This window comes from Hyperoodon ampullatus (assembly GCF_949752795.1).
Source record: "Hyperoodon ampullatus genome assembly, chromosome: 4".
Classification (NCBI taxonomy): domain Eukaryota; kingdom Metazoa; phylum Chordata; class Mammalia; order Artiodactyla; family Ziphiidae; genus Hyperoodon; species Hyperoodon ampullatus.
The window spans coordinates 39,124,544-39,266,355 of NC_136917.1; the positions used below are offsets into that span (position 1 = coordinate 39,124,544).

The 141,812-nt window shown below is 49.7% G+C and overlaps 5 protein-coding genes and 1 pseudogene across 9 annotated transcripts in view; 4 read left to right on the plus strand and 2 right to left on the minus strand.

Annotated features, from left to right (window-relative positions):
- Positions 1–3,851: 3,851 nt before the first annotated feature.
- On the plus strand, positions 3,852–36,453 carry NOTCH3 (notch receptor 3; the record flags this gene model as incomplete). The annotated part of the gene is made up of 33 exons (XM_079703195.1): positions 3,852–3,966; positions 6,615–6,693; positions 10,211–10,353; positions 10,433–10,771; positions 10,863–10,985; positions 11,063–11,296; positions 11,937–12,092; positions 12,181–12,366; positions 12,999–13,112; positions 13,356–13,469; positions 14,032–14,265; positions 14,386–14,496; positions 14,980–15,172; positions 15,249–15,400; positions 15,629–15,742; positions 16,192–16,347; positions 17,258–17,483; positions 17,890–18,091; positions 18,298–18,451; positions 18,832–19,016; positions 19,630–19,762; positions 19,848–20,105; positions 20,187–20,305; positions 20,754–21,319; positions 22,700–23,032; positions 24,987–25,141; positions 25,240–25,462; positions 26,383–26,467; positions 29,135–29,297; positions 30,421–30,725; positions 30,991–31,138; positions 34,498–34,595; positions 35,407–36,453. 33 exons carry the CDS (start codon positions 3,852–3,854, stop codon positions 36,451–36,453), a joined length of 6,963 nt encoding a protein of 2,320 aa, XP_079559321.1.
- A 16,503-nt stretch (positions 36,454–52,956) lies between these two features.
- LOC307051181 (olfactory receptor 10T2-like) lies at positions 52,957–56,697 on the plus strand (annotated as a pseudogene). Its single transcript has 2 exons — positions 52,957–53,016; positions 55,719–56,697. The product of its transcript is annotated as an olfactory receptor 10T2-like (transcript).
- Positions 56,698–62,315: 5,618 nt separating this feature from the next.
- On the plus strand, positions 62,316–71,760 carry ILVBL (ilvB acetolactate synthase like; the record flags this gene model as incomplete). 2 transcript variants are annotated; one of them, XM_079703220.1, is made up of 15 exons in its annotated part: positions 62,316–62,450; positions 63,714–63,915; positions 64,040–64,167; positions 64,253–64,391; positions 64,480–64,591; positions 67,484–67,583; positions 67,718–67,815; positions 67,925–68,061; positions 69,037–69,171; positions 70,215–70,329; positions 70,419–70,588; positions 70,665–70,735; positions 70,818–70,889; positions 71,066–71,125; positions 71,301–71,760. In XM_079703220.1, the coding sequence occupies 15 exons, from the start codon at positions 62,316–62,318 to the stop codon at positions 71,580–71,582; spliced, it is 1,956 nt and encodes a 651-aa protein (XP_079559346.1). In that variant the 3' UTR covers positions 71,583–71,760. The 2 variants fall into 2 exon arrangements, with proteins under 2 accessions (XP_079559346.1, XP_079559347.1); XM_079703221.1 differs by having other exon boundaries at positions 71,066–71,171; positions 71,301–71,606.
- Positions 71,761–72,765: 1,005 nt separating this feature from the next.
- Positions 72,766–78,621, minus strand: SYDE1 (synapse defective Rho GTPase homolog 1; the record flags this gene model as incomplete). Of its 2 annotated transcripts, none has more annotated exons than XM_079703216.1 (8): positions 72,766–73,169; positions 73,483–73,708; positions 74,308–74,468; positions 74,682–74,808; positions 75,484–75,698; positions 75,876–76,520; positions 76,622–76,963; positions 78,519–78,621. In XM_079703216.1, the coding sequence occupies 8 exons, from the start codon at positions 78,604–78,606 to the stop codon at positions 72,766–72,768; spliced, it is 2,208 nt and encodes a 735-aa protein (XP_079559342.1). The 2 variants fall into 2 exon arrangements, with proteins under 2 accessions (XP_079559342.1, XP_079559343.1); XM_079703217.1 differs by having other exon boundaries at positions 76,622–76,777; positions 78,519–78,606.
- Positions 78,622–103,896: 25,275 nt separating this feature from the next.
- Positions 103,897–112,076, minus strand: TEKTL1 (tektin like 1; the record flags this gene model as incomplete). Its single annotated transcript, XM_079703227.1, has 7 exons — positions 103,897–104,145; positions 104,678–104,791; positions 104,881–104,976; positions 105,112–105,278; positions 105,666–105,864; positions 110,184–110,288; positions 111,507–112,076. The coding sequence occupies 7 exons, from the start codon at positions 112,074–112,076 to the stop codon at positions 103,897–103,899; spliced, it is 1,500 nt and encodes a 499-aa protein (XP_079559353.1).
- Positions 112,077–137,185: 25,109 nt separating this feature from the next.
- SLC1A6 (solute carrier family 1 member 6) overlaps positions 137,186–141,812 on the plus strand; it is a gene marked incomplete at both ends in the record, with an annotated part of 14,939 nt that continues 10,312 nt past the window's right edge. The window contains 5 exons of one of the 2 annotated variants that reach the window (XM_079703223.1): positions 137,186–137,390; positions 138,190–138,327; positions 139,843–140,047; positions 140,827–140,869; positions 141,291–141,634. In XM_079703223.1, the coding sequence (XP_079559349.1) occupies positions 137,186–137,390; positions 138,190–138,327; positions 139,843–140,047; positions 140,827–140,869; positions 141,291–141,634 (935 nt within the window). Of the gene's footprint in view, positions 137,391–138,189; positions 138,328–139,842; positions 140,048–140,826; positions 140,870–141,290; positions 141,635–141,812 lie in introns of those variants that run through there. The other variant, XM_079703224.1, reaches the window with a different exon arrangement.

Here is a 141,812-nt window from a genome sequence, read left to right on the forward strand (position 1 = left end):
TCACTCTGGGCAGCGGGGAGTCAGGGAAGCAGTGGCCGTGAGCCACTTGAGCATGAGAGAGCCCCAGGGAGGCAGTGGCCAGGATAGCTGGCTGGGTCTGCAGCCCACAACCCCTGGGATCCAGCCTTCCCACTGTTGCCCAGGCCCCATACCCACCAGCTCTCTCTCCTGCTGGTTCTTGTTGGGCTCCCATGGCCCACTGCCTGGGTGGGACAGCCTGGCCCCAGCTTCCATGTGCAGAGGACAGGACTGTGGTCCCAAGAGGATAAGCCAAGGGCACGTTCTCAGGTTCCCGGTCAGTGGGCCTGGGCCCAGCAGCTGTGTCTTGGCTTGGCCCCAGGACCCGCATCCCTGGGGACTGAGCTCATTGAGGAGAAATGCAGTCCCTGGCCAAGGCAGCCGTCAGGGGCAGGGGAGACGGCTCAAGCCCACCCCTACCCCCACCACGTTGGGAACTGGGCAGCTGTCTGCTGCAAAGCCGTGGGAATAATTGCTCTGACTGTCCTGTCCCTCAAGGATCCAGACACCTTGGGCTATTCAGGCCACCGTGGCTGGAGGGCAGCAGAAACCTGGAGAGGGGATGCTCACCTTCTGCCTTGCTGAGTGGGTGCCCTCAGAGTTTGGAGGCTTCAGAAAGGGACTGACACCAGTAGGGTATCTTCCTTTTGTCCCCACTCCCCCCATGCTGTACTCACCACTACTGCTCCCTCTCTGTCTCTGTCTGCCACAGACCAGGGGCCATTGGATCAACAGAGTAGCAGACTTTGGACTTCCTGCCTAGCAAAATGTGTGTCCAGGTTCTTGGTTGCTCCTTATGACAGGGAGCTCAGCACCTATTAGAGCATCTCTTCCAGCAGAAAGCCCTTTCTCAGATGGGTCAGGGGAGGAGCTAGCCCCACTGCTGAAGACCCTATCTTTGCCCCCTGGACCCCTAGTCTCTGGACCCCCAGATCCCTAGAATGGTACTGAAGAGAGTGGTCTGGGCCCCCAGTGGTGGCTCCTCTGGGCTAAGCATCCCAACTCCTTCAGCCACTTCCGGAGTCACCAAACTTCCCATGTTGCCCCCTCAGTGCCCACCTCATGCTGGGTGATGCCTGGCGCCTTGGGAGCCCCCAGTATAGAGGAGCAAAGAAAGAGCAGGATACAGACACCCCCAGCCCCCTGTGGACAAGGCCAAGCGGTAGGGCAAGAGGGCACTAGGAGAGCTGGTGGTGGGGAGCAGAGAGGGCTTCCTGGAACTGGAATCTTGAAGAATAGGAGTTCATCAGGTACAGGAATGGAGGATGGATAGGCATGCTAGAAAGAGGGACCAGCATGGGCAAAACAGTGGCATATGCAGGAAGTAGTAGAGCATTCCCTATAACTAGAAGGAAATGCTTATTTATTTATTTGTTTGTTTATTTATTTATTTATTTATTTTTAGCCACGCTGCGTGGCATATAGGATCTCAGTTCCCTGACCAGGGATTGAACCCGGGCCATGGCAGTGAATGCCTGGGATCTGGGACTTCCCTGGTGGTCCAGTGGCTAAGACTCCAGGCTCCCAATGCAGGGGGCCCAGGTTCGATCCCTGGTCTGGGAACTAGATCCCACATGCCTCAACTAAGAGTCTGCATGCCACAGCGAAGATCTAGCACGCGGCAACGAAGATCCTGCGTGCCGCAACTAAGACCCTGCGCAGCCAAATAAATAAATAATTTTTAAAAAGAAAGAAAGAAAGCCTGGAATCCTAACCACTAGGACACTGGGGAACTCTTATGAAATGCATTTTTAAAGAGAACACATCTGCTGTGAGTTCCTGCTTGGGGAGGAAGCAATGCAAAAGGGTCCTTCTAACTAGCTGGGTGTGCCAGGCAGAAGGAACAACCTGAGCAAAGGCCATGAGAGTGCAAAGCCTGCTGGGTGAAGATGGAGTTTGACTCAGTGTGATGATGAAGGGGACAGGAGGGGCTGGAGAGGGTCTGAAGGCTCTGAAAGCAGGGCTGGGGGGCTTGGATTTCCTCCTGGGGTGATGGGCATGGGAAGGACTTAAGCGGCACCTGCCCCATGGGCCTGTTGGCTCAGCACACTCACAGTGAGTAAGTCCTTCTTATTGTGCAACTTTTGTCCTTTTCTCTGCCCAATCCCCACCCCCATTCCCACCCCTCTCACTCCATGTGGCCTGGAGTCACTCAGACTTGGGTTCAAATCTTAGCTCTTCCTCTAGAAAGCCTTCAGCAAGTCACCATAAGGTGGGCAGATACCCACCCCCATGGGGGCTGACCCATAAGATGGGTGGATAGCTCTCCTCCCAGATGGAGGTTGCACTCATAAGTTGAGAGTGGCAGGACATCCTCAGTTCCTGTCCCCTGTGGCTGAGCTATCTGCCAGCCTCAACAGGGCTGGGGGTCATCTCCCTTACTGGGCCCTGGTCAGTTGTGACTGTCTCCCACCTTGGTGCCCCATGCTTAGCCCCAGTGTTTAGCTGCCTCATGGGTGACCCTCAGGCTCCTCAGTTTCAGCACCTCACCCCCAACCCATTCCTCCCTGCAGCCTCAACACCAAGCCAAATACTTACAAGTCAGCCTGGCCTCTTTCTCCTCCTCCTCCTCCTCAGGGCCAGCCCGACCCCTGAGCTGCCCACTCTCCCCTCCCTCCCGACTTGACTCTGCCCCCTTCTCTGGGTGCAGGCCTGTCTCTGCTGGGATGTCTTTCTTCCAGTTCTGGGCTGAGCCCCTCTGAACCCTTCTCAGTGACGCCCTCCCTGGGGGAGGAAGCTGTATCCCCAGCCTCTGGAACAAAGCCGGACATAGAGCTGGAGCTTTATATTTATTTGTTGAATAAATGAATGAATGAATAAGTAAACCCCCCCTCCCCCAGCAGAGCCCTCACCGACCCCTCTGCATGCCCTCCCCAGACTCGTCCCTCCCTCTGGCCCAGCCCTAAGCCCACAGTGCTGGGGGTGTCTGTGTCTGGTTTTTTCTTCCCCAGACTGAGAGCTTCTCTAGGGCTGGGCTTGAGGCCTTTCTGGGGTCCCCATTCTTGCCACAGGGACGGAGCCCACTGCAGCGTGGCTTTGCAGCATGACTGATTTTGGAGAAGACGGTTTGATCAAATTGAGCAAGACTGGCTGATTGGCAAAGTTGTGTAGGGTATGGGGTGGGGCTGGGGGGTGGGTTGGACTTTTGGGGTCCACACAGGGTAGTGAGGAGGAAGGCGTTGCTTTCAGGGAGGGCTGAGAGTAAGAAGGGTTGTGGGTGTTTGGTAGCACACATGACTCCTAGCCCGTGTCTGAGGTCCGAGGCTGCAAAAATCGCCTAAGGCTCAAGGTCTGGCTGGGCCTGAGTTTAGAGTTTGTGAGTGTTTCAGATTTTAAGTCCCCAGGAAGCTCTGTGCATGCCTCTGCATTTGTGCATCCTGGCTGTGTGTTCATGAGCCTTGCAGGACGTGCCTGGCTTCAGTTTCGGGGTGTCGGGGGTGGGGGAGTATCTGTGTTTGTGTCCTGGCTCTGTGTGTGTCTCCCGCTCTGGATGGGTGTTGGGGAGCAGGGGGGATGTTCAGGAGGCTGGGTGTGTCTGTCACGCTGGTTCTGCCCGCGTCTCACCGCATAGCTGGCCTGAGTTTCCAAAAGGGTCTTCGGGTCCCAGGCTGTGTGGGTGGAGGGTGGGCAGGGACCCCGGGAGGCCAGGCCGGGGGCGGGGGAGCTCAGGGTTGGCCCCGGGGCGGAGCGAGCCGCCCAGGGCTGGGGGCGGGGCTGTCCGGCAGTCTCACTTCAGCGAAGTTGGCGGCGCGGAGGCTGGCCCCGGACGCGCCAGGAGCCCAGGGAAGGAGGGAGGAGGGAGGAGGGAGGAGGAAGGGTCGCGGCCGGCCGCCATGGGGCCGGGGCCCCGGGGCCGCCGCCGCCGTCGCCTGATGTCGCCGCCGCCACCCCTGCCGTCCGTGCGGACGCTGCCCTTATTGCTACTGCTAGCGGGGCCGGGGGCTGCAGGTGAGGGGCCGGGACCTGGCGGGAGGGATGGGGGTGAGTGGGTGGGGGAAGGGTAAGAACGGAGTGCAAGGCCTCCCCGAGTCTGGGGCTGGCGGGCCTGGGAACCAAGGACCAGAGCGCAGAGACAGGGAGCGCAGGAGCCCGGGGACCGTGTGGCAGTCCCGGGTGTCAGGGACCCAGAATTGGGAGTGGGGGCGAGGCAGGACCCCAGAAGCCCGAGGAACTGGGGCCCAGGGGAGATCTGAGCTGGGAATGAAGGGACACAGGAGCCCAGGACTGGGAGCTCGAGGTGCGGGGATCAAGATTAGCGCCGGGCGGGGGGTGGGGTGCGGGGGCGTGGGTAACCAAGAATCTGGGGCTCTCTCACAACCTACGCCCGTCTGGAGTCCTGGGAAGGTCACGATTGGAACCCAAGTACCCCCACGTCGGGGACCCCTCGCACAAAAGCCCCCCACCCCACCCCGAGCAGGGCTGGCCGGGCGGGGGGCGGGGAGGTGGCGCGAAGTTCTCGGAGCTCTAAACTCGGAGAAAACTTCCCAGGCCGGAGCGCGGCAAGACCCGGACCCGGATCCAGAGCTGGAGCTGGAGCCAGAGCTGCGCCCGCGCCCCTTCCCCCGCCCGCGGCCCCGCTCCCGCCCCTGGCTGCCAGGACCGGACGGCCCCGGGACCCCGTCCCCGCCTTGGGAAGGGAGGGGAGGGCAGGCGGCGCGAGCCCACGTGCTCCTCTCCGGCTCTGGCGCCCCCTCCCCGCAGCCCGAGCCCCTTACCCAGCCTGCCGGGGGGCCCCGCCCCTCCCCCTCCCCACTCTCCCCTCCCCCGCCCGGGACAATGGCCGCGCCGTCTAGACACCCCCTCCCCCCGGCCAGCCTCGCGCTTTCTTTGCCAGACAAAGCGGGACGGCGGCGGGGCCCGGGCCGGGGCTGCAGGGGTGCACCCCGTAAAGGGAGGCCTGGCCGGCAGGGAAGGGATGCGGGCCGAGTGGCCCTGGCCCTGGGTCTCTGGACCCTGACGTGGGGCTCAGCACTGGGAGGGGTGGGGGCTGCGGGAGGAAACGGGCCTCCCCAGCTCAGCCCCGGGGTCGATGGGGCAGGACCAGGCAGGAGCAGCCGCCCCCGCGAGGCCAGCGCACACCCACATGGCCTGTCACACATTCACAGGACACACAGTCTTGGGTCGCACATGCAGAGATGAGGACGTGCACGTGCGCACACACGCACAGAGTACACCTGCAGAGGAATACACCCAGCTCACACAAGGCACAGACATACACAGCTCACATGTGTTCACACTCGCATGCACATACAGTGACACATGTTCACACATACCCTGCACCACCAGCCCAAGACCTCACACACACTGCCTGCACACACTCAGATGCACATAGATGCAAGGACATGCCTACACCCAGCTCACACATGCAGACAGACGGGCACATCCAACCCATACACAGACACACCCAGGCACACAGAGGTCACACACAGACACAGCTATATACCCAGATACGTATTTCACATACATGGACACACAAAAAGTTTCAGTCTATAAACATCTCTACATCCATGCAGGTCACGCAAACACACATGTGGCTCACGGGGCCCACAGCTCAGCAGGGCCCACGGCTTGTGTCATGTGGCCCCCAGTGTGAGTTCGCAAACACCCACGGGCTCCTGTCTGGGTAATAGTGTCCTGTCTGCTTGTCCCTTGAGGAAGGGGACAGAAGCCCTGTTTGGTGCCTTCCCATGTCCAGCTTAATTTGTTCTATCTCTCCCTTTTTATCTGTCTCTGTCCATCTCTATCATCTTCTCTCTGTGTCTGCCTGCTTCTAGTTTCCTCTTTTATGTCTGTCTCTGTTTTTCTAATTTTCCTCTTCCTCTCCCTTTCTTTCTCTCTCTCTCTCTCTCTCTCATACATGCACACACAGGCACACATGCACACAGCAGCCCCACACCTGCTGGCACACACAATTCTCCACTAGCTCACACCCCGCCACGCCCCTGACCCATCTGACAGGACAGTTCAACTGTGCCACACCCCAGAGGGACACAGCCCTCAGGGATGGCGACGCTGGACAGGGCAGCCCACATCTTGTGCCAGCTGCCCCTCCCTTCAGTACAAACCCTATCCCTGCAACACCCAATGCTGGAGGCACATGGAGTACATGCCTTGGCATCTCTCCCCAGACCTAGCACACAAGCCTGCCCAGCTGGAGTAGATGCCCAACATCAGGGGAAGGAAGACCCATATGCCCCTAGGACTCCCTGCCACTGCCCCCTCCACAACCCCAGGATCTGGGCACACAGTCTCAGACCTCCCTTCAACACTCAGCAGCACCCTCGCTTCCTGCCTTAGCACTCCCCCCTATTCTGGCAGCTTCTGAGCGCCCACATCTGGCATAAGTCGGCCCCTCCTCCTGCCCGCCCCTGCCTTGTGGTTCCCAGGGCTCGAGCTGGCAGGGACAGCTGCAGCCCTAACAGCTGGGGCCAGGGTGGGGGGCCGTGGGAACTGTGGATGGGGGGCTCCCGGCACTCGCAGAGACGCCCCCAGCCTGGCGCAGCTGTTGCCTGGGGGAGGAAAGGAGGGAGTCTCACTCTGGGCTGGGGTTCCTGGGTGCCTTCCTGACACCCCCACCTTCCTTCACCCCTACCCAGCGCCCCCTTGCCTGGATGGAAGCCCATGTGCGAATGGAGGTCGCTGCACCCAGCTGCCCTCCCGGGAGGCTGCCTGCCTGTGAGTGCCTGGCTCTGAGCCATGAGTGGGCCCTGTCTGGGGAGGCGGTCTGTCTTCTCCCCCTGCCTCTGTGTTCATCACAGATGCTTCTACCACTTCCTACATGTGTGTGGCTTGGGCAACCCCTTGTTTCCCCACTGAATGCAGCAGAGTTAGGAGCAGAGGCTCTGGAGTCTGCCTGGCCTGGGTTCAAATCCCACATCATGTTGCTGATGGCCTGAGACTTAAAACTCTTTAAGCCCCAGTGTCCCAGTCTTGAAAATGGGCCCACCAACACCAACTTCACAGAATTCTCTGCTGCCTGAGGTCTTGTGTAAATCCCCTGATGGACAGGTAGTTATTCAATCAACAAATTTTCAGGCACTAGTGACAGTGGCTTGATAGTAGTGGGTACAGCATCTGCACGTTCCCACATCTCAAGATTTAGTGGTGGGGACACAAGAGCCCTGATCTGCCACGTTCTTGCTGTGTGGCCTTGAGTGAGTCACTTGCCCTCCCTGAACCTCATTGATCTGTGACACAGGGTGCTTCTCCCTGGCTTGTGACCAGAAGGGGCCTCCAAAATGCAATGTTGGATAATGCAAGGAAAGACAGAGGGTTGGGGGAGCAGGGCAGGGCCTGGGAAATTGCTGAGCCGAGGCAGACAGAACTCAGTTTGAATTCTGGGCTCAAAGCAAGTGCTTTGAGCTCTGTGCCTTAGTTTTTGCATCTGGAAAATGGGGCAATAATAGTTCCCTCCTTTATGGGGTTGATTGTAAAGATTGAGATCCTTCATATGGTGAAATCAGCATAGTGTTGGGCATACAGTAAATGCTTAATAAATGGGATTGCCATTATTAATAATGGTAGGGACACAGGAAATAGGTGCCATAAGGTGGAACCTCTCAAGGTTATGGGGAAATGCTTGGTTCCTTTCTATAATATTATCGTTAGTAAAAGCAGCTCACCCACTAGCCATTGATCGATTCATTAATGTATCCATTTATTCAGCAACATGTGTGCCAGGTCCAAGCTGGGTGGTCTGGGTTGACATTAGAGCCCCTTTGAAGTTACACACGCACTTGGGAGCACCACTGTGGCTCACCTGGGTGGGGGTCTTAGCCTGGTTGAGCGGGTTCCTCGGGTTGGGACGGTGGGAGTCGGGGGTAAAGTGGGACCTTACCCAGAGCTACTCACCTGGGAGGCGGAGCCGCGTGGCCGGGCGCCTGCGTTTGGAGCTCCGTGCCTGGAATGCTGCCGACAGGTGAATGCGCCCGCGGCTGCCCCGCCCCCCGACAGGTGAATCACCGGCCCGCGCGGCGGCCCGGAGCCCGGATTTCCCGGAGTGGAGAGAGCTCAGTTCCCAGACGTGGGCCGTGGGAAGCACTCCCCACGCCCCCCACCCCCAGTCCCCTTCAAGATTCCAAATTCTCGTGTGCTTTCGGGGTCGCCCCAATCTGTCACCCCTCCATGGATCCCCCAACTCTCCGCTTCAAAGTAGGCTCTCAAACCCTTGTCTCTATCTCTTAGTGCTCGCCTCCCCAGCCAGTCCACCCCGCCAAGTCCGTGCTCCCACCCCCCCCACACACACACCCCTGCCCCCGCCCGTCTCCCGCAAAGCACTGGCGGTTGGGCGGGGCGCGGGCGAAGTTGGAACCAGCCAGACCGGTCGGCAGGGGCGCGGGGCGCAGAGCGTGGGAACCCGCCCGGGGCGCCGGGAGGGGGCCGCGCGGCCACGCCCTGCTTGACGTGGGCGGGGGCGGTGCGCAGTTCTCCGCGCCCAGAGCAGCACTTCCTCTCCCGGCGAGCAGTTTTGGCTGCCGTCCTTGGCCTGAGGGCCTTGGGAGAGGGCGCTTGGGAGCTGGGTTCTCCCCTTCTTACACCATCTGCACCCGGCCGTGCCCCGACTTGTTTCAGTGGGGGCCTGGGTGAGGGGATCTTGTGGGTGACGCTAAAGACTGAGTCAGCTACTTAAGTTTAGCCCCGAGCGACCTGCACAAGCCAGAGGAGGAAACGGCGCGAGGGGTGGGGTGGGTAGCGTCGGGGGACGGGCCTGGACCCTCTTGTCTCTCCAAGCCCCTCCCTCTGACCCCACCGTCTGGAAGTTTCTGGTCTTGAGACCAACCCCCATATTTACCCGCACATTCAATGTTGCCTTGGGGGGTTTGGAGGGGGCTGCAGGCTGAAGAACCTTCCTCCAACAAGAGGGCGCCAGCGTTGGTGGCCACCTCCTCCCCGCAACGGGAGGAAGGGTAGTATGTGCCCCCAGGAAAGGAGTTGAGGATTGGTGGGGGTTCTCCTGCCTGTCCATGTGAGAGTCCATATTCGTGAATGAGGCTATGGGTTGGTATCTGATTATTTGCCAAGGCAACACATCGTGTTGATGTGTCCTTCTGTGTATCTGTGTATATTTGGGGGTCTGTCTGTGTGCGCCTGGGAATCTGAGACTTTGCATTTCCCGTTTCCTCTACTCTTCCCCACACAGCCCCATGACCCCCTCCCTCACTGTGAAAAATGTATTTGCTTTTCCCCACCCCCATCACTATCCTTATCCTGTGGCTTAGTTTCCTGTGGCTACTGTAACAGGTTACCACAAACTGAGTGGTTGAAACCGATAGAAATTTATTCTCGCAGTTCTGGAGGCCAGAAGTCTGAAATCAAGGTATTGGCAGTCACAGTCTCTCCAACGGCTTTAGCGGAGAGTCCTTCCTTCCCTCTTCCAGCTTCTAGAACCTCCAGGTGTTCCTCCAGTCTCTTCACATGGCCTTCTCTTTCTCTCAAATCTCCCTTTGCCTTTCACTTGAAAGTAAGGACAGTTGTCACTCAATTTTGGGCCCACCTGGATAATCCAGGATGATCTCATCTTTTTTTTTTTTTTTTTTTTTTTTGTGGTACGCGGGCCTGTCACTGCTGTGGCCTCTCCCGTTGCGGAGCACAGGCTCCGGACGCGCAGGCTCAGCGGCCATGGCTCACGGGCCCAGCCGCTCCGCGGCATGTGGGATCTCCCCGGACCGGGGCACGAACCCGTGTCCCCTGCATCGGCAGGCGGACTCTCAACCACTGCGCCACCAGGGAAGCCCCCAGGATGATCTCATCTTGACATCCATCATTTAATTACATCACTAATTACATCTCTTTTTCCAAATAAGATCACAGTCACAGGTTCTGGGACATGGACATAACTTTTCTGGGGCCACTGCTCAACCCACTACATCTTTCATGGCCCTCATGGCCCTCATGGCCCTCACCGCTCTCACCACCGCCCCACCCCGGCATGTTGTTTATTAATTCATTATTTGTATATCTTCTCTTTGCCGGACCTGGCTGTGAACATCAAGAAGGTAGGGACTACTTTAATTGTGTTTGCTGCTGTATTCCTATTGCTAAGAACATAGTAGGTGCTCAGGGAATATTTGTTGCATGGATGAATGAGTGTGCGTGTTTGTTTGCTTGTGTGTTTCTTGTCTTTCTTGTGCAGATCTCTGTGTTTGGGGCTGTCCTGCCCTCACATTCCCCACCAGGCCATTTCTGCCCACAGGTGCCCACCAGGCTGGGTGGGTGAACGGTGTCAGCTGGAAGACCCCTGCCATTCCGGCCCCTGTGCTGGCCATGGTGTCTGCCAGAGCTCGGTGGTGGCAGGCACCGCCCGGTTCTCCTGCCGCTGCCCCCGTGGCTTCCGAGGTAAGGGAGGGTCTGGAAGGGAGCCCGAGGCAGGCAAGGGTGTGGTCAGCCCAGGCTCACCCTTTCTGGTTCCGTCCAGGCCCAGACTGCTCCCTGCCAGACCCCTGCCTCAGCAGCCCCTGTGCCCATGGTGCCCGCTGCTCGGTGGGGTCCGATGGCCGCTACGTCTGCTCCTGCCCACCTGGCTACCAGGGCCGCAGCTGCCGAAGCGATGTGGATGAGTGCCGGATGGGCGGACCCTGCCGCCATGGTGGCACCTGTCTCAACACGCCTGGCTCCTTCCGCTGCCAGTGCCCAGTTGGCTACACAGGGCCACTGTGTGAGAGCCCCTCGGTGGCCTGTGCCCCCTCGCCGTGCCGTAACGGGGGCACCTGTAGACAGAGTGGCGACCTCACCTATGACTGTGCCTGCCTTCCTGGTGAGGGAGCTGTACCTAAGGGAGGCAGCAGAGGTGGGGGACAGCAGGCCAGCCTGGCAATGACCATCCTTGCTTCCTCCTCCCATGCTAGGGTTCGAGGGCCAAAACTGTGAAGTGAATGTGGACGACTGTCCAGGGCACCGATGTCTGAATGGGGGGACGTGTGTGGACGGTGTCAACACCTACAACTGCCAGTGCCCTCCTGAGTGGACAGGTGAGCAGTGGGACCAGAGGGAAGACCTTGGGTGGGCATGCACCAGGTGACTAGACTGGGGCATCTGTGTGCCACAGGCCAATTCTGTACGGAGGACGTGGACGAGTGTCAGCTGCAGCCCAACGCTTGCCACAATGGGGGCACTTGCTTCAACACACTGGGTGGCCACAGCTGTGTGTGTGTCAATGGCTGGACAGGCGAGAGCTGCAGTCAGAATATTGATGACTGTGCCACGGCTGTGTGCTTCCATGGGGCCACCTGCCATGACCGTGTGGCCTCCTTCTACTGTGCCTGCCCCATGGGCAAAACTGGTGAGTGGCTGTTTTCCCTGTAGGCAGCAGGGAGCCATTGATGGTTCTTGAGTAGAGGCAAAGATGGAGTCTGACTTGAGTATTAGAATGATTATGCTGGAAGCTAGATTTGGGGTGAAGGATAAGCCTGAGAGAGGCCTGGGAGGAGGCTGGCAAACAGTCCAGGGCAAAAACCATGGGAATTTAGAGCTAAACTGTGACTGAGAAAGAGAGGGGAAAAAGTCCAAAGGGAAGTGGCAAAGGTCAGGGAAGGTGTTTGGGAGGGGGACTTGGAAACTGATGGAAGGGTATGTCAGACAGAGGGTACTGCAGAAGCAAAGACTTGATGGTAGGACGCTTTTATAATCAGAAAAAGAATCAATAGATTTAAAAACGATATGTGGATGTTTCCAACTTCAAATGGTTCAGAAAAAAAGAAAGATAAAGCTTACAGTAGTTGAATCTAGGTGGTGGGTATATGAATAAACTTTTTTGTATGTTTGAACTTTTCATAATAAATGATTGGGGGAAAATAGCTACTAAATACAATGCTGGTTAGTAAAAACAAAAAACAAAACATAAAACCATATTTGGGGGTGGGGGAGCTCTGGGCAGAGCTGGGGGGGATCTCTGCCCTTGACCTCTACCTACTCCTTCCCAGGACTTCTGTGTCATCTGGATGACGCCTGTGTCAGCAACCCCTGTCATGAGGATGCTATCTGCGACACGAACCCGGTGAACGGCAGGGCCATCTGCACCTGTCCACCTGGCTTCACAGGCGGGGCTTGTGACCAGGATGTGGATGAGTGTTCCATCGGTGAGGGGGCGCTGTCTGAGAGTCAGGAAGGAGGGGGGAGGCGGTTGTCAGCCGGCCACACCCACACCCGCCGTGACTCCTCCTGCAGGCGCCAACCCTTGTGAGCACCTGGGCCGGTGCGTGAACACACAGGGCTCATTCCTGTGCCAGTGCGGCCGTGGCTACACTGGTCCGCGTTGCGAGACCGATGTCAATGAGTGCCTCTCCGGCCCCTGCCGCAACCAGGCCACGTGCCTCGACCGTATAGGCCAGTTTACCTGCATCTGCATGGCAGGTGTGTGGTGGGCGTGGCTGGGGCGGGGCCTGAGGTGGGGAGGCGGGGTGAGAAAAGCCTCAGGCAGGGCCGGAGAGGGGAGGGAAGGGAAGGGAGCTGGGACTGTGAGGCTGAAGCCTGGGATGAGGTGGAGGCGGAGCCAGAGCAGAATCTTGTGCAAGGTTGCAGGCATGGTCAAGTGGAGTCGGTGGAACCTCAGATGGGCTGGGAGTGGAGTCTGGACACTATGGGGTGGCAATGACATGAGGGCAGGACCACGGGTCTGGAGTGATCAAGGCGGAGCCTGCAGACAGAAATGCACTGATGCCGGGGGTGGGATTGAGGCTGGGCACAAGGCTATGGTGGGCCCTGAGGCTGGGACCTGGGGACAAGACAGAGTCTGAGGACTGGAGAGGGCAAGGGCTGGTCTGAAGGCAAGGCCCATATGGAGTCTCATAAGCCTTGAACCAGTTGGGGCCACAGCTGAATGAAGGTCCAGCCTGAGTCTAAAAACTGAATCTAGGGTTGGGAGGCGGCAAGGCCAAGGCTCAGGGGAACTGTCTGTAAGTGGGAAGGGGGTGTGTCCCCCCTTGCTCTCCCTTCAGACCAGAAGCTAACCCCCATTGCCCTAATCCCCTGCCCTCTATCCCCAGGCTTCACAGGCACTTACTGCGAGGTGGACATGGACGAGTGTCAGAGCAGCCCGTGTGTCAACGGCGGGGTCTGCAAGGACAGAGTCAATGGCTTCAGCTGCACCTGCCCCTCGGGTGAGGACTCTGGGCCAGGGAGCCTTAAAAAGACGAGTCTCTGAAGGGACAAAGGCTCCAGGATGGGAGCTTATAAGACCGTGTTAGTGGTTACCTATCGTAACAGAAACCACCTTATGAAAAACATTGAAATTAATTTAAAACTAAGTAAATGGACTCCCCACCCAAACAAGGCAGCTCTGGTGAGGGGTGACTGCTCTGACCCTGTCTGGCCCTCTGTTCCTCCCACACCCCCCACTCCAGGCTTCAGCGGGGCTATGTGTCAGCTGGACGTGGATGAATGCGCCAGCACACCCTGCCGGAATGGAGCCAAGTGCGTGGACCAGCCGGATGGCTATGAGTGCCGCTGCGCAGAGGGTGAGGGAGGGCCAGTGACAAGTTGACAAGAATCTGGAGGCGGGGCTAGTGGGGGAAAGGGCCAATAATTACCTGGGGGAAAAGTTGGGGGCAGGGCTGCAGCAAGGCAGGACCTCAGCAGGGCCAATGAAAGAGCCAGGAGGCGGAGCCAATGATGGACACAAGCAGAGGTAAGGCTGGGGGTGAGGCCAAAGGGTCTAGCAGGATAGGTGTGCACTTAACTGGAGGGGTGGGGTCCGACCCCCTACATCCCCAGGCACTTCCCATGTGTCCCCATTTCCAGTGGAGGGAGAGGCAAATCAGGGCTCATAGTGTAAAGATTGGAAGCAGGGTCACGCTAGGGGTGGGATTTAACTGCGATAGGGTCCTGGCCAGGGACGAGTCTTGGAGCTTGTAGCTGGATGGAATGGAGCTACAGTCAGGGGCAGGGCCTGAACTGAGCCCGCCTCCTGTTGGCTCGATGGGCCGGGCCTGAGGTAGAGCTGAGCCAGAATCGGGCAGAAGCCATGGCTGTGGGCAGGACCTTGGCCGGTGGGCGGAGCCTAACCCTCTGTCCCCGCAGGCTTCGAGGGCACAGTGTGTGAGCACAACGTGGATGACTGCTCGCCAGACCCATGCCACCATGGGCGCTGTGTGGATGGCATCGCCAGTTTCTCATGCGCCTGTGCCCCGGGCTACACCGGCACGCGCTGTGAAAGCCAGGTGGACGAGTGCCGAAGCCAGCCCTGCCGCCACGGTGGCAAATGCCTAGACCTGGTGGACAAATACCTCTGCCGCTGCCCTCCCGGCACCACAGGTGGGGCCGGGGGCTGGGCTGGAGCAGAAACAGTACATCTGGTAGGACACAGAGGGTTCGGGAATGGTGCTCCTGGTAGGGCACAGTGGTGGCAATCCCTGTCATGTTCCCCTTCCCCAGGTGTGAACTGTGAGGTGAACATTGATGATTGTGCTAGCAACCCCTGCACCTTTGGAATCTGCCGGGACAGCATCAACCGCTATGACTGTGTCTGCCAGCCTGGCTTCACAGGTGGGCAAGTGGCTGCCGTGGAATGGAGGTCTTTATAGGGTGAGGGTGAAATCACCCATCTTTCTTGGCCAGGTTTTGCCCCTCTCTTTGCACACTCTGGTCCAACGAGATGGTCCACGCTTTGCCCTGAGACAGTGCTTTCTCTCATTGGCGTGTTTTCCCCATATTAGCTCAAGATTATCCTGGAACATATGGGAAGGTGTTCAGACTCAGGGATTGAGGTGTTTCTGAGTGGGGCCAGGGTAACCCTTGGTGGAAATGAAAGTGATTTCATATAAGTTTGGGGACAAGGATGATTTGGAGCAAGGTACCTCTGGGTTGAGGAGGTGGGTATCCTAATTTGCACAAGAGATGATGTGTTGTGAAGCAAATGAGATTGTCCTTGCTCAAGGGTGTGGCTCTGCTAAATGGGGCAAGGCTGTCCCTCCCCGGTAGGCTCCGGCTATCCTCGTTCTGGGACGAGGTTGTCTGCCTGCTCCCCAGGGCCTCTCTGCAACGTGGAGATCAACGAGTGTGCGTCCAGCCCATGCGGTGAGGGGGGCTCCTGCGTGGATGGTGAAAATGGCTTCCAATGCCTCTGCCCACCTGGCTCCCTGCCCCCGCTCTGTCTTCCCCCAAGCCATCCCTGCACCCAAGAACCCTGCAGTCATGGCGTCTGCCACGACGCGCCTGGAGGGTGAGGCCTCTCCCCCAACCCCTGATCCCCACTGCTTCCCTGCCCTCCTGCCAGCCCTGACTGCCTCCCCCTTCAGGTTCCGCTGCGTGTGTGAGCTTGGCTGGAGTGGCCCTCAGTGCAGTCAGAGCCTCGCTCGAGATGCCTGTGAATCCCATCCCTGCTGGGCAGGCGGCACCTGCACCAGTGATGGAACGGGCTTCCGCTGTACCTGTCCCCCTGGTGTCCAGGGTGCGTGTCCCCACTTTCCCTCCCCAGGGCTGCCTCCTCCCTTCTTCCTTCTCATTTCCCTTCTGTTCCATTCTCCCTTCCTTCTCTGCATTTATACCTCCCCCCACTTTTTTTCCTCTCCCATCCCTACCCAGGAGCTTAGGAAGTGGGTATCAAGGTGGGGACCTTGGTGGGGAGATGGGAAAATGGAATCTTTCAAGACTGTCTCACTCTGCCTGCCCACTACAGGCCGTCAGTGTGAGCTGCTGTCCCCCTGCACCCCAAATCCCTGTGAACATGGGGGCTACTGTGAGTCTGCCCCTGGCCAGCTGGCTGTCTGCTCCTGCCCCCCTGGTTGGCAAGGTACATCAGCTGCTTCTTCCTCTTCCTCTCCCTCATCTCCTCTGCAACCTGCCCCATACTGGGTGATGCCGGGGACCCAGAGAGGGAGTCACTCCTGGTTCTTCCTTTTAGGGGAGGTTCTTTCTGGGAAGAGACAGAGCTAGACACAGACACTTGCAGCCTGTGTGGTCAGTTCAGAAGAAGAGGAAGGGCTACGGGGTTGGGGAAGCTAGGAATAGGCTGAGAGTTCTGGGGACAGCCTGGAGGAGCAGACCTCAGTCACAGAATGCATTCACCACCCTCTGAAACAAGGAGAAGGCAGTTCTGGAACAGTGTGTGCAAAATGCCCAGAGGCAAACTCTTCTTGCCTTCATCCATCTCAGCCTTCAGGTTCTTCCTGAGAGCCAGGTACCCTCAGACCCTACCCTGCGCCTTCTAACCCGGTGTGTTATTTTACTGCCCACCCCCAGGCTCACGATGTCAGCAGGACGTGGATGAATGTGCTGGCCCCTCACCCTGTGGTCCCCATGGTACCTGCACCAACCTGGCAGGGAGTTTCAGCTGTACCTGCCACGAGGGCTATAGTGGCCCTTCCTGTGATCAGGACATCGATGACTGTGACCCCAGTGAGTTCAGGGGAGCTCTTGGGGGGGGGGTGTTGCTGACCTAGGGAACAGGTTCATCAAGCCCCTGCATGTGCCTAGCACTGTGTTTTCATTTCATCTTCACAGTTATCTTACTTTCCCCATTTTGCTCATGAAAACTGAGGCCCCAAAGAGGTTAAGTGACTTGCCCAAGGTCATGCAGCAAGTAGAGGGATGAGCTGGGAGAGGACTCTGAAGCCTATATAGATTGGCTCTGGCAGCAAGCAAGTTAGGATTGTGTGTGAAGTATGAGATAACAGGCCCCTAGTGAGGCTCCAGGAGCTCTGTTCAATGGACAAATAATGCAAGCCACATATGAATTACATTTTTTCTAATAGCCACATTAAAAAGTAAACAAAACAAACAAAAACAGGTTTATTTAACCTAATACATAAAAATATTATCATTTCAGTGTAATCAATTTAAAATTATTGAGATATTTTACATTCCTTTTTTTTTTTCATACTGAGTCTTCACAATCTGAAATCTGGTGTCTGTTTTATGCTTACAGTACATCTCAAATTGGACCAGCCACATGTCAAGGGCTCAAGAGCCACATGTGGTCAGTGGCCACTTTACTGGCTAGCCCAGGTCTGGAGGAGACCTCCTGTGCTGAGTCCAGGACTTAAGCAGACACAACTAGTACTTGGCAACTCAAAGGGACCCTTTTTTGGCTTCTCCAGCCCCTCCCCCCTTCAACATAGGCGAGGTTTCCAGATAAGGGAGGGGGTGAGGCCACAGAGGGGACAGGGTTTGATCCCCCTGGCCAAATGTGCCCCTCCCAATTAAGCCTGGTTTTCTCCTAATTCCCCTCTACACAAGACATGGCCAGGTCAGTCTGGACTGACAGGGGGCAAGGTGTGTGACCAGACCTCCTCCTTTCTGACCATAGACCCCTGCCTGAATGGTGGCTCATGTCAGGATGGAGTGGGCTCCTTTTCCTGCTCCTGCCTACCTGGCTTTGCTGGCCCCCGCTGCGCCCGAGATGTGGATGAGTGTCTGAGCAGCCCCTGCGGCCCAGGCACCTGCACAGACCACGTGGCCTCCTTCACCTGCACCTGCCCGCCGGGTTATGGAGGCTTCCTCTGCGAGCAGGACCTACCTGACTGCAGCCCCAGGTGGGTGGGGCCTGTCCTTGGAGTCAGGGGCCCTGGCATCGGATGGGGAGTGGGACCTGAAGAGTGGGGACAAGGGGAGTCCTCGGCTTGGCACCCACCTCAGGACTCTGATGCCTGATGGGTTAGTGTCCGGGAAGGGGCAGGCCATCTATTGGGAGGCCACCTTAGGTACCCTGGTCCCTGAGGGAGCCAAGCCAGACCAGGGTGGGGTCTCCACGTGGCTTCCACGTAGCCCAGAAGTACCTGGTATATCGGGACTAAGGGACAGGACGGGGAGGGGCCTCTGCTGGGACTGCAGCTTCTCCTTGGGGTAGGGGTTTTGCCTACTCAAAGCTAGGAGGGGCCCATGGGGGAGGGTGGGGCCTTGGAGGGGGCGGGGCCTGACACGCCCCTCCTTTCCCTCCAGCTCCTGCTTCAATGGTGGGACCTGCGTGGATGGTGTGAACTCGTTCAGCTGCCTGTGCCGCCTGGGCTACACTGGCGCACACTGCCAACATGAGGCCGACCCTTGCCTCTCGCGACCCTGCTTGCACGGGGGCGTCTGCACTGCCGCCCACCCCGGCTTCCGCTGTGCCTGCCCTGAAGGCTTCACGGGCACACAGTGCCAGGTGGGTGGTGTCACTGGAGTTTTGGGGGAGAGTCTAGAAGGATAGTCTGAGGAAGGGGCCTGCTGGGTACTCTGATTGGGAAGCCTGCCTGGATCCTGGGGGAGGAATCTGGAGAGGTATTCTGGAGCCTGCCCAGGACTCTGGAGGAGAAGCTGGGTCCGTTTTCAAGGGTCCCCAAGAGCAGACACCGTGGCCTTCCTTTCCAGACGCTGGTAGACTGGTGCAGCCGCACGCCTTGTCAGAATGGGGGCCACTGTGCCCGGACCGGGGCCTCTTTCTACTGCCTTTGCCCCTCGGGATGGAGCGGCCGCCTCTGTGACATCCAGAGTCTACCCTGCAGAGAGGCCGCAGCCCAAATCGGTGAGGGGGGTGCACGTGACTGGGTTTGGGGGGCTTGGGAGGGTGTGTATGCACATACTTCCTGCTAGTGTGAGCCGAATGAGAGTGCAACAGAGCATGTAGACATGGTGGGGATATGTGACTCTGTGACAGCTGGCCGGGACAAGGATGGTGTGTATGTCTATCACCATGAGACAACCAGGACGTCTGCAACGCTGTGTGTGACCTAGTTGGCGTGAGCTTTGAAGGTGTGTGCGTGTCAGTTTCAGAGGATGTGTGACAACCTGACAGAGTGTGGCTGAGACCTTGGTGACTGAAGCTAGTTGGGGGTGTTGGGTAGTGCTGTGTGTGATGTGGGCCGGGAGGAGGGAGCCTGCCTGACGCTGTTCTCCTCTGTCCAGGGGTGCCTATGGAGCAGCTGTGTCAGGCTGGTGGGCAGTGCGTGGACAAGGACAGCTCCCATTACTGCGTGTGCCCAGAGGGCCACACAGGCAGTCACTGTGAGCGGGAGGTGGACCCCTGCTTGGCCCAGCCCTGCCAGCATGGGGGCACCTGCCGAGGCTACATGGGAGGTTATGTGTGCGAGGTAAGGAGCGCCCAGTGGAGGGGACCGGGGAGCTAGTCACTCCTGGGTGGGTCTGGCTACACATCTCTGTGTGTCTATAGCCTGTTGTGGTGTCTCTCTCTAGGCATGTCTGCGTTTTTGCTTTTGTGACTCTGGGTATATCTTTGTGGGTGTCATTCTGGGTAGATCTTAGGGTGTCTCTCTCTGTCTGGGTGTACTTCTGTCTTTGGTTGTTTCTTGGACATATCTATGTGTGTCTCTGTGCATGGTGTCTCTTTGGGTACGAATGCATGTGCCAGTGTCTGAATGTGCATCTCTGGTTGTGTGTGTCTTGTGTGTATCTGGGTATCTGGGTGTTTCTCCTGTGGGTCTGTCTTGTGCGTTTGTATTGTGTGTGTCCCTTTGCACTGAGTGTATCTGTAGCCCTTGTGCCTGCGTGTCCTTCCATGTCTGGGTGTGTTTCCATGTACTGGTGTGTTTCCATGTACTGGGTGTGTGTGTGTTTCTGCACACTGGGCATGTCTCTGTGTTGGATGACTGTATGTGTCCTTTTGCACTGGGAGTCTCTGTATCTTCGTGGCGAGTATCTGTGTCTCTCTGGGCTGAGTGGGTCCCTGCCTCACCCCCACCGCAGTGTCCAGCTGGCTACACTAGTGACAACTGTGAGGATGACATGGACGAGTGTGCCTCCCAGCCCTGCCAGCATGGGGGCGTCTGCATTGACCTCGTGGCCCGCTATCTCTGCTCGTGTCCTCCAGGAACGCTGGGTAGGCCAGTGTCAGGGTTGGGGGACAGGACAGGAGGCTGGGTTTCTGACCGCTCCTGACTGCTCCCCCTCCCCCCTTCCTCTAGGTGTGCTCTGCGAGATTAATGAGGATGATTGTGGCCCAGGCCCCCCCCTGGACCCGGGCCCCCGGTGCCTGCACAATGGTACCTGTGTGGACCTGGTGGGTGGCTTCCGCTGCACCTGCCCCCCGGGATACACCGGCCTGCGCTGTGAGGCGGACATCAATGAGTGTCGTCCAGGTGCCTGCCATGCGGCACATACTCGGGACTGCTTGCAGGACCCAGGTGGGGGCTTCCACTGCCTTTGTCATGCCGGCTTCACAGGTAAGCATGGGAGAGGGGGCTGGCCTGCGATCCTGCCTGTGTTCCCCATTGTGGCTGATCCACGTGCTTCTGCTTGCCCAGGTCCCCACTGTCAGACTGTCTTGTCTCCCTGTGAGTCGCAGCCATGCCAGCATGGAGGCCAGTGCCATCCCAGCCCCGGCTCTGGGGGAGCTCTGACTTTCTCTTGCCACTGTGTCCCGGTAGGTGGGGTGGACACTCACATCAAGGTCTCTGGGAGAGGAGTGGGATCATGCCCTCATGGGTGGGTGTGGCTTTAGGGGAGAAGAGGTGTAAGATGGAAGGGGTTTCTGGGAAATGTTGAAATTACCTGGAGGTTGTGTGTTTGTGTGTGTGTGTCCCTCTGGAATTTGGAGTTGTGGCCTCTTGGGGAAGGCTGGGCTTACCTGCAAGGTGGGGCTCCAGTGCAAGAGGGAGAGGTTGAGCCAGACCTAGGGAGACTGGAGGTCCAACCTTTCCCAAGTCCTGACCCCCCCATATTCCCCTCTCTCTCCCCCTTCAACCCTCAATCCTCTTCTCCACCCTTCCATTTCTCTTTCCCTCCTTCCTCTCTGTCTCCTCCCCTTCTCTCCCTCCATCCCCTGCCCCCGCACTTTTTTTTCCTCTCCTTTCCCCCAACCCAACCCACAGCCGTTCTGGGGCCCGCGTTGCGAGCGGGTGGCACGTTCCTGCTGGGAGGTGCAGTGCCCGGTGGGCGTCCCGTGCCAGCAGACGGTCCGTGGACCGCGCTGCGCCTGCCCCCCGGGGCTGTCGGGTCCCGCCTGCCGGGGTTCCCGGGGGTCGCCACTGGGAGCCGCCAATGCCAGCTGCGTGACCTCCCCCTGCCTCCACGGGGGCTCCTGCCGCCCGGAGACGCTGGCGCCCTTCTTCCGCTGCACGTGCGCGTCAGGCTGGGCTGGGCCGCGCTGTGAGATACCTGCAGCGGTGCCCGAGGCCCCCGAGGAGCCGTCTTGCCCGAGAGCCGCCTGCGAGGCCAAAAGCGGCGACAAGCGCTGTGACCGAGAGTGCAACAGCCCAGGCTGCGGCTGGGACGGCGGCGACTGCTCGCTGAGCGTGAGCGACCCCTGGCGGCAGTGTGCGGCGTTGCAGTGCTGGCTCCTCTTCAACAACAGCCGCTGCGACCCCGCCTGCAGCTCGCCGGCCTGCCTCTATGACAACTTCGACTGCCGCGCAGGCGGCCGGGAGCGCACCTGCAAGTGAGCCGGTCCTCACTCCGTGTCTTGTCTGTCCATGTGTCACATCTGACCATCCATGGGCCCTGCCTCTCTATCTGCCCATCCGTTTGCCTTGGTCTGTCAGTCAATCCTTAATCTGTCTGTTGGGTTGTCCCTTCACTTGACCCATCTGTTTCTTGGTGTACCGTCTGCCCATCCGTGTGTCATTTGTCTGTCTGTCTTCCCATTCCTGTGCCCTGTCTGTCCATCCTTGTTCCCTGCCTGTCTATCAGTGTGCCCACCTGTCTGTTCATCCATGTGCTCCTTTTGTCTGTTTTTCTGTCTGCCTCTGCACTCCATCTGCCCTCCCTATGCCCTGTTTGTTTGTCTTTCTGTCCATCCATGAATTCCTTTTGTCCCTCTATACACCCAACTGTCTGTCTGCACACCTGCTTGTCCATCCTTGGACCTCATCTGTCCATCTGTCTGTCTCTATGCCGGTCTGTCCATCTGTATGCCCCATTTGTCCATGGGCCTCTTCTCTCTGTCCTTCTGTCCATTCACACACCCTTTTTGCCCCTCTATATGCCCATCCATCTGTCCATGCTCCTGCCTGTCTATTCCTGCCCCTCTTCTGCCATTCTCTATGTCTGTTCATGAGCCCTATTTGTCCTATGCATTCCATCTGTCCATCCCTGTGCTGTGCTCTGTGTGACCCTCTGTGTGTTCCTCTGCCTGGAACCCTTTCTTTACTTTTATCTTCCTGTCCTCATTCCCACCCTCACTCTCCCCCTTGCTCATTCTGCTCCAGCCACCCTGGCCTTTCTTCCATTCTTCAGATTCCCCAGGCTTGGCCCCACCTCAGGGCCTTTGCACTGGCTGTTCCCTCTGCCTGGAATGCTCTCCTTCAGGAAGCCACATGGCTCCCGCCTCACCTCCTTCAAGTTTTTGCTCAAGCAATGACCTTCTCAGTGAGCTCCTCCCTGGCCACCCACCCCCAGCCTTATTTTTTTCCTTAGCATTTAATTCCATATAGATGTGTGTGTGTGTGTGTGTGTGTGTTTAAATTTAGCCTTTATTGGTGTGTGACCGAAATGCTGTATGTTCTCCTCATTCATCTCCTTTAATATCTGTCTCCGCCCACTGTAATGTCAGCTCCACGTGGGTAGGGATTTATGTCGGGGCCATATCCTTAGAGCCTACAGTAGCGCCCAGCACATAACAGGTGGCTCTCAGTAGTTATTGACTTATTAATAGTTACAAAGCAATGGCTGTGTTTGCAGAAAGCCTGATACATTCCACAAGCACGTGGATACATTCCAGTTCTCTGCGCTTGCGCTGTCTCCAGGGTCTGGGTGCTCTGTGGTGTTTGCGTGCAGCGGAGTTGGAGGCTCCCTTGACCCCACCCCTCTCTGTCCCCAGCCCGGTGTATGAGAAGTACTGCGCGGACCACTTTGCCGACGGCCGCTGCGACCAGGGCTGCAACACAGAGGAGTGCGGTTGGGATGGACTGGACTGTGCGGGTGAGGTGCCAGCTCTGCTGGCCCGAGGTGTCCTGGTGCTCACTGTGCTGCTGCCGCCGGAGGAGCTGCTGCGCTCCAGTGCCGACTTCCTGCAGCGGCTCAGTGGCATCCTGCGCACCTCGCTGCGCTTCCGTCTGGATGAGAACGGCCAGGCTATGGTCTTCCCTTACCACCGGCCTGGTCCTGGCTCCGAATCCCGGAATCGGCGGGAGCTGGCCCCTGAGGTGATCGGGTGAGTGACTCCCTCCGGGGGAGCCATGGCGCCCACGCAGACGCTAGGCCGGGCGTGGGAAGGGGCACCATTCCTCAGGTCTTGTGCATTTACTTCCCTTAATCTGGGCGAGCCTTCTTGGCAATACATACAGCGTCATACAATACATGCATCTGAGTCCCGGCACCACTGACATTTGGGGCCGGATCATTCTTTGCTGTGAGGGGCTGTCCTGTCTTGTGCACTGTAGGATGTTTAGCAGCATCCCTGGCCTCTATCCACTAGATGCAAGCAACGCCCCACCCCTCCCCTAAGATGTGACAACCCAAAATGCCTCCAGACATGGGCAAGGGTGCTTTGGGGGAACAGAATAGCCCCTGGTCTAGCGCTATTTCCTTCTGGAGAGGCAGGGGTATAGCAGAGTGTTTAAGGGCATGTGTAGTTTTTTGTTTGTTTGTTTTAGAAATGGAAAATATAGAACTCTCCTGCTGGTGGCCTGGTAGAGGGGCCAGAAGGGAGATGTGGCTTCTGAGCAGAGTGGGACGTGCCACAGGGAGGAGGGCTGGAGGCTAGAGATGAGGTGCAGGGCCTCTGACTGGGGATGGCTGGGATGGGGGAGATGGAGAGGATAGTTGATGGATGTTCCAGTCCCTGGCTGGGGTGACTGAGTTGCTGGAAGTGGTCTCATCAAGATGAAGACACAGGGTGAAAACCAGGGGTTACTTTGGGGCTTCCAGAGGGATCTGGGGGTCTCGGAGAGACCCTCAGGGGGCAATTGGGGTCGGAAGATTGAGAGAAGAAAGAAGAAAGGGTTTTGCAATCATTGCAGCCATGGGAGGGACACAAAAAAGTGGGGAGAGATGTGGGGACAGACGGATCATCTGGGGACACTGAGCCCTAAGGATTGGTTGAAGGAAGTTAGCTCAGAAAAGAGAAGGAGAAGGAGAGCCCTGGGGCCCAGGGCACTGGGTATCCCAAAGAAGGAAAATGTTTGGAGGGTTGGGTTCCTGGAAGCAATGCCAGAGATGGAGATTCAGATACATGTGATATATTGGAAGGGTGCTCTCAGTAGACAGGGAATGAGGGAAGTAGGATGGGGCAGGGGAGGAACTGAGGCAGGAGGTTGCCTCAGCCAGAGTCCGGCCTCAGCCAGAGTCCAGCCTCAGCCAGAGTCCAGCCTCAGCCTGATCCCTTGGAGAGCTCTGGAGGGTGAATAGCACCTCAAAGTTGGTCCCACCTTGAGACAGGAGGGCCAGCTTTTGTACACCTCACATGAGCCAGTCCCTGGCTGAAGGCTTCCCTAAGGGGTGTCACCTCCCAAGTGAAGGGATCCCCACTTTGCTGAGGCCAGAGAGGCAGCTATCAACTGTCAGAAGCCAATGCTCATAGCAGGCAGGAGATGGATGCACCAGCCTGATAAAGGAGAAGTTGACATGAAAACAATGACCATTGGATTCATGGCTCAGAGGACACTGGTGGCCACAGCAAGACTCGTTTTGGGAATTGATAAAGAATTTTAAACATATACAAAAGCAGAGCAGGGTAATGAACGTCTAGGTACCTAGGACCTAGCATTGACAATTAACATATATGGCCATTATTATTTCATACATAGTCCCTTCAATTTGTCCTAGTTCCCACGTTATGTTGAAATAATTTCTAGATAGCATGTCATTTCGTACGTAGACAGGTCAGTATGTTTCTGTAAAAAATAAGCTCTTTTCTTTAAAACACGATAATACCATGATCACAGTTAAAAAAATAAATATCCTTAATATCACCAAATATATAGTAACTGTATTTTAAAAAAGACTGGTTTTGGGGTTGTGGTGGAGTTGGATGCTAGATAGGGGGCAGTGGTGACATGGTGAGTAGAGATACTCGAGCCTAATGCAGGGGAGTGGGGATGGGGCATGGTGCAGGGCTTGTAGGAGTGCCTGCTGAGTCTGCCTGTCCCTCTGTTGTGTCCCCGCAGCTCTGTGGTGATGCTGGAGATTGACAACCGTCTGTGCCTGCAGTCGCCTGAGAATGACCACTGTTTTCCCGACGCCCAGAGTGCGGCGGACTATCTGGGAGCGTTGTCAGCGGTGGAGCGCCTTGACTTCCCGTACCCACTGCGGGCGGCACGGGGTGAGGGCCAGCCTGGCGGGTGATGAGGGTGGAACTGGGGCTCGTATGGTGGGGTGGGCCTTGGCCCCTGGTTGAGACCCCCCGCTTCCTGCCCGCAGGGGAACCGCTGGAGCTGCCAGAGCCAAGCGTGCCGCTACTGCCCCTGCTGGCTGCGAGCGCCGTCTTCCTGCTGGTCATCCTCGTCCTGGGCGTCATGGTGGCCCGCCGCAAGCGTGAGCACAGCACCCTCTGGTTCCCCGAGGGCTTCGCGCTGCACAAGGATGCTGCAGCTGGCCACAAGGGCCGGCGGGAACCCGTGGGCCAAGACGCTCTGGGCATGAAGTGAGGACCCTGACTCAGCCCATTCCCTGTCCCTGACTGTGGGGCTTTGTGAGCCCTTGAGCCCACCTTGACCTGACTTTGACCTCTGACCCCTACCTGACCCTAACTTCAGACTCCTGCCTGGAAACCCAGTATTCATCCCCTTGACCACTGACTTGATAATCCCTGGGAATCACCCCTGATGTGTGACCCTTGGCCCCATTTCCTATGATCCAGTTCCCTCACTCAGATCCTACTCTGACTCTACCCTGAACCCTCCCGGACCCCAGCTTCTCAGATTTCACCCTGATACTCAGAATTTGTTCCCACATGATTACTGATCTCGATCCCTGTCTGCATCCCAATCCCTTGCTGGCCCTGTGACCCTATCCTCTGTGACCCCCAATATCACCTCTGGCTCTAACACACCCTGACTTTTGACCTCACCTCTGACCCCCTTTCCACCCCAACTCAGTGCTCATTCCCCACTATCCTCAATCTTGGCCTTGGTCGTGGGCTTCACCTCCAACTCCCTGGCCTGTCCCTCGAGACTCCAACCCCACCCTGACCTAATCCCTGAATTTACCCCTCTCCTGTCACCCTGTGACCCCCGGCCCCTCTCCACAACCTCCTCGATCCTGGCTACATCTCTCACCTGTTATGAGGATAACTCTATCCTCCATGACCCCTGACGTCATCTTCTATAACCCCTGCTATATGCCTGGAACCCTCACCTGTCCCACAGCCGACTGCTCTGACCTCTGACCCCACTCCTGTTCTTCCCCAGTTCCACCTTAAGACCCTGGCCGTCACCCATCACAACCCCTGATGGTACCCCCTGCAACCTTGACCACATCCTACATCCCCTCATTGGACCCTGTCTCTTGACCCTGCACCCTGCCCCTACTGACCCATTGTCCCCTCCCTCTTCCCCCCCATAGGAACATGGCCAAGGGTGAGAGTCTGATGGGAGAGGTGGCCACAGACTGGATGGACACAGAGTGCCCGGAGGCCAAGCGACTGAAGGTTGTGTCCCCTCCTCTGACCCCTGCCCTCAGGGTCCTGGGTTGGGGCTCGATGGTCAGTGGGAGAGCCAGGAAAATCTCTGCTGTCCCTGGCTCTGGAGAATAGTCACAGCACTCACCCCATCCTGCTCCTGGCATCTTTCCAGAGGGGATCCCCTGGCCCAGACAATGACTCTGCTTTCTCTCTGCTGCATCCAACTTAGTCCAGCGTGCCCAGCCTGAGAGCACTCCCAGCTGGTCTTTTCCTGTCCTGGGGCCACAGCTACGGGCTCTGTCTTAGTCAGCTAGGGCTGCCATAATGAAATACCACAGACTGGTGGCTCAAACAGCAGACACTTATCTTCTCACAGCTCTGGAGGGTGGAAGTCCAAGATCAAGGTGCTGGCAGGGTTGGTTCTTGGTGAGGGCTCTCTTCCTGGCAGGTAGAGTGTGCTTTCCCACTGTGCCCTCATGTGACCTTTCCTCTGTGTGTGCATAGAGAGAGAACTCTGGCGTCTCTTCCTCTTCTTATTAGGACCTTGGTCCTATTGAATTAGGGCTCCACGCTCATGATCTTATTTAACCTTAATTACTTCCTTAAAGGCCCTGTCTCCAAATATAGTCATGTTGGGGGATTAGGCCTTCAACATATGATTTTTGGGGGAGCACAGTTCATAACAGCCTCCTGCTAGCATTACTTTGACACTTGCTGAATGTCTTGAATGTACACAAGACATCTTATTTCATCTTTATGAGGATGCTATAAAGTAGCTATTGATACACACCTCCATTCTTAGATGCCACTCCCCTGCCTATGTTTTCTATCTTTTTTTTTTTTGGCTGCACTGTGCAGCTTACAGGATCTTAGTTCCCCAACCAGGGATTGAACCCCAGCCCTCGGCAGTAAAAGCGTGGAGTCCCAACCACTGGACCACCAGGGAATTCCCTCCCCTGCCTATGTTTTAATGTTTGTTGAAATGAAGACATCTATTACAATTGACAGCTAAAGAAATCTGCTTGCCCCAGGCTTTTTTTTCCTTTCTCATCCAAAAGCGGGTGTTAAGTATATGGTACAGAATGTTTATGATGGCATTTTAGCATTGCAGAATGATTGCATCATCCTTATTTTACCAGTGAGAAGCTCAGAGCTCTAATGTGATTTGCCTAGGGTCACAAGCCTACTAAGTGACAGTGTCAGACATTGAATCCACATTGAAGGCTGTCCCATCCTCCATGGCCCTTTCTGGTTAGCTGTCCATCACCTGGCTCTCCCCTTTCATGAAATTCAACTCCCCACCTGGGTCCTTAAGCTCAGGTCTGGCTTGATCAGGCTCTGTGTTTGGTGCAGGCTGTTAAATGCCCAGGGAGGCTAGTTAGGGATATTCTGTCCTGTATTCATAACTTCATTCTTCCCTTCTGGACCATGAGTCTGAAATTTATTGAGCTCCTCTGAGGGGCCCAGGTGCTAGACTCCTGAGGGTAAATCAATACATTTGTGTGTGATTATTTAGTCCTGATACCTCACGTTCATATTTGTGGTACCACGTGGGAGCCTATGTGGTATCCAGGGCAACTCCCTGCTTCTCACCTTTCACTCCTTTCCCAGATTAATACTGGGAATTAGTATTTTGTTTAAAGATTTATTATTTATTTATTTATTTATTTATTTATTTATATTTATTTTTGGCTGCATCAGACCTTAGTTGTGGCACTCGGGATCTTCGTTGAGGCATGCGGGATTTTTCACTGAGGTGCGCAGGCTGTTCGTCTTGGTGCGTGGGCTTCTCTCTAGTTGTGGCATGCGGATTTTTCCCTTCTCTAGTTGTAGTGCGCAGGCTCCAGGGTGCGTGGGCTCTGTAGTTGTGGCACGTGGGCTCTAATTGAGGCGTGAGAGCCTCAGTAGTTGTGGCATGCGGGCTTAGTTGCCCCAAGACATGTGGGATCTTAGTTCCCCAACCAGGGATCGAACCCGCATCCCCTGCATTGTAAGGCAGATTCTTTACCAGTGGACCACCAGGGAAATACCAATACTGGGAATTATTATTATTGCAGGATCCCTCTACTCCCACAGTTCTTTAACCAGTGATTTGGAATTTCCAGAATACAAGTTTTGCATTTCTTCTGTTGAATTTAATTTTAAAGTTTTTTGTTCTTTTTGATACTGTTGTCAATAGAATTGTTCTCTTAATTTCATTTTTGGTATGTTCCTATCTAGTGTATAGACAGGTGTGTGCTGACAGGTGTTATGCTCTGTGTCTCTTCCTTTTTTTAAAATTAAAAAATTTTTAAATCTATTTTATTTTTAATTTTTTGGCCGCACTGCACGGCATGTGGGATCTTAGTATCCTGACCAGGGATTGAACCCGCATCCCCTGCATTGGAAGTGCGGAGTCTTACCCACTGGATCGCCAGGGAAGTCCCCTCTGTGTCTCTTCCTTGATCACTACCGTGGGTTCCCAGACCCTCTGCCCTTCTAACCCGGATTAAAATCCCAGTTCTTCCTCTTATGAGTTCTCTGAGCTCCAGTACATCAATTTCCCATTTCCTTATCTATAAAAGAAGCAGGATGTTAATGGTTTCTTGGGGCCATGTGTGCATCTCCATGAGAGAAACCTGTGGGAATGCCCAGACTGTCCCTCTAACTGTGTCTCCCAACCCCTTGTGAGAACCTGGGTCCTTGTGCCTCCAGGTAGAGGAGCCTGGTGTGGGAGCTGAGGATGCTGTGGATTGCCGCCAGTGGACTCAACACCACCTGGTTGCTGCCGACATCCGTGTGGCACCAGCCATGGCATTGACGCCACCACAGGGCGATGCAGATGCTGATGGCATGGATGTCAACGTGCGTGGTCCAGGTCAGGCATCCCTCCCTCCAGGATGCCCTTTATCCATCCTACTCATGAGAGGTTGCATCTGGGTCTGTTTCTGGGGAAAGCTGGGTGTGTCTGGGTGTCCGTCTGTGGGGGTGTGTGTTAATCAGGACTTTTGGTTGTAAGTTTTAATAGCCCAACTCAAGCTAACTTAAGTAAAACAAGGGATTTACTGGCTCTTGTAAATGGAAGCTTCAGGCACATTTGGATTCAGGACTCACCACCTCTTGACTCCACAGCCCAAGTAGGCTTTTTCCTGCAGGCACTGATAGCTACAGGTGGGGCAGGCCTTACAAAATCTTTTTCCCATATGTACCAGCAAAAGTCCCAGGATGAGTTCTGATTGGATGGACATACCCATTCCTGAACCAATCAGTGTGGCCTGGGGCCTGGAATATGCAGATTGACAGGCCTGAGCTATATTCCTGTCCTTGAAGGAAGGATTTGGCTTTATCTAGGGCTTGAGGATGGAGAATGGGATGCAAGTAGCCTCCTAAGGGAAACAAGAGCAAATGCTCATGAAGAGTATAGCAGACCACGTTATCTGGATCCTCTTGGATTTGTCTTTGCCACATTTTGGGATATGCCTTCCCCAGCTCTGTTTTGCTTTTGCTCCCAATGACCAGGACCTATGGCTCTCTGTTGAAGCCCTTCAGGCTACCAGGGCCTGAGGTGCTTGGTATTTTATGTCCCTGGGGGCAGCTCCTGACCAGTGGATGCAGGAGTATGAAAGGCTCAGCTCCTTTGACTCAAGCTGGATTACAACTCTGGGGTACAGCTCAGCTTCCACAGTCCCCCTTTGGGATCAGGCTGAAATAACTCTCCAGGCATTTGCCCAAGGTTGCACACTTGTTTGACTTCCTCCCTCCCTCGTTCTGTGTCCCCTACTACCTAGGAGCCCTTCTGTGACAAATCACATGCCCATGAATCCTCATCCTGGGTTGGCTTCTGGGGCACCTGACACAGGTGTGTGTGTGTGATGGGAGGATTTGCCATTCCCTCTTGTGTTTCCACATGTCCCACTTCCTCCTAATGCAGTGCCCTCAATCGTATTCCCCAGAAAGGCCCTGTGCCCACCTCCCTTGTGACACACTCCTGGTCCCTGCAGATGGCTTCACCCCGCTAATGCTGGCCTCCTTCTGCGGGGGGGCCCTGGAAGCAATCCCAGCTGAGGAGGACGAGGCAGAAGACACGTCAGCCAGCATCATCTCAGACCTTATCTGCCAGGGGGCGCAGCTTGGGGCTCGGACCGACCGCACGGGTGAGACGGCCCTGCACCTGGCTGCCCGCTATGCCCGGGCTGATGCGGCCAAGCGGCTGCTGGATGCTGGGGCAGACACCAATGCCCAGGACCACTCAGGCCGCACCCCCCTGCACACAGCCGTCACTGCTGATGCCCAGGGCGTTTTCCAGGTGAGATGGGCTCACCTCTTTGGACTTCAGAGCTGGGACAGGCATCAGACCGACCTGGGTTCAAGCCCTGGTTCTGCCTTTCAGAGCTCATCTTTCTCATTTGTAAGATGGGGATATATGGGAGTACAGTTTCTGGCAAGAAGCTATTCCCTGAACCTCATCAGTTCCACGGGGTGTATTGGTTGGGGTCCTCAGAGGGCTTAGAGGTGCTTCTCGCCCCTTTGTTCTTGCCATGACTCCTCCTGCTGTGCCCCATCTCCCTTAGATTCTCATCCGGAACCGCTCCACAGACCTGGATGCCCGCATGGCAGACGGCTCCACAGCACTGATCCTGGCGGCCCGCCTGGCAGTGGAGGGCATGGTGGAAGAGCTCATCGCCAGCCATGCTGATGTCAATGCTGTGGATGAACTCGGTAGGCTGTGGGGGGTAGTGGTGGGTGGGGGCTGAGAGGGTGTCATCTGGGCCCTGACTGTTGGTGTGAACTCACACCCACACTGACACCCAGTCAATGAAACTCGTGTACTCACAACAGGGTTTCAACATGGACCTACACTCATGCATTAAAAAAAAAAATGGCGCCCATTAGCCCATACTGTGTGGCAGTGGTTCAGGAAAAGGTGCCCTTCCCAAGACACTTCCCTTCCATCTGCTTTGTTAGAAGAACTTACTCTGGTGCCATCCGCTGGACAACTGGTGTAATAAATTTCCAAATCAGCCAGATCTATAGGTGAGGGCCGCTCCGTCCCTGGAGGTGGCTTGCTTGCACAATAGTGACCTGCCCTGGTGTCTAGAGAACCTCATACAGCTGTAGACACACTTGGACTCTTAGAAACATCCTTTGGGGCAGGTGTTCTCAGTCTCAGCAACATTGACATGTGGGGTTGGATCATTCTTTGTGGTGGGGGCAGTCCTGTGTAGCGAAGGATTTTTTTTTTTTTTTTTGCGGTACGCGGGCCTCTCACCGTTGTGGCCTCTCCTGTTGCGGAGCACAGGCTCCGGACGCGCAGGCTCAGCGGCCATGGCTCATGGGCCCAGCCGCTCCGTGGCATGTGGGATCTTCCTAGACCGGGGCAACGAACCCGTGTCCCCTGCATTGGCAGGCAGACTCTCAACCACTGCGCCACCAGGGAAGCCCAAGGATTTTTTAAAAAATTTATTTATTAAAAAAATTTTTTTTATTTTAAAATTTTTATTGGAGGATAGTCGATTTACAATGTTGTGTTAGTTTCAGGTGTACAGCAAACTGAATTAGTTATACATATACGTATATCCACTCTGTTTTAGATTCTTTCCCATCTAGGCCATTACAGAGCATTGAGTAGAGTTTCCTGTGCTATACAGAAGATCCTTATTAGTTATCTATTTTATGTATGATAATATGTATATGTCAATCCCAGTCTCCTAACTTATCCCTCCCCCCTTGTCCCCCTGGTAACCATAAGTTTATTTTCTACATCTGTGGCTCTATTTCTGTTTTGTATATAAGTTCATTTGTACCATTTTTTAAGATTCCACATATAAGCGAAATCATATGATATTTGTCTTTCTCTGCCTGACTTACTTCACTCAGTATGACAATCTCTAGGTCCATCCACGTTGCTACAGATGGCATTATTTCATTCTTTTTTTATGGCTGAGTAATATTCCATTGTATATATGTACCACATCTTCTTTATCCAGTGTAGGATAAGTAGCATCCCTGGCTTCCACCCACTGATGCCAATAGCACCCCACCTCTCAGTTGTGACAACCAAAAATATCTCCAGACATTGCCAAATGCCCCTTAGAGGAAAATCACCCCTGGTTGGGAAATACGGCTTTAGAAGAGCACTGTCCAATAGAACTTTCTGTGATGTTGGAAATATTCTTAGTCTGTTCTGTTCAGTATGGTAGCCACTGGCATGCGCTGTCAAGCACTTGAGATGTGGCTGGAGTGAGCAAAGAACTAAATGTTTTATTTCATTTAATGTTTTAACCTTTGTTTTGCCTACTTAAAAAAACCCCAGCTGTACTGACATATAATTCAGATACCATGCAATTCATCCATTTCAAGTATAAAATCCAATGATTTTTAGTATAACCACATAGTTGTGCAAATATCATCACAATAAAATTTAGAATGTTTTCATCACCTGAAAAAGAAGCCCTGACCTCTTAGCCATCACCCCTTCAATCCCCCTCATCTTCCCGGCCCTTAGGCAACCGCTAATGTACTTTCTCTCTATATGGATTGCTTATTCTGGTTATTTCATATAAATGGAATCATACAATATGTGGTCTTTTTTGACTGGCTTCTTTCACTTAGCACGATGTTTTTGAGGTTTACAAATGTTGTAGCATGTATCAGTATTATTTCTTTTTTGTCTTTTAATGAATAAATAATATTCTGTTATATGGATATACCACATTTTGTTTATCCATTCCTCCACCGATGGACATTTGGGTTGTTTCTGATTTTTGGCTGTTATGAATAATGCTGCTATGGACAGTCCTGTATCATTTTTTGTGTGGACATATGTTTTCATTTCTCTTGGGTATATCCCTAGGAGCAGAATTGCTGGGTCACTTGGTAACTCTGTTTAACCTTTTAAGGAACTGCCAGACTGTTTTCCACAGTGGCTGCCCTGTTTTACATTCCTACCAACAGTGTATGAAGGTTGCAGTATTTCCACATCCTCACCAACACTTGCTATTATCTGTCTTTTTGTTCTAGTCTTCCTAGTGGATGTGATTTAGTATCTCATTGTGGTTTGATTTGCATTTCCCTGACGGCTAATGATGTTGAGCATCTCTTCACATGATTATTGCCCATTTGTGTATCTTCTTTGGAGAAATGTCTATTCAGATTCTTTGCCCATTTTTAAATTGGGTTATTCGTCTTTTTATTATTGAGTTGTAGAAGTTCTTCATATAGTCTAGGTATGTCTCTTATCAAACATATGGTAGGTTTAATATATTTGTAGGTTTTCTTTTTACTTTCTAGATGGTGTCCTTACAAGCACGAAAGTTTTCATCTTGATGATGTCCAATTTATCTATTTTTGTCGTTTTTGTTATTGTTGCTTGTGTTTTGGGTGTCATATCTAAGAATCCTTTGCCTAATTCAAGGTCATGAAGATTTATTCCTGTGTTTTTTTCTAAATGTTTTATAGTTTGAGCTTTTACATTTAGGTCTTTGACTCATTTTGAATTATTTTTTGGTGTATAGTGTGCAGTAGGGGTCCAACTTTATTGTTTTGCACGTGGAGATAACAGTTGTCCCAGCACCATTTGTTGAGAAAGCTATCCTTTCCCCATTAAATGGTCTTGGTATCAATTTAATTTAATTTAACTTATTTTACTGTTTTTTTTCTTTTGGCTGCCCTGTGCGGCTTGTGGGATCTCAGTTTCCCGACCAGGGACTGAACCCAGGCCACAGCAGTGAAAGCCCAGAATCCTAACCACTAGACCACCAGGGAACTCCATTTTTTTTTTTTTTTTTGTAATTTTAATTTACATATACTAAAGAACCACTGTGACTGGTGGCTATTGCACTGGACAGCACAGCTCTAGGTACCACTGAGTGAGGTCCACATAGTACCCCCCGTATATGGAGAGTTACATCTACAGGTGTGCACACACATGGACCCAAACACAGTTACTCAGATACTCGTGGCAGGCCTACCCTCCCCCCATCCCAGGCCATATTCTAGACATTTTCTGTCCCCCTGCTGTTGGGGGGCCAGCAAATGAGCCTGGTCCTGACCCTGACCTTTCCTCACTTCCCCCCCAGGAAAATCAGCCTTACACTGGGCTGCAGCTGTCAACAACGTGGAGGCCACCTTGGCCCTGCTCAAAAATGGAGCTAACAAAGACATGCAAGATAGCAAGGTGAGCCCCAGCCCTTGGCCCACCTGGGAGTCAGCCCTGGCACAGCTTCCACAGGTGGCAGAGAGCAGGTTGGGGTAGGCTAGTGGGGGCATTCACCCTGCCTGCAGCCAGCTTTCAGGTGTGGGATTTGGGCCCAAGGGGTTTCATAGTGGATCAGAGGAGGAAGTGTATGGCAGTTGCTAGGTGACCTCGGGCAAGTTGCTTAACTCTTTTGAACCTCTGTTCTCATCCTCGAAATGGGGAAGCAATGGTACCCACCTCACTGCCTCTTTCGAGGATTCAGTGAGCTAAAGCTTTTATAAAGTGCTTTAGCACATCCTCAATAAAAGGTAGATGTTTTGATTGTTGTTTAAAAACCCTTGCAAGGTGGTATTACTCTCATTTTACAGATGAAAGAGTGAGGCTTAAAGGGGTGCGGGGTTGGATTCCATCTTTATTTAAAATTTCCAAAATTATATTCATTATGGATTCTTTTTGCATTAATCTTAATTTAAAATTTTTTCATTAAAATATCATTTATTTTGATGCCCCCTTAAATTTTGTGCCTAAGGCGAGTGCTTCACTCTCCTCACCCTGGTCCTGGCTTTTGCGGCCTGAAGCTTAGTAGGTGCTGGATGAATGTGGCTTAAAGGAAAGAACTTGCCCAATTTTCCCCAGCAGAGCTGAGATTCCGACCGAGGTCTGTCTGGCTGGAGAGTATGAACTCTTAGCTCTCAGGTTCCCCCAGAGACAGGAGGCCTCTGTGATGTTAGCCAGCAGTTAATCCTGACTCTTGTGACCCTGACATCTTGTGGGTTCTGGGCCGCCACAGGAGGAGACTCCGCTGTTCCTGGCCGCCAGGGAGGGCAGCTTTGAGGCTGCCAAGCTGCTGCTGGACCACTTTGCCAACCGTGAGATCACAGACCACCTGGACAGGCTGCCCCGGGATGTGGCCCAGGAGCGGCTGCACCAGGACATCGTGCGCTTGCTAGACCAGCCCAGTGGGCCCCGTAGCCCCCCTGGCCCCCACGGCCTGGGGCCCTTGCTCTGCCCGCCCGGGGCCTTCCTCCCAGGCCTCAAGGTGGCACAGTCCGGGGGCAAGAAGAGCCGGAGGCCTCCTGGGAAGGCGGGGCTGGGGCCTCAGGGTGCCCGGGGTCGGGGCAAGAAGCTGACCCTGGCCTGCCCGGGGCCCTTGGCCGAGAGCTCGGTCACGCTCTCGCCGGTGGACTCGCTGGACTCCCCACGGCCCTTTGGTGGCCCCCCCGCGTCCCCTGGCGGCTTCCCCCTCGAGGGGCCCTACGCGGCTGCCACAGCCACAGCTGTGTCTCTGGCGCAGCTTGGTGGCGCGGGCCGGGCAGGTCTCGGGCGCCAGCCCCCCGGGGGCTGTGTGCTCAGCCTGGGTCTGCTGAACCCCGTGGCCGTCCCCCTCGATTGGGCCCGGCTGCCCCCACCTGCCCCCCCAGGTCCCTCCTTCCTGCTGCCGCTGGCCCCGGGACCCCAGCTGCTGAACCCCGGGAACCCCGTGTCCCCCCAGGAGCGGCCCCCACCGTACCTGGCAGCCCCAGGACATGGCGATGAGTTCCCTGCAGCCGGGGCCCATAGCAGCCCCCCAAAGGCCCGCTTCCTGCGGGTCCCCAGCGAGCACCCTTACCTGACCCCATCCCCAGAGTCCCCCGAGCACTGGGCCAGCCCCTCACCTCCCTCACTCTCGGACTGGTCCGACTCCACGCCCAGCCCGGCCACTGCCACCGGGGCCACGGCCGCTGGGACACTGTCTGCCCAGCCGCTCCCCCTGTCGGTCCCTGGCCCTCTTGCTCAGTCCCAGACCCAGCTAGGGTCCCAGCCTGAAGTCACCCCCAAGAGGCAAGTGTTGGCCTGAGGGCTCCACAGTTCCTAGATTTGAGGAGGCTGTAGAGACACCCTATCCTGCTTCCTCTCTGTCTCCCCTTTTAGTCCATTTCATTCTCTCTAATCTCTTCTCCTGCACCCCACCCTCCTTGCAGTGTGACCAAGACAGGTCACAAGCCTAGGGCTTCAGTCTTCCTTTATTTATAAGGGGTGCAGGCTGACCCCCACCCTTTGGTTCTTGTGGTGAGTCTGGGACATGCTCCTGCCTCTCCCCTCTTCCTGGGGCCAACCCCCCCACCCCCACCGCCCATTCTCTCCTGCTTTCTTGCCTCCTTTGGCCTCTCTCACTCATGTTCTGACACAGGTGGATTATTATTATTTTTTTTTTTACATTTTGTATAGAAACAAATTCATTTAAACAAACATTAGTATTATTATTATTTTTTACAAAATATATATATGGAGACGCTCCCTGCCCCTGCAAACCCCCCAGTGCCCCCGTGGGGCTGAGTCTGTGGGCCCATTCGGCCAAGCTGGATTCTGTGTACCAAGTACACAGGCATGACCGGGATCCTGTGTACCGAGTACACGACCCTGGTGTGAACCAAGTAGGCACCCTTGGGCGAACCCTCTGGGGCTAGGGGTTGGGTGAGACTTGGGAGCCTTCTCCCCACCCCACCTCCCTCACTTCACTGCATTCCAGATGCAACTTATTCTATAGCTTTGCTGGGGGAAGTGCCCTTCTGGCCTGGAGAGCCTGTCCCCAAGCCCCCCATCACAGAGTGTGGACCACCTCCCTTTGGGAACTTGGGGGTGGGGTGGCCGGTGGGAATATGAGGACCAGGGGAGACATGTGCATTTTACTTTGTCTCCCTGTAAATATGGGCCTGCAGGGAGGAAAGGAGCTGCCTGCACGGCACCTCATCCTGGTACTTCCCTGGCCCAGCCCCAGGGCAGAATAGAAATATCTGTAGGCTATTTTTGTAATATAGCTTCTGGTCACAGTCCCTGTGTAGCTAAATTCCCAGCCCTTGTATTGTACAGCCCCCTTTCCCCTCACCACCTAATAAAGGACTAGTTAGCACTCAATGTCATTATTCTGTGTCTAGGTAAGATTTGGGGGAGGGGTGGTAGTGTGGGGTTTCTGTCTCTTCAGCGCTAACTTTTGAGACAGGCTGGGACCTGGGACCCTTTGCTGCAGTGCTTGCACCTGGACAAACATCTCCTGGAGCAACAAAAGACAAAGAAGCTATAAGGGACTAAGAATAACTGTGGGCATGTGCAGTTGGGGCAAATTATGGCCAACAAGATACAAAAAGACCAAAAAAAACCCCAACTGCCACTTCTGAAGAGCTGGGAGCAAAAGCAGGGTACTGCGCATGCCCCCTGCACACACCACCACCAAAGGGGTGGGCAGACCACCAAAGCCACCCTTCTGGCTCCACCCTTGGACCCGCCCTCACCCCGTACCTCCACCCTTGGGGAGCAAGCAATCACGGGAATCTGTTCGTTCTCGCTCCCCCCTGCTGCAGCAGGGGTCCCAATAAAGCCTTGCCTGAATTTCTTGTCTGGCCCCTGATCAATTTCTATTGACTAAGGGGGACAAGAACCCTGGTTGGTAAAAACTTGGGCTCTCATCTTGGAGTCAAACCATGTGGCTTGCTTGCCGGCCACTTTTACTTCCTCTTTTGATGGATGATTCCACTGATTGGACTAGGGGTGGCCACCTGACTTAAATTGAACCAGATTCCCTTGCTTGAGAATGTTTTTAAAATGGGGATGCTAAGAAAGCTATGAGTTGGTGGAGTTTCTGAGGCCAAGGCAGATGGAGAAATATTGATGGCCAGTTTGGGGTGGTGGGTACTGATGAGAAAACAGCAGAAGACTGGAGCTATGCAGGGAGAATCAGAGATGAGCGCTCAAATGGCTCCAGAGTGTTGGAGGGAGCACCTCATTTCCAAATGGAGTATCAATTCCAGTTAATTGAGCATTTATTCCACTGACATCAATAGGTATTTATTAACTGCCTTCTAATTGCCTAATGCTGGTTCTGCATGGATCTCACCTCTACTTCATGCTCCCTTGGGGTTTGGAGACAATGCTGCACCTTATAATAAATACTCCTTTGTGTATACCAGCTTGAATGAGTTTCTATGTCTTGCAAATAATTGTGCCCCAAGACAAAGTTGTGTTTACACTGAGGTCCTCCAGGAAAGGAGGAATTTAATGTTCATTTGTTCATCCCATCAGTTGGAGTGCTCTTGGTTGCAAGTGACACAAAAAATCTACCCAGCTGGCTTAAACAAACAAACAAAAACCAATTTGTAGAGCTTCCCTGGTGGCACAGTGGTTGAGAGTCCGCCTGCCGATGCAGGGGACACGGGTTTGTGCCCCAGTCCGGGAGGACCCCACATGCTGCGGAGCAGCTGGGCCCGTGAGCCATGGCCGCTGAGCCTGCGTGTCCGGAGCCTGTGCTCCACAACGGGAGAGGCCACAACAGTGAGAGGCCCGCATATCGCGCAAAGAAACAAAAACAAAAACAAAAAAACAATTTATACATTCATATAGCTAAAAAAGACCAGCTTCAGGGGATATTTGAGCTAGTGGCTCAAATGAGGTCAACAAGGGCTGAGTTCCTCATCTCTACAGATTTTTCTCTGGGCATCAGTTTAATTCTCAGGCTACATGTGGTACTCAACCCAACTTCTCTTCCCACTCCCACAGCTCCAGCCCTCCTTCTCTATTAGCAAAATAGGTGCAAGGATCATAGACCATATTGCACATTCCAGAGAACTGAGAAGCTTCTAGTCTTGGGGTTGATTTTGTATTGACTTCAAGTGGGTCGCATATTTATCCTCTAACCTAGTGTTCCTCGACGTTGGTACTGTTGACATTTGGGGCCAGATCATTCTTTGCTGTGGAAGGCTGTCCTGTGCATTGTAGGATGTTTAACAGCATCCCTGGCCTCCACCCACTAGATGCCAGTAGCACTCCCTCCTCCAGTGTGACAACCAAAAATATTTCCAGATATTGCCAGTTGCCAAGCAATGAAAAATTGCTTTTGAGCACTACTTCTCTAACCAATCACTATGGCAATGGGTTATAGAATGTGCTGATTTCTTAAAGCAATGAGTTTCTGCTCTGAAACTGGGGCGTGGGGTAAATTTAAGGGCTGTCAGGTTTGCAGAAGCAGGAATTCTGTGGAAACAACTAAAAAATATTCACTCCACCTCCTCTCTTTTGGCTAAGTCTTTGGAGATGGAACAGTCTCTTTTTATTTTATTTATTTAAAAAAAATTTTTTTTTGCGGTATGCGGGCCTCTCACTGTTGTGGCCTCTCCTGTTGTGGAGCACAGGCTCCGGACGCGCAGACTCGGCGGCCATGGCTCACGGGCCGCTGCTCCACGGCATGTGGGATCTTCCCGGACCGGGGCACGAACCTGTGTCCCCTGCATCGGCAGGCGGGCTCTCAACCACTGCGCCACCAGGGAAGCTCTATTTTTTAAAAAATTTTTATTGTAATATGGGCTTCCCTGGTGGCGCAATGGTTGAGAATCTGCCTGCCAATGCAGTGGACACGGGTTCATGCCCTGGTCTGGGAAGATCCCACATGCCGCGGAGCAACTGGGCCCGTGAGCCACATCTACTGAGCCTGCGTGTCTGGAGCTTGTGCTCCGCAACAAGAGAGGCTGCGATAGTGAGAGGCCCGCGCACCGCGATGAAGAGTGGCCCCCGCTCTCCGCAACTGGAGAAAGCCCTCGCACAGAAACGAGGACCGAACACAGCCAAAAATAAATAAACAAATATTGATTCTTTGTTAAAAAAATTTTTTATTGAAATATAATTGACTTACAATGTTGTGTTAGTTTCAATAAAGTGATTCAGTTATTTTATATACATATGTATACATATATATTCTTTTTTTTACATTCTCTTTCATTATAGGTTATTACAAGATATTGAGTATAATTCCCTGTGCTATACAGTAGGTCCTTGTTCATTATCTATTTTATTTTATTATTTTATTTTTATTTTTAATTTTTTTTGGCCATGCCACGCGGCTTGCGGGATCTTAGTTTCCCGACCGAGGATTGAACCCACACCCTTGGCAGTGAGAGCGGGGCGCCCTAACCACCGACCACCAGAGAATTCCCTCTATTTATATATAGTAGTGAGTGTGTATATTTAATCCCAAACTCCTGGGACAATCTCTTTTATTGTCTCAAGTTCATTTTATGTTCATTCACTTATCCTCTATATGCTTATTGGGCACTTACTACATGCCAAATCCTGGACAAACTGTTGGGAGTAGAATGGTGAATTATATGAGCTCACTCCTTGCTCTTATGGAATTTCAGGCTAGTTAGGGGATGTATAGGGGTGCCCCCTTGTCCCTTTGGGTCTTACCATTGCAGTACATGCTTGATAGCATCTGACTGCAAACACCGGAACTTCTCTTGTGTGGGCCAGGAACAACCCTCAAAAATGAGGGATGGGGGCTTCCCTGGTGGTCCAATGGTTAAGATTCTGTGCTTCCACTGCAGGGGGCACTGGTTCAATACCTGGTCGGGGAACTAAGATCCCACATGCTGTGCAGCGTGGCCAAAAAAAAAAAAAAAAAAAAATGAGGGATGGATGTGAGTTGGTGGATAAATACCCCAGCTCCCTCACCCCTCTGTGGGGGCAATTCTGAGGTGTGTTCCACAGACTCTCAGAGGGTGTCCGTCAGGATTGAGCCACAGTTGCCCATGGTAGCGACTTACTCTTCCTCATGGGAACTTTCTGGAATGTTCCTTTTTGGAATGATCCTATTGGATATTTCTGGAATGATGTCTCAAATAAGTTCTTTGCACTTGAATCCTTGGCCCAAGAGAAGTTCATCTTAGCTGCGTGCATGAGTAGACTCTTGGAGGAAAACCGGAAATATTTGTTGGGGTGCAAGCAAGTTTGGAGATCCTTCTTCCTGAGTGCTACACAAAAGAGGAGAAAGTCGTTCTTCCCACCCACTTTGTCCACTTTATCCTGCAACCCTGGCTCTATGAAAACAGGGCATTGGAGATGTGTGTCTCACGGGGTGAACCCACTTTCATACCTGGTGGAGCCAAATATTTTGTAAGCACATGTGAGACTCTTCCATTCTGGAGGCTCCCTGGAATGGTTGGGGGAGGGGTGTCAGGTGGGGGAACAGGAAGCCTGCATCAGTGGTTGGGAAAAATGAACTAGTGGGATTCAGATTCATGTGCATGTGACTTCAATGACCCACAAGATTTGGGGACATTTGGATTCACATCATAGGTAACTTCTTTTTTTTTTTTTTTTTTTTGCGGTACGCGGGCCTCTCACTGTTGTGGCCTCTCCCCTTGCGGAGCACAGGCTCCTGACGCTCAGGCTCAGCGGCCATGGCTCACGGGTCCAGCCGCTCTGCGGCATATGGGATCTTCTCGCACCGGGGCACAAACCTGTGTCCCCTGTATCAGCAGGCGGACTCTCAACCACTGCGCCACCAGGGAAGCCCCTAGGTGACTTCTTGACCAAGAGGACAATGATAATACAGCTGTGTGTCTGCTGTTTGCCCCTCCAGATACACCCTCACACTTCTCCACTCTGCTCTGTGCACTGGGAGGATGACCTGAGTGGAGAGCATCAGTGGACTCAAGCATCCTCTTGCTTCCACTTGGGTTTGGCCAGTGAGAGGCACAGGTGGGAGATTAGAGGGTAGAATGTATTTATTTCCCTGGTTCCCTGCCTGCAGTGTGGCTTTGGTGCTCTCCATCCAGCTGCCCTCTGTTAATCTGAATAATTGTTCCCTCTCCTTGGCCCTTCTGGCCTAAGGGGGTAAAGGCTCTCCACCGTTGCAAGTCCCAATGTACTGCAGTATGACTTGTCTACACCCTGCCCAAACTTCATCTATCTGTTATCTATCTATCTATCTTCCTACCTATTATCTATCAATTATCTATCATCTATCAATTATCTATCTAATCTATCAATTATCTATGTATCTATTTGTATATCTATGTATCCAACTAAATTTTAGCTATCATCTATCAATTATCTATGTATCTATTATCTATCAGTTATCTATCTATGTATCTATCTATATATCTATGTATCTATGTATATATCTATCTTTTAGCTATCTATCATCTAACAATTATCTGTGTATCTGTGTATCTACATATCTATCTATCTTTTAGCTATCTGCCATCTATCAATTATCTATGTATGTATGTATGTATCTATTATCTATCAATTATCCATGTATCTACGTACCTGTGTATCTATCTATCTATCATCTATCATCTTTTAGCTATCATATATCAATTTACCTATCTATCTGTCTATCATCTATCTTTTAGCTATCTATCTATTAGTTCATTTTTGTTCAGCTTTATGAGGAATAACTCACATATAATAAAGTGAATCCACTTTGTAAAGTTTGATGGGTTTTGACAAGTGCACACAGTCATATAACCACTACACAATCATGTTTCATCATTCCCCTTTGTAGTCAGTCCCCTTCTGCACCTCTGGCTCTGGCAATTGTGGATCTGCTGTCTGTCACTGTAACTACAGTCTTTCCTTTTCTAGAGTTTCATATAAATGGAATTGTGCAGCGTGTAGGCTTTTGAGTCTGGCTTTTTTTTTTTTAAGTTAGCATTGTGCTTTTGAGATTGATTCACGTTATTAGGCATATCAATTATTTTTTATAATTAATTAATTAATTATTGGCTGCATTGGGTCTTCGTTGTTGCGCACGGGCTTTTCTCTAGTTGTGGCGAGTGGGGGCTACTCTTTGTTGCGGTGCGTGGGCTTCTCATTGTGGTGGCTCCTCTTGTTATGGAGCTCTAGGTACACAGGCTTCGGTAGTTGTGGCACACGTGCTCAGTAGCTGTAGCACACGGGCTTAGTTGCTCCGTGGCATGTGGGATCTTCTCGAACCAGGGCTCGAACCCATGTCCCCTGCATTGGTAGGCAGATTCTTAACCACTGCGCCACCAGAGAAGCCCTAGGCATATCATTTATTATGTGTAGTTGTTTTTACTGCTGACGATAGTATGCATGTCGTGTGTTATAGATATGCCACAGTTTGTTTATCTATTTGTCAGTTTAGGGACATTTTGGTAATTTTTAGTTTTTGACGTTTAAATAAAGTTGCAATGAACGTTCATACAAGTTGTGTGGACACACGTTTTCTTTCTTTTTTTTTTTTTTTTTTTTTTTTTTGCGGTACGCGGGCCTCTCACTGTTGTAGCCTCTCCCGTTGTGGAGCACAGGCTCCAGACGCACAGGTCTCAGCGGCCATGGCTCACGGGCCCAGCCGCTCCGCAGCATGTGGGATCTTCCTGGACCGGGGCACGAACCCGTGTCCCCTGCATCAGCAGGCGGACTCTCAACCACTGCGCCACCAGGGAAGCCCTGATTGGTTTTTTAATTGACATATAATTCACATACTATAAAATTCACAAATTTAAAGTGTACCATTCAGTGGATTGTATTATATTCACAAGATTGTGCCATCACTACCACTATCCATTTCCAGTTTTCTCATTGCTTTATGGAGGAGAGAATTTTTGGAGGTCATCACTCTGACATGGATTGATTTTTTTTCAAACGTTTTATTTTATATTGGAGTATAGGTTTTTTTTTCTGTTAAAGCTTTTTATTGGGAAAAAATTTTCAAATTTACACAGAAGGAGAAAGAATTATTTTTCCCATTATTCAGCTGTAATAATTATCAATATTTTGTCATTCTCCTTTCATCTATCCCTCCCACCACTTGGAGTACAGTTGATTAACAAGGTTGTGATAGTTTCAGGTGTACAGCAAAGTGATTCCATTATACATATACTTGTATCTATTCTTTTTCAAATTCTTTTCCCATTTAGGTTGTTACAGAATATTGAGTAGAGTTCCCTGTGCTGTACAGTAGGTCCTTATTGGTTATCCATTTTAAATATAACAGTGTGTACATAATCCCACACTCCCTAACTATCCCTTCCCCCCCACCCTTCCCCCTTGGTAATCGTAAATTCGTTTTCTAAGTCTGTGAGCCTGTTTCTGTTTTGGAAATAAGTTCATTTGTATTATTTCTTTTTAGGTTCTACATATAAGCAATATCATATGATATTTGCCTTTCTCTGTCTGACTTACTTCACTCAGCATAACAATCTCTTGGTCCATCCATGTTGCTGCAAATGGCATTATTTCATTCTTTTTAATGGCTGAGTAATATTCCATTGTATATATGTATCACATCTTCTTTATCCATTCCTCTGTCAATGGACATTTAGTCTGCTTCTCCAACATGGATTGATTTTTGGTTGTTGGATTTATGGGTTTGGAGTTCAGAGGGAATGACTGATCTGGGATATATCTTCGGGGAGCTTTGGCACAGGAATGGTATTTAACACCATATGATTATACTAATCACCTAGGGAGAGAGAGGAGAGTCAAGGGTGGGATCCTGGACTCCAGTTCCACTGTTAGAGTTGGAGAGAAGAAAGAGATTGAGGAGTAGTCAGAGACGAAGGGGAGAAACCAGGTGTAGCAGATGTTGTCAGCCTTCTGTCCATATCTCCTTGCTCTGACCACTTCAGTCTCAATTCCAACAGTCTGGAACAGCCAGTCTCATTCCAACAGCCGGGCAACATCTATTTGCCTGAAGGCTTTCTCTGGCCACAAAAGCTTACTCTATTCACTTGTTCAGCAGGCTGGGAGCACTGTGGAATTAATGCCCCCAGGGTCCTCCCTGAGCACTGACTGACTGGAGTGGGTGTATATATACATCAGCTCCCTCTCCTCTCTGTGGTGAATGCTCTCTGCTGCTCCCCAGTGGTTTCCAGTGGGAATGAACCCCAGTTGACACAGGGATAACTTGCTTGATAACCCGTGCTTAATGAGCTTCCTTTCCTTTCCTTCCTCATTTCTCCGCTCTCCTACTTGTGTGTTCTGAGATCACCTCCCAGAGAAGCTTACGTCCTATCAAATCCTTGTCTGCTTCTGGGAGAACTTCAACTATGACAGGGGTTGTTGGTGTAGAGTAGGTGGGCATGCAAAATCATGAGCCTGCACTCATGTATAGTCATGAAATTTAACTCATGATGTTAAAGTGCTCAGCTCAGACTCCGTGTTCATTGCAGCACTGTTCACAATAGCCAGGGTCTGGAAACAACTTAAGTGTCTGGCAATGGATGAATGGACAAATAAGAAATATATATAATATTATATACATGTGTATATTATATATATATAATATGGTATATATACATATTGGAATATTATTCAGTCATGAGAAAGAAGGAAATCTTGCTATGTGTAACAACACGTATGGACCTTGAGGTCATTTATGCTAAGTGAAATAAATCAGACATAGAAAGACAAATACTGCATCATCTCACTTATATGTAGAATCTAAGAAAGCTGAACTCAGAGAACAGAGAGTAGAGTAGTGGTTACCAGGGGTTGAGGGAGGGGAAAATGGGGGAGAGATTGGTCAAAGGGTACAAACTTCCCATTTTAAAGTTAATAAGGTCTGGGGATTTAATGTACATCATGGTATTATAGTTAATAATACTGTATATATGTACACTTGAAAGTTTGCTAAGAGTATAGATTGTAAATGTTCTCACCACAAAAAAGAAGTAGTAATTATGTGATGGGGTGGAGGTGGTAGCTACTGCTATGGTGGTCATCATTTTGGAATATATAAACATATTAAGTCAACACATCGTACTACTCAAACTTGCACAATGTTCTATGTTAGTTAATCTCAATAAAGCTGGGGGAATTTTATCTTAATACAAATGTCTCAGCTAGAGAGAGAGAAGAGGGCCTAGGACTGAACTCTGGAGAATTGTAAATTTAGGAGGTGTGAGAGGAGGAGATTGTGAATGTGTGGCTAGAGAGGTGGGAGAGAAAGCAGGCAGCATGGAAAGCAAGAGAGGAAGTCAATGCAAGGAGGGAGTCTGTCATCTGGGTGTAATGCTCCTGGGAGGTGGGATAGATGAGGACGGTTCCGAAGAGCTCATGGGCCAGGGGGAGAAACACGGGGACACAGATAATATGAAGAAGAAACCCAGGACCTCTGGGAGCACAGATGCTACATGTGACTATCCTGGAGTGATCAGGGAATGCTTCCTGGAGGAGGTGATACCAGAGATGTGTCTTTCAGGAGGAGTAGGAGTTTGCCAGAAGGCTAGGAGGTTGGGGAAAATAAATTCTGAGAGAATAGAATGGGAAGGAGCAAAACAGTGTGAAACAGCATGGAAAGCTCAGAGGAAGGGTCAACAATTTGGAATGGCTGGGCCTATACCTCACCTTCCCACTTACTGGTAATTTATTTATTTATTTTTGGCTGCGTTGGGTCTTTGTTGCTGCGCGGGCTCTCTCTAGTTGCGGCGAGTGGGGACTACTCTTCGTTGCGGTGCGCGGGCTTCTCATTACGGTGGCTTCTCTTGTTACAGAGCACAGGCTCTAGGTGCGCAGGCTTCAGTAGCTGTGGCTCACGGGCTCTAGAGCGCAGGCTCAGTAGTTGTGGTTTAGTTGCTCCACGGCATGTGGGATCTTTCCGGACCAGGGCTTGAACCCGTGTCCCCTGCGTTGGCAAGCGGATTCTTAACCACGGCACCACCAGGGAAGCCCACTTATTGGTAATTTAATCAATGAATGTATGTCGGTTTGCCTGGAGCAATGTTTGGATGCAGAACTAGAGGAGGTAGCTGTGGCCAGATCATGTGATTCTTGAAAGTGAAGATGGGGAATTTTAAACTTTACTCTGAGGGCAATGGGGAGCCATGAAAGGTCCCTGGGTAGAGAGGAAACACAGCCAGAGTCTTCTGTTCTGCTGGCCAGTGCAGAGGATGGACTGAAGGGAGAAGTAGCTGCATGCTTTTGCAATGGGTGAGAAGGATGCAGGTTGAGTTAGGATGGGGCAAAGGGAACGGGGGGGAGTAAAGGAGAAAGAATAGAGAAGACTTGGCAAATAATTAATTCTGGGAGAGCAAGAGAGGGATAACCATGAGAAGTTAAGCCTGGGCAACATTTGTATACCAACATCAAAATGATCCACTTCCTCCTTCCTCCTTTTAGGGAAGGGCAGGGAGGGTGTCTCTTCCTTGGGGCAGCAGCCTTGCCCAGCTCGTGGTGGGCACTGACGGGCACTGGGGAGAATGGATGGAGTGAGGAGTGCATTTGTGACCACCATCCACAGAAAGAAATCATAATTAGTCCTTTCCCTACCTCTTTTGCCATTAGAGCCTGTGGGCTGGGGAAGCAGACCCTGGGGTCTCCAGTTTCCAGGAGGGAAAAACCCCACAAGGTATTGACAGCCTGAGCCCTGGGGGGCTTGTTAGTGTCTGGGGAGCCCCTGGGACAGCAGCTCCAGGGAACCCCTGTATAACAGGACCCCGGTCCTTAGCCCCTCCTCTCTCAGGCAGTGAGCGGAGAGTGATGTCGGCAGGCACCGTGGGAGCCTCCCTCGGCCATGATGAATATGGATTCAGGGCCCCTGCCTGGCTGCAGAAGCCACCCTGGTCCATCCCCAGCCCTAGGGGTGAAATCTGAGAATGAGTTGGTGGAGAGAGAAATGCCAGAGTGACTGAGCATTCATCTGAAAACAGCCAACAGGGCCGGATTTTGATGACATTTGCCCAAAAGATGTTCAGTTCTGTTTTCTGTGTGGAATGTGGGACGGAGAAGATGATATTTGCTTAGGAAGGGAAGGGGAAACCTCAAGGAGAACTGTCCATTGCCATGCACGCTGACCTGCATCCAGAGCCCACACCAGAACCTTGACCTGCACAGGCATGTGAGCAGACAGGGGGAGAAGGGTGGGGCTAATGCGTGCAGTTGGGGTGCAAAATGCACACATGTGTGCCCTGCAAGCATCAGGCACACACATGCACATACATGTATCTGGGAGCTTCCTGGGCACAAATGCACACATACACATATAGAGTCATTTAGCAGTGAGGGCTCAAAGGCAATGGGGAAGGGGCACCAGTTTTGGGGGAGGCTTCCTGATGGAAAAGGAAAGACTCCAGATCCTAGTCCCATGTGTTCCTCAGCTTTCACCCTCACTGTGGGGGGGACCATGCCCCTGAGCTTGGGACTCACTGGGTCCCAACTCTCCCACTAAACAAGCAGCTTGCCTGGAGACCTGTCCATGGGTGCAATTGTCACAGGTTCCAGGTATGCAAATAAGGAACTTTCTAGTCCTGTAACCTGACTTCCTTTTGGCCAGGCACTCTCACCGGTCACAATTGGAAAGCAGACTTTGGACACATTGAGGCAAATTCAAACTCAAACTCATAGCTTCTCAGCTGCTGCAGGGTTAAATTTTAGCCACGGGCTTCCCCTGTGGCTCAGTGGTTAAGAATCTGCTTGCCAATGCAGGGAACACGGGTTCGAGCCCTGGTCCGGGAAGATCCCACATGCTACGGAGCAACTAAATCCATGCGCCACAACTACTGGAGCCTGTGTGTCTAGAGCTCCACAACAAGAGAAGCCACCACAGTAAGAAGCTGGCACACCGCAACGAAGAGTAGCCCCCGCTCGACGCAACTAGAGAAAGCCCATGCGCAGCAATGAAGACCCAATGCAGCCAAAAAACAAACAAACAAAAGAAAACAAATAAATAAATTTTTTTAGCCACGTTCAGGGCTTCCCTCTTTACTCTTCCTTCTCTCTGGACTGGGCAGATGCCACCTCCATGGTGAGGATGGAGAGAGGTGCCTGCCAGCTGTCTGCATGAGTCCAATGTGCTCGGTGTGTGTCCGCTCCAGCATTCCCTGAGATGAACAGAATCTCCTCTCATCCTGGCTGGACTGATCCCACCCTCCCCCCCGCCCCCTCATACAGCTTTGCCAGCTCCCACACCCTGCTCTTTCTCCCACACCCGTATCTAACCCCTCAGGAAATTCAGTGGGCTCCACCTGCAAAACCTGTTCAGAATCGGCCACCTCTCACCACCTCCGTGGTCCCCACCCACCATCACTCACCTGGAACAGCTCAGCCACCTCCTCCTTGGTCTCCTGGCTGTCATCCATGTCCCCCCACATTCTGTTATCCCACAGCAGCCAGAGTGCACCTGGGAGCCTCTGAGTCAGGTCATGTCCCTCCTCTGCTCAGAATCCTCCATGGCTCCCATATCACTTGGTATAAAAGCCAAAGTCCTCACTCTGACCCACAAGACACGTTCAGCTCAGTCACCTCTCTGCCCTCACCTCCTTCCTCCATCTCAATCACTCCCTCTGTCTCCCGGTTTGTCCTTGTGGTTCTTGTTCCAGGCACAGTCTGGCCCCAGGGCCTTTGCATGGGCTGTTGCTTCTACCTGAAAAGCTCTTCCCCATGCACTTTCTTGACTGATTTCCTAATTTCTTTCAAGCGTGAATTTGGGGCCTTCGCCAAGCTGGGACAAGCCACCCTGACCCATTCCCAGCCCTCAAGGTGAGATCTGAAAATAAGGAGGGCAAACAAGAAATTTCAGAGCAACTGAGCATTAAACCTCAGCAAGTCCTTTTCTGATGGTCTTATGTAAAATTGCAGCCCTCCTCAGACCCCTCAATTACCCCCTAAGTTCTATGCTTTTTCTTTTTCTGTAGCACTGTCTTCCAACATACGATCTCACTTATTTAGTTATCATGTTCGTTGCTTATTTCCTGATTCATTTCCCTAGAGCCTTTTTCTCCTCCAAAGCTGGGATCTCTGCCCATTTAATTCCCTGCTGTGTCCTTAGTGTCCAGAGCAGTGCCTGGCACAGAACTGATGCTCAATGAATGTGTATAGCATGAAAGGTGAGCCTGCAAAACTTGCAGCCCTTGAAGCACAGCCTCCAGAGACGGACTGCTGGCTTCAAATCTTGGTACCATCACTGTGAGAATTTGAGCAGATGATCCCCTCTATGCTCTGCTTCCCCAGAAGTTCAAAGCCTAGAATAGTAATCCCAGCTATCCTTGCAAGGAGTCTGAGACCAAAGGATTCATACCATTGTTTAAGGAATCTCACTATTATCTGTAAGCTTAGAGGATCAATATCTACTTGTACAGATGAGGCTCAGAGGGGCAAAGCCAGCTACCCAGGGTCACGTTGCTCCTAGTTAGTGAAGGTGCCAGTATTTAAACACAGGTCTTTCTGATTCCAGAGCTCAATTTTGTTGTCTCTGCCTGTCACTGTCTTGAGCACAGGATTTCTGCTTTATGTAATGGGGATTTTTATCAGTTAGTGGCCTCCCTATCACTGCAGGCAGGTAAGTAGAGGCTGGATAATTGAGGTCGAGGAGACGCCTACACTGAGTGTATGTTGAGGGGTGTTTCCTTCCCAATTCACCTATTCATGAGGCCCAAGAAAGGCTGACATTCCTGGAGGAAGCTCGTGTTAATATTATGAAGGGCCCCTTCCCCATATGGCAACTGCAGTTGGGAGTCCATCAACTTGGTCTCGACTTCTCCCTCTAAAAAGCATCAACTCACTCAAAAATTCCTCTAATTCCCTTAGGTCCCCACGCATGCTTCCTGTGATCTTTCTAAAAAGTCTTCCTCATGGCTTGCCAGGGAGCCAAGTCACCCACCTATTTGCAGTTTTTGCTAGACATTTGCTCTTCAGATCGTATATTGAAAATGTTCATCACAAATGGCGTTAGCATATTTTGTATTTCAAAGGGAACCTCTTTATCTCTACCCTTAGCTTCCTTTTTCCAAACCAGATTCATTAAACTTCTTTAAGAACAATAAAAAATATTTACCCAAAGGAAAAAAAAATCCCTCTAAGAAATGTAATTTCCCTGTTTACAAAAATCCCCATTCGATGTAGGAAAATTGGGACACACAAAAAAGAATAAAAAACATATGCATTTGTAGTGAGTCAACTAGGATTTGATTTGTTACCCATTTCTCAGAAAACACATAAATGAGAATTCTTCTCATGTCATCAATTATTCTCAAAGACGTGACTTTAATGATAGTCCATCTTCTCTCCTATTAAAGTTTTAGGGTTTTTCCCCTCTTAATGGTTTGTAAGGGCATTTTATTGAACACTTATGTTATTTCTTTTTTTTTTAACTTTAAATAATGCTACTGTGAATATCCTTGTACCTGGTGTCAGATAATTTCTTTATGAGAAAAATCTAGAAGCAGAATTATAGAACCAAAGTAGGACTTCAGATAAATGACAAATTGCGTGTTCCTGCAACCAACAATGTAAAGATGACGGTAGACGGCCTCGTTCTGCACACACTCATTAACACCCAGCACTCATTTTCCTCTTTAATCTTTGCCAATTTGATAATTAAAAAAAAATTAGGTCTATTTAGGTCTTTTGCACATTTTTTGATTGGTTTTTTTGTTTTTTTGATATTGAGCTGCATGAGCTGTTTGTATATTTTGGAAATTAAGCCCTTGTCAGTTGTGTCATTTGCAAATATTTTCTCCCAGTCTGTAGGTTGTCTTTTCATTTCTTTATGGTTTTCTTTGCTGTGCAAAAGAAGAGCCAAAGATTTTTTAGGGCCACAACCTTTTCTAGTTTATGATTTGCCTATACATTTACTTCAATTTAACAATGTTTTGTGATATTCAGAAATTACACTTTTTTAGCGGTCATAATCCAACTACTCTTTTTCCTCTGAAGTCTTCCAGCTAATTGAATTTCTATAATTCTCACTATATAAAGGTTCTGATGTTCTTTCTGATACAGTTTAATTTGAAATAAAAGAGTCTCTTTCAGACACATGCTCTGGGCATCTCTGTCAAGTGTGACTTTTCTTAGATCTAGATTTCTTAAGTGGAGTCTGAGATTCTTAGTTTTGGAGTTTCATTTTGCTTTATTTAGTTTTTGAAGATTTCAAGTCAGGCTTTGCTTTTTTTTTTCCTCACAGTGTGACTCCCTCAGAGGACCTCACTGGAATTTCCCTAAGTTGAATATTCTTTTAGTTTTATTTGTGCTGGATCAGGTGTTGGCAAACTATAGCCTGAGGGCCAAATCTGGCCCCCAGCCTGTTTTTGTAAATAAAGTTTTATTGAAATAGTCATGGGCATGTATACATTATCTGTGGTTGCTTTCACACTAGATGGGCAGAGCTGAGCAGTCGTGACAGAGATCGTACAGCCCAAATGGCCTAAAATAGTCATTATCTGGCCTTTTACAGAATAAGTTTGCACCCCTGTGCTTGATCAACAGGGCTGCCTGCTTCCTGCTTCCTGGTTTTCCTTTTTTCATGAAAAATGGGCATCCCTTCCTCACTTTTTGCACCTGTTAAGTTCTTTGATGGTCCTGACTAGTCTTTTCTTTATAAGCAGAATGTATTTGGACTCGACCAAGCACATTTCTGTTGTTTTTCTCTACTTTATATATTCTCAGAACTATAATAATAATAATCTAAAATTTATTTTTCACAAATTAAAATTTCAACAAACTTCCAAAACATTTAAAGGGTCATTCTCAATTTCTCTCCTCCCATTGCTGCAGGTGAGTAATTTCGGGGGCACAGCTATTCTCTTCTGAGGGTCACCGGCTTGCAGATTACCCAAAATGCCACTAGATGGCGCATAAATCAGGACTCACCTCTCCACCGCCTCCACCCATCCTCGTCTCAGAGTCGGTATTTCAGGATTTCAAGACTGAAATGTGCTTCTCTCCAAATCAATTAACTCTTGATAAGCAGGGAAAGATTACATTAGGACCATTTTCCAAATGCAAAATACTCAGAAACATTCCAAAATAAGTTATACATATTTTTCTGAGCTAGCAGGTTAATTGATTATAAAATAATAAAACTATCACCAATTCAGGATTTTTACTAATGCTTCATTGTTTGAATTAAAATGGTCAATAATTTTATGGGAATTTCCTGGCGGCCCAGTGGGTAGGACTCCGTGCTTCCACTGTAGGGGGCACGGGTTCCATCCCTGGTGGGGGAACTAAGATCCCGAATGCCGGCAGCGTGGCCAAAAAAAAAAAAAAAAGGTCAATAATTCAGAGTTATTTTCCATTTAATTAACACAGATGTATTTATTAGCACAAGGCCTAGGGCCTGCAATACTATTAGGGGGCTCATGAAATTGTGTTACTGTCTAAGATCAGAAGAAATAAATAAATTTTTAGGGTGAAAATTATATTCATTTTACACCAACACAGTCCTAAAATGTAAAATATTAAATTTTTATAAAACTGAAATAAATTTAAAAATTAAATTGTATTTAATTTACTTAATAAATTAAATTGCATTTAAATAAAAATTTTAAAAATAAAATTTAAATAAAAATTTAAAACGATTTTTTTTCTTTGGCTTCTCTGTGAGGCTTGTAGAATCTTAGTTCCTGGGCCAGGGATGGAACCCCTGCTCCCAGCAATGGAAGTGCGGAGTCCTAACCACTGGACTGCCAGGGAATTCCCTTTTTAAAACAAAAACAAAAACAAAAACAATTTTTATGGAGGAAGGCAAAAGTGCCTAAGGCTCATGGAAGACTTGATGTAGCCCTGGGTATTAGGTTTCCTAAAAGTATTCCTTTGTTCATTTCAGATATCGATGCTACAGGCTTTGCCTTTCTTGGGTATTCTTTTCACACGGATTGTAGAGGACCCTGTAAATTCCTGAACCATATCCCCTTGGCACTTATTCCCTTCCTTACATGCCAGACTTTGAATTCCCTGTACATGTGGCAGATTTAGAAGTACTGGAAAATTAACGCCTCCTGGTCAAAACTCTTGAACAAGATGATTGGGGGCTGGTGGACAAACATCCCACTTCCCTTGTTGCCCCTCAGAGACCTCCAGGTGGGATAAAATTGTAGTGGTCCCACTAAAGAATGTCACTGGCCACCTGGCTCTTCAAGGATTGAGTCATTGGCCACTGCAGTCACTGACCTTCAACACACCCTGAAAGGGTTTAGAGCGGAGATCAGGAATGAGGGTCTCTGTGCTCTGGGAAAAATGACAGAACAGCTCTTCAGATAGTTAGATATTTTCAGGAGAGATTTTTAAAAAAATAAATTTATTTATTTTATTTATTTATTTTTGGCTGCATTGGGTCTTTGTTGCTGTGCACAGGTTTCCTCTAGTTGCAGCGAGTGGGGACTACTCTTCGTTACGGTGCGCAGGCTTCTCATTACGGTGGCTTCTCTTGTTGCGGGGCATGGGCTCCAGGCATGCGGGCTTCAGTAGTTGCAGCACACGGGCTCAGTAGTCCACGGGCTCAGTAGCTGTGGCTCGTGGACTCTAGAGCACAGGCTCATTAGTTGTGGCGCATGGGCTTAGTTGCTCGGCGGCATGTGGGATCTTCCCAGACCAGGGCTCGAACCCATGTCCCCTGCATTGGCAGGCAGATTCTTAACAACTGCGCCACCAGGGAAGCCCCAGGAGAGACTTTTATGAACTCAATTTCTTGCATCTTCCCATACTTAGAAAAGCACTAAAATCATTAACTAAGATAACTGTGCCTTGTGACCAGCAGTAATTTTCTACCAAGATGTGTGCTTGATTGCACATCCCCTTCTCCAGAATTACATATATGCTGACCTGCCCCTCACCTCTTCGGAGCAGTTGCTCAGAGCTCTCTGAGAGGTTGTCTCCTGGGCTATAGTCCTCAGTAAGTCCCCAAATAAAACTGAAACTCACAGCTCTCATTTTGTGTGTTTTTATTTCAGTCAAAACCTTGATAATACACTTTTATTGTCTGTCTCCATTCCCCACTCCACCACCCACGGCTTTGGAGATGAGGCAAGGATTACTTAGAGACTCTAAGAACTATAATAATTATGTGACATGATAGAGATGCTGAATATGGCTACAGTGGTAATCATATTACAATATATCAATGTATCCCAGGCCCTGGTGACCACCATTTTACTCTTTTTTTTTTCTTTTTTCTTTTTTTTTTTATAAGTTTGGCTTTTAGGTTCCACATATAAGTGAGATCATACAGTATTTTTCTTTCTCTGTCTGACATCATACTTGGCATGATGTCCTCAAAGTCCATCTATATTGTCAAAAATGGCACTATTGCCTTCTTTCTCACCACTGAAAAATATTCCAATGTGTCTATGTACCAGTCTTCTTTATCCATTCATCTGTTAATTGGCACTCAGGTCATTTCCATATCTGTAATTTTCTCGTCTGTTGAAGAGCTGTTAGCTGGGTGATATGAGGAAAACAGTGACCTCATTTCTGAGTCTCTCTTTCCTTTTCTTCTTTTTTCTTTTTTTTTTGTAAAACAGGGATGATTATCCTATCTCACTGGTATCTGTTGCTTAGCAGAGCCTTATTAAGTTGTCCTATTCCATTTCCTTTGCTTTCTCCTCTCAGGTTCCTGAGAAGCAGTGGGAAAATGCCACCTGGTTGGTGACGGAGTTCATGCTGGTGGGTTTCTCCACCTTCCCAGGCCTGAGGACCACCCTCTTTGCACTGTTCTTCCTCACATACTTGGTTACCCTGAGTGGCAAAGTCACCATCATCACCGTCATACGTGCGGATCGGACCCTGCACACTCCCATGTACCGCTTCCTGGCCGTGCTGTCCCTCTCTGAGACCTGCTACACGCTGGTCACCATCCCCAATATGCTGGCTCATCTGCTCATGGAGAGTGGAGCTATCTCCATCCCTCGCTATTGGGCTCAGATGTTCTTCTTCCTGGGCCTGGGACGCAGCCACCGCTTCCTCCTTACCCTGATGGGTTACTACCGCTGCGTTGCCACCTGTCATCCCTTGCGTTATTGGGTGATCATGAGACCCACAGTTTGCCTCTACCTGGGAGCCCTGGTTTTCTGCTTCGGGTCCTCTGTGGCCTTGATCGAGACCAGCCTGATCTTCTCCTCGCCCTTCTGCTGCAGCGAACGCGTGGAGCATTCTTCTGCGACAGCACCCGGTCCTGAAGCTCAGCTGCCCGGGGAGTGCCAGCAAAGCGCTGGCCATCTTCTTCCTGACTATCCTCGTGGTGCTGGTCTCCTTCCTCCTCATCCTCCTCTCCTACACCTTCATTGTGGCCGCCCTCCTGAGGATGTCCTCAGCAGCCGGCCGGCACAAGGCCTTCTCCACCTGTGCGGCCCACCTCACCGTGGTCATTGTGCATTTTGGCTGCGCCTCCATCATCTACCTGAGGCCTGAGTCCAGAGGAAACCAGGACCAGGACCGCCTGGTGGCTGTGCTCTACACGGTGGTGACACTGCTGCTGAACCCGGTGGTATACACTCTGCGCAATAAAGATGTGAGGGTGGCATCGAGGAGGACCCTGGCGCGAAGCCGCGGAGTTTTAAAAATAAACACTCGTCCTAAGTTCCGGCCCTAGCTTTTTCATGAACACTTGCCCTGCCTGACACTCAGTTCCCCCACCTGGAAAACAGAGGCCACTCCCATAACCTTAAGTGAAATAGCCTGGGTGAGGCAACTTACAAACAGTGCCTGAGACCCAGCATGAACTCCATAAAGGCTGCCCTTTCCCTTCGTCTTCATTTCCTTGACTTTGCTGGGTTGCGATGCCGTCTGCAGAGCATGATGGTCACTAGTGGAGGGTGGCCCTGACCCTACCTGGTGCTGGCGGGCAGTGGAGGGCAGTGCTTTACCTAGCAGTGAACAGGGGTTGGCACCCGGTCCAGCATCCTTTTATTTTGTCTCGCTCAGAAGTAGTTCACTTTTTTTGGGGTGTGGCGGGGGGGGGAATGAATGTTACCAACCAAAGGCTGCCTTTATTTTTCCTGTCACACTTAAATGATGTTTTCTTGATTGTTGGCCACCTCTCTCCCCCTTGGGTCTTTTATTTCTTTGGTATATGATGGGGAAAGAAAGAAAAAAGGAAGAATTAAAATTTTTTTATTGTAGTAAAATATATATAACAAAACTCATCTTTTTATCCTTTTAAAATTTTCTTATTGTTGAATTTTATGAATTCTTTGTATATTTTGGATAACAGTCCTTTATGAGATATGTCTTTTGCAAATATCTTCTCCTAGTCCGTGGCTTGTCTTCTCAGTCTCTTGATACTAATTTTTCCAAGTATTTATCACTAACTAAAATGATCTTATTATCTATTGTTTGTCTCCTTTAGACAGTGTAAGGTCTTCGTACAACCTCTCACTACAGTGTAAGGTCCAAAAATAACGTGTATTTCCAGTGCATAGCATGGAGCCTGGTATTTTGGATGCAGCTGACAAATATTTGTTTATTGAATGAATGGATAAGAACTGTTAACATTTTTTAGTTTGCTTTATTCTTTTTGAAAATGGCATTAAGCTGTTTTAAGTTCTTCCATCTCCTTTTTAAAATTTTGAAGCTCAATTTCAAATTACCGCCATTTTCATCTTCAAAATTAAGGATAATGGTTAGTCACTTACAAGAGCATGAGATGAATTTCTACTATTTAATCTTTTTTTTTTTTTTTTTGTGGTATGCGGGCCTCTCACTGCTGTGGCCTCTCCCGTTGCGGAGCACAGGCTCCGGACGCGCAGGCTCAGCGGCCATGGCTCACGGGCCCAGCCGCTCCGCGGCATGTGGGATCCTCCCAGACCGGGGCACGAACCCGTGTCCCCTGAATCGGCAGGCGGACTCTCAACCTCTGCGCCACCAGGGAAGCCCTATTTAATCATTTTTAAGTGTACAACTCAGTGGCATTAATTACATCCACAAGTTAGTGCAACCATCACCACCATCTCTTTCCAAAACTTTTTTCATCCTCCTAAATTGAAATTTTGTGCCCTTTAAGTAATGAATCTTCATTCCCCCATCCTCCCCATCCCTGGTAACATCTAACTTACTTTCTGTCACTATGAATATGCCTATTCTACATGTTTCATATAAGTGGAATCATATAATACTTGTCCTGTTGTGTCTGGCTTATTTCACTTAGCATAACTTTTTTTTTTTTTTTTTTTTTTTTTTTGTGGTACGCGGGCCTCTCACCGTTGTGGCCTCTCCCGTTGCAGAGCACAGGCTCCGGACGCGCAGGATCAGCGGCCATGGCTCATGGGCCCAGCCGCTCCGCGGCATGTGGGATCTTCCCGGACAGGGGCACGAACCCGTGTCCCCTGCATCGGCAGGCGGACTCTCAACCACTGCGCCACCAGGAAAGCCCTGGGCTCCTTCTTAAAGGCTGTAAGAGTGCTTAGAAACACAGGCCACCTCATGCCCACTGAACCAGGGGGTCTGGAGATCTGGGTTCCAGTTTAGCTTTGAACCACTTGCTGAGACGTGGGAAGGTCCCTTTCCTTCTCTGTGTCTCAGAGGTCATTAAACGAAGGTCATTAAACCATGACACATGGTTTTTTCCCTCTGACATTTTTAGACCCTATGCTTTCTCTGAAACTCATAAATATGAGGATTGATGAGGAAAGGTCTAGTAAGTTCACTGTTTCCCAAAATGTGAAGCTCTTAACAGTAACATTTCCTGCATGTGGCATGAAAGAAAACTTTGAATTACACAGGCAGAAATTTATTCCCTTTCTCAGTTCTCTTTGAAGGCTGATGATTACTTCAAGGAAAAATTTCAGTTTGGTGCTAGTGTATCTTTTAAAAAAATTATTTATTGGGAATTCCCTAGCTGTCCAGTGGTTAGGGCTCCACACTTTCACTGCCAAGGGCCCGGGTTCAATCCCTGGTCGGGGAACTAAGATCCCACATCCCGCATGCTGCATGGCGCTGCCAAAAAAATTTTTTTTTATTTACATAGTGTGAGTGTGTATAATATCTGTCTATATACACACATATATATGAAGTTACATGTATAATTTTATTTTTAAAGCATCATATAGTAAAATAAATTTTTTAGTGTACAGTTCAATGAATTTTAACACATGCAACCACCACTACAATCTGGATACAGAACAGCTCCATCACCCCCCAAAATTCCTCATGCTACCCTCCATATGTCACACTTTCCGTACCCCCTGGCAGCCATTGATCTGTCCTCCTACACTATGGTTTTGTCACTTGGAGATTATCATATCAATGGAGTCACACAATATGTAACCTTTTGAGACTGGTTTTTTTCACTAAGCATAATTTTTTTTTTTAGTAATTTAGCATAATTTTTTTTGAGCTTGTGGGTAGAGAATGCTTTTCCCCTTAAGTTTTTTTTTTTTTGGTCATGTCACGCAGCTTGTGGGATATTAGTTCCCTAACCAGGTATTGCACCTGGGCCCTTGGCAGTGAAAGCACAGAGTCCTAACCACCGGACAGCCAGGGAACTCCCTCCCCCCACAAGTTTTATTGAGATGTAATTGACATATGATATTGTATAAGTTTAAGTTATACAACATAATGATTTATTATTTGTATTTATTGTGAAATGATCACAATATGTTTAGTTAACATTCGTCACTTTACATGGTTATAAACTGTTTTTCTTGTGATAAAAACCTTTAAGATCTACTCTCTTAGCAACTTTCAAATATACAATACAGTATTGTTAACTGTAGTTACTACGCTGTACCTTACATACCCAGGATTTACTCATCTCATAACTAGAAGTTTGTACCTTTTGACTACCTTCATCCATTTCCTCCACCCCTCACCCCCTGCCTCTGACAACCACCAGTTGGTTCTCTGAGCATAACTGTTTGAGATTCATCCAAGTTATTGTGTTACCATATTTTGTTCTTTTATTGCTGAGTGGTGTAGTACGGTATGGATGGACTACGGTTTGTGTAACCACCTACTGAGGGGCATTTTGGTTTCTCCAGTTTTTGGCTATTACATATAAAGCCGCTATGAACAATCATGTGCAGGTTTTGTGTGACTTAGATTATTCAAAACCCCTTCTGGTTTCCCAACTCACTTAGAATAAAATTCAACATAAGCACAGTGGTATCTGGGTGGGCCCCCAAAACTACACCCTGTGATAGGCATGAGGGAGCCATGTGGTTGAAGCACAGGGCCCATTCTTGAAGTGCTTCCAGTCTGGAGGCCCAGGCAGCACTGCTTGAGTTCACATTCTGCCTCTATCACTTACAAGCTGGGCAACCTTGGGTAAGTTCCTTAACCTCCCTGTGTTTCAGTTTCAGCATCTATAAAATGGGGATATTGCTAATACACCTCCCTTCCAGGGCTGTTGTGAGGATTAAATTAGTTCATATGTCAAAAGGGCATGGAACAGCGCCTGCACATAGTAAGTGCTTGACATAAGATAATCACTATTTCATTATTGGCTCGGGAAGTTTAATTGGGCCCAGAAGGCCCTTCTAGGACATTTGCATTTTATCCTGTTAATATTGGCAAGGAGAGTGGGGTTGAGCTGGTAGGTGAGAGACAGTGGGGAGAGGGACTGGTTTGGAGACTGTTGGAATAATCCAGAGCAGCTCTTATAGAGAGGCGGGTAAGAGCCTGTTTGGAGTGGGTTCAAGAAGAATAGGAGAAGAGCTTACGGAGACAGCTTACGGAGACAGTAAGTATAGATGGATTTTGCTAAAAAAAGGAGCAAATGGACAGTCACAAGTGGAGAATGTAGGGCCATAGGAAGGTTTTTTTTTTTTTAATGGGTGAAATGAAAACCTAGGAATGATTCAATATAAAATAAAATTAACGACGGGGTGGAATCCTTGGAGGGAAATCCCAGAAGTTGACAAGGGATGGAAGTCAGTCTTGGAGGGAAGAAGGGCGCTCAGGACCAGAATTACTCCCCCTGTACTGATGGGGAGATCATTTTCCAGATGCCAGACGGCTGCAATGTGAAGCCCTGGTTGGAACCGGGGACCACTCAGAGGGCCCATTCCCCTGCACCGGAAGCAGAAAAACTCCAAGAGTCCGGGAAGTGGGCAGGGCTTACAAGGGTAGGGGCAACAGTGTAGGCGGGGATAGGGGAGAGGGGGCGGGCCTCTGCCTTCGCAGAATTGCGGTGGGATGGGAGGCAGGGCCTGGAGCTAGAGCGAGGGGCAGGGTTTGTTTGGGGTGAGAGTCCCGGATGGTGGACACTGGGCAGTGGGTCCGAAATGGTCCATGCTCGGCCAACGCGAAGGGGCGTACAGCACGCCTGGTGTGGAAAGCGGGCTGGGCTCGAAGGCCCGGAACCTGCGGGCCTGCAACGCTGGGCCAACGCAAGGCCGAGGAAGGTGGATCGCGCCAAACTCCCGGCTACTGGAAGCCGCAGAGGGGCCTGGCCTCTTGTAAAAAAAAAAGCGTGAGGCCTGCAGTGCGAGCCAATGGGAAGCGAGGGAGGGCGGAGCCTGTGCAAGGGGCGGCCAGTAGAGACAGGGCTCTTATAGGAGGTGCCCTGGAGCTGAGCGCACGCGCGTCGGGCCGGAATACAGGGCGCCCCGGATCCAAGTGGGCAAAAGGGGCAAGGCCACAGCTGTCCGGCCCAGCCTGTTCAAGCCGCGCGCCTGTTCACGTGACACGAAAGGAGAGGAATTCCTCTGGAGTCAGCGCCGTTTCCTGTAGGTGAAGGTTAAAATGCCCCGGGGGGTGGAGAAGCATCCCGATGCAACCTGACCTCAACGCGAGGCCTGGGGTCGGGGGACAGGCTCGGGCCCGGGCGCTCGCTAGGGGAGGGGTCTGGCTTGTGGAGAGGGTCGTGCACGCTAACTTGGGGGCGTAGACGTGGGGTGGGCTCACCACTAGGGCTGAGATTCGGGTCATTGATGTCAGAGAGGCGGGGCTTCCCGCCGATCCTTTGAGAAGTAGGTAAGTGGGAAAATAGCTATCTTGAGGCTTTGTCGCCGCATTGACCTGTGGTGACTTCTTTAGGTGGTTGTGGTGACGTGAGGGGGGTGGGCTGGCGTTGTAAGAGGCGCGGCCAGGTCCCTGAGAGGTTTGGCCTGGCCCGGAACCTGGGGATGTAAGGGGCGTGGCCGCGCAGAAACTCGTGCCATGGGGCGTGGCCCGGGATCTGGGCTGGGAGAGGGGGCGTGCCTTCTTCTGGATAATTTAATTGTCGCGCAAACGTCCTAGCCCTGCCCTTTCTCCCTTAGGTGCCATCTCATGGAGACGCCCGCGGCTGCCGCCCCTACTGGGAGCTTCTTCCCCTCTTTCCTGCTCCTGGGTTTCGCGACGCTAGTGGCCGCCTTGCTGGGCGCCGCTCACCGCCTGGGGCTCTTCTATCAGTTGATGCACAAGGTTCAGGGGAAATACAAGGGCGACGGGCCGGGGGCAGCCAAAGGAATGGACTTCCAGCGTTCCTTCCAGCTAACCCATTTTATAGGCGGGGAGAGTGAGGTCCAATTAATCCAGAGGGGCTGGTCGGGAGATTCTTTCCAGGATCCTGTCGCTGTTGCCGAGCTGCTTACGGGGCTCTGGACTTTGCCTCTAGGAAGAGGTCACAGGGAGTGCCTGGGCACTCAACCCCCCGCCCACCTCCTTCCTCAGGGACCTCGAGCCCTTTTCACGGAGCAGTGTTCCCTAACACGATGGGGTCAGAGTGCTGAGAGCAGGCACCAGAGGACGTGGACGGCTGTGACACTTGTGACAGTTGCTGTCTGCTGAGCTCAACGCTTTAGAGGGATTTTCCCACGTACCCAGTACATTCTGGAATAGATACTCTTGTTTCTGTCTTCATTTTCCACAAGAGGAAACCGAGGCTCAGAGAGGTTGTGTGATAGCTTGTGTTAGGAGACCTGTTTGGGGAAAAGCTGACCCCACAGACCTTGCTCTGAACTACTTGCCTCCTCTCTCAGAAATTTACCCCTTCCCCAGACCCTCTCCTTAGTCTTTCCTCTCCTAACCTGGAGCACCCTTGACCCCTCCCCAGTCCCTCCTCTCCTAACCAGCAGCAACTTGAGGATTTGTGGAGATTTAAGGCAAAGGCCTCTGGTGTGCGTTGCTGTGCAGAAGCACTGCCTGTGCCAGCGGGCTGCTCCCATGTCAGGCACGTGGCAGCTGGCAGCCTGTTAACTGGGCCCAGTGAGTAGGAGGGAGTCTGGAAGGCTGGAGTCAGCAGTCACGTTACGAGGCCCTGATACTGGAGAGCAGGCCGTTCTGGAGTCCCAGCAGATGGCCCCTGGCCAAACTCCCTTGGGTTCTGTGGATCCACCTTCCCTAACCTCTCTTCCTGCTTGCTCCACCATCCCTGAGGCGGGCAGTGTTACAGAGTGGGGTGCTTTAAGATCATTGGTTCTATGGGACTTTGAATCTTGCTCAGGAGTCTTGATCTCTGTAGTTGTAAAAGGATATAACGGTCAGGATGATCTGATAAGATGATATGTCCTACTCTGAGCCAGGTGTATAGTATAATATGTGCCTAAGCAACACCAAGCTTCCCCTGCCCTCCGACCCTGCTCCTGCCCTCCTTCCTGGGGGAGGGGGATTGTCCCTCTTCCCACCTGCCCTGGTGCCCGTGCCCTGGTCCTTGACAATCTTGCTTCTCCCCCTTTTTGGGCCCAGGTGGACAAGGCAAGCATCCGGCATGGTGGGGAGAATGTGGCAGCCGTGCTGAGGGCCCATGGCGTGCGGTTCCTTTTCACGCTGGTCGGCGGGCATATTTCCCCACTGCTGGTGGCCTGTGAGAAGCTGGGCATCCGCGTGGTGGACACCCGCCACGAAGTCACAGCCGTCTTTGCTGCTGATGCTGTGGCCCGCCTGACCGGTGAGGGCAGAGTGGAGAGGGCTTGGGGCTGGTGAGACTGGGATGTCTTTGAGGGGCAGGGTTTTTTGATGGGTGGGTGGGGTGGCCAGGAGGGTGGACACAGCTGTGACGGTTTGTGTTTCAGGGACAGTGGGCGTGGCGGCAGTGACAGCGGGCCCCGGCCTCACCAACACAGTGACTGCGGTGAAGAATGCCCAGATAGCCCAGTCCCCAGTCCTGCTTCTGGGTGGGGCTGCCAGCACCCTGCTGCAGGTACCCTCTTCTTGAGGGGTGTCAGGGGCCCCAGGGAGCCTGGAAGTTCTCATGTGTTGACTCCCTGGACTCCTGTCTCCACCAGAACCGGGGCGCACTCCAGGCTATTGATCAGATGTCCCTGTTCCGGCCACTCTGCAAGTTTTGTGCTTCTGTGCAGAGGGTGCGGGAGATCATCCCCACCCTGAGGGCCGCGATGGCTGCTGCTCAGTCGGGCACCCCAGGTGCGGGGCGGGGGCTGGGCAGTGGTCAGGCCCTAGGGCCTGGGGGCTGGGAGACACAGCAGACGCAGCATTCTCCCTGTCCCTGCAGGCCCGGTGTTTGTGGAACTGCCTATTGATGTGCTGTACCCCTACTTCATGGTTCAGAAGGAGACGGTGTCAGCTAAGCCGCCCAAGGGCCTCGTGGGTCAAGGGGTCTCCTGGTAAGTAGCCCAACTCCTACCATACCCTTCCCTATCTGCTGGCTTCTCCTGCCACCTCCTGCTAGCACCCATCTCTCCTTTGACTCATTCATTGATCTGCACATCAGTTGAGAGGAGCCAGCCGTGGGAAGAGCATTCCAGGTAGAGGAAATAGAATATGCACATGTCCTGAGGCAGGAATGAAGTTGGTGGGTTGGGAAAGCAAAGTGGCCCATGTGGTGGCAGCAGGTGAGCAAAGGGGAGACGGGCAGAGACTGAGCTCAGAGCAGCCAGCAGGAGCCACTTGGCAGACCTGGGGCTTTGTTTTTAATTTGAGATCCATTGAGAGGCACTGCAGGGCCTTAAGCATTGGCACGGGATACCCTGGTTTGGGTTTTTATTATGTTCCCTCTGGCTCTTGCTGGAGTGTGGACTTTGGGGTTAGGTGGAAGCTGGGAAGCCAGGGAGGAGGTGTGGCGGTCACTGGGATGAGAGATGATGGTGGTCTGGAATCTGGGTGGTAGCTGTGGGATACATCTGGATGGATCACATATGAGTGCCTGGACCTCCAGCAGGCCAGGATAAGGGAACAATGTGTCCCTATGGGCCCATGACATGGGCATAGCTCAGTCTGGGGCCACTATGGGACTTTTGAGTGGTGAGTGGCCAGGATGTTGGAGAGAGCAGGTCAGTGGGGCTGGCCTGGGACAAGCTTGAAGGTTTTCCTGGAAGAGCTACAAGTTTCAAGGGGGGAGTTTCTTTCTGTTGACGGGATAAAAAGGGTTCTAAGCAGGGGCATAGGCCTAGCAGAGGTACATGAAAAGGATCCATTTTTGGTCACCACGGAGGTGGGCCTGGCTGAAACAGGGTGCAGAAAGGAGAATCAGGGCTTCCCTGGTGGCGCAGTGGTTGAGAGTCCACCTGCCGATGCAGGGGACATGGGTTCGTGCCCCGGTCCGGGAAGATCCCACATGCTGTGGAGCGGTTGGGCCCGTGAGCCATGGCTGCTGAGCCTGCGCGTCCGGAGCCTGTGCTCCGCAACGGGAGAGGCCACAACAGTGAGAGGCCTGCGTACCTCAAAAAAAAAAAAAAAATGAGAATCAATTTCCCTCCTCCTCCCTCTCCCTCTCCCCCCCACCAATCCCTCGCATTTGCCTGTCCTTGCCCCTCTGCCTTCCACTCCCCCTCCAAATATTTAGCGAGTGCTGCTATGTGCTAGGTACCTGGATGGGCATGAACAGGACAGACAGGTCCCTGCACATGGGTGTGTGAGAAGCACCACGAGGGCCAGCTCAATTTACTCACATGTCTTTTATGACAACCCTTTGAGTTAAGACTCAGAGGTATTATTATGCCCATTTCATAGATTAGGTAACTGAGACCCAAGGCAGTTGAATGACTTGCATGAAGTTGTCCAGTTTGTTAATGGCGCACTAGGATTCAGCCCGGAGGAACCTTCAATGCTTTATCCACAGAGCTATGTTCCATCTATAATGAATGAAATGAAAGTCCAGAGAGATGGGTTCAAATCCCAGGACTGCCACTAACTAGCTGTGTTAACCTTGAACAAATGATTAAACCTTTTTTTTTCTTCCAGTTTTATTGAGATATAATTGACATACAGCACTGTGTAAGTTTAAGGGTTACAGCATAATGATTTGACTTACGTATATTGTGATTAAATATATGACGTCAGCTTCCTCATCTGTAAGATGGACCAATGTTGCCTTTTCTCTCTAGACTGAGATTCTGTGATGAATAAAATGAGATTATTTTGAGTGCAAAGCATAGGCTGAAGTATAAAGGAATTAACCATTATTATCTTAAATAAGAATAGGGCTGGGCTTCCCTGGTGGCGCAGTGGTTGAGAGTCTGCCTGCCGATGCAGGGGACACGGGTTCGTGCCCCGGTCGGGGAAAATCCCACATGCCGCGGAGCAGCTGGGCCCATGAGCCATGGCCGCTGAGCCTGTGCGTCCGGAGCCTGTGCTCCGCAACGGGAGAGGCCACAGCAGTGAGAGGCCTGTGTACAGCAAAAAAAAAAAAAAAAAAAAAAGGGCTGAGTCCAGTGTCATACCAAGCGTAAGGCAAGGTGTCTCCCAACCTTCCTCCAACATGATTAGGGAACTAGCCCCTTGCAAGGCTGGCTTGTGCCTTGCCTTTTCTTTCCATGCTAGGGTTCCCCATGGTTCCATCCTTGGTCTCTTCTCATTTTCTGCGATCTTTACTCCTCCTTGAAAGCGAAACAGAAGCTTCAGGCTCTGACTAATTCTAGCCGGCTGATGCCCACATGTGTATTTTTGGCTGGATTGGGTATCCTTGAGGGCAGGGCTGAGCAGGATTTATCTTTGTGTCTCCAGGGCCCTGCACAGGGCCTCATGGAAAGTCAGGGCCCTGTGACCCAATGAGTAAGGAGACATCAGAAGCCAGAGAAAGGCAAAGGTATGGATGATTGTTAAGAACTCCAATTAATCGAGTGTTTTGCAATGTGCTTTATATCCTGAGTGGCTAGATCACTGAACCTTGGGAGAGATGTTCCCTTTTACATTTTACAGAGGAGGAAGCTCAGAAAAGTTGAGTCACTCACCCACAGTCACACAGGAAGCAGCAGAGCCAGAACTCAAGCCCACCTCTGTCTGACCCCGCGGCCATGGCCCCTGATTCTGGCACTCCACGCCGGTGGCACTTGTTTTTGAGGGTCTGTGTCAGGTTGGGGTGGTCACCAGAACCTCCTGAGGGGAAATAGGCCACTGGGCACTCAGCCACTGGGGTCTGTCTATCCCTGGGCTGTTGCTTTTGTACCTCTGTTCCTGTCCTGCTGCCTTCCTGGTCCCTTTCCCAGCCCTTCTCCTCCTTCAGCTTCTGGAACCCTGGTATGACTCCTGGTAACTGACTCTTCCTCTCCCCTTCACAGGTACTTAGAGAATTACCTGGCCAACCTCTTTGCAGGAGCCTGGGAGCCTCAGCCTGAGGGGCCTCTGCCTCTGGACATCCCTCAGGCTTCCCCTCAGCAGGTGAATTGCCTCTGTGCCCTGGCCAGGGACCCCCACCTGCTGTGTGGCTTCTCTCTGAACCAGTACTGGGGCTGTGATCTTGGGGGCTGATGGTGACTCAGGGCTGGCTATTTGAGCCCCACCTCTTGCCCCAGGTTCAGCGCTGTGTTGAGATCCTGAGTCGGGCCAAAAGGCCCCTTGTGCTGCTTGGGAGCCAGGCCCTGTTGCCTCCAACACCCTCAGACAAACTTCGGTGAGAAGCCTCAGGCTTGCCCTTACTGTCACATCCCTGGTCCCCTGGGGCCCTGTGAGGAGAGGCAGGCCCTTGGCCACACTCACTTCTGTTCTGCCTGGACCCCTAGGCTTGCTGTGGAGACCCTGGGTGTCCCCTGCTTCCTGGGCGGGATGGCGCGGGGACTGCTGGGCCGGAACCACCCCCTTCACATCCGGCAGAACCGCAGTGCCGCCCTGAAGAAGGCAGATGTTGTCGTCCTGGCAGGTGGACCTCATCCTCCCACCCTCCCTTTCCTTTCCCTCCCACTAGGCACCTCCCTAATCGTGTAACCCTGCCCCTCCTAGTCAGGTACTGGCTGGCACCCCACTCTCATAATCACCCACCCTCCTACCTCTCACCACCCCCCTTCCCCTGGACCTGAAATTCAGGTAAACTCTCGCCGGGTTGCAGTTGTGTCCTGTGACCCAGCTTTACACAAAGATAGCGGGCACCTGTGGTACTTTGTGTACAGCATTTGCATTTGTATGCCTTATACAGCATTTACACAGCACGTACACCTATGGCATATATATTTTTACATAAAGTGCTTGAATCCTGCCAGAGACATAATAGTTGTATCAGTTAGCTATTGTTGTATGATAACCACCGTAAACTCAGTGGCTTAAAATGCACTTATCATTTCTCAAGACCCACCTGGGGTTAGGTGGTAGTTTTTGTCATTTTGGTAGGGCTCATTCCTGAGTCTGCACTCAGAGAGGCGGGAAGTCAGCTGTGCTGATCCAGGCTGGGCTGGCTTGTAACTTGAGGGTTGGTTGCTGGCCTAGCTTGGCCTCAGTTGGGGTAACTGAGTTCTTTCACTCTCCCCTACCTCCTCCTCCATGTTTCTCATCATCCAGCAGGCTAGCCTGGGCTTGTTCACTTGGTGGATGTTGAGAAACATGCAGGGCTTGGGGAGCAAGGTTATTTGAGAGAGAGCGAGTGGAAGCTGCAGGGCTTCTGGGGGTCTGGCCTCAGGAACGCATGCCATCACTTCTCTCACATTCTGTGGGCCAAAGCACGTCCTGAGGCCAGCCCAGGTTCATGGTGTGGGGAGCTGCAGAGTCTCATTGCAGGTGACACTGGTACAGGGAGAGGTGAAGACCTTTATGCATTCAGTCTACCATGATGGATTAAGTAAGGTAGCAGGTACTCCCCAGGATGCTAGCCCTTTGTCCACCGAGACTCTGTCCTCTACCCCAGGAACGGTGTGTGACTTCCGTCTGTCCTATGGCCGTGTCCTCAGCCGCAGCAGCAAGATCATCATTGTCAACCGTAACCGGAAAGAGATGCTGATGAACTCAGACATGTTCTGGAAGCCCCAGGAGGCTGTGCAGGGTGAGCCCCTAGCAGCCCCTACACATATGTGTTCTTTCCGGTCCCTCTCCTCCTGGCCTCTGCTGCAGCTGGCTTGAGCTGGGTGCTGGTGACCAAGGCCTGGACCATGCCCCAGGGGGCCCCGAGTCGGCCAGAGACGCGTATTTGGTCCTTAGACTGATGGGGTGCTTCTGGATGAACTAATGGTAGGGTGGGCACCAGAGGGAAGGCCTGGGAATGTGCGTGTGATCACATCCCCTGTCTGTACTCTCCCATGTCGCCTGCTGCCCTTAGGACCTGCCCCGAGGTCTCTCTTGTCCTGTCGTGGCTCCTCCACCCCTGTTCAGTCCTCTTCCACGGCCTTTCCATGCCCTGCTTTGCCCATCGTTCCAAGGACGTTGACTCTACCCTGCGGTGCAGGCGAGAGGGAACTTGCGTCAAGCAGAGAAGTGGCACCATTTGCATTCATGTTTGGGAAAATCCACTGTAGCAGCTGGTGGGCAGCGAGTTGGAGGGGACTGGGTGGAGGCAAGGGGGCTGTTAGGGCCAGGACAGAAACGACGAGGCCTGGAGTGGGGATGGAGAGGGAGGAGAAACTCAACTTCTCTGAGCCTCTGTGTGATCATTTCTAAAATGGAGATGGTGAAAAGTACATCATCACTGGCTTATTTGTTCACTGTACAAGCACTCTGCATGCCTGGGTTGTAGAGATGTGCTTGGAGGATGGAGGTGTTTTTAGTGACGTTTCAGGGGCAGAATTGACAGGACTGCCTGATCTGGGGTGTGATGGGGAGGCAGGAGACAGAGGCTGATGTGAGTTTCTAACCCACTTTGTGCTCCCTAAACCTAGTTTCTTCGGCCTTGCTCTCCCTCACACCCGTTGCCCTGACTTGGTTCCGGCAGGCTCTGGGGTGTGTTTCACCCATTTTGTGCTAGGACCCCCCTGGCCTGCTTCTTTGCCTCCTGCGCAGATGCCTGTTCGCTTCCTGCTGTCTTTGGGCCTCTGGTGCTTGAAGGGCAGGAGGAGGCCATCTCCCTGCAGCTGTGCCCTCTTCCTTCCCCAGGAGACGTGGGCTCCTTCGTGGTGAAGCTGGCGCAGGGCCTTCAGGGCCAGACGTGGGCCTCAGACTGGGCAGAGGAGCTTCGGCAGGCTGACCGACAGAAGGAGCAGACCTTTCGGTGGGGGCTGGGTAGAGTGGACTTGGGGGGTTGCGGGTTCGCAGGGGCCCATGCCGCTGGCTCTGCTGACCTGCACTGCTCCATCACAGGGAGAAGGCATCGATGCCTGTAGCCGAGCACCTTAACCCGGTGCGGGTACTGCAGCTGGTGGAGGAAACTCTGCCTGACAACTCCATTCTGGTGGTCGATGGTGGGGACTTCGTGGGTACAGCCGCCCACCTGGTGCAGCCCCGCGGCCCCCTGCGCTGGCTCGATCCTGGTAAGGGCGGGCCTATGCATGGGGCAGCTTGCACTGTCGGGGCCCCTTCACACCCACCCGCTCTTGGTTCTTCTAGGGGCCTTCGGTACTCTGGGGGTTGGTGCGGGATTTGCACTTGGCGCCAAGCTGTGTCAGCCGGATGCCGAGGTGAGTCAGAGCGTGCTGGGGGCAGGAGGCTTGCTGCTTTCTGGGCCGTGAGCCACCCCAGCCATCCTTGGTACCCCCTCAGGTCTGGTGCCTGTTTGGCGATGGAGCCTTTGGCTACAGCCTCATCGAATTTGACACCTTCGTCAGACACAAGGTGACCGGGTGACCAAGGGAAGCTCATAGCCTGGGGTTCTGGGAGATGTCACCAGGGGTGGAGTGGGCTGGGGAGGGAGCTGCTTGGCTGGCAGGGGTCCTGTCCCTGTCTTTGACCTGTGGCTGGCCAAGCCCTGGGACTGAAGGCTGTGGCCTGGCCTCATCCTCTCCCTGCAGATCCCAGTGATGGCTTTGATAGGGAATGATGCTGGCTGGACCCAGATTTCCCGGGAGCAGGTGCCCTGTCTGGGCAGCAATGTGGCCTGTGGCTTGGCTTACACTGGTGAGGGGCCTGGAATGGGTGGGAAGGGGGAAAGCTGTTTCAGGCCCAGCTGAATGTATGTTCCTCTCCCGGGCTAGCTGCATGGTAGGCTGGGTTCTGCCATCATTCTGACTTGATCTCCCCTTTTAGGTTATCACAAGGCGGCCATGGGACTGGGAGCCCAGGGCTTGCTACTTTCACAAGAGAGTGAGGATCAGGTGGTCAAGGTGCTGCATGATGCCCAGCAGCAGTGCCAAGATGGCCACCCAGTTGTGGTCAACATCCTCATCGGGAGGACGGACTTCCGAGATGGCTCCATTGCCGTGTAGGGCCTCATGGGTCAGTGCCCTTGGCTCTCTTCCCACCCCTGGACTGTGCCAGGCTGGTTTCTCATCCTTGCTTGCCCTGGGCCTATCCTATGAGGCCCAGTGACCCTAAAACCCTCCCTGAGGACAAGGAGGGGCTGGAGGGGTCAGAGCTCAGAGAGCCTCCTTGGCAGCACTGGAGAGCCCTTGGGCCTTTTTCTTTGTGGGCTCAACTGTGTCCTTTCTCCCCTTCTCTCTTACACATTGAATAAACCACCTCTGGTCCATGTGGGCCCAAGTACTCATCCCAGAACCTGTGCATACTTATTTATTGTCCACAAAGATGGAAGTGAGGGAAAGAGGGAGGAGACAGGAGGGGACCCTACTCTCCCACTGGAACTCTGGGGCTCACTGAGGCACCATTACTGGGGATTTCAGGGTGCCTGGGCACTGCAAACTCTTTCCCCGCTCTGTGGTCCCTGAAAGAGCCCCACATGCCTGCTCTAGACATGTCCATGCACACTAGTCCTCACACACAGACACACACGCACGGAGGCAATAAATATGTTCCGTACCAAAGTGCCCCCAGCCTGACACTTCAGGTGGGGCCCCTCCGAAAGGGAGGTCTTACAAGTGCTCAGTTTGTTCAGGAATGGGGAGGAAGAATTGGGGAGGGGAAGGGCCATACTCTGCTATCTACTTTTGCTGGTTTGAGGCAATCATGGGGTTTTCCTTGGAAAAGAGGGTGGAGAAACCAGCTGTTTTCCTATAAGCCTCAGGCTGCCCCTATCCAGCCAGAGCCCAGGATAGGGGCTTTCCCCCACCCTGCCTCAAACAGTACCTCATGATAGTCCTTGGGCCCGCCGAGGGAGAAGCAGAGTGCAGTGCTCAAAGCTAATACTGATTTGGTTGGCAGCAGCAAGAGAACTGACTGGGGGGTGTCTCACCATCCCAGGGTGATGCTCACAGGAACTGGCGTTTCCCTGGCTAAGGGGAAGCAAGAGAGGCCAGCCAGCCCTGCAAGCAGAACTGCCTTTTGGCAGCCGGGGAGAAGCCCTTGGTACTCAGAAAAGATGGCCACAATAGCTGGTCCTGAAAATTCCCAATCCCCGGCCTTCGCAACCAGTGCCCAAATGTTGAGCACTGGAAACGAGGAATGATTCTCAGCAATGGGTTGGCTGGTCACTAGGCAACTCCCCAGGAACCAGGGGCTAGGCCTGAGCTACAGGTCTGGTCCCCCTAGGTCTTTAGGGCACCGCCTTAGCAACCAGGAGCCCGGCCTTAGTAATCGGGGTCCGGCCCCGCCCGGCTCACAGACACACGTTGATCTGCTTGGAGAGCTCTCTCTCCAGGTCCATGATGAGGGCATCAAAGTCTTTGAGGTTCAGGTGCGGATTGAAGGGAGCCTCGAAGTCGTCTTCGAAGTCGGTAGCGACCGTCGGCTCGCCAGCCTCTTCGTCCTCGTCTTCGCTGTCGCTGCCCGTCACGTGGTCGTAGTCCGGTCCGGACAGGAAGTCCCGCCCACAAGGCAGGAAGTCCCGCCCGCAAACGCTCCAGTCACCGGCGTAGCGGTTGCTCGGGGGGCTCTCGGGGCCGCCCCGGCCGCGGGGCCGAGTCACCACTTCGGGGCTCGCTAGCGGCAAGTGAAGCGGCGGCTGTCGTTTGGGCCGCAGGTACGGGACGAGCTCCGGAGCCTCTGGGGGCCTGCGCGGATCTGCGGAGGGAGAGGGAGGGCTTGGATGATGTAACGCCCAGCGGTGGCAACTAGACCTCTGATTGGCTGCTTAGGTAGCTAGGCCCCTGATTGGCCGGTCGAAAGGCAAGGCCTTCGACCGGATCAGGATTTCACTGGCTGAGCTAGAACTGGTTGCTGAGGCAACCAGGTACCAGCTTACTCGGACTAGGGGGCGCGGCTTGCCTGAAGCCCGAGACTCTAATTGGCCACTGGAGAAAGTATCGTAGCGGCAGCCTGGCTAAGATCGGCGGCGCGGGGGCGGGGGCGGGGGCGGGGGCGGGGGCGAGCTCACCTGGCCAGGCTTGCAGCAGGTAGTGCAGCACCTCGATGTGGCGCTTGAAGTCCACTGCATTCGAGAGGCCCGGGCCAGAGCTGCGGATGCGGGGCCTGGCGGGTGCCTGGCGCGCCGGCAGCAGCACAGGACCGAAGCAAACGGCAAGGTTCTGCGGAGTCATGCGGTTGTGGGCGTGGAAGGAGGAGACAAGGCGCAGGTGGTCCAGGAGAAGCGTCAGTGTAGCCTGAGAGGAGAGGGTTGGGAGAGCATAAGGTGGGCAAAGCCGGTCCCCTGTTGCACCTGAGGGAGACTAAGGCGGTTCAGAATGGGGAAACTGAGGTTCAAGGTCTCATAGCTGGGTGATGACCCAGCTAAGACTTAACCATTAGGTATTAGTATTATGATCCCATTTTGCTGGAGGGGAGACTGAAGCGAAAGGTAACTTAACTTTGAAATGGCAGAACTTGGGCTTGAGCCTACTCCTCTGTGTGTTAGGCAGGGCTGGTATTAATCCCATTTTATAGATGAGGATATTGAGGCACAGAGAGGGTCGGGACTTGTCCAGGATACCACGGCCAGGAACTTCCCTTATGGTAGGTTGACACACCTGTGTTCAGAGTCTGTATTTTTGATACATCCGGCCTGTGAAACCTTAAGTAACTCACTCAACTGCTCTGGGCTTTGGCTTCCATATCTATAAAGTGGGGACACTAATAGCACCTATTTTCTAGAATTGTAACAATGCCACACATTCATGGCCATCACAGGCCCAGGCATGGGTGAAACATTCTGCTGATGTCAGCCCATTCCCTGTCTCTCCTGCTCCCACCAGGCCCAACTCACCCTCTCCACATCTGGCAGGCAGCTGAGGAGCCCACGGGTGCCCTCAGTGCTGGAAGGAGCCCTGCTTGGGGGCTCTCGGGCCATGGCCTCCAACACCACCTGATAGAGGGGCTGGGTGATGAGCGGGGTAGGCAACTCCCGAAGATAATCCTTGAGGATGCCTGTGGATACAGGGCCCACTCTGGTCAGGGCACCCCTGGTTTCTGAGGCTGGAGATTCAGCTGGGGCTGGGAGCAGGGGAACAGGAGGAGGATAGGTGCAGGAAGGTGAAAACAAGGCCAACAGAAGGGGTGAGGTCCCAGAGGGACCACAGGGACTGCCTTGAGGTGAGGGTTGAATGGGGTGCAGGCAGGAGAGAGAAGGGGCATGCTGACCAGTGACGACATTGATATCGGGGTACAGGTCCTCGGAGAGGCAGACAGCTGCACTGTCCCGCTCAAAGGCATCTCGAAGCTCTTTCTTCACAGCTGCTGAGCCACACAGACGGTACAGCCCCACTACCTGGGGGTAGGAGCAGAGAGATGTCCTCTTGTCAGGGCCACAGACTGATCAGGGCCCTGTGGGTGAGGGCCAGAGGCCTAGATCACAGTGGCAATGGGCTGAGACGTTGGGGGCTGGCTGTAGCTTCACTGGCTGCCTTCCTGCTCCTCTGACACCTGTCATTGGGGATCCCACCTGGCTGCCTGGACAGCCTGGCCCTGTAGACCCTCTGGATCACTTGTCCTGGCACCCACCTCCTTTGACTCAGGAAACTCTGACTCATTTTCAGCTTACTTGTCACCTCCTCTGGAAAGCCTTCCCTGACTACCCCAACCAGCGGGTCAGGTCCTGCTTTAAGCTCTCCCAGTTTCTTTGCTCTTCTCCCAGCCACAGTTTTACATATGTGATTTATTAGAGTCATGTCTTTTCCCCCATCAGACTCACGTCTTTTCCCCCATCAGACTCTGAGCTCCAGAAGGGCTGGGATCCTATGTTACTAAATGAACAGATGACCCATGAATTCTGGGCTAGGTGCTAGGGTCTGGAGGGAGCGGGTGCTCCTGCCCTTGTCTAGGCTGGGATTGGAGCCAGGAGTTCCTCAGGTGGGGTAGGGGGAAGCCTGGCCTCCATACCCTGGGTGTTCTGGGGAGATGTTCTGAGGTCTGGGGCCTAGCTAGGGTGGGGTGAGGGACTTACCCGTAGCCCTCGGCGCTCAATCTGCCCAACACACTTCTGGATGATGAGGGGCACCTGGCCCGGGGACTGCTCCCGCTCCACCAGCAGTGGCAGGGGCAGCCCGAAGACTCGGGGCTCAGCTGTGCCTGGTGCTTCCTGTTGCTCCGACAGGGTCAGCTTGGCGTACAGCAGCCCTTGGGGCTCCAGGCGCACAGCCAGCTGCTGGGCCTCGCACCCTGAAGACACAGGGGACCTCCTGAGTCTAGTCTGCCCCCACAGGCTCCTGTGCCCTGGTCCCTACTCCAACCCATGCCCCATCCTGGGCTTAGTACCCTGGGCACTCTGGAGGAAGGAGGGAGCCCTGAGCTGAATCCTGTGCCCTACACCTCCTCCCCTGCAGCCATGCATCCTACCTCGGAAAACCGTGGGCAGCAGCACAGTACCCTGGGCGCAGGGCCGGTGCCGCCGAACGCCGGGGTCCCATGCCAGCACCAGGGCCCGCAGCAGCCGCGCGGCCTCGAGTTCCAGGTGGAAGGTGTGGTCCAGCCGCAGGAAGTCTGGCCCCCCACGCAGTGGCCCCGTTCGGGCCCGGGCCACCCCATCCACCTGCAGCAGGCAGCAGAGGTCTCGCGGAGTGGCCCCAGGTGCCGGTCGCAGCCCCCCCAGCCCGTACAGGTGCAGGCTGAGGCGGCCCCAGAGTGCAGTGGGGGGCGTCCGGGCCGATGGGCCCACCTCATAGGGGCGGAAGGCGGTGGGCGACGGGGGCCCCGCTGGGCGCTCAGGAGAGTCGCCATCACTGAGGTAACCGGCCCTCAGGCCCCGTGCGCCCTCAGACACTGCCGCCCGCCCCGGGGTCCCCACGCTGCTGTCCAGGTGGTAACGGCTGATGACGGACCCCGCGGGGGCGGCTCGCTCACGCTCTCGGCCAGCCCGGGTGCTCCGCAGACTCAGGCGGCGCCGCAGCTCGGGCAGCTTCTTCATCTTCATTGAGAGCCGCCTGGCCGGGCCTGGGGACTTGGTGCGGGAGGCTTTGGTTGGGGGACTGGCGGGGGCTGCGCCTATGGGGAGAGCAGACCTCAGGGTCCAGAAATCTGGGCTCGGGATGGGGGTGAGGCTTGTAGTCATCTTGGGGGTCCCTGGGTGTCTGGCTTGTGCTCACCTGGGGAGGCCAGGCTCTCCGGCTCAGCTGAGCCTGGCTGTGGGCCTGGGAGCTCAGGTGCCGGGAGTCTGGGGTCCTCCTCAGGGATGGGGTTGTACCAGATCTCACCAGCAGGCTCCCTACTGCCAGCTGCCCCGGGCCCCAAGGTGGCCTCATCTGGTGGCTTGGCCCCGCCCAGCACCCATCGGCGGCTGCTGGGCTCCAGGCTCTGCAGGTAGGCACCCCGAGCTGGGCTCCGAGATGCCTCGGGGCTGGGGGGCCCCTCTGCTCCGGCCTGGGATCCTTCCGGGGCCTGGGGCTCTGGTTCTGGAGGACTGGGCTCCGGGCGCTGGGCTGGGCGGCCTGGCAGAGAGCAAGGGGTGTGAGACTCAGCCTCCCACTGCTCCCAGAGCAGTCCCGGCCCAGGGCTCTTCCCCCAGCAGGAGAATGCACTCAGCACTGACACTCCACACATTCATTTGGAATGGGTGGCTGCAGGCCAGCAGTCTCATCTGTTACCAGCTTACGGCCTCCTCCCCAATCTCCCTGGCCCTGGTATCCCAAACAGGACTCTGTCCCTGTGCTCTCCAGCCTCAGAGGTCCGGTGGGGTTTCTTTGGGCCTGGGCCCTGCATTCCCCACTCTACTTCCCTACACCTCTCGTTAACTCTGCATGGAGCCCTGCCTTTGTCCCTTCTCACTGGGTGGCTTTGGGCAAGTCACTTTCCATCTCTGAGCCTCAGTGTCCTCCTGTGAAATGTGGGGATTTGATGCCGCCCTTCAGGGAGGCTTCGGGGAGCTCGACATGGAGAGCACTTCATAGGCACTCATATCTTGGTCAAGCACATAGCCCACAGTGGACGCTGCCTAGCTTGCTTGGAAGACAGGAGCAGGCATGACAGTGAGTGAGTGCCTGCTGGGTTCTCCCATACCTGCAGCATGTCACTCCCCACCTCCCTGCCTGTCTTCCAAACCCCCGCCACCGTCTCTCAGCCCAGGACTGACCCCCATGGTCAATGCCTCCCCCTTGGGACTTCCCCTTCCTGCTCCATCCTCCTCTCTCTGACATCCCGGGCTGTTTCCTGTGTGTGTTTGTGCGTGGGCACCCCTGTCCCTTCTCTCTGCTCTGGGAACCTTGGGAATCTTTGGGAAGGGCTGGGGGGAGGTCAGATCCATGGAGTCTTCTGCCCTCCCTCCTTTAACTCCTTCCTTTCCGGGACTTCCTGTCCCACGCAGCTCTGATTTCTTTAAGGTCCTGCCCATTTCTTTAAGGACTCCCTCCTCTGGTCACTTCAGATTTCCACTCCCCAGGACTCTCATTTAGTAGCATAGTCCCCAGAGCTGTTAAGTCACTTCACTGGCACTGGGTAAATGACCCAACTGCTCCGTGCCTCAGTTTCCCCATCTGTATAAAGGGGACAGTTTCTTGGGGCTGCCTAAGGTTGGGTGTAGCTGCAGTCACTGGTTAATAGGTGAGAGGGGGTGGGGGGTAGCTACCATGATTGATGCACCGCCTCTCTCCCCCTGCAGGAGTACGCCCCCATCTCCCATCCCAGGTCTCTAGGGCTCAGGGTGTCCCCTGCCCGGCCTGAATAAGCCCCAGTTTCTAGGCCTCCCAGCTCCTCCTCCCCTGCACTCTCCAGGCGCTCTGCCTCGGCCCCATTTCCTGTCAGGGGCGAGGCCCCCTCCCGGGCCTCCCAAGGAGCCGAAGCCCTGGCATCCCTGGCCAGGCGCACATAACGGTTCGCGCCCCCTCTCCCCCCAGCCCGTTACTTTCAGGACCTTTGCGTGCCCCGGCCCCCAACCCCGGCCCGCAGGGGGCTCCGCAGGGCTTCCCCTGTCCCTCCTTGGGGCCCCGGGACCCGCTTTCCAGGCCGGGTGGGGTTCGGCGCCCCTTCTTCCCCACCTCCCCCTCTCACCGCGCTCCTTCGCGTCCGACTTTTTCCGGGGAAGTTTCTCCCGGCCCCGAAGGCGGGAGAAGGTTTTCCTGAGTAGCGGCTCGGCCATGCTGGGGCCCGGGCCGGGCGGAGTGCGCGCCGCTCCGCGCCGCCCCCCGCCCTCCCCGCCCCGCCCGGGCCTCCCCGCCCGCCCCCCGCCCCGCGCCAGCAGGAAGCACATTCCGGGAATGCTTGGCCCAAACTCTTTTTTTTTTTTTTTTTTTTTTTCCCCTTCCCGCGGCCTGAGCGAGCGATGCTGGGAGATGTAGTCAGTCGCCCGGGCCGGGAGTGGGAGGGAACGGGGGCTCTGTGCTACCTTCCTGGGCTCCAACTCTGAATATCTCGGAGCAGTCGCGGGCCCTAGTCTTTCCTCTTATCCATCCCTCCGTTGGTGATCGCATACAGAAAGTTCTCTGGGGTTTACTTCCAAAATGCATCCTGAACAAATCCCTTCTCTTTCCTCCCATCCACTGCTCCAGCCTGGTGCAAGCCCTGGCACCACTCGTTTTGATGACACCACTTCTTCCTTAGTTTCCCGGATGCCCTCTGGTGCCTCCCTCCGCCACCCAGTTCTCCACTCCCCTTTCCCCCAAATTCCAGTTACTACTGCTCTTTAACAAACCATCCCGAACAGCCGTTTCATGATGCTCACAGATGCTGTGGGTCAGGAATTGGGGCAGGGCAGGGCTGACATTGATTGTTTCTACTCCTCAGTTGGAAAGACTTAGAGGCTTAGGGGTGACTCAACAAATGAGGGGCCAGAATCATCTGGAGGCATGTTCACTTGCAGTTGATGCCAGGTGTGGGCTGGGACCTCTGCAGGGGCTGTGGACTAGGGCACCTCCACAGGCCTCTTGGTGTGAACTGGGTTCCTCCTAGCAGGTCAGTAGTCAGGGTAGTTGGGATTCTTACACAGCCACCCAGGGCTTCAAAAATGAACAAGGCAGAAGCTACATTACCTTTCCTGATCCAGCTTGGAATGTCACACTGTGTTACTTCTGGCACCAGATTGGAGGGGAAGGAACATAGACTCCACCTCTGTCAATGGGTGGTGTGTCAAGGTGACCTTGTAACATTCTTTGTGCAAGAGAATGTGGGGTGGGAGATATTATTGTGGCCATTTTGGAAAATTTAACCTGCCTCACTCCTATATTCCATTCTCCATGCTGTGCCCAGAGTGGACTTAAAAACCTGAAATCAGATCACAGCACACCCCTGCTGAACAGTCTTCCCATAACTGCTCACCCCACCTAAAATAAAATCCAGATTCCCACAAATAAAATACAACCACAAGACTTCTGGCCTCATATCCTTTGTTGTCCTCATGGCCCACCATGACCTTCTCTCTGATTCTCCTTCACATCAAACTGTTCCTGCCCCAGTCCCTTTGCACTTGCAGTTCCCTCTGCCTGGAAAACACTAGTTCATTTGAAGCAGCCCTCCCCTCCCTGACCACCTACCACTGTCCAGTCATTATTACATCACTGTGTTTCATTTCTTCTAACACTTGCCACAGGTTGAACTTTGTAGTTCAATGATTTGTGCTAGTTTATGTCTCCTTGTTCAGACTGGGGCTGACCAGGTAATACTTGTCTGTCTTATTCACTGCTGAATGTTCAGGTGGGAGATCAGGTGCCAGGTGATGGAGGCCTGTACAGAGGAGGTTGTGTGTGTGTGGTGATAATATATCTTGGTGCAGATCTCTGTGCTTATCCTACTTTGAGATCATTGAGATTCTTGGACATGTAGATTCATGTCTTTCATCAACGTTGGGAAATTTTGGGGCCATTATTTCTTCAACTATTCTTTCTGTCCCTTTCTCTTCTCTCCTTCTGGGATTCCTGTTATGCATATATTGATATGGTTGATGGTGTCCCACAGGTCTCAGGCTCTGTTAATTTTTCTTAAAAATTAAAAAAAATAAATGTATTTATTTTTGGCTGTGTTGGGTCTTCATTGCTGCATGCGGGCTTTCTCTAGTTGTGGCGAGTGGAGGCTACTCTTTGTTGCAGTGCACAGGCTTCTCGTTGCGGTGACTTCTCTTGTTATGGAGCATAGGCTCTAGGCATGCAGGCTTCAGTAGCTGTGGCATGCAGGCTCAGTAGCTGTGGCTCATGGGCTCTAGAGTGCAGTCTCAGTAGTTCTGGCACACGGGCTTAGTTGCCCTGTGGCATGTGGATCTTCCCGGACCAGGGCTCGAACCTGTGTCCCCTGCATTGGCAGGCAGATTCTTAACCACTGCACCACCAGGGAAGTCCCTAATTTTTCTTGGATGTGTGTGTTTGGGAGGAGTCAGGTTGAGAGTGGAGTGCACACCATCAGATCCCTGCCCAGATGCCTTTGAGGCAACTGCCGACAGTGGAGAGAGAGGTCAGGGGTCAAGACAACACCTCTTCACAAGTTGAGGGGAAGGGCTGTAGGACTAGTGTCCTTTGGGGTACTCTAACTCAGAGGAGCTGGAGACCAATGTAAGGGTGAGAGCAGTCCTTGGCCCCACCCATGTCATGTCAGATGATTGAAGAAAGCTCACAGGTCACATCAATATTTGTTATTTTTTTGGTAAACCCTTTGGCAGGGTTTCTGTACTTTTCCTGTTGCATTTATTTGGCTGCATGTAGCTCATTTAATTCACAGTTGGCAATGATTCTTTCTCAGCAATCAGAAATTCTTGATAAGTGAGAACAAATGATCTACAAACTGTATACAATGATTATGAATGCTAAATTTCACACTTTGTGAAGTTTGTACAATTATTCATCTGAATTTTACTAGTTGCTGTTTGGATTTTGGAGTGTGTGTGTATGTGTTTTCTTTCCTCCAAATATTCACATTGTTGGCTTATGTGCTGTGCTTATGATTCTTGATGGATAAATCAGCCCCTGGCAGATACAGGGATTTGTTAAAATGCAGGCAGGGGGGTAGGTCAGGTTTGAGTGGAGCTCTACACCTCTGTGGCAGACAATGGAAGTTGATGGATAGGTACCCTAGCTTCCTCACCCCTTGTATGGGGTGACTAAGGTGTGTTTTCCACACTGATTCTCAGAGGTCCCCATGGGATTGAGTTCCAGCTTCCCCCAGTGGAAACTTGCATATCAATGCACTCTTTACTGATTCCCTTCCCTTCCCTGTCTCACTTCTCCACCTCCTTTTCAGCATTTCCTATATCACTTTCCAAATAAACTACTTGCCCTTGAATACTTATCTCAGGATCAGCTTCTGGGAGACACCAAATGAAGACGTTCTCTCTAGGCCTCAGTTTCCTCACTCATCCAAAGGGAAGAATAACTCCCCCTATTATCAAGGTTATGGGAATAGGAGGTGTTGGGAATGGGGCATGTGTCTGTGGGCTAATTCCCCCATCTGCTACCTCTCTGGGGGTCCTCCATTCCTGGGAAATGGAAGATGGAGCTGGTTATGGGGAGTTTCCTCCACCTCCTGTTTTTATTCCAGTTGTCCCCACACTGGAGGCTCACATGCATCTGTCATCTTCTAGGATGAGGCAATTGCTGCAGCCTGCACAGTCCTCCTTGGTGGGGAGTCCGTCCTCAGAGGCACCAGGGAACAGGTGGCTGCCCAGAGATGTCCACTGTGGTGGCATTGAGGAACTAGAGGGACAGAGGGTGGTTGAGTTACCATGAGGCATCTTCCTGAGGCAGGATGTGGTATCACCTGGGAGGCAGTCAGAGGGGCGGCATATCTTGGACAGAGCCTCCCAATGGCCCTTGGAAAAGCCCTACCAGACAGCTGTGGAGCTGAAGCTGAGGTACAGCAGGGCCCCCTGTTGCACAGACAGTACCTCCCTTTTATTAGCTCTGCTGGGCTTTCTTGCTGGCAAGGCCTCTGCGCAGGCCCTGGCACACATTTGGCAATTAGCTACCTCCAGCCATGTCAAGAACTGCCCTAGTGACCAGCTTGCAGGGCCTGGGGGTGCTAGTGTGGCCACCAGGGCCTCCCAGATGCTGGTTGTCCCAGAGGTAAGGAGGCAACCTGGATAAGAGTGGCTGATCAAATGAGGACAAGAAGCCTGGGGTGGACAGGACCAGGCAGAGACCCCGTGTCTTTCTTTAGCTCCTCCCTCTTCCCTCCCAGGTCTCGGGCTCTCCTGCACATTCCAAAGAAAGGTCTGGCCCTTGACTGGCTCCTGGGAGGTAGCCTGTAAGCCTCTGGAGTATCCTACCTGGTAAGAATCTCTTTGTATACCTGGGGGCCATGCCAGTTAATTTATGCTAACAGTGAGATTTATAGCGGGGGCCTTGGGCCACACTGTATCAGTTTAACCTCTGGAGGGGCCAGAGACTAACTAAGATGAGCCATGTAGGTGGTCAGCCATGTCTATGTGGCTGTTATGGGCTGGATTGTGTGCCCCTCCCAATTCATATGTTGAAGTCTTAACCCCCCAGTACTTTAGACTGTGACTGTATTTGAAGATAGAGTCTTTTTAAAAATTAAAAAAAAATTTTTTGCTGCAATGGGTCTTTGTTGCTGCACACGGGCTTTCTCTAGTTGCAGTGAGCAGGGGTTACTCTTTGTTGCGGTGTGCGGGCTTCTCATTGTGATGGCTTCTCTTGTTGCGGAGCACAGGTTCTAGGCACATGGGCTTCAGTAGTTGCAGCACATGGGCTTCAGTAGTTGTGTCTTGCGGGCTCTAGAGCGCAGACTCAGTAGTTGTGGCACATGGGCTTTGTTGCTCCATGGCATGTGGGATCTTCCCAGACCAGGGATTGAACCCATGTACCCTGCATTGGCAGGCAGATTCTTAACCACTGCACTACCAGGGAAGTCCCAGAGATAGAGTCTTTAAACATGTCATTAAATAAAAATGAAGTCTTTAATCCAATATGACTGCCTTCCTAAGAAGAAGAAATTTGGACACAGACATGTGTGCACACAGAGGGAAGATGAGGGGAAGAGAGAGGGAGAAGATGACCATCTATGACACCTGGATCTTGCACTTCCAGCCTCCAGAACTGTGAGAAAATAAATTTCTGTTGTTAAAGCCACCTAGTCTGTGGTGTGTTGTTATGGCAGCCCTAGGAAACTAAAACAGTGACCAACCCCTAGTGAAAATCCTGGGCACCAAGACTCAAGGGAGCTACCCTGGTTGGCAGTACACCATGTGTGTTGTCACACATTATTGCTGGGAGAATTAAGCACTGTCCACGTGATACCACAGGGAGGGGACAACTGGAAGCTTGTGCCTGGTCTCTCTTGGACTCTGCTCCATGTGCCTTTTACCTTCGCTGATTTTAATCTGTATCCTTTCCCTGTAATAAACCATGAATATAGGGCTTCCCTGGTGGCGCAGTGGTTGAGAGTCCGCCTGCCGATGCAGGGGACATGGGTTCGTGCCCCAGTCGGGGAAGATCCCACATGCCGCGGAGTGGCTAAGCCCGTGAGCCATGGCCGCTGAGCCTGTGCGTCTGGAGCCTGTGCTCCGCAATGGGAGAGGCCACAACAGTGAGAGGCCCGCATACCACCAAAAAATAAATAAATAAATAAGTAAATAAAAATAAAAATAAACCATGACTATAACAACTTTGCTGAGTTCTGTGAGTCCTTCTAGTGAATCATTGAACCTGAGTGTCGTCTTGGGGACCTCCCACTACATAGATTCATAGAGAAGGAAGTGACTCCCCAAACCTCTGGCAAATGTACATTTGGAAGTAGGAGCTCCCTTTCCAGGACCTTGGGCTCAAGCCTTACTGAATCCTTCCTCATGTCTTGTTGGAAGTGGTTTTCTACCCACTCTGGTGGTACGTTTTGTCCCCCAGAACCCCACATGAGCACAACTTGAACTGTTCCAAGCTGCAGCATGATCTTGGGAAAGTCACCCACCTCAGAGGCCATCCAGCATCATGGTGGAGGGAGGGATCAGGTTTTAGGGTCATACCAGGCTGGATTGGAAATCCTCCCCACCCCACCCTAATCCAGCATGTGACCTTGGGACAGTCACTTTCCCTCTATGATCCTCAGTATATGAATCTCTAAAACTGCTTTAAATACCAAATAAAATCCCATATGGAGAGAAAGAAATGTTATTGTACTTTCATACTGTCCAGGGTCATTCTGCTCCTTCAGATATAGATAAGATTGGCTCAAACCTCTTCCAACATCTTTGCTGAGATTTTGGCAGATCTCTAGATGATTATTTTCTCATGATCTCCTGTTGTTGCTGAATTAAATAGTTTCACTGTAAGCTCAATGTTCCTGGTCTATAGGATGAGGCACTTACTCCTCTCCTTGATTTCATCAGAAACCCACTCACCAAGGCCCCTGGGTGTGGAATGGGTTTTACTGAAGTTTGGGAGAGTGGAGGGGAAGTTTACATTGCAACTGCAGCAATTTATCATTGACTGCTAGACATCTCTGTTCCAACCCAGCCTACCTGACCACCTCATGTGGCATCCTAGAGTCTTGCCATCACATTACCTTTCCATCCATCCATCCATCCATCCATCCATCCATCCATCCATCCTCCCATCCATCCATTCATTCATCCATTTGTTCATTCATTCATTCATTAATTCACTCAACAAGTAAATTTTGAGTGGCTGCTGAGCCCTGTGAACCATGAAGCTATGGCTCCCTGGCTCTCAACTCACAGTTAAGTGGATGAAATAGACATTCATCAAAGAGTCACACAAATGAATGTAAAAATCATTGATATGGTGAGGAGAATGAGGGGATAATGAGCACCTGATGTAGCTGGGATAGGAAGGGGGTGAGGGGAGGTTTCCTTAAAGTGGGGTTTGCATTGAAATCTCAAAACTGGGGAGGCATTAACTCAGGGTGGGAGTGGAGAGACAGGAGCAGCATATACAAAGGTCCTGTGGCACCATCTTTGTTTATCCCTTCCTTTTCTGATACTGGGATTCAGCTTGCCTCACCTCTCACTTTTTAGTCCCTTTTGGTCTCCCTGCTGCTTGTCACTCGCATCCGTCTATACAAGGGTTTGCAAACTAGGGTCTGAGGGCCAAATCTGGCTCTTGAGCTATGAACGGTTTTTTAATTTTTTAAATGGTTGAAAACAAAAGACTACAGTTCATGAACCAAATTTCATGCTACTTTTGATAATTTTGTTTTGTAATTAAGACTTTCAAACCTAGTGCCCATGAAGGAAGACTTAGTGATAACCATAGGATTAACATGTCCAGTGATACGTAATTTTAGAAAGTCCACATTAGACGGCAGATTTTAGACAGGGTTTTCTGGGATGCAAATTAACTAGGGTTTTTCTGTAATCGTGGAACCTAGACAGTTGATACAGAAGGTGGAACCTTCTTCCCGATTTCCTCTTTGTGAGATGAAGTCAAGATATTTTGGTAGTTGTTATCTTTGGGAGCACCTGTTGCAAGATAGCCAGCCATATTAGGAGGGTTTCTGGGGTGGGGGAGGGGAGGGGAGAAAAAGAGTCGACAAATACCTGTCACTAAAGCCCAAACAGCCAGATCCATTTCTACAATATGTTTTACTTTCTTTAAAACAAACAAAACGAAACACCCTACATGCTATATTTTATTGCTACAATTTGGGGAAGAGGAATACACAGAAGGTAGATATTAGTTGAGAATCTTTCTGCATCATTTTGATGACTTTAATACATTTTTCAATGCAATGGTTAAAAGAAGTACTATATTTTGTGACATGTAAAATAATATGAGATCCAAGTTTCAGTGTCAATAAAGTTTCATGGGTGCTCAGCCACGCACCTTCCTCAATGTACTCTCTACCGTGGCTTCCTCGCTATAGCCTCAGAGCTGAGTTGTCATTGCAACAGAGACTGTATGTCCCATAAAGCTGATATTTACTCTCTGGTCCTTTACAGAAAAAGTTTGCTCATACCTAACCCATGGTATAACTTAGCAGCAGGCTTGCTCTGAAGCACCTGCCCTCCCATACATCTGCTTAACCCTTATCATTGTCCCCTCTGCCCTTTGTCCAATCCCTGTGGTGAGGTCTGACCTCAGCTCCCTGCATACTCACTCTCCCCTCACTGTGGGCTCTGTCCCACCAAGAGAACGTTGCACATGCTGTTTGCTCCCAGGGGATGATTACACCGGAGGTGGGTGGAACTGGGCCAGTTCACAGCCAGGATCTGTGTTTCTGAAAAAGAACAGCTTTTAATCCATTTTGTGAAATGGCACTATCGCCACCTGATGGCCATTTACTCCAACTGTAGCTGCAGTTCTTTCAAAACATTTGACATGGACCATCATCCTCTCCAGGACCCTGTCTAGGGCAGGGAAAAATGGAAAATGCCCATGGAAAAATTCCCCAGATATGGTTCACTCATATTTCTGAACAGATGGCCTATTCAAGTTCCAAATCTCTACAGCTTCCCTCCATCCCCCATCTATCCCAGTGATCCTCAAACATTAAGGCTCATGTAACTCCCCTGGGGTTGTTAAAATTACGATTTAGTGGTCTGGTATGACGTCTGAGTCTTCATTTCTAGCAAACTCCCAATAACATTGATGCCTCTGATTCATGGACAACTTTGAGTATCAGGCTTTACTTTTTTTTTTTTAATTTTTTTTTGACTGTGTTGGGTCTTCGTTTCTGTGCGTGAGCTTTCTCCAGTTGCGGCAAGCGGGGGCCACTCTTCATCGTGGTGCGCAGCCTCTCACTGTCGTGGCCTCTCTTGTTGCAGAGCACAGGCTCCAGACGCGCAGGCTCAGCAGTTGTGGCTCATGGGCCCAGTTGCTCCGCGGCCTGTGGGATCTTCCCAGACCAGGGCTCGAACCCGTGTCCCCTGCATTGGCAGGCAGATTCTCAACCACTACGCCACCAGAGAAGCCCGGCTTTACCTTTTCTATAGAAAAGAGGTCAGCAAATCCTTCTGTAAAGGGCCAGATAGTAAATATTTTAGATTTTGCACATCATAGGGTCTCTGTCAAGACTGCCCAACTCTGCCTTGTAGCTTGAAAACAGTCATATATGATACATAAACTAATGGGCGTTGCTGTGTTCCCATAAAACTTTATTTATGGGTTCTAAAATTTGTATTTTATATAATTTCAATATGTCACGAAATAGTCTTACTTTAAAAAAATTTCCAGGACTTTCCTGGCTGTCCAGTGGTTAAGAATCCACGTTTCTACTGCAATGGGCACGGGTTCGATCCCTGGTCAGGGAACTGGGATCCTGTATGCCGTGTGGCACGGCCAAAAAAAAAAATTAAAAAAAATTTTTTACCAACCACTTAAAAATGTAAAAACCATTTTTAACTTGCAGGCCATACAAAAAACAGTCTGTTGGATGGATTTGGCCCATGGACTGTAGTTTGCAAACCTCTGCTTTAGGCACCGAGTTCTAGACAATATCGTGTGTCATTAAGACCTGGGGGTATGGGATGGGTCCTCTGAATCTTCGCTATGGCTTATTAGCAGCTTCACTTTTCAAGCCTCAGTTTCTTCATCTGCAAAATAAGGAGTTATATTAACTACCTTGTAGGGGTTTTGTTTAAAATTTAATGAGGTAATGTATATAAAGGGCTTAGTCCTCTACAGGGCACATAATAAATCTCAGCTGTCGATGTCATTATTGTCGTTATTCTGAGACCCAGATATTGAATCCATGCAGCTTGAATCCTTCAGCTTTTTCTCCAGTTGTAGCACAACTCCCTTAACCAGAACACAGGGTAGTCATGGACTTGAGATGATATATCTGGGCATGGTCTTTGCATGATGCTGGCCCTTCCTAAACAAACTGTATTAGTTTGTTAGGGCTGCCATAGCAAATTACCACAAACTGCATGGCTTAAACAACAGAAATTTATTTTCTTAAAGTTCTAGAGGCCAGAAGACTCACATCAAAGTTGTCAGCAGAGTTGGTTCCTTCTGGGAAGTGTGAGGGAGAGTCTGTTCCTTGCCTCTCCCCTAGCTGCTGGTGGTTTGCTGGCAACCTCTGGTGTTCCTCAGCTTGTAGAAGCATCAACTTGATCTCTGCCTCCATCTTCAGATGGTATTCTCTCTAGGTGCATGTCTGTGTCCAAATTCTCCCTTTTTATAGGGACACCAGTCATATTGGATTAGAACCTACCCTAATGACCTCATTTTACTTTGGTCACCTCAGTAAAGACCCTATTTCCAGATAAGGTCACATTCTGAGGTACTAGAGGTTAGACATCGACCTATCTCTTTTGGAGGACCCAATTCAACCCCTACCACTAACTCTCCATGAGTTCCAGGCCACTCCATACACTGGTTGCTGATAGCACTGGTAGAATCGTATTGGGTTTGGAGTCAGGTGATGGACATCACAGGAAACACACGGACTATGGAGCTAATCCAGGGCCAGTGTCCTCCCACTGTGCTCTGTGCACTCCCTGCTTCAGGACCACCTGGAGAGCTTGTTAAGGATGCAGACTCCAGGGTCCAGTGCCAGGCTGTTGAATCACAATACCCATGATCCAAATGCCAGCATCTCCTATGTCCCAATCCGGGGAATGGGGTGGCTGTTTTTATGCCAATTATCCCCATGCAAAGTCAGGACCACAAGGCCCCCTGTGAGACTGAGGCTGGTGGCTGCTGGATCCAATAGCAAGTGAGCTAATCTCAACAGATCCTCTCAAAATCCTCCCCCAAGTCACTTAAGAAGCACAATGATGTAATACCTGTGGCCAATACACATTGTCTTTATCAATATTAAAATGAGTGTAGCTAATCTTTCATTCCACTAGGATTATCCATGTACCAATACTATAAGCCTGATACTCCAGAAAATTTAAGGTTACTTCAAAGTCTTCTCTGCTACTCTGATCTTTGGGGGAAGATAAACCATGGGGAAAATGCACATTCCCTTCCGGTAGCACCTCATTTATCTCATATGACACATTTACTAAGTTGCTCTGTGATTATTTATTGACAGGTCTGTAACCCCCACCAGACTCTGAATGCCTTGAGGGCAGAGATGGGATGTATCCCTGTGTCCCAGGCACTGAACAGTGGTTCTGGAATATGGTAGGTGCCGAACAACTATTCTGCCCTAGGACTGAGAGGGGGCTACTTTGCCGACCAGCTTCCTCAGGGCTGCCTTCATGTCCTTGTTCCTTAGGCTGTAGACAAAGGGATTCAGCATGGGGATGATCACCCACCCTGTGCTCCGCAACGGGAGAGACCACAGCAGTGAGAGGCCCGTGTACCGCCAAAAAAAAAAATAAATAAATAAAAGGAAATAAAATTGACATACATCATATTCGTTTCAGGTGTACAACGTAATGATTCAACATTTCTATCCATTGCAAAATCATTACCACATTAAGTCTAGTTACTACCTGATTATGACCATTTTACATTTTGAGGAAACTAAGGCATGAAGAGGTTAAATAAGTTAGCCAAGGTTTTCCAATGAATACTCGGCAACACCAGAGTTTGAATGGATTTCTGACTCTAGTGTCCATGTTCTTTACTAATTCCTGCAGCATAGAAGGACGAGAGATAAAGCTAGAAAATTAAGCAGGGCCTTCCCAGAGCAAGATGGGTCTGCTGTTTCCAGGCCACTCTGACACTCAGGGCTTACCCCAGAAAACAGCCATCATTAGGTCTCATGGTAGTTCTCACCAAATAGGGTTATGATGGTTTGCAGGGAAATATAAGGATTGAGTCAGTAGGTGACTCAGGTGATGAACTGGGGAAGGTGGGAGCAGAAAGCTGATTAGTGGTGCATGGCTATGCTTCTGGAGCAAAGCGACAAAAGGGGCCCTGGACTCCTGCTAACATAAGGTGGGAACTCAAAGGAATGATATATTTTTTTAAAAAGAAATTATTTGTTTATTTATTTATTTTTGGCTGTGTTGGGTCTTCGTTGCTTTCTGTAGTTGCAGTGGGTGGGGGCTACTCTTTGTTGCAGTTCACGGGCTTCTTATTGTGGTGGCTTCTCTTGCTGCAGAGCACAGGCTCTAGGTGTGTGGGCTTCAGTAGTTGTGGCACATGGACTCAGTAGTTGCGGCTCACGGGCTTAGTTGCTCTGCAGCATGTGGGATCTTTCTGGACCAGGGCTTGAACCCATGTTCCCTGCATTGGCAGGCAGTTTCTTAACTGCTGCACCACCAGAGAAGCCCAGGAATGATATTTTTAAAAGTGTGTTATTTAGAAAATATTTGGCTGTCATAACTGGCTTAAGAAATAGAAGATCATTGGGAACTCTACTCAATATTCTGTAATAACATACGGTAAAAGACTCTGAAAAAGAATGGATATATGTATATGTATTACTGAGTCACTTTGCTGTACACCTGAAACTAACACAACATTGTAAATCAACTATATTCCAATAAAATTTTTTTAAAAATAAAAGATAATAAAAATTTTACTTCTTGTGTTTTGTATTTATTTACCAAAATTTATAATATTTATAATGTATTTGTTGTTTTGACCAATTAAGCACAAATAAAAATAGTTGTAATAAAAAAGAAATAGAAGATCTTTTTTTATTTCATGTGAAAATAGAGATAGATGGCGCAAAGCTGGAATGGAAGCTCAGCAATCACCAGGGAGAGAAAATCCCTCTATTCTGTTGCTCTGCTTCCCTCAATATGCAGCTTGTATCTTGTGGCCCAAACTGGTTGCTCCAGCTCCCATCATCACATCCCACATTCCAGTTTGCAGGAAAGAGGAAAGGGGAAGGGCAGGGCATGTTCCTTTCCTTTACGGGAATGATTGAGATATTTCACATATCACTCTACTCACGTCTCATTGGCCAGAATATAGTTCCATAACCATACCTAGCCTCTCAGGATTCTCCATGTCCTCTCAGCCCATCCTCAGTTGAGATCTTCCTTCTCAAGGATCTAGTGGTGTCCTGGTTCCTACATGTCAAAGCCATAGCCTCATGGTTTGATTCCTCAGACTGACTGCAGCTCTAGAAAATGAATGGAATCATGAAGAGAGTTCTCAGCAGGGAGTCGGGGGAATTCAACTTTAGCCCTAACCTTCTACAAGCTCAATGTGAGACTTGAGACCTGCGTCAAATTGCATCAGATTTCTGGATCTTACATCTCCATTTGTAAATGAGGTGATTTAATCCCTTTCCATGTATTCTATCATCTCCTTCTAGGTTCCAGAACATTCCTCACCATCTTCCATAGAATTCCATGGAATCTGGTGGGCTGACTAATGTGGGGATGCTGGTAGGCATGGCTGACCCCTAGCCCAGCTGGTTGCCAGGCCCTGCCTAGTGCAGAGGCTGCCAGCTGCTGGTGGGCTGGGTTGGGTCCCAGCATGGCTGGCTGCATGGCCTGGCAAGTCCTGGTCCTGATGTCAGCCTGCTGGTGAGCGGGGCTGGGGTGGAGAGGGTTCAGTGCTGGTATCCACTAGTGGGCAGAACCAGGTCCTGGGGTCTCTAGCTGTAGGTCCTGAGGATCCTGTAGTTGGTGTTGGCCCACTGGTGGGCGAGGCAGCATTTCAGGGTTAGTGATGGACCACTGGTGGATGGGGTTCGATCTCAGCTTGGCTGGCTGAGCAGATGTCCTGGAGCTGGTGTCACCCTTGGTGGTCAGGGCTGGGTCCCAAGGTGGCTGGCTGCAAGGTCTCAGGGTCCCAGGGCTCATTTCCTTCTTCCTTTATCCTTCCTGTTTACCACCGGTGTGAGGAGGACAGCCATCGTGGAATACAAGGTGAAAGCCATAGCAAGGTAATCATGCAGACCCCTTTCTCATTCCAGGCCTAGACTGCATACTTTAAATTTTACCTTGCTACACTGTTGTGCTGCGTCTCTGTGGTTTAAAAAACAAATCCATAATCTAACTAATACAGAATTTGGTACCAGGAGAAAAGTATTTCCTCGACAGAACCCCAAATTTATGATGTTGGCTTGGTATAGTGATTCTCAATCAGCAGCAATTCTACAATTCTGCCCTTCCACCCGGGGTATTTGGCAAAGTTTGCAAACATTTCAGGTTGTCTTCACTTGGAGGGAGATGTTACCGGCATCCAGTGGGTCAAGGACACTGCTAAATATCCCACAGGACAGACCCCCAATGAAAAGGATCATTTGGCCCCAAATGTCAACAGTGCCATGATTGAGAAACCCTGGCTTAGCAGGAAGTGGTGAGGATGCATGTATATAGGCTGGAAAGCTAGTCACTCATGTTCTACTGTGATAAAACATTTGGTAAGGCTGTTAATTACAATGTGTGCAGAGCCTGTGGTTCTAGAGGAAATGGTTTTTAAAAAACTTAAAATGTTGGAGTGTGTGGACTACTTCTTGCCGCTGTCAGCAAAGTCGTATAAAAACAAAAGGTGGACTCAGAGTGGAGCCAGCCAGTGTGCTGAAGGAGAAAACATCATGCTGAATGAAAGAAACCAGACACAAAAGGTCACATACTGTATGATTCCTTTTATGTGAAATGTCCAGAATAGGCAAATCCACAGAGGCAGAAAGTAGATTAGTGGTTGTCAGAGGCTGGGATGAGGGGGGGAATCTGTAGTAATGGCATAACGGGGATGGGGTTTTTATTTTGCAGTGATGAAAATGTGTTTGTAAGTAGATAGTGGTGACAGTTGCAGAACATTGTGAATGTAGGAATCAAAGCTCTGCTGAAGGAGAGTTTGATGAGGGAGGGAGGGAGGGAGAGAAGGAGAGACAGAGGGGGTCATCTTGAAAGTTTAAGCATATTAAGTATGTTTAGATGAACTCATTGGCTATATTTATTCCTTACACATGGAACTGACCAGAAATCAATAGACCGAAAGTATACTAATTTTTTGAGAGAATTTTATTATTGAAGAAATTACAAGTGTGTTTTTGGTCAAAAAGCCTATAATTGTTCAAATCCCAAAAAATCCTCTGGCTCTAAATCTATACTAGCAGGAAATAACCTTTGAAATGTGCACCCTCCCTCCTCAAGTTTCCATCTCTTATGCCCACTTAAGATGTATTTTGGGAGAAGGATGGACAAGGAAGACCTCTCAGAGGCAAAGCCAGGAGTCACGGAGGACAGTGGGTAAGGAAATTTCTCTAAAACAGAAGAATGAAGTGAGAAAGCGAAACGTTCAACCTATCATCAGCTTCTCCCTTTTCCCTTCATGGCTAAACATGCACATCACATAGCAATGTCAGAAAAACACCTCGCATCCTGAGAAAACCACCCCTGAGTTGCACCTTGTCTTTTCTTAAATCACTCAAAAGTTTTGCTTAGTACTAAACCCACAATAGACTAAATATTGGGACCTGTGTTAGGCAGCTTCTGACATTGTTTCCAATGGTCCCCACCACCTGGTATGCACTCCCTTGTGTAACCTGCTCACCTGGAGTGTGGCTAGGCCTAGTGACTCAGTTCTAATACATAGAATATCTTGAAAACAATGGGGTGTCGCTTCTGAGATTAGGTTACAAAAGACTGTAATTTTCGTCTTGCTCTCTCTGACTGTCTCACTTGCCTTCCTTTTCACACTTTGATGATGGGAGCTGCCAGCTTGCAGAGACCCATGTGTCAGGGAACAAAGGGAGGTTTCCAGCCAATAGCTTGTGTGGACTGAATCCTACCAGAACATTGTGAGTAAGCCTGGAAGCAGAGCATCCCCCAGTAGAGCTGTCAGATGAGACCACAGCCGCAATTGACATCTTGACCTCAACCTAGTGAGAGACTTTTGGACAGAAAACTGAGAGATAATAAATGTCGTTGCAAGCCACTGAATCTTTGGGTAGTTTGTCACATAGCAATAGATAACTAATACACTGTATGTTGCTGACTCCTTAAAAGAAAACAATGTATTGCTGATTTTTTGCAATGCTGACCCCTACACATAACCACAATAAGGAATTGTTATTCCCCCCCAACAATTAGAATACTGAACAAAATAACCACACTTTTGTGGGTTTAGCTTTTAAATACATATCAAATATTAATTCTGAGAGCCAGTCCTCTGAAGGAGGACTGCAAGTTAAAAAGAAACAGTTCTCAGCTCTCAAATTTAATCGAGTTTTCCTTTCTACCACTAAAAAATTGAGATATAATTGACATCTAACATTGTGTAAGTTTAAGGGGCACGACATACTGATTTGATACATTTATGTTGCAATGGGATTGCCAGGGTAGTGTCAGCTAACGCCCCTGTCGCATTACACAGTTACAATTTCTTCTAGTGGTGGGAACAAGGAAGATGTATTCTCTTAGGTAGTTTAATGTTTATAATACAGTTGTCTATAATTACTATACTGTGTATTAGATCTCTAAGACTTACTTATTTACTAGCTGCACATATACGCCATTAAACAACTTCAGTTTTTCTTGAACAAAAGGAGCCTACTTGATTGCCAGAGAAGAAAGTCTTTAATATTCTGCACAGAAGAATTTGTCATTTGCTAATAACACATGATTGTGTTAACTCTTCTCCTCATTTCATAGTAGGGGTTTTAAATCACCACTCTCCTGTTGAATCCCCACACTGATTATTTGATGTGTATGGGGCAGATAAATCACTGTTTGGTTTACTAACCACAAGAACATGAGTCACTGCATTTGGACCTGATGGAGAGAACTGCTCATTGCTCAGAAGTCCTAGAGTCTGAGGTAGAGCTATTTATGAAAGGATGTTGGGGTGTTAGCCAAAATGGAAAGAAGAACGAACTGGAATAAACACTCCCAACGTGTTACATTTCCTTCCAGGATTTGGTCAAGAATTTTTGACTTTGCAAATTCATAGGAGCAGAGAGTAAAATGGTGGTTGCCAGGGGCTGGGAAGAGGAAGAAATGGGGGAGCTGTTGGTCAAAGAATACAAACTTTCAGTTATGCAAGGTGAATAAGTTCTGCAGATCTAATGAACGGCATGGTGACTATAGTTAACAATACTGTATTGTGTATTTGGAAGTTGCTAAGAGGGTAGATTTTAAGTGTTCTCACCACACACACACACAAAGAAGAATATAGTAACTATGCCAGGTAATGGGTGTGTTAGCTTGATTGCGATGATCATTTCACAAAGTATACATATACCAAACATTAAGTTGTACTTGTTAAATGGATACAACTTTTATTTGTCAATTAGTCCTCAATAAAGCTCTTAAGAAGAAAGAATTTTTGACTTTGAAGATGACTCTGAGAGGCATTTAGTTTAGTCCAGGGTTTCTCAATCTTAATACAGTTAACTGTTTTTGGCCAGCATAATTCTATGCCATGGTGGGGGTCTGCCCTTTGCACTGTAGGACACTTAGCAGCACCTCTGGGCTCTATAGATGCCAGGAGTATCCCTTGCCTCTTACCTCCTAGTTGGGACAACCAAAAATGCCTCTAGACATTGCTGAATGTCCCCCGGGGGCCAGAATTGTTCTTAGTTGAGAATCTCTGTTTTTATCCAAAAACAGAGAACTACTGAGAACTTTGTTGAGAACTACTGTTTTAGTCCTGTGTGACTCTCCTCAGTACAATGTCCCTGGCAACTTCTAGTCCGTGCTTGACTGTTTCTATGTCAGGGAACTCACTACTTCACAAAATTAACCCCTCCCCTCCATGGTTGGACATCTCTGAAAAGCAGCAAGATCTTCCTTAGAGTAGAATAAGAATGACTGTTAAAGGATACAATTTCTCCTTTTGGGGGCAATAAAAATGTTTTGGAGCTAGATACAGGTGGTGCTTGTGAATTCAATGAATTACCACCAAATCGTATACTTTAAAAAGGATAATTTAAAGTCATATGAATTTCCCCTCAATAATAAAAAAAGTACATGAGTTTTTACTATTTATGGAGACCTCCCTACTACCAGGCACTGGGGTCAATGACATACAGTATGACCTCAGTGAATCCTGACAGCAACTTGGTGAGAGAAGTAATTATATTATCATGGTTTTACACAAGAGAAAACTGAGGCTCAGAGAGGTTAAACAAGTTGCTTAAGGTAACACAGCTAGGAGGGATCAAGCCCAGGTCTGCCTCTCTCCCCAGCTGATGCTGTATTGTTTCCTCTGCCAGTCTCTTATTTTCCAGGAAAACTGGGAAGATAATACGGGAGCTAGCAGAGTCATGGTGAACCAGCTAATTACAAGGAAATCTTTATATTTCTAAAACTGAAAATTAAATAAGGCAACACACATAGAAACACTCTGCAAACTTTAAGTTAATCCACTTGTTCATTGGTTCATGTAACAAATATTTACCCAACGTTTGCTATGTGCCTGGTACTGGGCATACGGAGGGGTAAGACAGATAAGATGCCTCCCTGCAACAGATGTTGGTGCCACATCCATATCTCCTTGGCACCATCCCCATACATACTACACTGGCCTTCCCAGCTGCTAGCCCCTTCAGCTCCCTGCCTGAAGGCTATCTCTGGCCACTGAAGCTTGCTTGGTCCATGCAAAGCCAGAAGCGCAGCCCTCAATCTATGACTGACTAGAGTTGATGGATAAGTACCCCAGCCTCCTTGCTCCTTGGTTGGAATAACTCTGAGATGCATGCTGTCCACAGTGTCTGAGAGGTCCCCAGCAGGGCTGAGCCTCAGGTGCCCATGATGGTAATTTGTTTAACACCTGTTACTGGTTGCCTTCTTTTCCCTGCACCACTGCCCCGCTCCTATCCTGGGACTTCCTCGAATTGCCTTCCAGATAAATTTCTTACACTTGAATTCTTGTTTTCAGGTCTGCTTCCAAGAGTTCTAAAAATAAGGCAGTACCTCAGGGGCTTGATAATTACTGGACTATCACACACAAATGGGACAAGAATTCTAAGGAAAAGTGCAGGGTATTATGGAAATGTATATATAGGGGTTTGATCTAGTCTGTGGAACCAGGGAAACTGATGGTACTAGACAGAAAAGGGGGTAGGAAGAGAATTTTCTTTTCTTTTCTTTCCTTTTTTTCCCCTCAATGCAGCTTCAAGTAGCATTCTTAGAAACATCTTTATAACAAGAGTTCTTAAACGCTTTTCTACATGCTTTACAAATGGCTATAACTTTAATTTACTGATATAACACTGTCTTCAAAGAAACTTGCAAGTAGCATTCTTAGAACCATCTTTAGAACAAGTGTTCTTAAACACTACATGAACGGCAGAATGGGTATAAGTTCCATTCACTGATGTAACACTGTTCCCAATGCAGCTTGCAAGTAGCAGTCTTAGAGACATCTTTATAACCAATGCTCTTAAAACTTGTCTACATGCATGGCAGAATGAGTATAACTTCCATTCACTCATATACCACCGTGGGAGAGAATTTTCTAAGCAGAGGGAGTAAAGTGTGCAAATGCTTGGGGGCAAAAGAAAGTCTGAAGCGTGGAAGAAACTGTGGTAGGCTGCACAGTGCTCACTTCCCCCACCTCCCCTAAAGATGTTCATGTCTAAATCCCTCAAAGCTGTGAATATGTTACCTTGGTAAAAGGTACCTCACAGATGTGACTGAGGATCTTGAGATGGGGAGGGTATTCTGCATCACGCAGGTCGGTCCTGTGTAATCACAGGTTTCCTTACAAGAGGCAGGCAAGAGGGTCAGAACCAGAAGAAGATATAATGGCCTAAGCAAAGAGTTAGTGTCAGATTTAAAGATGCTGCTGTGCCCTTGAAGATGGAGGAAGAGGTCACAAGTCAAGGAATGCAGGCAGCCTCTAGAAGCAGGAAAAAGCTAGGAAATGGGCATTCCTTCAGAACCTTCAGAGGAATCATGGCCCTGTGGACACCTTGATTTTGACCCAGTGAAATCCAGTTTGGACTTATGACTTCCAGAACTGTAAGATCTAAATTCGCATTGTTTTAAGCCCCTAAGTTTGTAGTCGTTTGTTACAGCAGCAATAGGAAGCTCACACAGAAATAAAACTGACTGAAGCGCCAGGTGTCAGAATACGGTGGCGGAGTTGCATGAGACTGCGGGGGGGAGCAGGTGGTGAGGTCACATTGATATGGTCTGAATGTTTGTACCTTCCCCCAACTTCATATGTTGAAATCCTAGCCCCCCAAAATGATAGAATTAGGAGGTGGGGCCTCTGGGAGGTGATTAGATCATGAGGGTGGAGGCTTCATGAACGAGATTCGTGTCCTTATAAAAGAGACCCCAGGGCTTCCCTGGTGGCGCAGTGGCTAGGAGTCCGCCTGCCGATGCAGGGGACACGGGTTTGTGCCCCGGTCTGGGAAGATCCCACATGCCATGGAGCGGCTGGGCCCGTGAGCCATGGCCGCTGAGCCTGCGCATCCGGAGCCTGTGCTCTGCAACGGGAGAGGCCACAACAGTGAGAGCCCCTTGTACCGCAAAAAAAAAAAAAAAAAAGAGACCCCAGAGAGCTCCCTGGCCCCTTCCACCATGTGAGGACACAGTGAGAAGATGCCTGCTATGAGCCAGGAAGAGGGTTCTCACCAGAATGCAACCATGCTGCCACCTTGATTTTGTACTTCCCAGCCTTCAGAACTGTGAGCAATAGCTGTCTGTTGTTTATAAGCCAGGGCTGAGATGTGTTTGTGTATTATGGGGAAACACGGCAACAGGAGGTCCAGTTAGGAGGTTGTAGGACCATCCAGGCAAGAGCTGATGGTGCCTTAAACTGGAAGGTGAAGGGGATACGTGGTGCAGGGGATGGAGGAAAACAGATGGATTCAAAATTATTAGGAATAAAATCAACAGGGTGTTTGATTGCAAAAAATACCCCCTAGTTCTCAGCATAGTGGCTGGCTTCAGCTAATGCTACTGAGTGATGTTGACTAGTGACTAAATGAATGACAGAGATGCACCCAGTGTCCAAGGGAGAAGTTGCAGGACCCAATTATGGTTTTCATGGGCCTGAGGAACTTTCACCTTCATGGACCCCTTCCTCTGTAAAACAGGATAAAAAATTATTTTTTTAAAAAAACTTATTTATTTTAAAACATTTATTTATTTAGGCTTTGTTGGGTCCTAGTTGTGTCATGCAGGATCTTTCATTGCATCATGCGGGCCCTTCATTGCAGTTTGCTGGCTTCTCTCTAGTTGTGGTGCGCGGGCTCCAGAGGGCTCCAGAGTGCACGGGCTCTGTAGTTGTGGCGCATGGGCTCCAGAGTGCCTGGGCTCTGTAGTTGCGGCATGCGGGCTCTCTAGTTGTGGTGCGTGGGTTCAGTAGTTGCGGTGTGTGGGCTTAGCTGCCCCACAGAATGTGGGATCTTAATTCTCCCAGCAGGGATTGAACCAGCGTCCCTTGCATTGCAAGACAGATTCTTAACCACTGGACCAGCAGGAAAGTCCCTAAAAAATCATTTAAAAACTGCATTTGTATAACTTATATGAGGTCCCTAGAGTAGTCAAAATCATAGGGACAGAAAGTAGAGTGGTGGTTGCCAGGGGCTGGAGGAAGGTGAGGATAGGGGATTATTGTTTAATGGGGGTAGAGTTTCAGTTCTGCAAGATGAAAAGAGGAATGAATGGCTGATGATGGTTGCATAACAGTGTGAATGTTAATGTCACTGAACCAGACACTTAAAAATGGTTATGATGGTAAATTTATGTTATGTGTATTTTACCACAATTAAAAAATTGAAAAAAAACCTGCATTGGTATAAAGATAAATATAATCCAGGCTGAAGTTATAATTTTAATAATTTAAATATATATAATATTTTATATAATCATATCATATGACATACTATATTGTACATAGTATAAATATATTATATATTATATACTTATTTTATATAGTTATATGTTTCTTCTGACTTTAAAAGAAATTAAAAAGAAAACATTTTCGGGCTTCCCTGGTGGCGCAGTGGTTGAGAGTCCGCCTGCCGATGCAGGGGACACGGGTTCATGCCCCGGTCTGGGAAGATCCCACATGCCGCGGAGCGGCTGGGCCCGTGAGCCATGGCCATTGAGCCTGCGCGTCCGGAGCCTGTGCTCCGCAACGGGAGAGGCCACAACAGTGAGAGGCCCATGTAACGCAAAAAAAAAAAAAAAAAAGAAAACATTTTCATGGGCCCCTCCACCAGTGTCTGCTGTGGCCAATGCAGAAGTCAGCCCTGGGAAATTGGCAGCAGGGAGGGAATACATTTCAAACATGGTGTGCATCAGACTCATTAGAAATGCAAATTCCTAGACCTTGTCCCCTGAGATTCAGATTCTGTAGGTCTGGAGTGTGGCCCAGGAATCTGTATCATTGAAGGGCACTGTAGGTGTTCTCATGCAAATGACACCTGGACCATTCTTTGGGGGCAGTGCAGTATCCCCATGTGGGGACATCCCCACACCTTTGGAAGTCCAGACTTAACCCCTCACTTGCTGGGTGGCATTTTAAGTCTTGTCACTGCTCTATTTCTTCATCTCTAACATGGGGATGATGACATTCACCTTTTAGTGTCACTGAGAGGCTCCCTGGGTGCCCACAGCTCGACTTACGGGCAGCAGCCAAAATCTCAGCTCTGAGGGGATTCTGCAAATGCTGTTGGGGAATATTGGGTGAGCTGAGGTGACAAGCTGGGTCTGTGTCAGCTAGGATGAGGGTGGCAGGTTGCAACCCAGAGGGTAAGGCATTGCATGCAAGGTTTGCATCCCCATGCAAGGTTTGCGTCCCCATGCAAGGTTTCTGGGGAAGATGGATGGACAAAGATGCAGACAAAGGGGAAAGTCCCCAGTCCCAGGAAGGACCTGGAAGGGGCTCAAAAGTCAGAAGGGTGGTGATGACTCTATACGCCAGGAGGATGGATGGACTGTGCCAATGGGCTCCCTTTCTCTTTTGTTTTGACCATTAGAGAACAGTGGCCAAGAGAGGAAGAGGGGATAGAGACATTTATTCCCCCGGCATCCACATGGCATTTCCTTCCTTCTTGCACTTAGGAACACCAGACAGTACTTTTCTCCTTCTGACCACCTTGCCCCTTCATACTTACGAGTGGTAAATGTGGATCCTCACAATAAGTAACACCTTGGGTACTGTGTTATCCCTTGAGGTTTCCCTACATCCTGCCTACACCCCTGCAAATACAGTCCATTCTCATTACTCATGGAGGTTACGTTCTATAAAGTTGCCCAAATACTGAACCATCACTCCCAGGAGAAACACAAAAAGTAGATTCTTGTGAGCCTCTGGTCCCATATTTGTCAACTGATCCATACATAACCTTGTCTTATGTGTGTTTCTGCTTAAAGATGACTTATTTAATTATATATTGTTCAATAAAAATATTATATGTTAATGTGAGTCATTAATATTGAACTCAAGGGCAACAGCGCTATAACTTATGCCTGAAGTGAACCTGTGTAACACACGCATTTTCTCTGTAAGGCACGTGTCAGCCTTCTTGTACTTAGGAACACGAGACAGCACTTTGGCACGATGATTAGGAGCTGTTTAAAACAGTGGAATCACGAGCGAAAAGCCGAAAAATACAAAAAAAGTGCCAAAAAGTAGACTCGAAAAGGACGCTTGTTTAGGGATGAGACCTGAAACAGGAAGGCAGAGCCTTGCCTTGCTGTACCTTCTGGGATTGTGTGGTCCAGACGCAAAAGTCTTCTTCTGCTCTGTGCATGCTCTCAAATGATCGGGGAAGTGCCACGGTATTGGGGGTTTCGAATAAACTTTAGTGAATTAGGTGAATTCACAAATACAGAATCTTTGAGTCATGGGGATCAGCTGTTGTTTCTTTGTTAAAATTCCTTCAAATTGTGTGGGCTCTCTGCTTCCTGTTGGCATCCTGATGGGTACAGGGAGGAAGTGCCTGAAGAACATTCCCAGGGAAATTAGAATCCTAGGGAGCCCCTGATGGTCCCCAGGCTGTGGAGTCCCTCTTGAGATAAGGGAGCTGGCTGTGATGCCCAAGGACTCTGAGTCAGATACTGCTGGTTTGAACCCCCAGCCTTACTCCTCAGCTCTGTGATCCTGGGCACTCAGCTCTCCCCTTCTTCTGTGTATTTTCCTGTCAAATGAGCATAATTTGCTCCATCTACACTAGGTTGTTATGATGAGCCCATGGATGCTTATAGTCTGGAGCAAGAGAGAGCGAGCGTGGGGCTTCCCTGGTGGCGCAGTGGCTAGGAGTCTGCCTGCCGATGCAGGGGACATGGGTTCGTGCCCCGGTCCGGGAGGATCCCGCATGCCGTGGAGCGGCTGGGCCCGTGAGCCATGGCCGCTGAGCCTGCGCGTCTGGAGCCTGTGCTCCTCAACGGGAGAGGCCACAGCAGCGAGAGGCCCGCGTACCGCAAAAAAAAGAAAAAAAAAAAAAAAAAAAAGAGAGCGAGCAAGCATGGATTCAGACCCAGGTTTAAATCCTGCTTTGTCCCTTGCTGGCTCTATGACCCTGGGCAAATGAGTTCACCCTCCTGAACTTCATTTCCTTCTCTGTAAAATGTTGACTGGGCTCGGTTGTGACCATGTGACTTTGCCAAAAGGATAGGGCTTTTAGCATGCATGGCCAGTCTCATCAGAGAGGAATCATGTGTGATTTGGTCCTTGCTGTAGCCCCAGCACCTAACACAGTCTCTGGCATGAAGCAGCTGCTTGGGAAATATTTGTGGCTTGAATGAACACCCCTTATTCTGTGTACACTACACCCTGGAACCTCTCTGTGAGAGCAGATGATTATCACAGCTTGGTATGAAGAGTTCTGTGATGGGAGGGCGTCCAAGAGAACAGAGAGGAGAAATTGAACTATGCCTGAATGGGTGGGTGCAGTCAGGTGGGCTTCCTGTAGGAGACCACGCTAGAGCTGCATCCAAAAGGAAGATATTGGCTGCACTTGATCAACTTGTGAGCTCCCTGAGAGTGGGGACCATGTAAGCCTTGCTCACTGCTGCACTCTCAGCCCCTGGTTCAGAGCCTTGCACTTTATAGAGGCTTAATAAAGGATGCTGTGAATTTTGAAGTATCCCCTCCCCCAGGTAAATGGAGAAAAGGGCAATGGGAAGCAGGGAGGGCTCAATTCCACCTCTGCACTGGAGTTGCTTGGGGTCTGGGAATATAAACAGCCTCCACTAGAGAGAGCCCCAGGGGAAGCTTCATCCCTGTGTGTGTGTGTTTTGTCAATAAAGGCAGAATCCGAGTTCTGCTTAGACAGCAGGCTGTAGAGTTAGGTATTAAAATTCCATCTCTTCTACTTACTAGCTGCATGACCTTGGGCATCTGCTTAACCTCACCGTGCTTCACCTTCCTTAACTGTAAAATGGGAATAACAATTCACCTGCAGTTGAGGATATTTTATGAGGCCAGAGAGGAACAGTGACTTGCCTAAGGCCACACAATCTGAAATCGGGGAGCCAGGATTTGAACCCTAGAAATATGGTGGCCAAATCCATTCTATTAACTTCCAGGATACACGACCTATAAAGTGTTGTAGGGTAAGCGACCAGTAGGTGCCTAATAAGTGGTAATTATTACGTTATTTTAAATTATAATTCTGCTAGAGGGAGCTCGGAGAGAGGATGGGTCAGGAGAGAGGGAGGGCCGCTGGGTTGTGGCCGACTGGGGCTACGGTGTGCCTGTCACTTGCGGGCGATGCTGGACTCCGCGCGCGGTGGCGTGCGTGGGTCCCAGTCGTTGACCAGGCGCTGCGCCTGCTCATAGCACACGTGCGGGTGCCGCTGGCGGAGGCGCAAGCGCACCACGTTGCAGTCCACGTCCTGCCCGATCTTCTTGCAGTTGAGGCTCCAGGTGAGGTCCCTGCGCATGGAGAGCAGCTCCTCCAGGTTCTCCTCCACATGCGAGATGCGGCGCTGCAGTTTGTCAGTGCCCTGGAGACGGGGAGGGGCCGTGTTGAGAAACAGGTGAGCCCCAGCGAGGTGCTCTCGGGGATGTGAGGACACACCTGAGCCAGGTGTGCGTGTGAAAGGACAACAGCTGAAGAGGGGACGGACCTCAGATGGGGGGGCGCACATCTGAGTCAGGTGTGCGTGTGAAAGGGCCTCGCCTGGGAAGGAGCACAGCTAGGAGGGGCGAGCCTCAAATGGGGTTGGGAGTTACACACCTGGGCCCGAATGTACTTGGAAAAGAACCTGTGACAGGGTGGGTATGAAGGAGGGGATGCACCTGCAGTTGCGGGGAGGCGGGGACCTTGGATAGAGGTGGAGCAGAGGTTGAGGGAACTTATTTGAGACAGGTGTGGGTGTTGAAGAGCATCCTTCTGGTCGAGGAGTTGAAGGACTCACAGACCTGAGTGAGGGGGTCTTACCTGGGCTAAGTGTGCTTGAGAAAGGAGTCTTACCAGGGCAGGGCCGCGCCTGGAGAGGGTGGGCAGGCGCGGAAGGGGGACGGACAGGGGCTTACCTGGGCGAGGCGCGCGGCCTCCGGGAGTTGGGTGCCCACGTGTCTCTGATACATGCGAACCAGAGGTCTGTCCAGTTTCTCTCGAGTCTCCAGGTGACTTTTTGACACAGGACCCTGGCGGAGTGTGGTGTGTAGAGCCGTGAGGACCAGCCTACCCGACGCCCCTGGCCGCATCCCCGCAGACCCCTTTTCCCAAACCGTACCTTGATGAGGCCGCGGGTGATGTGCATCTCCTGGTTGAATTTCGTGCACCGGTGGATAGTTCCCCTCATTAGTCCTAAGGTCATGTTCAGTCTATCCTGGGTGGGTGGGAGCACAGGGAGAATCACGTCGGCCTCCTGTCCCCTCTCCTCCTGCGTCCCCCTTCTCCCTCCTCGGTGCTATAGCATCCTAGCCTCCAGCCGCCAACTCGGAGCGGCGCCGGCGGGGCCCACCTTCAGCTCCATGGTCTCGCGCATTTTCTGCGCTAGCGAGGCGCACACGCGGTCGCTTATCTGCCGTTGCCGCTCTCGCAGGTCCTCCTCGTTCTTTGCCATATCTAGCAAAGTGTCCTCGGACTCCATTAACAGTCGCTTGGCTTCGTACAGCGCCGTGGCGCACTCTGACGCAGTGAGGAGGAGGGACGCGTGTGAGGTGTCAGGGTCTCCTTTTCCCAACCCAGGCTTTCTGCGTCCCCCTCCCTATTCTCAGGTGGTGGTGGGCCCTGGGCAAGGGGGCTTTACTGATGGACTGGGAGAAAGTCCAGGGGAGGGGCCAAGAGCGGGGTTAGTATGAGTAGCGTCAGGGTGTGACTGAACGAGTCGGAGGGTGGGCAGCAGTAGTGCGCAGGGGAAAGAGCTAATCAAGAGCGTGCGCTCTGCTGGAGAATGGCACCCCGATCTCTTGGTCGAGGAGGGCAGTTACCCGGGGAAGGCAGCAGCCAAGAACTGGGGGAGAGGTGAGTACCAAGGAAACCCACTATAGTGGACTCCTTTCTGTGGGGTTTTACCTGGGGTATAGGTGCCCACAGGGTCTGGAGGCGGGGTTTTCAGGCCCTGAGTGCGCGGCGTGGGAACTCGGGAGAGGTTCACCCAAGAGTGGCGGCCGGCCTGCTCCAGAATCTTGTCCAGCGGCTGGTTCATTAGCTCCACAGCTTGGAGCCTCTCCTTACAGCAGAAGACCAGAGTGTCGCGGCAGGAGGCCAGGGTCTTGGAGCGAGGAAGGAGAGAGAGGCAGAGGTCAACTGTAAGCTGGGAGATTGGGGGAGGTGACTCGTGATCTCTCAGCGAGTGGCTGCAAAGTGTTTTGCCTCCAAATTGACTTTCTCCAGTTCTTGTTGCAGCCGGAAAGGAGCAACCCATTTTCAAGTGGAAGCTCAGATGCCCAATACTCTCAGCCTCTGTCCAGAAGCCTTCAGTGGTCCCCGGGTGGGGAGTAAGGAACAGTAGGGGCTGGTGGCAGCTTTCCTGTTCCCAGTATTAGTTGCTTGGGTTCTGTGCCTGGCTCTGCTCTGGCACCCTGAGAAAGCCTCTCCCCCATCAATTTCCCCATCTGTGAAGTGGAGAGGTATTTAGCTGTACCTACACTTTGGTCTTCCTGTGCCATCTCTTCTCCTCAATTGCATTCAGGGCTCATCCCACCCCCATCCTTAGTCTCCAGGTCTCCCTTCCTCTTTTCTACTTAGTATGAAGCACCCTCAGCTGTCTTCAGAGTTCCTCTTTCCAGGCTCTACTGCATCTGGACCCCCATCCCTACCCAAATCCTACTTCCACTATTATAAAATATATTGCATTCCTTAGATATATGTGATTATTTGAAAGTCATATTAAAACAGAAGACTTCATATATATATCCATATAAACACCACATTCATCAAAATATAGAATATTTCCATCACCTCAGAAATTTCCTTGATGCCCTGCACCTCTTTCCCACTAAGCTGCTTAGTAGATTAGTTAAGGGCTCAGTAAACTACAGACTTTGGACTGGCCATCTGGTTTTGTAAAGAAAACTTCATTGGAACATGGCCATGCTGATTCATGTACATATTCTTTCTGGCTGTTTTTGTGCTCCACTGGCCAAATTAAGTATAGATCTTTCTCGAGTTATGACAGGGTTACATCCCAGTAACTGTAAGTTGAAAATAGTATGTTGAAATGCATTTAATACACTTAACTTACCAAACATCATAGCTTAACCTAACCTACTTTAAACGTGCTCAGAACGCTTACATTAGTCTACAGTTGGGCAAAATCATCTAACACAAGGCCTATTTTTATAATAAAGTGTTGAATATTTCATGTTATTTATTGAATACTGTACTGAAAATGAAAACAGAATGGTTGTATGGGCACAGAATGGCTATAAGTGTATCCATTGAATATTTCATGTAATTTATCGAATAATGTACTGAAAGTGAAAAACAGAATGGTTGTCTGGGTACAGAATGGCTATAAGCGTGTCAGTTATTTACCCAGTGGCTGACTGGGAGCTGTGGCTCACTGCTGCTGCCTGGCATCATGAGAGAGGATTGTACTGCATATTGCTAGCTGGGGAAAAGATAAAAATTCAAAATTTGAATTACAGTTTCTACTGAAAGTGTATCACTTTTGCACCATCATAAGTTGAATCATTGTAAGTTGAGGACCATCTGTAATTGTGACAGAGACTGTACTGCACACAAAGCTTAAACAATTTACTACCTGACTCTTTAAGAAAAAGCTTTTGAAATTTAGAACTTCATATAAATGGAACCACACAGTGTGTACTTTTAATGTCCAGCTTCTTTTGCTGAATATCATATCACTGAGATTCATCCATTTAGGTAAAAAATGGATTTAAAAAGTCTTTCATTCATTAATGAATTCAAATATTCATTAAGCCCTTCCTGTATGCTGGGCAGTGTGCCAGGTGGCAGGGATGCAGTGGGGAAAAATGATCCAGTTCCTGACCAAAGGAAGTGAGAGGGTCAGCATGTGCAGATAAGATTGGATAGTGAGTGAATCAGAGAAATGGGGATTATCTGAAAGGGTGCATGGGATCAAAAGAGGTTTTTTTTTTATTGTGGTAAAATAGACATAGAAATTTGCCAAGTAAACCATTTTAAGTGTACAGTTCAGTGGCATTAAGTATATTCACAATGTGCAACCATCACCACTGTCCATTTTCAGAACTTTTCACCATTCCAGATAGGTCTGTATCCATTAAAGGATAACCCCCCATTTGTTCACTGGTGAGAATGATCCAATAAAGAAAGAAATATTGATGATGCAGGAGAAGGGGAGAAGGTAGGTGTGGCAGGTAGATAGAATTATAGAACTGGCACAGGAAAAATGAGAGAAGTTTTCCTCAGTGGTTTCCATGCATTGGGGCCATTCATTGAGAATGAAGAAGGAGCAGGGAGTTGGAGAGATCTGAAGGAAGAGAAGGTATGAAATAACTTGCACAGCGGGACAGCAAGCCTTCTAGAGACACATGGTGAGATCTCTGGGAAAGCTCTGAGTGTCAATTTGAGATCTGAGTTCATGATTTTAAGTTGAAGCATGTCTGTTTGGTGTGAGCATTTTTCTCCTGGGTTTATATCTGTCTGTCTTTTCCCACCTCCCAATTTCCCTTTCTTTCTTGCAAGCCCTTCCCTAAGGGGGCCACAGGGTCTTCTCCCTTGTCTGTTTCAGACTTCCTTGAAGGGTTTTTCAGGATCACCAGATTTAAAGGAATATGACAGCGGCCTGGGGGTGCCGTAGGTTGAGTGCAATTAAGGTTCAGCACCACGGACAGTAGGTGCACCAGCTCCTAAATCCTTTTCCCCAACTCCACTCTCCCAACCCTGGCCGGTCCCTTCTTTAAATGCCCCTATAATATGAACTCCTTGAGGGCAAGGCCAGTTCTGTACTGTTCACAACTTTGTCCCCAATGCCAAGCACGGTGGTTGGGACACCAGGGTACTGGATTAATATTTGTCAAATGGAAGAGTCAAAAGTACACACAGCCTCCATGAAACATAAGTACTCTCCCATCTCCATTAGTGATCTCATAAGGAAATCCTTGTTGCAAGAGTGAAGGATTCAGTGGGAGACCATCTCTGGCTGGAGCTGACAGAGACAAGCACATAGTACAGTGTAAAGAGCTCAAGACGTCTGAGTTGAATCATGAGGAAGTTCTCCCACTCTTGGGTACATATCCAAAGGAAATCAGGACCTCAAAGAGAAATAGCTCCCATGTACATTTCAGCATTATTCACAACAGCCAAGACATAGAAACAATCTAAATGTCTGTTGACAGATGAATGGATAAAGAAAATGTGATATAATATAATATATAATACAGTAATATAATAATATTAGTAGTAATTACCAGTAATAACAATATTACTATATTTTATTAATACTATTACTATACTAATAATATATAGCAATAATATTAATAATTAATATATTATGTAGATATCAATATACTATAGTATATAATAATATATAATATATAATGAAATATTATTCAGTCTTTAAAAAGAAGGAAATCTTGCCATTTGTGACATCATGGATGAGCCTGGAGGATATTATGCTACGTGAAATAAGCCAGATGCAGAAAGGTCTCACTTATATGTGGAATCTAAAATAGTCACATTCAGAGAGGGAGAAAGTAGAATGGTGGTTGGCAGGGGCTGAGGGGAGAGAGAAATGGGGAGATGTTGGTCCAGTTGTACAAAGTTTCAGTTATGCAAGATGATTAAGTTCTGGGGATCTAATGTAACTATAGTTAACAATACTGTCTTTTTTTTTTTTTTTGCGGTACGCGGGCCTCTCACTGTTGTGGCCTCTCCCGTTGCGCAGCACAGGCTCCGGAGGCGCAGGCTCAGCGGCCATGGCTCATGGGCCCAGCCACTCCATGGCATGTGGGATCTTCCCGGACCGGGGCACAAACCCGTGTCCCCTGCATCGGCAGGTGGACTCAACCACTGCGCCACCAGGGAAGCCCAATACTGTCTTTTATAATCGAAATTTGCTAAGTGTTCTCACCACACACATGAGGTGATTATGGTGATTATTTCACAGTGTACAAATATATCGAATCCTCAATCTGTACATTTAAATATATACACAATTTAAATTTGTTAATTGTATCTTGCTAAAGCTGGAAAAAAAAGACACCTGAGCTGAAACCACAGCCCTACCACTGGCTAGCTCCATGCCTTGGGTGAGGCCATGTCTTTCTGAGCCTCAACTTCCCCATCTCTAATGAGGGGATCATAGTTCTATTTCACAGGAGGATTTTAAAGACTTAATGACTGCAGAGGGCTTGGCACAGAGGGGGATGTTCATTACTATTTTGAGGCCCAACTCCATCTCTCAGAGCTCCAGTCTTTCCATTTCATAAAGTAGAAATACAGTGAATGTCAGGTCAGGGTGGGGCGGGTGTGTGGGTTGAGGGATTTGCTGTTGCTACAGTCCCCAAGGTTAGAGCAGTTTGCCCATTAGGTGGCCAAGGATCCCCCTCCAGCTCCCTTAAAGTGGCCCCAGGTATTCCCAACCTTGAGCAGGGCCTCTGATTTTTCCATATCTTTCTCCAACTTCCTCTTCATGCTCTTTAGCTCCTCTTTCTCCCAGATAAGCATACTGTCAGCTTTGTCAGGGATCTGGAAAACAAGGAGAGAATCTTTCACACCTTTGGGAAAGGGCTGGAGGGAGAGTTCTCCTTCCAGAGTAGTAGAGGGTTTGCCAACCTCATAAACTCTGGCTTTGGGGAATGGAGTTGGGGGCACTCTCGCCTTTTGGGGATCTCACTCTCTGAGAAGGCTTTACCTTTTAGGGGGTTCTCACTTGGGGTAGGTCTTACCCTCTAGAGAGCGGGGCTGGGGGCTTCTCCCTTTTACAGGTAGGAGCCCAGTGAGCTGGGATGGAAGTGACTTAACCTGGGGAAAGGTTATCATCACTTTCTGTGGCTGAGGGTCCCCCTTCCTTGGTGATGGTCTTATCTTCTCTCCCTGGCTAGAAGTGGAGGAGTCTCATCATAGGGATGATGAGGGTTTGCCTTCTTGAGGTCTTACTATCTGGATCTGAGGGCTGGGACTAGGAATCCCACCCTGTGGGTGGGGTCTCATCTCTCCCCAGGGAGGCTGGAATATTCTCCCCTTTTGGGGTGGGGGTCTGGGGTTTCACTTTAGGGGGAGGATTTCACCAGGCCTGGGACTAGGGGTCTCACCCTTTCCCCCTGGCTAGGGGCTTAAGTCTCAGGTGCAGGGGCTGGGAGTCCAAGGGTCTCAATCTTTAGGCAAAATCTGCTCCTTTCCGCCTGGGTGAGGCCCCGGGAGGGGTTCTCACTCTCTGAGGCTGGTGGGGGACTTTGGTTAGGGTTTTAAAAATAAGCATTTTGAGGAGAGTTTCATCTGGGTTGGGACCAGGACATCACCCACTCTGCTCAGCTGGGGGCTTCGTGTGTGTTTTCAGTGGGATTGGGGCACTGAGGGTCTCATGCCTGTGGGAGGGTCTCACCCTCTGTGCCTAGGGACTGGGTGAGTGATTTCATGTGTGGGCTGGGGGGTGTAGATTTTACTCTTTGGAAAGGATTTCATCTAGTCTGACTCAAGGGTCCGCCTTCTCTCCCTGGCCGGGAGACTGGGATAGATTCCCGCTCTGGGGCAAGGGGCCTGAGAATCTCATCTCTTTAGGAGGATCTCCGCCTCTGGCGCTGGGAACAAAGGCACCTCATCTTGGGGTATTTTCTTGTGCTCTCACTCAATGGAGCTGGGACGGGTTGGAGAGTTCTCTCTATAGGGTGGGTTTTGCCCAGGCTGAGCATCTGGGAGCGGAGGCCTCAGTCTTTGCGACTGAGCTGGGGGGAATGGTGGTCCCACCTTCTCAGACTTGGGCCGGTAGCCCCGCAGCTTGACGCTCTGCTGGTTAATAAGCAGTGCCTTGCGCACTTCGCTGAGCCTGTGGTCGGTAGCCTCCCGCTGGCGCTGCAGCAACCGCAGCTGCCCATTGACCTGCTGCTGGGCGCGGCTGAGGCGGGCGGCAGTGAGGCGCGCCCCACGAGCGTGCGCGTGCACCACCTCGGCCGTCTGCAGGGCCCGCGCGTCGCGGTGTAGGGGCAGCGGCAGGCGCGCGTGCCAGGCAGGCGGCTTCATCTTGCCCTTCCACAACGTAACGCCCTCACCCGGCGGTGGCTTCTCCGTGGTGCTGCCACCTTTGAGCGTCTCCACGCGGAAGCGCCAGGGCAGGATGTAGGCGTCCCGGCAGAGGTGGCGCGCCATGTGTGGGTTCCGCACACTGTCCTTGGGTTGCCACATGGTCACCGCCTCTTGCCCACAGCGGTCGGTCAGCTGGTGCGCCTTCTGTGTCAAGGCCTCGGTCGCCTCGCGCCATGCTGGAGGCCCAACACGCGTGTCCTGGCTGTGCTCAACCGGGGGTATCAACACGGGCATGGTCCCTGACTGGTGTCCTCGCCTGGCCCGAGGTCCTCTCCAGGAGGGGCAGGGACCCCCAACGACACGCAACTCCTTCCTGGCCTGAAGAGTGAGAGAAGCAGAGCACCCATCACCATGACGACCGTGGCAACAGAGCAGGCAGAGTTCCAAAAGTGGGGGAGGGGAAAGGCTACAGGGAAGGGTTGGATGGACTCTTTGCTTTGGAGCCAGGCAGAGGTGGCTTGGCATCCTGGCTCTTTGAGAAAACCGACCGCATCTAGCCCACCCCTCACTGTTGCTTCTTACCCTCCAGGAACACGGGCCTTCTTCCAGCTCTGAGGACATGCTAAGGTCTTTCCCACTTCAAAGCTTTAGATTTGCTGTTCCTTCTGTGTAGTATACTCCTTTCCACCTCCTTCCCATGGCTGGCTCCTTTTCAGTCTTCAGAACCCAGCTTAAATATCACCATCTTAAAGGAGTCTTTCCTTAGTGCAAAATCTAAGCCCTACTCTCTCCCATCACTCAGGATTTTTAGTGCAAGCCACAGCAAAGGAAAAGATGGTTTCCCGGTCAGAATCACAGCCAAAAAATACAAAGACACGTGGTGGCTCCTGAGTACACCATGGCTACCACTGCAGAAATCTCAGCTGCTGGTTGGCTGTCCCTGGGAATGGCACTGTTACTGCGACCAGCAACTGAGTCAGTTCTCTATAGTACCTGCTTTTTTGCCTCCTTAGTTCCCAGGGTCCAAGGTGGCTGCATCTAATTCCCTAAGCCTGTGTCACCTGATCATGCCTGAGCTACAAGGGAAGCTAGGAAAGCGACTCATGTCTGAACTTCCTGTTTCTATGGCGGAAGGAGGTCTTTGTTTTCCACCCACCAAGACTTACATGATGTATAATTCCTCCAACATAGGAAGCCTCTCAGAGTCTGGGGAAGAAAAAGAGACAATTGCCCTCAATCTCTCTCCCATAATTCTCCATCACATCACCTTGTTTGTTTCCTTCTAGCAGTGGCATCTTTATCTGGGCCATTGATAGGCATCTCAAACTCGACAGGTCCAAAACCACACTTTTGATAAATCTCCCTGATCTTTTTCCTCTGCTAGTGTTCTTTGACTTGATAGTTTACCCACCATCCACCCCAGTTGCTCATGTTAAAATCTTAGGAAGCTTCCTTAATTTTTTTGTGTCCACGTCCAATCCATCAGCAAGTTTTGCCTGTCCTACCTTCAAAACTTATCTCCAGTATGATCTTTTTTTTTTCTCCATTGCTACCAGCGGCAATCTTATTCTCATTCACACCATCATCTACCTGGTCTCCCTGTCTACCCCCTCCTCCCTTGCCTCCCCAAATTCATTCTCCACACTACAGTCAGCACTATGTTTTAAACTAGAGCACATCACTTTCTCACTTAAAAACCCTTCAGTGAATCTCATAGTACTTAGAATAAAATCTGAGATCTTTACTCAAAAGTGTCACTTCCCTGAACTAACTCATCTTCTATCTTCCACCCCCAGGTCCACTCCGCACTGTGCTCCAGTCTCTCTGGCCATCTTTGTGTTCCTCTAAAATGTCATGCTAGTTCCTACCTCAGGGCCTTTGTACTTGCAGTTACCCTTTTGGCTGAATCTCTTTCTCTCAAGATTTTTGCCTGGCTGGGTTCTTGGTCTCCTTCAGGAAGGTCTCACCTCTTAGCCAGGTCTTCCTTGACTACTTAAAAGCAGCTCCCTTAGTCTTACATTCTCTTTACATAGTGTCTTCATAACACTCACTACTATCTGAAAATGTCTTATCCATTTATTTGCTTACTGAAATTTTTTTTTTGTCTCCCCCACCTACCCTGGAAGAATCCAAGAGTCTCTAGAGCAGGAACCTTGCTCTCAAGTGCCCAGCACAGCTCAGGGCACACAACAGGTCCTCAGTACACATGGGATGAAGGAATGGATGGCCTCAATCACATGCTGTGATAATTTTACTTGCTTCTTTTTTTTTGAGATGAAAGTTTCATAAATAAAATTAACCATTTAAAAGTGCACAATTCAGAGGCATTTAGTACATTCACAATGTTGTGCAACCACCACTTCTACCAGGTTCTAGAACATTTTTATCATCCCCCAATAAAACCTTGTTCCCAGTCCCCTCTCCCCTCAGCCCCTGGCAACCACTATCTACTTTCTATCTCTATGGATTTCCCGGTTTTGTATATTTCATTTAAACTAATCATACACTGTGTGACATTTTGTGTCTGGGGCCTCTTTCACTTAGTGTGATGTTTTTGAGGTTTGTCCAAGCTGTAGCATGTATCAGTACTTCATTCTTTTTTATGGCTGTATTCCATTATATTTATATACTGCAACTTGGTTTACTCATTGATTAATTGATGGACATTTTATGTATTTTTTACTTGTCTCCTTTGTCTACCGTCCCCATCAGACTGTGAGATTCATGAAGGCAGTGACCTTGCCTATTTTATATATCACTGAAACCCAGCACCCAGCACAGATGGTGGCTCATAGTAAGTACTCAATAAACATTTATTTAATGAATACATGAGTGAAGGAATGAATAAGTGTTTTCTTATTGAGTGACTGAGAAACGCAAGGAAGAGAAAGGAATGAATGACCCTGGCTTTGCAAAATCAAAGGATCATTAGTAATGGGGAGGAATAAGATGGAAAACTGAAGGCTCCCAGGTCAGCCATGCTGGACACCCACCAGGAAGAAATGGGGGTAGGTAACCTTTGGTGATGGAGGCTTGTTTCAAGGATTCTCAGGAATGCGGGTTTAGTACACACATTAGCCCCTGGGCCCAATGGTATCTGACTCAACAGATCTTCACTAGAGTCAGGATAGTACCATGGTCAAGATTCTGGAGTCAGATGACTTGGGTTCAAATTATGATTCTGACACTTGCCATCTGTGTGATCTTGGGCAAGCCACTTGACTTCTCTGTGCTTCCGTTTCCTCATCTGTCAACTAGGATAATAGGATTGTGGCATGGATTAAATGAGTTAATAAGAATGACGTGCTTAGCATGGTAACTGACACAGAGTAATCATTTTGAAAGTGTTTACATTTCATTTTTATTAATTGAATAAATAGACGAATGAGCTATTTTATTTATTTTTATTTATTTTTTATTTTTTATTTTTTTTAACTTTTTCGGTACGCGGGCCTCTCGCTGTTGTGGCCACTCCCGCTGCGGAGCACAGGCTCCGGATGCGCAGGCTCAGCAGCCATGGCTCACGGACCTAGCTGCTCCACGGCATGTGGGATCTTCCCGGACTGGGGCACGAACCTGTGTCCCCTGCATCAGCAGGCGGACCCTCAACCACTGCGCCACCAGGGGAGCCCCGAATGAGCTATTTTAATACCAGGCCATGCAGAGAGGGTTTCACAAAGAACCAGGGAGATAGCTCATTTGGGACAATATTCTGGACTCAACCATCCACCTTTGCTCTGTTCATTTAATGCTTCCATTTTCCTAACTGGAGGATTTCACTGGATTGGGTTGCTGCCTGGTGTATGGAGCACATCTATTGGGCAGTGTTTGTGCTAAGCTACCCAAGGGACACCTGTGTCAGACCTACATATGGAGGATTTTGGCTCCAACTTGGATCTTTGGTGAAATTCATTAGGGCGATGGGTGAGGGTGTGGTCTGTCCCATTCTGGCTTTTAATTGGTTCTCCTCTTTCTTGCCAATATACTCCTAGTGTGTATTACGTCGTCTGAGCATTGAAATTGGTGCATGCATACTACTGCCCATTGCTCAGTCTGCCAACTTCTCCTCATTTTCATCTTCCAACACAAGTTTGACTATATCAACTTCTAAAACTCATCTCCAGTTCCTGGCTTCGGTGGCCCGTTTTGGACACATTCTTTTTCCTATCCTGACACACATGTCCATTTTTAGGAATAGGTGAACCATCTTCTGCACTGCTTTCAAAGTCTGCTGGTCAGAGCCTGGGTTGGAAGGTGCTAGAGACTGAAAGTTTGTGTCCTTCCAAAACTCATATGTTAAATCCTAATGCCCAATGTGATGGTATTTGGAGGTGGGGCTTTGGGGAGAGGATTAGATCATGAAGGTGGTGCCCTTGTGAATGGGATTAGTGCCCTTTTAAAAGAGACCCCAGAGAGCTTCCTCACCCCTTCCACCATGTAAGAACATAGCGAGAAGAAGCTGTCTATGAGCCAGGAAGCTCTTACCAGACACAAAATCTGCCAGTACCTTGACCTTGAACTTCCCATCTTCCATAACTGAGAAATAAATGCCTGTTGTTTATAAGCCACCAGTCTGTTATTCTGTTATAGCAACATGAACTCAGTAAGACAGCAGGTGCCTGGAAGGAACCAGAGCAGGGATGGGGTTGGCTCTCAGTCTCCAAGAGATTGAACTATGTGTGGCTGAACAGAAATAATGAAGTTTAAAAAATGCTACAGAAACACTTACACACATGAGTTGAGGGCTGGGAAAATGTTTCACTACTCTCCAAGCCCAAATACCTTCTCAAGCTAACAGATAAATCTATTTTCATGATATGAAAATAATGTATGCACATTGTGTAAAGCACAGAAAATATGATGAGGAGAATAAGAATCATCTGTAATTTTACCATCCAGAGATAACTATTCTGAACATGTTTTGATTTCACTCTAGCCATTTCTCTATCTCCCCCCCTCCATATATATAGTTACAGGTGTACACATCTCCCTCCTCCCAACATACTAAAGCTCAAATATTTCTAACTCAGGCCAGTGGGGAATAATATTTGTAAAATTAGCTCTCTGATTTTTATAATGAAGAACGTTTTACAGAGATTCCTTTTTGTAGCCATCTTTGGTGGGACCACCTGTTCTATATAATGAGTCCTACAAAGTGGGGAGCAGAATTCTGCCCTTGCTTTGAATAGAGTGAAAATGCAGAATGTATGAAGGAGGATCTTCTAAAACTTCTGGCTTTTCTTTCCTTTTTCTTTTGATGTTACATGGAGATGCCCTTCACTCTGAAATCTTGGCAGGTAATTATCAGAAACCCTTTTTTAGGTCCCCTGATGTCTTCCCTTCTGGGGCACCAGTTTCTACTTTTAGTAGGTGCCCCCTTTCTCTTGGAGATAATCACATCAATTGGTCTCTTTTTCCAGGGGGATATGACCTAGAATCAGTTTTGTCTTTGAGAAATGAGGTCGCTTTCCTGGGGGAGGTGTCAGGAGACTGTGGGAAGCCCCAGGCTGGGAGAGGAGGTTCTTCCTGGTTTTTCCTGGTCACCTCCTGCAGAGGTGGTGACCATGCTGGTCAGTGAGGGATAAAGACTGGTCCGTATGTCTCTAGCCCCCATCAGTCCTCTGAAATTGTCTAGGCAAAGGTTATCAATGTCCTCCTGCAACTGACCAATTCCTAGTTTCTTTTCCATCCCATTCAACTTGACCTCTAGGCAGCATTTGAAATTATCAACCACCTGTAACGTGAATATCCTCCCCTATACTCTTTCACACTCTTCCCTTTTGCCTTTAGTCTTGGTCCTTCACTGGCTGGTTGTCTGCCATCCACCCTCAAATATTGAGTGTTCTTTAGGTGAGTTAAGCAGTCTTGAAGATGGCTCCTAGTGGTCCCCACCACTGATCTTCATGTCCTGTGTAATTCCCTCTTTTTGAGGGTGGGCTGAACCTAGTGACTCACTTCTAACCAATAGATTATAGTGAAAGTGATAGGATGCCCTTTCTGAGATTAGGTTATAAAGAGATCATGGCTTCTGTCTTGCTCACTCTTTCAGAAAAGGAGAGGCCACATGGCAAGGAACTGAGGGAACTTCTGGTTATCAGCCACTGAGGACCTAAGACTCTCAGTCCAATATTCTTGAAGAGCTGAATCTTGCCAATGACCCCATGAGTAAGCTTGGAAGCATATCCTACCCCCGTCTAGCCTTGAGACTAGATAGATGCCCTGGCTGACATCTTGTCTGCAGCCTGGTGAGAGACCCTGAGACAGAAGACCCAGCTAAGCTCTGCCCAGATTCCTGACCCACGGAGACCCATGTAATAAATGTGTTGTTTTAAGTTTTATGCTGCTAAGTTTTGGGATAATTTGTTATGCAGCAACAGCTAGCTAATACATTAGATTTCCATTCTCCATTCACTTCTCATCCATCACCTTCTCCCTGGAAAATCTCATCCACATTAGTGGATTTGGGTATCACTTATTTGGTTAGGATGACTGTGGCTTTAAGACCAATGGGTAGGTTTAGTGAGATGAGCCTCAAGTTTAGAATAGCATCCAAATTCCTTACCATGATCTACAGAATTCCAGTTCTTTACCATCTGGTCTACCTTTTCTTCCCCCTATCCCATCACTTTGTCCTTGGATCATGAAGCCATGCTGGTGCTCAGATTCCTCAAACTTATTTAATTTCATGGTCTTTGTACTTGCTTTCCCCCTCTCTAGAATATTCTTCCCTCTCTGGAATGTTTTTCACCTGCATTTTTATATGGTTTACTCCCTCTCATCTTTTAGGTCTCTGCCCAGGTATTATCTCCTAAAGGGCCTTTCCCTGACCATCTGAAGTATCACACCGCCATGTTGTACTGCATCTCTCCTACATCAGTTTGTGATTCTCTCAATTCCGTCTCTAAATATCAGCTCCTTGACAGGGACCTCACCTGTCCTAGTCATCACTGAATCCCTGGTGCCTAGCTCAGTTTCTGGCACAAAGCAGGTTCTTAATACTTATTTGTTGAATGACTGAATGATGGTGGCCCTACCATGCTTGGACTTAATTCATGTGTGGACCAACCAAAGACTTTCTGCTGCTTCTGCCATGGGCATTCCTGTTCTGGTTGCTCAACCTCCAAGCGTCCTTCTTATGAGGGAACCCAAATTAGGTGGGAGGCAGGACAGATGAAGGGCCTTGCCTACTTTCGTGGGTTGAAGTGTGTCTTCCCCAAAAGATATGTTGAAGTTCAGACTCCTTGTACCTATGAACATGACCTTATTTGGAAATAGGGTCTTTGAAGATGTAATTAGTTAACATGAGTTTATACTGGAGTAGGGTGAGCTTTTAATCTAATGACTAGTGTCCTTGTAAGAAGACTATGTGAAGAGACAGAAACACAGACAAGGAAGATGGCCATGTGAGCAAAGAGGCATGGATTTGAGTGATGCCTACAAGTCGAGGAATGCCAAGGATTGCTGGCAACCACTAGAAGATGGAAGAAGCAAAGAAGGGTCCTCCCCTAGAGCCTTTGGAGGCAGCATGACCCTGCCAACCCAGGGTCAAACCAGTTTAGTTTCAGAATTCTGGGCTCCAGGACTGTGAGAGAATAAATTCCTATTCTTTTAAGCCACCCAGTTTGTGGTAATTTGTTATGGTAGCCCTAGGAAACTAATATAATGGTGTCTATCCATTTAAGTCTGGGGTCCCCTGACTACTTCTGGCCTGTCTCTACATAACACTTCCTATCACCTGTGCACACTGGAAACACCTCTTCAATGCTCAAAATGCAGAACCAGAGAGAATCAGCCATTTCTTCTGGCTGTCTGAGCTCATCTTCTAATTTCTAGGTTTCCCACCTTCACCTTCACCTTCCTCTCATCTCCTGCTGGGGCCTCCTTTAAACCAAACTCACCAGATCCCCTGAGGCATGGAGCTCACTGATATGGTCCACAAAGATCTGCCTCCTTGGGTTCAGAGCAGGTTAGAGATAGATGGAGAGAGGATGTGAGGGTCCACCAGAAAAATCTGTCTTTCCTAATGGATTGATTGATTGATTGAGTTATTTGACAAATATTTACTGAGCACCTGCTCTGTGTCAGGCACTGGGCTAAGAACCAGGAGAAGAGAGTGACAAGACAAAGCCCCTTCTCTCATGGACCTTCCCATCCAGTGGGGGAGACAGAAAATGAAAAGCTAAAATAAACCACTAAGGTCATGTCAGATAGAGGTAATTGCTTAAGTTGCAGTGACAAATCATAATAATGACAGGCAGAACAACAAACTGCCAAAATGACATGATTCTTATTTTTTTTATTGTGGTAAAACATACACAGCATAACATTTACCGTCTTCACCTTTTTTTTTTTTTTTGCAGTACACGGGCCTCTCACTGTTGTGGCCTCTCCCGTTGCAGAGCACAGCCTCCGGACGCGCAGGCTCAGCAGCCATGGCTCACAGGCCCAGCCGCTCCGCGGCATGTGGGATCTTCCCGGACCGGGGCACGAACCCGCGTCCCCCGCATCGGCAGGCGGACTCTTAACCACTGCGCCACCAGGGAAGCCCCGTCTTCACCATTTTTAGTGTACAGTTCAGTGGCATAAGTACATTCACATTGTCATGCAACTATCATAATCATCCATCTGCAGAACTTGTTTATCTTCCCAAACTGAAACTCTGTCCCCATTAAGCACTAACTCCCTATTCCCCCTCCCCGGAGCCCCTGGCACCCACCATGCTACTCTCTGTCTTTATGAATCTGACTGCTCTAGGGACTTCATATAAGTGGAATCATAAAGTATTTGTCCTTTTGTCTCTGGCTTATTTCATCTAGCATAATGTCCTCAAGGTTCATCCACATTGTAACATATAGGCATGATCCTAATTTTGAACTGGGAAAAATATCCCCACTTGGAAAGTAACCCACCAACATTTTTTTTTCTGTTTCTTTTTTCTCCCATGCACATCTTTTTTTTAATTTTAATTTTTATTTTATTTTTTTGCCGTACGTGGGCCTCTCACTGTTGTGGACTCTCCCGTTGCGGAGCACAGGCTCCGGACGCGCAGGCTCAGTGGCCATGGCTCACGGGCCCAGCCGCTCTGCAGCATGTGGGATCTTCCCGGACCTGGGCACAAACCCGTGTCCCCTGCATCAGCAGGCGGACTCCCAACCACTGCGCCACCAGGGAAGCCCATCCCATCAACATTTTAATGATGATTATGAATAGGATTTCGGTGACTTTTTTGTTTCCTTCTACACTTTTTGCATTTCCCAAATTTTCTACAATGAATATGCATTACCTTGATCATAAAAAAAGTCTTTAAAAAATTTGCCCTCTGTTTATCTCTCTCTCTTCCCTGCCAGCAATGCTGCTAGGGCTCCCCAGCTCCTGGATGTGCCACCGAAGACACTTCTACTACTACAGTCTACTCATTGCCTGTTTATTTTTTTATTGCCTCTTCTAAATACCTCTCTAGACAGGAAGTCTCAGCAGGAAGCAGATATACCCTCAAACTGGATAAGTTGAGGAGAGTTTGGTGAAGGTGTGGTTGGAGAGCACACATGGGATGGCACAGTAACAGAGCTAGCAGCACCTGGTTAACAGTTGTCCATCCCTGGAAGAACATTCTGGAGAGGTGGGAAGCAAAAGCAGAGAGAGAGGAGGGAGCAGTTACTTCTAGAATTTGGAGAGAGCCACCTGCCAGGACCTGTGGTCCCTAATTTTTTGGCGCCAGGGGCCGTTTTCGTGGAAGACCAATTTTCCATGGACGGGGCGGTGGGGGAGGGTGGTGGTCCAGGCAATAATGTGAGCAATGGGCTCCCTAGCCCGCCACTCACCTCCTGCTGGGCGGCCCGGCTGCTAACAGGCTGAGGACCCAGTACATGGCTGGGGGTTGGGGACCCCAGTCTACAGTCTAGGGGCACAGACATCTGCAGTGAGTGTGTAGGGAGGAACCTGAGGGAAAAAATACCCTGGCCTCACTCTCCTCCATCCCTCTGCCCTCCTGAAAGGGTCTCCCTTGCCAGAATCCAACCAGAAGTCAGAGAGCGAAGGGAGCCTGTTGGTATGATCCATGAGGGTCAATGTCCTATAGGACACAGAATGAAGGGAAGATGGAGAGTGTCTTAGGCAGCATTATGGAAGTTCTCCAGGGCCATTTCTCATTGAGATAGAGCTCTGAGCACAGTGCTGGGCTTCCCCACTCAGTACAATGCTGGGCACAAAACAGGTGTTCATTAATGTTGAATAAATAATCATGAACTAGAAGGAGACAGATTTTTAAATTGTAAAACACACTTAAGGTTTACCACTGTAGCCATTTTTTCCAGCTTTATTGAGATATAATTGACACATAAGATTGTGTAAGTTTGAGGTCTACAATGTGTTGATTTGATATATTTATATGTTGCAAAATGATTACCACCATAGCCATTGTAACTATTTTAAAGTCATAAGTTAGTTTTATTCTTTTTTTTTTTTGGCTGTGCCATGCCGCATGCAGGATCATAGTTCCCCAACCAGGGATCGAACCTGCACGCCCTGCCTTGGAAGTATGGAGTCTTAACCACTGGACCGCCAGGGAAGTCCCTAAAGTCGTAACTTAGTGATGTTAAGTACATTCAAGATGCTGTGTAGGTATCACCACTACCTAGCTCCAGAAATTTTTAATCACCCCAAAAGGAAACCCTGTACCAATAAAGCAGTCACTCCCCATACACTCCTCCCTCTAGCTCCTGGTAACAACTAATCTGCTTTTTGTCTCTATAGATTTACCTATTCTGAATATCTCATATAAACATAAATGCAGGCTGAATTTTGGAGGTGGGTAACTTACACCTTCATCTCTGACTTTCTTCTCCCCTCCCCCCCTGAAATTCTGCTTGTAGTTTCAGACACTTTGCTTAGCAGGCCACTCTGGTAATGAGGGTGGGGTCGGAGTATGGGGGCCTAGCCTTCCTCTTCCCCCTCCCTTGCTCCCTCTGGAGCCCAGGGGATGAGGGGGAAGCTGCCAGTGGATAATGAGACCCCTTTCTCCCTTAATGACTCTGGGGGCTGCGAGGATGCCGCAGGCTAGCTCTGCCCTAATTAATTAATAGGGAGTGCTTTCCACAGAGGAATTAGCCTCGATTCCTCCATCTCAGGCTCCTCTTGGCTCAGCGGTGGCTCAGGCCCCACCCCACAGCTGGAGCAATCATCTGGGACAATCTGGGGATGCTCTGTCAGGGCTGGCCTGCCCTCCTAATACTAGGGCCAGAGCTGGAGCCTCTGGTCAGAGTGGACCTGGGGTGGGCTCACAATCTGGCCACACCATTTATTAACAATGTGGGCTGTAACTTAACTTCTTTGAGCCCCCTTTACACCTATAAAAGGGAGCCAGTAGCCTTTCCCTTATTGAAAGAATGAGAGAGAGACACAGGGCCAGGCTGAGGGTGAGGAGAATGAGGCACTCACCTGGGCTGCAAAATGTTTAGGAGAGTCAAAAGAAACTCTGTAATTAAGATAAATGATATTAGAATATTATTATTGGAATATTAACTTTGAGAAGTGATAGATATGTTTATGGCCTTGATGGTGGTGATGGTTTCATGGGTGTATACTTGTTCCCAAACTCATCAGGTTGTATATGTTAAATACGTTCAGATTTTTACATGTCATTTTACCTCAGTAAAATGGTTAAAAGAAAAGAAAAGAATAGGGCAGTGAGATGTGTGTAACTGTAATTTTGAAATAATGAAATAAGTCAGATTTTTTTCTTTATAAATTATTATTTGGGGATATAGTTATGTTATCTTTTCCCCATTCAGAGATAATAAAGATATTCTCCTAGAAAAAAGATAAATAATATTCCAATGTGAATAATTAAAAAGTCACACAAAATTAATGCAAAAATCCATGGTAAGCAAAATATCAAAATGTTAAAGACAGAAATCAGTAAGAGTATTGAGCTGAGCCATATGGAATTCTGAAGCACAAGGAAAAACCAGGAATTCTGATCCTGTCTTTATTTGAAATGTTGGTATTTTGTTAATTGTGGATTTTTTGCATTAATTTTGATTTTTAAAAATATTGCATTGAAATATTATTTATATTAAATATCGAGTTTTTTGGGCACTCCTTTACTTTTCCTTAAATTGAGGTGAAATTCAAACAACATGAAATTAACCATTTCAAAGAGTACAGTTCAACTACTCAGCCATAAAAAAGAATGAAATAATGCCGTTTGTAGCAACAGGATGTAACTAGAAATTATCATATTAAATGAAATAAGTTAGAAAGAAAGATAAATGCCATATGAAATCACTTATATGTGGAATCTAAAATATGACACAAATGAACCTATCTATGGAACAGAAACAGAATCACGGACATAGAGAACAGACTGGTGGTTGCCAAGGGGGAGGGAAATGTAAGCTTTTATATATAGAATGGATAAACGACAAGGTCCTACTGTATATCACAGTAAGATGTTACAAAAACCCGAAAGAACTTTTGGGCCAACCCAGTATATTCAATATGCCACAATAAACCATAATGGAAAGAATATTAAAAATATATAGAAATATTATATCTATAATATGTATATTATAGATACAACTGAATTACTTTGCTGTACAGCAGAAATTAACATAACATTGTAAATCAACTATACTTCAATAAAAAATATTAAAACCGGGCTTCCCTGGTGGCGCAGTGGTTGAGAGTCCGCCTGCTGATGCAGGTGACACGGGTTCGTGCCCTGATCCGGGAGGATCCCACATGCCACGGAGCGGCTGGGCCCGTGAGCCATGGCCACTGAGCCTGTGTGTCCGGAGCCTGTGCTCTGCAACGGGAGAGGCCACAACAGTGAGAGGCCTGCATACCGCAAAAAAAAAAAAAAAAAAAAAAAAAAATTAAAACAAAAAAATAAGTACAATTCAGTGGCATTTGGTACATTCACAATATTGTTCAACCATCATCTCTATCTAGTACTGAGCATTTTCATCATCTCTAAAGGAGACCCACCCCCATCCCCAGGAAACCACTAATCTGCTTTCTGTCTCTATGGATTTGCCTGTTCTGGACAATTCATATAAATAGAACCATACAATATGTGAACTTCTGTGTCTGGATTTTATCATTGTGCATAATGGTTTCGCGGTTTATCTACGTTATAACATGCATCAGTGCTGCCTCATACATTTTGTACCCATGGTGAGTGCTTCACTTGCCTCAACCTCATCCAAGCCCTGAAGAATTATAGCAGCTAATTTTGTTTTTGGATTCCAATCTTTTTTATTTTAATAACAAATGCTCTCCTGTCTGTGCTGTGATGCCGATACCATGCTCTTTATTAAAATGATGTTTTTGTTGCATACTAGCAGAGGACCACGGGGCATGATGGCATTTTGAGTACCCAAGGAGAGGACCTTCTTTTTTCATTGTGTCCTTTTCTTTCTGTTTTATCTTTCTGGACCCAGATCCTCTTTTCTAAACTCATCTTTCCTTGGCTCCACCTCTGAGGACCCACTCCTCCACGCCCACCTTGGGTCCTGAGCGCCGCCCCTTCCTGCTGCTGCCACCCCTCATCATCCAAACTCATTCTCACACATCCTTTACTCTCTCCTAACCACCTGCTTTTCATTCTTGCACATCAACCCCATCAGCCCACTTCTAGCTTCTCCTGCCTTCACTCTGTGTCCCTTACTTTTGCCTCTGTTCCTCTTTGTGTCCTACTGTCCAGTCTCATCCCTCCTGCCTCCATGTTTCCTTCAATCTCTAATAGCAGCTAATTTTTATTGACCCCTTCATGTACGCTTCATTTTAAAACCTGAGATATAACTGACATATAACATTTTGTAAGATTAAGGTGTAAAACATGTTGATTTGATACATTTATATATTGCGATATGAGTATCACCATAGCATTGGCTAACACCTCTATCACATCACCTAATTATCATTTCTTTTTTTGTAGTGAGAACATTTAGGATCTACTCTCTTAGCAACTCTGAAGTTTATAATACAGAATTGTTGATGATAATCACTATGCTGTGCATTAGATCTCCAGATCTTATTCATCTTCTGGTTCATGTAACCCTCACTACAACTCTACAGATGCAAAGGCTGTGAGCATTCCCATTTTACAGATAGGAAAACTGAAGCTTGGAGAAGTAAAGCAACCTGTTGTAAGCCTACAGAGCTAATTATTGGGGGGAATGGATGGAATCCAAACTCAGGTAGCCTGATTCCAGGTGCAGTACCCTTAATACTATGTAGGGAGAGTACCCGGGCAGTACCTGGCATAGAGTGGGTTCTTGGTACATGCAGAATAGCTCAGGTCATGTGGATCCAAAAAGGGTAGGCTCTGCCTGGGCCCAGACTAGGCTCCCTGATTTGCCTCCCAAAGGCTTCCTAGCTGGGGATAGGTAGATTTTGAATAGCCTGTTGGAATATGTTGGGGAGAGATGCACACGCTACCATCCTTGCTGTGTGTCAAACTCCCCAGGCATGTCCTGCTCATAGCCTTTGCATTTGCTGTTCCCTCTGCCTGGATTGCTCTTCCTCCAGATACCCTCATGGCTGTCTCCCTTATATTCCTTGTGCCTTTGCTCAAATATCACCTTCACACCCGGACCTTTACCCAGTAAAGAATGTTACTCCTTCCCTACCCTTCATACATTCTTTTCCTGATGATTTTTTTTCCATAGGGCTTATCACCATCTGACAACAGTTTGCAAAGTGTAGTCTTGCAGAACCCTAAGGTGTGGTATCCCTGAGATTCTTTCAGGGGGTCGTTGTGGTCAAAACTATTTTCATACTAATTTTTAGGATATTAGGATACCCTAATTTACTAGGTTATTATTTGCTTTTTTCACTATGCTAATGTATGCACAGATCGTACAAAAGCAATGGTAACAATTGTAACATTTTAGCATGGATCTTAATGGTAACATCTTAGCATGGATCCAGGCAGCAACACCAACCTGTGCTAGGAATTGTTATATTCTTTGCTGTTGCACACTAATGGTTAAAAAGTCCAACGAAAGCCAGTTTTGCTTTATCATGACCTTGATGAAGCAATCCCTGGTGGCGCAGTGGTTAAGAATCCACCTGCCGGGGGCTTCCCTGGGGGTGCAGTGCTTGAGAGTCCGCCTGCCGATGCAGGGGACACGGTTTCGTGCCCCGGTCCGGGAAGACGCCACATGCCGTGGAGCGGCTGGGCCCGTGAGCCATGGCTGCTGAGCCTGCGCGTCCGGCGCCTGTGCTCCGCAACGGGAGAGGCTACAGCAGTGAGAGGCCCGTGTAAAAAAAGAATCCACCTGCCAATGCAGGGGACACAGGTTCGAGCCCTGGTCCGGGAAGATCCCACATGCCGCAGAGCAACTAAGCCCGTGCGTCACAACTACTGAGCCTGCGCTCTAGAACTTGTGAGCCACAGCTACTGAGCCCATGTGCCACAACTACTGAAGCCCACATGCCTAGAGCCTGTGCTCCGCAATAAGAGAAGCCGTCGCAATGAGAAGCCCGTGCACCGCAACGAAGAGTAGACCCCCCACTCGCCGCAACTAGAGAAAGCTTGTGCGCAGTGACGAAGACCCAACACAGCCAAAAATAAATAAATAAATAAATACATTTATATAAAAATTTCATTTGATTAAATTACAGCTCTTGAGTGCATGTCTTTATTTTGCTCCGATTTTAATTGGAGTATTCTTTTTTTTTAGAGACGATTTTTTAGAGCAGTTTAAGTTCACAGCAAAATTAAGCAGAAGGTACAGAGATTTCCCATACACATCCTGCCCCTACTCGTGCACAGCCTTCTTAGCTCTCAAAGTCCCCACCAAAGTAGTGCGTTTGTTACAACTGATGAGTCTACATTGACAGGTCATTATCACCCAAAGTCCACTGTTTACATTAGAGTTCACTCTTAGTGTTGTATGTTCTAAGGGTTTGGAAAAATGTAAAATGGCCTGTATCCATCTATACTATCATACAGAGTAGTTTCACTGCCCTAGAACTCCTCTGTGCTCCATCTATTCATCCCTTCCTTTCCCCTAATCCTTGCCAACCACTGATCTTTTTACTGACTCTGTAGTTTTGCCTTTTCCACAGTGTGAATTCCACAGGAAGCCCTCCATGTCTTTTCATAGCTTGATAGCTCATTTCTTTGTAACTTTGAACAATATTCCGTTGCCTGGATGTTCCACAGTTTATTTATCTATTCACCTACTCAAGGACATCTTGGTTGCTTCCAGGTTTTGGCAATTATGAATAAAGCTGCTATAAACATCCATGTGTAGGTTTTGTGTGGACATAAGTTTTCAACTCCTTTGGGAAAATAGCATGGAGTGAAATTACTGGACCATACAGGAAAAGTATGTTTAGTTTTGTAAGAAATTGCCAAAATGTCTTCCAAAGTGGCTGTACCAGTTCATGTATTTTTAATATCCAATATGATGAAATGAAAAGTATGCATAAAGCATTTTTGTATCATGTTGAAGTACCGTGGTAGCTGTTCCCAGAAAAAAAACACTTGTGTGATTATTCGAATTGCAAGCTGAACGAGCCACTTTTTTCGTGGAATACCATTTTAAGACAAACCTCAGTTATTCCAACATGGGTATTTGGGAGACATTTTCACAAAAATGAAAGAAATGGGTCTGTCACTTCAAGGAAAACAGCTGATGGTATTTGTTTTCAATGATAAAATTTGGACTTTTAAGTGAAAATTAGAATTTTGAAAAACTTATATTTGCTACTGTAATCTTGACGGCTTGCCAACCTTTAAAGACTTTTCTGATGAGATCAGTGGTCATATTAACAAATATTACTTTTTGATATTGAATAATGAAATGTGTTAATATTTGGATGATTTGTGTAATTCAGGAACTAATCTTTTTCAGATGACTAGTGAATGATGTTTAAAAAGATGCACTCAATAGATTTTAATGTTAATAGAATACTAAAGGTTCACTGATAGTTTCAGATTCCACTTTGCAACTATCCTTTAAAACGTGTCAAGTTTTGGTGTAGTCTCAAAGAATAGCCACGATAACTGAAAAAGCTGATTAAAATATTCCTGTCTTTTCCAACCACCTGTCTGGGTGTTTCTGTTTAGAGACCCCTTATTTAATATATATTGTTGATTCATTAACGTTGAAGTCACAGCCAACAGCACTGTAACTCATGCCTGAATGAAGCTTATCTAACACATGGATTTTTTCCATGAGGCATAGCACAGTCTTCCTGTGCTAAAGAACATCAGACAGCACTTCAGCACTGTGTCTGGGGCCACTTCAAACAGCCAAATCAACAAAAAACACAAAAATGGGGAAAATGCAGCATTAAACAGACCGTGGAAAGGACATTTTTTACAGAATGACACCTGAAACAAGAAGGTAGAGGGTTGCCTTGTTTGACCTTAGCTGGAAACTTCACCTTAGCATATCAACCAGTTCAAATTTTTTACCATGCTGAGCATGTCTGCTAAAGACCACAAAAGTGCCATGGGTATCTATTTTGGGGTCACAGATAAATTTTAGCAAGTAGGTGAATTTGCAAATATGGAATCCTCACATAAGGAGGATCAACTGTATGAGAATCTTGCTTTCTTTTTATTAAGCTAGTCATTAAACAATTTGTAAAAGTGTAAAACATTGCCACTCTTCTAATAATTCTTTTCTTGTTTTGGAAAATATAGTTATTTTCATAAAAATCTGCTATTTATGTTAACATGTAATGAATTTATTATTATGCTAAAATGAATAAATAAATATTGAAATACTTTCTCAGATTTATTTCCAATAAAGATTAGTAGGTATAACTTATCAGACAAAAACTCTTTCCAGTCCTCCATCATCATTTTTTTCCCCTCCGTGATTTTTTTTAACCAATAGACACAATTTCTTAGAATAGTTTTAGATTTACAGAAAGATTGAAAAGATAGTGCAGAGTTCCCATATCCCTTCACCCACCCCAAAAAATTTCCCTTATTATTATTCCCCTATCATTAATATCTTCCATTAGTAGACACACTTGTTACAATTAATGAGCCAATATTGATACATTAGTATTAAAGTCCACACCCTATTCAGATTCCCTCAGTTTTCTCCTAATATCCTTTTTCTGTTCCAGGAACACATGCAGGACCCCATATTACACTAGACAACATGTCTCCTTAGGTTCTTCTTTACTTGTTTTAGACTTTCCTTGTTTTTATGACCTGACAGTTTTGAGAAATACTGGTTAGGCATATTGCAGGATGCCCCTATTGGAATTTGCGTAACTTAAAAATAATCACGATTAGACTGGGGTTGTGAGTTTTGGGGGGGGGTCCTCCTTAATTTTAAGAGTGTAAAGTGGTTTCAAGATCCAATAGTTTGAGAACCACTGGTGTTTCTTCTTATTATTTTGTGTGAAAGGGCAAGGGGTGCTCTGTCTTCCAGCCTCTAGCACAGCTTGAAGCATAGTGGGTGGATGAACGATAAATATGTGTGGAGTGAATGACTGTATGAACCAGGACCTCAGGGGCAGCTCGAGGCTCAGAAAAGGATGCAGACTCATCTGTGCACAGCTGGTGACTGAAACAGAGGGAGTGTGAAGGTTTCAGGGAGGAGTTGCAGGTGTGGCCCAGGAGAACCTGACATCTAGGGCAGGGGTTCAACTTCAGCCAGACATTGAAATCATTTGAGGCGCATTAAAATATGCCTGAGCCCCTCGTCCAGGGAAGCTGATGAGATTGGTCTGGGGTGCCACCTGGGTATCAGAATGTTTAAAGTCTCCCCTGATGATTCTAAGGTACAGCTAAGTTTGAGAACTGCTTATCTAGAAGGTATTGTGTCAAGAAGGAGAGTGGGGGCTGTATGCACAAAGAATTGGAATTGGGGTGGCTGCTCCCTGGCTGTGTAACCTTGGTCAAGTTACTGAACCTCTCTGAGAGCCTGTCGCCTCATCTGCAAATGAGGGTAATGATGTCTACTGCATAGGGGTGTGTAGATTAAATATGAGTAAAAGAGCCTGCCTAGACTAGGAAGTTGCCGTCAACAATTGCTCAATAATAATAGCAAACATGTACTGGGTTTTTATCACATGCCATGCTCTGTGCTCAGCTCTTAAAAATGGCAATTCGTTTTCAGGAGAGGTAGGAGATATTGGAAACAGCCAAGTCAGTGCCATTTGGGAAGAAAAGCAAAATCAACATTGCCCGGTGTATCCTAAAGAGTGCAGAGAATAATATTAATTACAATACGAACAGCAGTGATTTGCCTCCCAATTGCACAATGCTTCACGCTGCAGGGAGGATTTCCATGCTCACGCACTTCAATTTTCTCAGCTTTAATTTTCTGTGGGGTCGGCAGAGTCATCTCCGTTGTTTAAACGAGGAGACCGGGCACAGAGAGGGAGAGGGGCTGGCTCAAGCTCATACAGCGGCCAAGTGGCCAAGGAAGGAATGTGCGCCCCGAGGGAGAAGAGAGGCAGCCGAGCCCACGCAGAGGCTGCTCTCACTCGGACGCTCACGCCCGCGCCTTCCCCAGACCTCCGTTGAGGATGCGGGCTTGGGCCCAGTGGTGCCAGGGCCTGGTCCCCGCGCTCTCCAGGGATGTTCTGGCCTTGGGAGTGCTCAGGAGGCGGCGGGAGGCTGGGGCTCGGAGGCGCGGCTCTGAGCTGGGGGGCGGGGGCTAGACGAGAGAGAGGCCAACCACCCCGCCTACCCCAGGATCCCCTCCCTCCCCAAACAGGCGGCGCCCTTTCTCCCGAGCTGCAGCTGAGCCAGGGCTGGGCGCGGGGGAGGCTGGGGGCATCCCGGAGGGGATCCCGCCCCCGCCCCCCACCTCCAGCGACCCGGGGCCCCCACACCCACGTGAACGCAGGGCTGGCGCCGATCCCACTAGCTGCACAGCGCGTCGCGGCTCCGCGCGGGTACCTCGGCCTTTTGGTCCTGGAGCCGGCGCTGCGCGGTCTCTGGCGGGTCCCCCCTGCCCTGGCCGGGCGCTTCTCTGGGCTCCGGCTTCTGCCTCCCGGCGCAGCGCGTAGGCGGACACGCGGGCCGGCCGCCCCCGCAGCTCCTGGCCCTGGTGAGTGGGAACACCACGGCTCCTCGAGGGCGGGGGCTTTGAGGTTCGGGGCAGGCGGGATCCGAGGCCGGCTTGGCCTACCCTGGGGTCGGGCGGGTGGGGCGTCCCCTGCGCCCACGTTCCCATCTCTCGGCTGCTCTTTGTCTCAGCTGCTCCCTGACTCTTAGAGTCGTAGCCTCCGCTCATCTCCCCGTAGCCCTGATCAGTTTCCTATCGCCTTAGTTAACCCAGATTCTCCCTGCCCATCTCCCTTCTCATCCTGTCCCTCTATCCCTGGCCTCTACTGGTGGGCAGGTTTCCATCTCTGCCTGATGCCTGGTCCTTTTCCAGGGCTTGGTTCCCTTCCCTATCTGGGGCTTATTCCTCCAACTCCGGAGGGACCTGGTTGTGACAGACTTTGGCCATCGCTGCGGGGGGCGGGGGGCTGGGTCCGAAGTTGTGTGTGGGGTGGTGATGGTGTGTGTGTGTGAGACTGAATTTATGAGTAGGGTTGCCTTCCCAAAGAGGTGGATGGGCCTGAATGTTTAAATGTGGGAAGGAATTTGGATGTCTGAAGTTTTGTGTCCCAAGTTGTGCGTGTGTGTAGGAATGGCATTTCTGCAAATGTCATATGGAGTGTCATTTATAAGGGTTGTTGTGCAAGGACGTGAAGGTGTATATGTATGGGGTTGTGTGTCTGAGGAGGGGTGTGGGGTTTTGTGTCTGACAGCATTCATGAATGCGTCAAGTGTGTGTTTGTGCGTGTAGGAATTGTATGACTGATGCTGCATGAATGGAGTTGCATTTCTTTTTTTTTTTTAATTGAAGTATAGTTGATGTACAATATTATATAAGTGACAGGTGTGCAACATAGTGATTCACAATTTTTAAAGGTTGTACTCCATTTATAGTTATTATAAAATTTTGGCTATATTCCCTGTGTCGTACAATATATTCTTATAGCTTATATATTATAGCAATATAGGTTATTTTATACATAATAGTTTGTATCTCTTAACCCCGACCCCTAAGTTGCCCCTCCCCCCTTCCCTCTCCCCACTGGCAACCACTAGCTTGTCCTCTATACCTGTGAGTTTGTTTCTTTTTTGTTATATTCACTAGTTTGTTGTATTTTCTAGATCCTACATATAAGTGATATCATACAGTGTTTGTCTTTCTCTGTCTGACTTATTTCACTTAGCATAATACTTGGAGTTGCATTTCTGAAAGTGTGTGGGTTGTATGTTGAACAGTTCTGTGTGTGTGAAACTGTGTGTGTGCAGTTGTGTCTATGTCAGTTGTACACAAGAGGTGTGTGAGGTTGTGTGTTCAAGTGTGTGTATGTGGTGTGTGATGTATGTGATTTCCTCCTTGTCTTTCCCTCCCTTCACTCACTCCTCAGGCTAGCAGAGTATTGAGATAAAATGTATGGAAAGCATCCTTGTTTGCCCACTGTAGGTTGCTTCAGCTTTAGAATGTAGGAGTTCCTTCCCTTTTGCCCCTGGCTCTGAGAGATGCCCCTCTCATCACATCCAAGAGTCTGGAGGTTGTGAGAACCAGGTGGGGGACCCATCCTTGAATCCCTGAAGATCCTGGAACACTAGAAGGGCCGTTTCCTGAGTAGGAAGCCTAAGAAGCAGGGCCAAGAGAAGGCCTAGGACCAGGAGAGACTAGAAAAGAGAGAACCCAGGGTGAGGGGAGAAGGCCCCCGGGGGTCCAAGAGAGACTGAGAAGGGGCCAAGTGGAGGCCAAGATCCTGGGAAAACAAGTTCAAGTCAAGCATTTCTTGGCAAGTAATGCAGTCAGGACCGAGCAATGTTGCTGGGAAGACCGTCTCCCTTGTCAACACTTTTCTCAGTCCTCAGTCATGTGTCTGTTGGATTTCTGCTTTTTATTAACCTTGGTTGTCATCTATTTCATGCTCACTAGGTGCTGTTCTAAGTGTCGCGTGAATTGGGCCATCAAAGCCACACAGAAAGTGACCAGTTCCTGAAAGGTGGAGTGGGATTTGAAACAGAGCTCATGTACGCTTTTCCTCTAGGCCAGGGATCTCCAAAATTTTTCAGTAAAGGGCCAGAGAGATTGTATGGAGACCCATAAAATCTCTGTTCCAACAACTCAGCTCAGCGCTTGTAGCACAAAACTAGCCGTAGACAGTACATAAAGAATGAGTATGGCTATGTGCCTATAAAACTTTATTTACAAAAACAAGCAGCGGGCCAGAATCGGTCCTTGGACTATGGCTTGTACATCTCTGCTCTGTACCATTTTTTGTAAGGAAGAGATAGGAAATAGACAAAACTAGCTCTGGAGTTTTTTGTGACTAGTTTGGATCTCAGCTGAACACTCCCTTGGGACCCATGGGCAGCTTCATGCTGTTTCTTGGTGACTGAGAACATACATCTTAGAGATGAGGGAATAATTACACAGTTCCCATGTAGTCTGTGGTCTCCTGTCCGGGATTTTTCACAGCCAGCTGAAAAAAAAATCACGGTTTCAAGTGACAGATCCTTTGAAGCAGGACCCCAACTGGGGTTTGACATTGGGAACCAGGGCTTAGAGCTGGAGGAAGCAGGACCTGGAAAGCTGAGGCAGATAACCCCATCCTTGGGATATGGGGAGGGTGAAAGAGGACAAGAAACATAGTGATCTCAGAAAAGTAGCTGCTCAGCCAGCAGCAGCCAAAAAAAAGTTCAGGGAACTACCTATTGGTCTGTCTCTGAAAGACTCCCAGCCTGATCTGGATGGATTCAGGCACTGGGGTTGGGGTTAGGGCTTGGAGGGGGTTGGTGGCAGGGAGAGGTATCTGAAGCACTGATATCTCAGAGAGAAGCTGGGGGAGGCCAAGTTCTCCTTACCTGTACAGCCACCCCAGGCAACCCAAATATGCACAGTCCAGCACAGGATACAATATTTACTGTCTTTCCATGGCTTGGAGAGTTTTTTCTAGGAGTTAAATGAATCTAGTATATCTGTCGGGAAGCAGAGAGCACACTCAAAAAGGGGAAGTGAAAATTAAGGACTGTTTACAGGGTTAAACCAGTAAAGTTGGCACAGCACTCAGAGATCTGCAAGAGTCGGGGAGCTGTAGGGAGGGAGCAAGACGGGGACCTGGGGAGAGCTGTGGCTGTAACAAAGGATTGCCTTTATTTTTTATTATAATACGTTTTGATATATAACATTGTGTAACTTTAAGATGTACACCATGTTGTTTTGATATATTTATATATTGTAATGTGATTTCCATTGTAGCAGTAGCACCTCTATCATGTCAAGGGAGCCAAGAACACTCAATGGGGAAAGGATAGTCTCTTTAAGAAATGATGTTGGGAAACTGGATAAACAGATGAAGAATATTGAAATCAGACCCCTATCTTACACCACTCACAAAAATTAACTTGAAGTGGATACAAGTCATAAACATAAGGCCTGACACTGTAAAACTGCTAGAGGAAAATGTAAGGTAGAAGCTACTCAACTTTGGTCACAGCACTGATTTTTTTTTTTTTTTTTTGATATGACACCAAAAGCACAAACAACAAAAGCAAAAACCAAGTGTGACTACATCAAACTTAAAAGCTTCTGCACAGCAAAAGAAACAACAAAATGAAAAGGCAACCTACAGAATGGGAGAAAAATTTTGCAGACCATATATTGGATAAGGGGTTAATATCCAAAATATATAAAGAGCTCATACAACTCAATAACAAAAATCATAAACAATCTGATTGAAAAATGGGCAGAGGAACTAAATAGTCATTTTTCCAAAGAAGATGTCCACATGGCCAAGAACTGCAGAGGATTGTTCAGTGGGAGCTGTGGCCTTAGGTAGAGGAATACAGTCAAGGCCAAACAGGGGCCTGGCAGGGGATGCTGAGAGAATGCTCCACCTACATCTCCTCCCACCTTCCATTCTCCTGCTGTTTTCTATTGGCCAGACTGAAAGGGCAAGGGAGCCCGGGCAATGCCAACTGTAGTGGTCAGCCTTTTGCCTGGGATGAATCTATAGGGATAACAGAATTGTCAATATGCCTACAAGAGGGGTGCTGCCACCTTTTGCTGTGAGATCAGTATAGGTAAGCCTGCTTATCTTTCTGGAATAGGAGGTGCCCAGGGCCCACGATACTTTTAGGGACACCTATGCAAACGTTTTCGCTTCTTTTAAAATCAGAACAAAGAATTTAACTTTCAAGTCAAAGAAAATGTTTTAATATGTAATATTACTGTTCTCATCTAAAAAATTGGGGTGAAACTTACACAACAGAAACCCAACCATTTTAAAGTGGCATTCAGTGGCATTTAGTTCATTTGCAACATTGTACACCAATGACCTTGATCTAGTTCCAAAATAATATATTCCTTTTTATACCAATTTGGCATACCAAATTATACCAAATATAATTTTAATATATATTTTAATGGAGGAAGGGGCCATGAAGGCAAATTTTCCTCAGACTCATGAAGGCAAATGTTCCTCACAATTTCCAAGCTGCCCTATACATGGAAGGTGTTTAGTTGGTAAAAGGATAGGCAAGTTTTATTTCTTACATGCATTTTATTTAATATGTATTAAGATATAATAAGCATTTCAAGTAATGATCTAAAGTTTCCACTTTGGATTACATTTATTTAGGTAAGTAAATAAGATGACATGGATATGGCTGAATGTCAAGAGTCTGAAGTTTGGGAAACAGTGCCTGGCACCCCAGAGTGACTCTGGACATCACATTTTTCTTCAAAAATGGATCCTGAGGAGGTGCTGGGATCAAGAATTATCACCATTTCCATGCCATGGGACTCTCCCTCTCCCTGTTGCCCACTTGGGCATTCACACAGAGCAGCTGCATTTATTGGGCACAAACGGTTTGCCAGGCACCTGCTGATTCTGTTGTTGTGGAAAGCCCATTTGGTGGCACCTCCAGGCTAGACACCAAACTGTATTAATTTGGGGGGCTAACCACAGAGTGCCTTGTTTAAGGCGCTGAGTGAAGGTGATGCTCAGCAAAGATTTGTTAGTCTGGTTTGTGAGCTGCGTCAGCTCTCAATTACTTGTGATGATCTCATGAAATGAGGGGTCTGGAGTTAGAGAATGGCAAAAACGTCCATTATATGGTGACCTACTTCTCTGTCTCTTCCCAGCCATGCCTGGGAGTGATTCTGAAGACCTTGATCTTTTTCTGCCAGGACATGACCCTTGAACCCCTGGCAGTGTTCTCAGGTGGCCCAGCGCAGGCACATCCCAACAGACCGACACCGCCCCTCCCCTGCTGTTTGGACTCTCTCTGAGTTCATCACCAGCTTCTTCCACCTTTCCCCTCTTCCCACATCCGCCTTCTGTCCGGCCCCTCACCAGGCCCGGGCCCCTTTGTACCCCGCAGGTAGACGATGAGCAGCCATGGCAACAGCTTGTTTCTGCGGGAGAGTGGCCAGCGGCTGGGCCGGGTGGGCTTGCTGCAGCGGCTGCTGGACAGCCTGCGGCAGAGGGCGCTGAGAACGCGCTTGCGCCTGCAGACCATGACGCGCGAGCACGTGCTGCGCTTCCTGCGCCGGAACGCCTTCATCTTGCTGACCATCAGCGCCGTGGTCATTGGTGAGTCATCTGGGAGGGGCGGGCTCTGCCCCTGGAGGGCGAGGACTTGAGGGAAGTTTCCCGCACAGCATATTTCTTCCCTCCACTTACTTCTTCTCACCTGCACAGGTGCACACGTCCACCATTCCCCCTCCCCAGGACGCGCTCACACAAATAGGTATACATTCTTGCAAACACATCTGTGGGTACACACAATGTCTCATCTATGTGCGTGTGTATATACAGGCATAAGTGTACACCATACAAACGCACACTTTCTGCATCGAACACACACAAACATGAACACGTTTTTATGCGTGCACAGAACATACAGGTGCAAAAAAGTAAACACACACTTGCACACATATACTAGAACTTATAAACACATTCACACACACATGCATTCCTCTGCACACACAATGGCACACTTAAGAGCTTGAATACATGTGTACCCCCCTTCTTGAAAACAGTAACATACACACACAAGTCATACCTGTATACACACATAGGAAAAACCTGTGCATCTCAGATACATGGACCCTCATATACAAGCACAGATACATGTGCACAAGTGAGTACACACTATCACATATGTGTGCATATGTACACATGAATGTGCAGACATTTACACACATATCAACATAGTAACACATAAATTCATACATTCCACAATGTACACACAAACATGCACATTCATAGAATGTTTCTCTCTTTCTTTCACCTCTACCCACACACACGCCCTTCTTGGGATGGATGGATGGCCCCTGCTTGGGACTCAGTGACCAAATTCAACTCTACAGACCCCTCATTTTGGCCCTAGGGGTCAGCCTGGCCTTTGCCCTGCGCCCGTACCAGCTCAGCTATCGCCAGGTCAAGTACTTCTCTTTCCCTGGAGAGCTTCTCATGAGGATGCTGCAGATGCTGGTGCTGCCACTCATTGTCTCCAGCCTGGTCACAGGTGAGAGAGCCCAGGCCAGTGTTGGCGTCCAAGACCCATCCCAGAGTCCAAGCTGAAACCTGGAGCCATGGCTGTTCCAAGCATGGGACCACCTCCCCAACTCAGGACCTCAAACATGGAGCATGCACGTAGCTCTGAGTCTTTGGCCAAAGCCCTGATCCCAATCAGACCTGGGTTCCAGAACCCAGATGATCTGCAATACTTATCTCAGTACCTTTCCTGTACTTTTCCTTGGAGGTAAAATACCAGCCTGAGAGGGGCTTCGTATCATCCAGAGATGAAAGGAAGGCTGTTGTGGGGCAGTCAGGGAAGGTAGCTGGGATGTGGTGTGGAAGGTAATGGGGTGGGACGTGGATGAAGGTGTTTGAGATACAGATGACAGGGTGGTGGGTGGAGCGGGGGTGGAAGTATGGATGGCCTATGCAGGGGTTGGCAAACTTTTTCTGTAAAGGGCCAGGTAGAAAACATTTTCAGCTTCAAGGACCATGTGGTCTCTGTTGCAACTCTTCAATTCTGTTGTAGTGCAAAAGCAGCAGCAGATTAGTTTGTAAACAAATGGGCATGGCAGTGTTCCAATAAAACTTTATTTACAAAAACAGGCAGCGGGCCAGATTTGGCCCATGAGTGGTTGATTGCCAATCTCCAGATTTGGGGATGGGTACGAAGGTAAAGGGAAGGAAGAATGATTTCTTGGGTTGGGTTTCCTTAGAAGCAGAGACTGAGAAGGGGCTATTTGCACAAGTGATTTATTGAGGGGTAGCTCTCAAGAGAAACCTATGAGGAAGTGAGGTGAGCAGGATGGGATGGGGAAAGAAGCTAAGTAGAAATGTGGGTTCAGAAGAAGGTTGGCCTCTCAGCCTGATCCCACGGGGAGCTCTGGAGAATGTGCAACACTACAGAATTGTTCTCCACAACTCTGCCACCGTCTAAATCAAAGGAGCTGGCCTTTTGAATCCCTGTACCAATCAGTCACTGGCTGTAGGTCTCCCATGGGGACTTGGTGGGTGAGTAAACTCCTGTTCTGCTGAGGGCAGCCCTCAAGAGAAGGGGGCAGCATGAGTTGTTAGCAGCCAACATGCTCAGCTGTGGAAGGATAGGTGTATCAGCATGATAAAGGGTGTCTTGATAGGGGACCAAAAGTATCTACTACAGATAGTGTATAGTGAGCTGGGTTGGAGGGAGGTGTGATTTTGGGGTGGATAGGAGGATGAAGAGAGCAATGCAGATGAGCTTATGGTGCAAAATAGGGGTGAATAGAGGATGGAGTGGGGGTTGAAAATGTTGGCTTGGAATAGAGAGAAGGTTAGTGAAGTGGTGCTTGGGATGAAGGATGGAGTGGAAGGTGTATTTGGAACATAGAATGGGAGTTGGAGGATGGCGATGTGGGGTGGGGCAAAGGAGGAGGGATGCTTGGTGGAATGGTTGTAGCAGTGTGGGGAGTGTGGAGCAAATGGATGGGAGAGTGGGTGGTGGGGTATGGATGGGGCTGCTCGGGCTGCACCACCTGTCCTCCAGGTATGGCGTCCTTGGATAACAAGGCAACAGGGCGGATGGGGATGCGGGCAGCAGTATACTACATGGTGACCACTGTCATCGCGGTCTTCATCGGCATCCTCATGGTCACCATCATCCATCCTGGGAAGGGCTCCAAGGAGGGGCTGCACCGAGAGGGCCGGATCGAGACCATTCCCACGGCTGATGCCTTCATGGACCTGGTCAGGTGACGTCCTTTCTAATTTTGATGGGAATTCCAGCCCTACATGTAACAACCTATACTCAAGGGGAGACAAAGGGGACTGGCTAATCCAGCCTGGAAATGCAACACCCAAGTTGGGCCTAGTTTTTTTGGTACCTATTTTCTGTCCTGGAGCCTTGCACAAATCCTCTGAGAGCAGCTTACTCCTAAGGATATGATCTTTTGACCCGTAGGCTAGGGAGGCTATAGTTGCAGCATCTTGAGATGGGCTCAGGACAAATAGTATTTGTCTGGTGTTCCCAAGATCCATTGGAAGGTGAATGATCCTCTTAAAATAGCAAGATTTTGCCTGCCAGAATCAAGGCTGGTCATAGTTCTACCCTAGTCACTGACTTGGGGGGAACCTAGCGTTGGAAGAGCTCAGGAGCTTTCCGTGTTTTTTTTTTTGGAGACATCACTGTGTGTGAATTGAAGTCCCTGAGGTGGCATGGGGTCGTACCAAAGGGCTCAAACAGGCCTGAATTTGAGGTCCATCTGTACCCCTTAGGAGCTGTGTGCCTTTGGGTCACTTACATAAATTCTTTGTGCTTTGGTTTCTTTGTATGTAAAATGGGGACATCAATACCACTCACTTTTAGGATTATTGTGGTGTTTAAATCAGATCACATAGGTAAGGCACTTAGCTTGGTTTTCAGATGTTGGCTGCTATTATTACCGTTGCCATTGCAATTATTATTACTGTTATCAGTCTAGATTCTCTTCTAAGGTCTAACCACATTCATTCATCTGATGTTTTTCTGCAGAAATATGTTTCCGCCCAACCTTGTGGAGGCCTGCTTCAAACAGGTCAGGGGGAAGTACATAGTCTGATCAAGGAGGTTTGGAGGGTTGGGGGAGCTTGCTGCTGAGTGAACGGTCCAGGAGTGAGGGATGGGAAGAAGGACCTGACAGAGCATTGCCCAGGGGCTTTTGGAAGAGTCTGAAAGAATGTACTTCCTATTGGTGTGGTGATCAAGGCAAGGTTAGAGAGAAGGACTTAGGTCAAAGGCTGCCTGGGGATGGTAATGGAGGAGGAACCAAGGCTTCTGATCATAGACAGTTGAGGAGACAGACCCCAAAACTTGTCTGAGCATTGCCCAGGGAGCTTGTGAAAAATGCAGAATCTATACTCATTCTTCCATTCATTGGTTGTTCACTCCCTCATTAACCTGTTTATGCACTCAATTTGCTATGCATTTGTCTATGGCCCAATATCTCCTTATTTCAGTTTAAGACGCAGTACAGCACGAGGTTGGTAACCAGGACCATTGTGAGGACAGAAAATGGATCTGAGCTGGGCACCTCCATGCCTCCTTTATCCTCAATGGAGAACGGAAGCAGCCTCTTGGAAAATGTCACACGGGCCATGGGCACCTTGCAGGAGGTGCTGAGCTTTGAGGAGACTGTGCCTGTGCCTGGCTCAGCCAATGGCATCAACGCCCTGGGCCTTGTGGTCTTCTCGGTGGCCTTTGGGCTGGTCATCGGTGGCATGAAACACAAGGGCCGAGTCCTGCGGGATTTCTTCGACAGCCTCAATGAGGCTATTATGAGGCTGGTGGGCATCATTATCTGGTGAGTGCTGGGCTGTGACAAGGGTGGGGTGGTGGTGGTGATGGCACACAGAAGAGTGTTGTCAGGGCTGGGAAGTGAGGCTGTGGGGCAGCTCTTGAAGTGGTTGTTGGGACCACTTGGCCAAAGTCATTTATATATGCATTGGTTAATTCACACCCTCACTCATTCACTTACTCAT